The 144,179-nt window shown below is 41.5% G+C and overlaps 6 protein-coding genes and 1 long non-coding RNA gene across 18 annotated transcripts in view; 3 read left to right on the forward strand and 4 right to left on the reverse strand.

Moving 5' to 3' along the window:
- The first annotated feature begins 774 nt into the window (after window positions 1-774).
- Window positions 775-2,298, forward strand: LOC110534343. Its single transcript, XR_002475107.2, has 4 exons — window positions 775-855; window positions 1,227-1,309; window positions 1,419-1,521; window positions 1,618-2,298. It is a non-coding gene; the product is annotated as an uncharacterized LOC110534343 (long non-coding RNA).
- Window positions 2,299-2,443: 145 nt separating this feature from the next.
- On the forward strand, window positions 2,444-5,860 carry LOC110533152 (C-type lectin domain family 4 member E-like). 2 transcript variants are annotated; one of them, XM_036933423.1, is made up of 6 exons: window positions 2,447-2,756; window positions 3,264-3,371; window positions 3,513-3,629; window positions 3,766-3,905; window positions 4,730-4,839; window positions 4,950-5,860. In XM_036933423.1, the coding sequence occupies exons 1-6, from the start codon at window positions 2,645-2,647 to the stop codon at window positions 5,110-5,112; spliced, it is 750 nt and encodes a 249-aa protein (XP_036789318.1). In that variant the 5' UTR covers window positions 2,447-2,644; the 3' UTR covers window positions 5,113-5,860. The 2 variants fall into 2 exon arrangements, with proteins under 2 accessions (XP_036789317.1, XP_036789318.1); XM_036933422.1 differs by having other exon boundaries at window positions 2,444-2,756; window positions 3,264-3,629.
- Window positions 5,861-8,802: 2,942 nt separating this feature from the next.
- LOC110534351 (ecto-ADP-ribosyltransferase 4) lies at window positions 8,803-10,895 on the forward strand. Of its 2 annotated transcripts, none has more exons than XM_021619157.2 (3): window positions 8,803-9,337; window positions 9,592-9,684; window positions 10,077-10,895. In XM_021619157.2, the coding sequence occupies exons 2-3, from the start codon at window positions 9,619-9,621 to the stop codon at window positions 10,833-10,835; spliced, it is 825 nt and encodes a 274-aa protein (XP_021474832.2). In that variant the 5' UTR covers window positions 8,803-9,337; window positions 9,592-9,618; the 3' UTR covers window positions 10,836-10,895. The 2 variants fall into 2 exon arrangements, with proteins under 2 accessions (XP_021474832.2, XP_021474831.2); XM_021619156.2 differs by having other exon boundaries at window positions 8,808-9,337; window positions 10,074-10,895.
- A 221-nt stretch (window positions 10,896-11,116) lies between these two features.
- On the reverse strand, window positions 11,117-41,501 carry LOC110512386 (NLR family CARD domain-containing protein 3-like). Of its 4 annotated transcripts, none has more exons than XM_036933427.1 (8): window positions 41,115-41,501; window positions 20,842-21,156; window positions 20,351-20,632; window positions 20,109-20,229; window positions 19,582-19,652; window positions 16,077-18,582; window positions 13,285-13,472; window positions 11,117-13,007 (listed from the first exon to the last, which is right to left on the reverse strand). In XM_036933427.1, the coding sequence occupies exons 7-8, from the start codon at window positions 13,361-13,363 to the stop codon at window positions 11,152-11,154; spliced, it is 1,935 nt and encodes a 644-aa protein (XP_036789322.1). In that variant the 5' UTR covers window positions 13,364-13,472; window positions 16,077-18,582; window positions 19,582-19,652; window positions 20,109-20,229; window positions 20,351-20,632; window positions 20,842-21,156; window positions 41,115-41,501; the 3' UTR covers window positions 11,117-11,151. The 4 variants fall into 4 exon arrangements, with proteins under 4 accessions (XP_036789322.1, XP_036789319.1, XP_036789320.1 ...); XM_036933424.1 differs by having other exon boundaries at window positions 11,117-13,010; XM_036933425.1 differs by having other exon boundaries at window positions 11,117-13,010; window positions 13,285-13,514.
- Window positions 41,502-60,320: 18,819 nt separating this feature from the next.
- LOC110534344 (SLAM family member 5) lies at window positions 60,321-88,453 on the reverse strand. Of its 6 annotated transcripts, none has more exons than XR_005034183.1 (7): window positions 74,476-74,686; window positions 73,727-73,820; window positions 63,770-64,087; window positions 63,409-63,690; window positions 63,165-63,282; window positions 62,730-62,800; window positions 60,321-61,761 (listed from the first exon to the last, which is right to left on the reverse strand). XR_005034183.1 is itself a non-coding variant. In XM_036933431.1 (7 exons), the coding sequence occupies exons 2-7, from the start codon at window positions 73,809-73,811 to the stop codon at window positions 61,612-61,614; spliced, it is 1,020 nt and encodes a 339-aa protein (XP_036789326.1). In that variant the 5' UTR covers window positions 73,812-73,820; window positions 74,476-74,685; the 3' UTR covers window positions 60,321-61,611. The 6 variants fall into 6 exon arrangements, 5 of the variants coding, with proteins under 5 accessions (XP_036789326.1, XP_036789327.1, XP_036789330.1 ...); XM_036933431.1 differs by having other exon boundaries at window positions 63,169-63,282; window positions 74,476-74,685; XM_036933432.1 differs by lacking the exons at window positions 73,727-73,820; window positions 74,476-74,686 and adding an exon at window positions 88,274-88,453 and having other exon boundaries at window positions 63,169-63,282.
- Window positions 88,454-103,253: 14,800 nt separating this feature from the next.
- LOC110533153 (SLAM family member 5) lies at window positions 103,254-112,534 on the reverse strand. 2 transcript variants are annotated; one of them, XM_036933430.1, is made up of 8 exons: window positions 112,059-112,534; window positions 111,769-111,871; window positions 106,670-106,981; window positions 106,474-106,493; window positions 106,212-106,393; window positions 105,964-106,080; window positions 105,457-105,527; window positions 103,254-105,023 (listed from the first exon to the last, which is right to left on the reverse strand). In XM_036933430.1, exons 3-8 carry the CDS (start codon window positions 106,739-106,741, stop codon window positions 104,904-104,906), a joined length of 582 nt encoding a protein of 193 aa, XP_036789325.1. In that variant the 5' UTR covers window positions 106,742-106,981; window positions 111,769-111,871; window positions 112,059-112,534; the 3' UTR covers window positions 103,254-104,903. The 2 variants fall into 2 exon arrangements, with proteins under 2 accessions (XP_036789325.1, XP_036789324.1); XM_036933429.1 differs by having other exon boundaries at window positions 106,212-106,493.
- A 30,690-nt stretch (window positions 112,535-143,224) lies between these two features.
- The window catches only part of LOC118966638, a 5,793-nt gene continuing 4,838 nt past the window's right edge, over window positions 143,225-144,179 (reverse strand). Inside the window, exons 2-4 of the mRNA XM_036989361.1 lie at window positions 144,062-144,179; window positions 143,412-143,714; window positions 143,225-143,232 (exon numbers count right to left, since the gene is read on the reverse strand). The exon at window positions 144,062-144,179 is cut by the window's right edge and continues 203 nt beyond it. Of these exons, the coding sequence (XP_036845256.1) occupies window positions 143,225-143,232; window positions 143,412-143,714; window positions 144,062-144,179 (429 nt within the window). The remainder of the gene's footprint in view (window positions 143,233-143,411; window positions 143,715-144,061) is intronic.

Genomic DNA, 144,179 nt, shown 5'->3' on the forward strand with positions numbered 1-144,179 from the left:
GACCCCGCGGTTCATTGGTCCGTTCCGTATTTCTCGGGTCATTAATCCTGTCGCAGTTCGACTTCTTCTTCCGCGATACCTTCGTCGCGTCCACCCGGTCTTCCATGTCTCCTGCATCAAGCCCGTCCTTCGCGCCCCCGCTCGTCTTCCCCCCCCCCCCCCATCCTTGTCGAGGGCGCACCCATCTACAGGGTCCGTAGAATTTTGGACATGCGTCCTCGGGGCCGTGGTCACCAGTACCTCGTAGATTGGGAGGGGTACGGTCCTGAGGAGAGGAGTTGGGTTCCCTCTCGGGACGTGCTGGACCGTGCGCTGATCGAGGATTTCCTCCGTTGCCGCCAGGTTTCCTCCTCGAGTGCGCCAGGAGGCGCTCGGTGAGTGGGGGGGTACTGTCATGTACTGTCATGTTGTGTCTTGTCTCTGTCCTTTCCCTTCACCCTGTCTCCCTCTGCTGGTCGTTGTTAGGTTACCTTTTCTCCCCCTCTTTCCCCCAGCTGTGCCTTGTCTCCTCCTAACCACCTCGTCACCCCTTTTCCCACCTGTTCCCTTTTTCCCTCTGATTAGTCCCCTATATCTCTCTCTGTTTTTGTTCCTGTCCTTGTCGGATTCTTGTTTGTTGTGTTTCATGCCTGAACCAGACTGTCGTCATGTTTGCTGTAACCTTGTCTTGTCCTGTCGGAATCTGCCGGTCCGTCTGAGCCTACCTATGTTTGGTAATTAAAGAAGCTCTGTTTAAGTTAATTCGCTTTTGGGTCCTCATTCACGCACCGTAACATAATCAGTCTCTCACAGTCACAGACTAGTCACCACATCTTCAGAAAGTAGTGGAGAGGCTGGCCACTCACCATAAATAAGGTACTAACTTTAACGTGTGTGTGTCTGTCTGTCTGTCTGAGTGTATGTATGTGCAGTGCTTGACTTAGACTGAAATCGGTAACGGTACTCATTTTGGGTGCTGGTACTGTAGGTGCAGGGGCTCCACAGTGTGCAAGGCTGTCATCAAGGCAAAGGATGGCTACTTTGAAGAAGCGAAAATATAAAATGTATTTTGATTTGTTTAACACTTTTTTGGTTACTACATTATTCCACATGTGTTATTCCCTAGTTGTGATGTCTTCACCATTATTCTACAATGTAGAAAATAGTAAAAATAAAGAAAAACCCTGGAATGAGTAGGTGTGTCCAAACTTTGGACTGGTACTGTAGTTGTTATTACCTTTCAACAGAGAGTAAAACTTGGACTGAGAGCAGAGCAGACTGTTTAAGGGGAGGAGCAGACCTGGTGATCATAAACAGCAGAGAGGAACAGGTGAGAGGGCGGAGGAGCAGAAAGAAAGGGGGAAATAACGAATGAGAGAGAGAGAGCGAGAGAGACAGACAGACAGACAGACTAAAGATACCAACTATGTTATTTTCAGGTGTTTCTAAACAAAATGGAAAAAGATGTGCACTTCTGGATTGGACTGACTCAGAGATGGAAGGGTTCTGGAAATGGGTGGATGGAACAACATCACCAACAGCGTGAGTAATATTGACTTCTTGTCGTTTTTTTTTGAAGCGTATTGTTTCTTGAACTAATATCATGTTGATATCATTTTCTGCTGAACTGGTTCTTAGGTTCTGGAGAAGAGGAGAGCCAAATAATGCTGATGGGGAGGAGGATTGTGTGGTTTTCAACAGGTTCATTAATCTGTCTTGGGACTGGGAAATGATTCAGTCATGGAACGACCAGCCTTGCTCAGTGAGTACTCAATGGGTATGTGAGAGCAGTGTCATAACAAATCCATCCACAACAGGAGAATAATATCTGAATTCCCTTTTGAGTTAGCAATTGTATTATTAGTCAGCAATTGTATTGTTAAAGATTATTGTTGAAGTGTAATTTAAATCTATTATAACATTAGTTATGATTTGTAATGATTGTTCTTATGATTAGTAATGATTGTTCTTATGATTAGTAATGATTGTTCTTATGATTAGTAATGATCGTAGCTATGATTTGTAATGATTTACTTCATATAATTGCTTTTTAAGAACCATAGTATTATGAATGTGAAACTCCAACCTGAAAGCTAATGTAGTGAATTGACATGCAGGGTCAAATCTAATCTAATCATCTAACAGTGAACTGTGAACAAGGCAAGTGCCATGCTTCAATGTGTTCAATTTGTGGATAACATTAAAGACATATTCTGAACGCTAACAGAACAGAAATGTTTGAATTGTATTGTACATTACAGGCATAATTCCTCTGTCTATGTGATACATATTATAAATTATTTTAAACCAAAGTGAAAATACAACTTTTATTGTATTTTATTCCACATTGAATATTGTTGTGTTTCTTTATATGGATGTTGGGGAACAGAACTCTCATCTCTCTCTCTCTCTCTCTCTCCCTGCCTCTGTTTCTGTCTCTCTCTCAGACACACACACACACACACACACACACACACACACACACACACACACACACACACACACACACACACACACACACACACACACACACACACACACACACACACACTTATTTCACCTCATTGCAATTTGGACTGTAAGGACATTCAGAGCATCGATGAGACAGACAGCAGACAAAGACAGAAACTATACACACAGTACCAGTTATCATCATCATTAAGATATGGAGATAGAAGAGGACATCTATGCCAATGTTGAGGAGATCCGTGTGAAAGACTGTAATGATCTGGCTGCAGGTTACGAGACTTTACACCAGAGTCCACAGGCTGGAACAAGTAAGTGTGTTTAAAGACAATAATGACTGAGAAGTACACTGCAAACTAAAGGTATTTAAATACATCTGAGTGAGAATGAAAGTCCCAGATCCCGAAACCTCTCGTCATTTAAATCAGTATGATAAATGGTCACCCATGTTATGCAACAAGGTCATCTCCATTCAGCTGGGGATCAACAACAATAGCAGATGTGTTCAGTGGGCCTAAGGGGCAAAGCAGCTTTAAAGAAGTTCTCTGGTTACAACGTCAATATAAAGAGGTTTATTATCATCATTAATGAGAAACCGTGTGGCAATTCGTGGAAAGGTTCCTAATTTTTAGAGGGACTTGTTTCAAGCATTGTTTAAAAAAAAAAAAATCTATATAATTTGGAAGGAAGTGATAGTAGAGGAGGACAGAAACATCTTTGATTTCTGGTTGAAGACCACAAGACTCAGTTCCTCTTGGTGTAACAGCGTTGGTTTGTGAGGTGCATGTAACCAACCGCGTGTTTCTCTACACCTGCAGGACTGAAGCATGTGAATCAGAACTCTCAGCCTTGGAGGATGGCTACAGTTTCCCTGGGACTGCTGTGTGTTGTCTTACTGATCACAGTCACAAGCCTCTCTGTGCACTGTGAGTGTTCAACTCGCATGTGTACCTGCGTGTGCATTGATGCGCGTGTTTGTGAATGCGTGCGCATGTGTGTGCAAGAACGAGCGAGCCGGGGAAAAAAAACGGTTGTTGGTGTGTGCTCTCTTCTCTTTTCAATCACAGATGATGAACAGTACCACAGACTGTCCAGACTCCAGACTTCATACAACAACCTGACTGAGGAGAAACTCCGGCTGCAGAGGTCAGTTTCAGAGCAGGAGAAGAAGATATCAGAGCTTGGTAAGTATGATGTTGTAAGAATGGGAATGCAGGGGATGATATAGTGATGAATAGCAATTGTTCTGTGTTATATTATTGTAGTATATAATAATTGGTCTGTATAGCTGAATTAGGTGATTTCATTCTCTATCTATAGGACCCTGTCCTGATGGCTGGAGGAGACACAGATGTAGCTGTTATTACTTCTCTAATAACAGTAAAACTTGGAGTGAGAGCAGACAAGACTGCAGAGAGAGAGGAGCAGATCTGTTGATCATAAACAGCAGAGAGGAACAGGTGTGTATGTGGATACATGAGAGAGCGAGAGAGAGAGATAGAGCGAGAGAAAGAGAGAGAGAGAGAGAGAGAGAGAGCGAGAGAAAGAGTGAGAGAGAAAGAGAGAGAGAAACAGAGAGAGATAGAGAGAGAAAAGGAGCGAGAGAGAAAGAGAGAGAGAGAGAAAGAGAGAGAAAGAGAGAGAAAGAGAGTGAGAGAGAAAGAGTGAGAGAAAGTGAGAGTGAGAAAGAAAGAGAGAGCGAGAGATAGAGAGAGAGCAAGAGCGAGAGAGAAAGAGAGAGAGAGAGATAGAGAGAGAGCAAGAGCGATAGAGAGAGAAAGAGAGAGAACAAGAGCGAGAGAGAAAGAGAGAGAGAGAGAAAGAGAGAGAGAGAGAGAAAGAGAGAGAACAAGAGGGAGAGAGAAAGAGAGAGAGAGAGAAAGAGAGAGATAGAGAGAGAACAAGAGAGAGATAGACAGAGAACAAGAGCGAGAGAGAAAGAGAGAGAGAGAGAAAGAGAGAGAGAGAAAGAGAGAGAAAGAGAGTGAGAAAGAAAGAGCGAGAGAAAGTGAGAGTGAGACAGAAAGAGAGAGCGAGAGATAGAGAGAGAGCAAGAGCAAGAGCGAGAGAGAGCAAGAGCGATAGAGAGAGAGAGAAAGAGAGAGAGAGAGAGAGAGAGAAAGAGAGAGAGAGAAAGAGAGAGAACAAGAGCGAGAGAGAAAGAGAGAGAGAGAGAGAGAGAGAGAGAGAGAGAGAGAGAGAGAGAGAAAGAGAGAGAGAGAGAGAGAGAAAGAGAGAGAAAGAGAGAGAGAGAGACTAAACGTATTGCTTTTCTTGTATGCAGCATTTTCTAAACACATTGGGGGGTAAAATGCATTTCTGGATTGGTCTGACTGACTCAGAGCAGGAAGGGATCTGGAAATGGGTGGATGGAACAACATCAACCACAACACAGTGAGTGAAAAGCAGATTAACATATCAATTACCATGGAGCAGGCTGAGTAACCAATAAGCACTTGTTCTTCTTCCTGGGTTGACTGTTCACTGAACTGGTTGGTTCTTAGGTTCTGGAGAGAAGGAGAGCCAAATAATGCCCAGGGGGGTGAGAACTGTGCAGTCTTCAACAGCTTCAGAGATACCCTGGGAATTATACAATCATGGAATGACCAGCCTTGCTCATTGCTTATCCATTGGGTATGCAACTACACACCTAACGTGTCCTCCTAATAAGCCTACACGACGTGATGGCATCTGCCCACAGGAGAATATCTGAATTCCATTGTAAAAAAAAAAAACGTAGCATCTCCTACAAGTTGATGCTGACAAGTCCTGTCAGGAAAACAAATGACCCATAACACATGTAAAAAAAAAAAGTCCCGCTAATTGGCTAACGATTAAAATGAAAGCTAACATTGAATCTACGTCAGACGTTAATTCTTCAAGTCGGCTGTTTTGGCATATGTTTCAGATCATCTGAATTCCCTTTTGAATTTGCAATAGATTGTTTAGATTTTTTTCCGACACAAAGGTTAATGTCTCCTGCATTTCATTAGTAGCACAAATTGTAGAGAAAATTCAAATGAATCTTGACATAACATTCCAGTTAACTATGACTAATATGCGCCCTCTACTGACTAGAAAGGCATATAGAAGGTCAAAGTGCAGAGCATCACAGTAGTAGGTAGGATTACTTCAGATTGCTTAAGAGAAATGATTGTGTTGTAATATGAGAATGCAACTAAATTGGAAGCTGACGCGACTTGTAGGTTCAGTCATAATCTATCCACCCAACAGTGGCTTCCACTGTGAACAAGACAGCTGCTTTAAACTGATCATTTCTTTGTCAGATGGAATGATTTTTACAAATAAACATTTTAGAAGCTAAGAGATTAGCCATCTTTTAATTTATTGTATTGTGCAAACTGACAATAGAAGTATTAATCATGTGACTTTTGTTCATATGCTTTTTTCCCCCAGAAATCTGTGTTGTCATAATAACATGCACTCATAGTCAAGATGTCTAATATAATAATGTCACTTAATCAAATGACATATTCTATCAATAGCTATTTTTACATTTTTTATTTCACCTTTATTTAACCAGGTAGGCAAGTTGAGAACAAGTTCTCATTTACAATTGCGACCTGGCCAAGATAAAGCAAAGCAGTTCGACACATACAACGACACAGAGTTACACATGGAGTAAAACAAACATACAGTCAATAATACAGTAGAAAAATAAGTCTATATACAATGTGAGCAAGTGAGGTGAGATAAGGGAGGTAAAGGCAAAAAAAGGCCATGGTGGCGAAGTAAATACAATATAGTAATTAAAACACTGGAATGGTTGATTTGCAGTGGAAGAATGTGCAAAGTAGAGAAATAAATAATGGGGTGCAAAGGAGCAAAATAAATAAATAAATACAGTAGGGGAAGAGGTCGTTTTTTGGGCTAAATTATGGATGGACTATGTACAGGTGCAGTAATCTGTGACCTGCTCTGACAGCTGGTGCTTAAAGCTAGTGAGGGAGATAAGTGTTTCCAGTTTCAGAGATTTTGTAGTTCGTTCCAGTCATTGGCAGCAGAGAACTGGAAGGAGAGGCGGCCAAAGGAAGAATTGATTTTGGGGCGGACCAGAGAGATATACCTGCTGGAGCGTGTGCTACAGGTGGGTGCTGCTATGGTGACCAGCAAGCTGAGATAAGGGGGGACTTTACCTAGCAGGGTCTTGTAGATGACCTGGAGCCGGTGGGTTTAGCGACGAGTATGAAGCAAACTATAATTAAGTGAAACAGAGCTTTGTGCTTTAGCAAGGCAAACATGGGACCAATTCAATTCCTCTGGTAACCGTGGGATAGTCAACTCATGTGATTGGAAGAGATTGTGTGCACACTGTACTGTACAGGTGTAGGTGTTGATTCAGGCCAGCGACCTATCCACTGACCATTCTTGACCATTTTCCTTACGGATCCCAGGCTTGAGCCCCTCCATTTGTGTGGCTATTCTGAATCAAATCTACAAATTGTCCAGTATTTTACTCACCTCAATTAAACAAAATACAACTATGTTTATTTACATGGATATTGGGGGAAAGAAACCTCTCTCTCTCATACATAGAGTGCATACACACGTTTTTCACCTCATTTCAATTGGAACTGTGGACTGAATTCATTCTCAGAGCATCAGTGAGACAGGAGACAAAGAGGGAGAGAGAGACAAAGACCATAGAACTACAGCGTATACATTACACACCAGTTGTTATCATTGAGATACGGAGATAGAAGAGGGCGTCTATGCCAATGTGGAGGAGATCAGTGTGAAAGGCTGCGATGATCTGGCTGCTGGTCATGAGACTTTACACCAGAGTCCACAGGCTGGAACAAGTAAGTGTGTTTACAGATTCTGAAACAGACCTTTGTTTATTTATTAAGTTTACTTTGCGGGACAAAAACATGCGCCTGAGAGGTACTGAGAAATGATGAGTCACATCAGATTAAGCTGAGACCTATTTTCCATCTGTAGTCCCCGGGCAGGTGAACATCTAATCATGGAAATATTCCATGCAAAACAGACAACCTAAATGCATCAGACATTATAAAAAACAGCCATGGGGACATAGGGACATTTATCAACACAGACGTCAACACATTGCACTGAGAAAAGGAAACACATGGCTGTTGGATATAAATGGAAATAAATGTGTAGTCAAATGAAAGATGTACTACATACAGAGGAGGGGACATGGAGACATGTTGCTGACACTAACACACTGCTAATACTAAAGACATGTATAATATTATCAGCTGTTATATGTATGTATGAAACGCTGCCATGTTTTACAAATCAATCAGAGTCACGTTCAAGATCATCATACGTTGTCGTTCCACGTAGTAATGACACATTTCACACGAAACAAATTCCTTTTGAATTGGGAACCAAATTATTTCCTGGAAATGGTAGTAGAGGAGGACAGAATTGCTGTTACTGTCTGTCTGTGTGTGGTTGAAGGCCACAGCATCAGTTCCTCTTGGTATCAGAGCAGCATTGGTTTATGAGGGAGAAACTGGTCAGCTGGAAAGACTAAGATAGATACGGTGAGACCAAGTCAGGTGTATATTATGTTTGTTTCTCGACACCTGCAGGGCTGAAACTTGGGAATCAGAACTGTCAGCCTTACAGACTGGCATCAGTTTCTCTGGGACTGCTGTGTGTTCTCTTGCTGACCGGTCATAAGACACACATTCTTATCGGCAGACTCAACAGCCTTGGTCTCTCAAATGACTGCCTCGTCTGGTTCACCAACTATTTCTCAGACAGAGTTCAGTGTGTCAAATCGGAGGGCCTGTTGTCCAGACCTCTGGCAGTCTCTATGATGGTGCCACAGGTTTCAATTCTATGGCCGACTCTCTTCTCTGTATATATCAATGATGTCGCTCTTGCTGCTGGTGAGTCTCTGATCCACCTCTAAGCAGACGACACCATTCTGTATACTTCTGGCCCTTCTTTGGACACTGCGTTAACTAACCTACATGTGAGAGCACAGCGAACATGTCATAATGTACGATAACATCCTTTCACGATACAAACATAGAAAGTGATGTCCTTTAGAGTTAGCAATAGCTTTAGCCTAGATTCATGACTAAAATCTAATTTGAATAATAACATAATAATCGACATCAGTACATTTAATTATGGTTTCATTGATTTAAAAGAATGGCAATTAGTAGTGTATTTAAAAAAAATATTATAGCTAATGTAGTATCAACAAGTTAAACAGTAATTATGTTAATGTCAGATGTGATAATATTACACACATACACTGAGTGTACAAAACATTAAGAACACCTGCTCTTTCCATGACTTAGACTGACCAGGAGAATCCAGGTGAAAGCTATAATCCCTTATTGATGTCACCTGTTAAATCCATTTCAATCAGTGTCGATGAAGTGGAGGAGACGGGTTAAAAAATGATTTTTAAGACTTGAGATATGGATTGTACATGTGTGCAACGCTGCCTGGTTTTTCTTGCGTTCGAGCATTATTGTATCCAGCATTCTGAAAATGAATGCATTTATTGTTAATTAGCTCCTGCAATTTTTTTGGGGGGGCTGCATATATACGTATTTGTAAGTCTGTCACCACATCAAACACACTCACGATTTCAAAAGTTATACTAATAAGTTATGGAAAGTACACTATTAGTACACTTTATTTCTGGCCTTTGGGAAACAACCTCACATGGATTGGGAGAGAGTGAGTGTGGGTGATATTGGCCAATTCATGTGTGGGCGTTAAGGGTCAGTGCACGCTGGGTCAAACAGTAGTTGAATCTCAATAGTTTCCTTTCCTTAATCTGAATTAATGTGGGTAAAAAACAGAACTGCTTAACAGGATAGACCTCAAGTGTCAGCTAAAAGTATCTGGGACTGGACAAAGAGAGGACAGAGATCCGGTAAGGACACACACTTGCTGGCACTCACACACACACCATAATAATCAGAAAACACAATATTTTTCAATGATCTGTTTTAAAGTTAATTTGAAAGTCATTGAATTATATACACATTAGTTTGTGTTTCAACTCCACATTAGATGATCAACTTCAGGTTCTAGCAGTTATGACTGACTAACCAAGATTCATCCGTCATGTTGTTTCATTGTAAAGTTACCAGTATTAGGAAATTAGTGATTATTTTCTATCAACAGGTTGTTTTGCTGTCAACCTGCATTACTATGAAATACTTGGCAGGAGTCCTGTTGCTCTTGGCAACAATGTTCACTACAGTCAACAGTGCAGAGGTGGGGGACCCCAGTTTTATTTTATTTATTTAACTAGGCAAGTCAGTTAAGAACAAATTCTTATTGACAATAACGGCCTAGGAACGGTGGGTTAACTGCCTTGTTCAGGAGCAGAACGACATATTTTTACCTTATATAGCTGTCCTAAGTAGTGCCAGAATTATTGTAATGCTGTATAGCTGTCCTCAGCAGTGCCAGAATGATTGTAATGCTGTATAGCTGTCCTCAGTAGTGCCAGAATGCTTCTAACACTGTATAGCTGTCCTCAGTAGTGCCAGAATGATTGTAATGCTGTATAGCTGTCCTCAGCAGTGCCAGAATGATTGTAATGCTGTATAGCTGTCCTCAGCAGTGCCAGAATGATTGTAATGCTGTATAGCTGTCCTCAGCAGTGCCAGTGTCGGTGTGATGAGGAGCGGTTGAACACGGAACTGAGCTCGGTGGATGACCGCTACCCGACGTGCAGGGAAGAGATGATGGGGAACATCACCGAAGGTGACCTGCTGACCAGGGAACGCCAGGCCAGCCCTTCTTTTTCCACCGCCTGGTCGCAAGCTGAACGCTGCAATGTGACGGTGGCGAACCTCACCGACCTCCATGTCACAGCGCTGACCCTCTACACAAACACATACAACCGCACCTTCCCTTTGATCTTTGACGTGGAAGCTAGATCTATGGGCCCCGACGCCAATGTTTACCGCCAGTACTTCCTGTTCAAGTCCCTCCACTTCCTGCTGACCGATGCCCTGCGGCTCCTGATAGGGCGGGAGGAGGCGGAGGCAGAGGCGGAGCAGGATGGGAAGGGCTGCCTGCTGGTGTATGCTAACAGCAGGCGTGGGGACAACTTGCGAGGGGAGGTGGGGGATCATGTGCGCACTGGGCACTTTGTCCTAGCATCCACGCGGCGGTACAGCTCCAGCTTTGACCTGACCATCCGGACGTGCCACGGGCACCTGCTGCCCCGCTCGCACTCACGTCACTGCCGCTCTTCTTCAGGTCTCAATGTGCTGGTGCCACCCTACGAGCTGTTCAGGGTGGTGGCGGTAAAGAAGGTACCTAACAAATGGAGAGGGGCTCTGACATGGCACTTCTACCTGGAGTCTATTGGCACTATGACCAAACTCAACTGCGCTATGACTTCTGCCATGTGAACGGCAAGTCAGTTTGTACAAAGCTTTAAGCAAATAAAGTTTGTTTGTTTGAAGAATCGATTAATTGATTGATTTTAAGATTTTTCAGTGGACACTACTACCCACTACTCAGATCCATAAACATGGATTGCAATCATCACTTTTTCTCTCGACAAAAAAAACACCACTCAAACCTACCTTCCTAATGTAACTAACTATACATCTCTCTAACCTTGAAATTCCTCAACAGTCTCTGCAGTGGCAATTTAGTAGATGTGGCAGTACAATCTGTGGCGATGTCTCCCTAGTAGACCATTCATACAGCAATGATGTCTTTCTAGTAGACCTGCCAGTGTCTGTCCCCCAGTACAGTCTGCATCCTCCAAAAGCCCCACATGCTCATTCGGTGCATCCAACTCAAACGTTCCATCTCCCTAAACACTTCCCTCTCCATCTCCCTGCCTGCCCAAAGCATGTCTGCCAGCTCCCAGCATTGGTCGGGCTCCAGCAGGAACCCCCACCGGGACTCGGAGGTCAGGTAGCGTCGGACCTCCCTGCCCAGCGAGGTGTCCCCTAGCTCCCGCAGACTGCGGAAAAGCGCCAGTGTGGTCTGAGGGTAAGGCTCAGACTTGATCGCCTGCTTAATGTATTCCGCTGTGATCTCTGTGATCACCTTAGAGCCTGTGACCTTTAAACCTTTCCCTAGACATGCTAGATCTAAGAGAGTCTGGTTGGGTGTTGTTGAGAGGCCAAGGATGAAGCAGAGGAAGAGGTCATAAGTTCCGTGCGTGTTCCGTAAAACCCTGTCCACGGAGCATCTGTGGAGGTCTAAAAGGGTTGCTCTCCTGAACGTCCCTTTCAATCGATCAAAGAGTGTAGTAGGTTGGAGTAGTAGGTTTCTCCTTTTATTTGTGTAGGTGAGAAACACGTGCAGGGCAGCTAGGTAGTCTTGAATGCCTGTGTACTCAAAGCGGTACATTTCCTCCAGGTACATCTCACACCCTGTGAAGAGCGGCCTACACAACCTGTGGAATGTGGAACTTTTAGAGACGTCGATTCCGCATTCCTTCACATCGCTCTCACTGAATATGAGGCTTCCTCTTTCCTGTTGTAGAAAAGCCAGCTTCCCAAGCTTACGAACGACCTCTCTGATTGATTCTGAGTGTTCACCATTTCGATCGTTCTTCAAACCAATCCGAACAAGCAAAAAGTGAGTGTACAGTTGCGTCAGAGTGTCTATCTCGACACACTCTCCCGCTTCAGTGTTTTCTAAAATGGCCGCCAACATCTCACAGCACCACGGTGTTTGGCACAGGACGCAGAGGTTCCGTGATGACTCTAGGGCAATAGCTTTCATGACTAGGGCGATAGCTTTGTGCACAAGACTCTGATCGCCAAACCTCTTTCTAAAGAACTCCCTCTTCTGGGTGTCGTCGAAGCCCCGTATCTCCGTCAAGCACTGTTGTTGGGGGAGGAAGTCAATGGGGATGAAATTGGCAGCCGCAGGCCTGGTGATCACCCAGACGTAGGCGGAGGGAAGAAGCAGCTGACACCAGATGAGGTTCGCTAGGAGGATGGGCAAAGGCATCTCCTTATTGATGTCAGACTCTACTGATATGCTTTCAAAGTCCAGGGGAAGGTTAAATTGGTCCAAACCGTCCAAGATGAATACCACCTTAGACCGACTCAGATCCAGCCCGGGGTTCTCGCTCTCCGATGTCATGGACGAATGGAAGAGGCTGATGAGGCCACTCAGACTGAAGCTCCGTCCTATCAGCCAATTGAGTTCACTGAAGGGAAAGACAAACAAGAAGTCGACATCCTGATTGGCTCTGTCCTCGGCCCAGTTCAAAACAAACTTCTGGACACTCTCTGTCTTTCCTGAGCCTGCGGGTCCCTTCGTCAGGACGGTTTTTACTTGAGGGCGATCCGGAGATAGCGGTGGTTTCAAGATATCGTCAAGCTTGATCGTTACTTCCTCATTAGCAGTGGGCATATCTGATGGTGGTCTTACGGGTCGCGTGGCAGCATGCCTGTCGTTGTGCCATTGGACGTTGCCCTCGGTGATGAGGAGTTCAACGTAGGAGTGTGTGAGGGAGTGGCTCCGCACCTCTTGTCCTGCCGGGGTTCCATCACACAATGACGTGTATCTCCCTCTCAGCTCTGATTGGAGCCTCTCTCTGACTCCTCCTACTGCTGGGACACACACACACACACACACAGTGAGAGATAGAGAGACACAGGGAATTCAGATTAGATTGTTTAGGAATTTTTGCAGGTGTACAATTATATATGCATGCCTACAAGAGAGAAACATTCTGAATGAAACTAAATATATTATTTTCTCCAGTGAACTTAGCTCTAAATGTTGTGTGCACAGTGTGATGAGCTACAGAAGAAATGTCAATAGGAAGTAGATTCAGTATATAATTCCAGGCATATGAAAATCATGAAGAGATAAATTACTTACACTTGCTCCTCTGAGTAACGGCTGTACGTTCTCCCTCGGTGTGTGGCAAGGTCACCCCCTGTTGGCCAGAATCCTCCATCGCAGTCTGAGCCAGGCTGACGTCACAATCTGTGGGGTTGGACTGGGGTACACTTGTGATTTCCTCCCGGAAGAGATTCACAGCAGGGTTGGGCTCAATTCAGCATGCTCTTGAATACAGGGTGGGAGTCATGTTTTGGCTGTTAAATGTACTAAAATGAGAACACAATAGCAATGTCAACTTTCAAATGGTACCTCAAAAGATGTTTGGAGGGTCACATCAGAGAATGCTGACCCGAATGGGAATATCAGTTAAATTAAATGATACTGCCAATCTTCCATAGGAAACAGGGTTGGGCTCAATTCAGAATTGAATTGAGAATGTCTGATAAATTCCAATTAAATTATTGCATTTTAATTCCAATCGAAGTAGTAAACAGGATATGGAATTGAATTAAAGGAAATAGAATTGAACTCGGTGAAATAAAAATGCCTCTTCTATTCTATATTCTGTCCACAAAAATAAGCCCACGAAGTGAGAATATTTTGTATTGAGGTCAATGAGGGTGTCGAATTTGGTCAACAAAAATGTAATTGCTAATTTGCTACGTGAGACTTATTTGATTGAACAGAAATGTTGTAATGGTTAGGTTGTTATGAATGCACATAAGTGGACACGTGGCATTTTGGCAACTTAAAAAAAAAAGACTTTAACTGAGTTGTGCCTGTTGTCATAGAGATAGATAGAGGAGTCATCATTGATATAACCTGTTTTAGCATGGACATTGCCATTGAGGGCTTCAACCACTTTAAAGTAGTCAACTGGGTGAGGATTCCTATGAGATGGAAGCAATCAAGCCAATGAAGAAGAAGGAAACAGACTACTTTAAAATAGAGACAGCATTAGTGTTGCTGCCCATGCGGTTACAGATGCTATAATGGCACAGATACAAAGATGCTCCCGAGTGGCGCAGCAGTCTAAGGCACTGCATCTCAGTGGAAGAGGAGTTACTACAGGCCCTGGTTTGATTCCAGGCGGTATCACATCTGGCTGTGGTTGGGAATCCCATAGGGTGGTGCACAATTGGCTCAGCGTCGTCCGGGTTTGGCCGGGATAGGCCGTCATTGTTAATAAGAATTTGTTCTTAACTGTCTCGCCTTGTTAAATAAAGGTTAAATAAAATAATTAAAATATTTGAATGAGAATTGCCGATAAAGGCAGATTCAGTGGAATGCGACGCAGCCCGTGCAAATAAACTGAAAGTCTCTACCGTAAACACAAGAGGGGCTTTTCTCAAATGACAGTGGACGAGAGTACGCTTGAATGTAATAACAATGAATCTAGCTAGATGTTCAAGACATTTTATACATAAAAGGATAAGTAGCATATCGTGTTTAAATGTTTTCATGGTTTTCTCCTTCAAGAAAACAACAGCTGATTCAAATGGGGTGTGGCAGATTTCAAAACTCTTTAGAGAACTGGTAGGATTCTCTTGTGCATCCTCGCCAAAAGGAGGATATCAAGGAGGGGAGGACCATGTTCCGTTTGCCTACTAACGAATTGAGACTCCACTTGACCACATCGGTTTTCCGGGTCACGGAGGAAATACTTTTTACCAAATTATTAGTCAAGGGTTTTATTTAATAAAACGTGGTGACGTCACCAACGTCGGGCCTCTGTTAGTTCCTCATGGATTCACGTTTCACAGCAGCCACACCTCTCTACTGCATTGCACACAGTCAAATTAGCCTCAAGGTTGCCTTGTTAAATCTTGTTCATTCTCGAACATTAAATACCATGACTGTTTACTCATGACACAACATACTTTGGTGATATCGTTATCAACCTACCGCAGATCCCTTCAAAATAAATGTGAATGCAGGGTGTGCTGTTAGTTTGCTAACACTCTTAAGAGAGACTGGTAGAATAGCTAGCATAGCTAGCCATCGTTAGCATTCACTGGTTGAAATTTAAATAGCTTTTGAGTGTAATAGAGTGGACTATTACATGAATATATGTCATATGTCCAATCCAAAACACATATTTTGACCAATGGGGAAAATAGTATGTTAATTGTGTAGATACTCCTCTAAGAAAACCAATGGTCCAAACCCATGTTTGGAATGAAAATGAATGAAAGCGGTAAAACATCGGGAAAATAGCACTGTGTCAGCTTGGGCTGAATGCTGTGAGAGAATTAGGCTAATTGACAGGCTCACTGTTGACCTCATTATTTTTCTTCTCGAATCTGGAGGACATAAAAACATGTCATGTAGTATTTTCATATTTTATTATACTGTACGTCTTTTATACAAAAATTCCTGTTATTTTTCGAATATTTCTCACAATCAATTTCGCAGAGGACCAACACAAAACCCTGAAAACTTACTGCGAGAAAGCACTACCGCTCTGTCAACAGAGTTCGGTGTTTAAATCCAATTTTTCTTTATATAATGTTAATTATATGTTAGAGAAAGACCCCCACTGAACGACTCAGAACATGAATAATCATATTTGACTTGGTCAAATGTATATTATAACATAAGGAAGTTACATTTCATTACAAAAGCGCGTTTTCATCAATTTAGAGTGGGCGGACGGGAGCTATAATCAGTTATAACGGGAGCTATAATCCAGTGTCGGTATTGCTTGAAATCACACATGGATTGCTTCCGTACCCCACGGGCTTCCGTCCATGATTTCAGTTCAAAACGTAACTTCATGGAGTTATGCTATAGATCAGGAATCAAATTAAAAGTGTGAAGGTACTCACCACGTTGCCCATGCTGATACAGACTGAAAACAAATGTGTGTTTTTTATAGCTCTAAATCCAGCGGTGTAAACTCGCAATTTGTAAAGGAGGAACCACTGTAGGAAGGTTACTCATTTCCTGTAACGAAACATTGGAGTTGAACAAATTACAATATTGCGCAATCTGAATTTCGTGTTATATTACATAACGTTTCTATTTGTATTTATTCCAGGTCCATATTAAATACTCTTCCTGGGATCCAATCACGATTACGCAATTACATACACAATAAAACAGTACATAACAACATATTATTATACTCTACCACAACATATAAATAATACAAACACAAGAATACAGTAATATTACAATATTAAAATAAAGATAAATAACATAAATACACAGAATGATAAATGAGGCTCTCATGTTTTGCTACGAAATAGCATTGACATGGCATATTTGACAAATGTTTTAATTTTTACTCACAATAATGTTATAATAATGGCACATTGGCACAAAAATGCGTGACTACAGTCTAAAGCACAGAAATGTTGTTAGAGAACATATTGGTTCCACATGATTTAAGATACACTTACACAATTTACAGTACACTGTCTCAGAGCGAAATACTGCATTGTGTACAGTATACAGTATGCTGAAGTATAAAGACATTCAACCACTAGATGGGAGAAAAGGATTGGAAGAAAAGGCCAACGTTTTCTCAAAACAAAGTTGGAAATATTATAGGACTTAAATAAAAAGTTAGTAATTCACTGTTTACAGTCATAATTGTTTTTACATTTGAAATGTACAGCTGTCTGGTATGAAAGGTGACAGGACAAAAGGTCACACACTTAAACTCACTAAATAGAGAATCCACCAACCAATTACAGTTGTCTCTCCTATTTGACCCTAGAAGTAGGCTACATTAAAACTACAATCTGGAGTTGTGTTTCTGGAGAAATGTCTCTGGAGAAATGTTTCCACTGTCAAACTCATAGAAGCAGCTATGGATTCAAGGAATGACAGTTTACACAGGTATTCTGAAGCAATACATTATTTGTTTCAACAATTTAAATGACAACAAAAACATAAATGGGGAACGGAGTAATCTACCATCATATTTTGAGTTGTGCTAGAGTATGTAAAACATTAACATATTTCAAGCATGGGCATTGATGTATTGATGACTGTTAAACATCAGGAAATATACCCATTTTATGACTATAAATGAAATGTATGGGTAAGTCTTTGATTTGACATATTGAAGCTCAGTACAACATGTTAATTTTTTATCTGTTTGAATAAGTCAATAGATTATTTTAAAATAGTGAAAAGTGAATTACATATTTATATTCAGTCTCAGTAACTACTCTGAAATAGAGAAGTATAACAACGCCTACAGTGCAACAACTCACTATGGTATCAACAGATTTGGTATTTTCGGGTCACAGTAACCTGTGCTGGCACAGATATATACAAAGGCTGCAATAATGTAGGTGGAGCACAACATGCTCTGATAGAAGGAGAGTCTACAGAGTCTACAGAGTCTGCCGGAGGGAGTGATTGTATTGTTAAGGGAGGATGTGCTTCATAGATAGGGACAACCAATAAATGGTCCATCATAATAAACTAAACAAGCTAATTAAGAGCTACAATTTAGCCCAGACCTACATTTTGTGAATAGCGATAAGAAGAGGAACATGTCACTCAATATCAAATGGAAAATCAAGATCTGCCCCTCAGAAAGTTATTTTCAATACAACATACACGGTGAAAGGAAAACATTGTATCTATGGACCTTTTGTTTCTAAAGCAGCCTAACAGCCGTTGCTTCTAAGGAGCAGGTGGCTTTATCTCAAACGCCTGCTCTTTTTATATGATGTACACAGCTGCTATCCACTGGCAAGCTAAACAATGACCAGCAATAAAAAGATACAGGGGAGGCACCTACATTTAAACAATAGAACAGACAATACTGAAAATAAGCTTTGGCACAAAAGTAGCATAGCAAACACACTAGTGAATTGTATTAAAAGATATGTTCCATTTGTTTTAACTTATACATTGGGATTTGGGACAAAAGGCATTTAAAAAGACAGATTATCCTGATCATGCTAACAACTCAATGCATAGTTATTGAATTTGTCAGTATCAGTGGATGTAACCGAGGCCCCTATTTGACAGAAGGTCTGTGAGAATGACCTACAAAGGAAGCCTGAAATTATAATATCAGCACAACAGTTCCAGGGGATTTTTCTCCCATAACAACAGTGACTCTAAAAGGCTGTTAGAATGAATATTTTTTAACTTTAATTTTGTTTCAACGTCCTCTTTATGATATACTGTCCTCTACAGAATGTGAGTTATCATTTTGGCCTCCCATTGACTTCCTGTTTTTCTCCTTCATGCTGTGTCAACATCCTCGCTGGCAGCCATGCGATGCAGCAGGAGTGTATCATAAACTGATGTCAGAGTAGGGTTGTCTCTATGCGACTACAATTCTGGTATATCTGTTCGCTCCTCCTAGGCAGGGAGAAGGAAGTAGGGGAGGGAAGGACATAGAGGGACAGGGAAGAAGGGGCAGAGAGAGGAGAGATAAAAGGGGTGGAAAACAACAAAAATAAAAGAGGATTTTATGCTTCTTTATTATAAACTTTGTGCCAGAGGAAGGGAGGAAACAGGACACGTCTGATGCTCTCTTGTCTACTCTCATTGTTCTGCAGTAGGGAACTCAACAGTCAACACAACACATCTGGAACCTTTCCTAAAGGCATTGGAAGGAACCACTAAGCCTAACTTTAAAAGTCCACAGACTTTGCAAATACTGTAAAAGACTATATGAAGATCGAAGGCATTACTAAACAAATCAAATGTTATTTGTCACATGCACCGAATACAACAGGTGTAGTAGACCTTACAGTGAAATGCTTACTAACAAGCACTTAACCAACAATGCCGGTTTAAGAAAAACAAGTGTAAAAACATTGATACGTAAAAAATATAAGTAACAAATAATTAAAGAGCAGCAGTAAAATAACAATAGTGAGGCCATATACAGGGGGTACCAGTACAGAGTCAACGTGCGGGGGCACTGGTTAGTCGAGGTAATTGAGGTAATATGTACATGTAGGTAGAGTTAAAGAGACTATGCATAGAAAATAAACAGAGAGTAGCAGCTGTGTAAAAGTGTGTTGGGGGGGGGGGGGGTTATGCAAATTGTATGGGTAGCCATTTGATTAGCTGTTCAGAAGTCTCATGGCTTGGGGGTAGAAGCTGTTAAGTAGTCTTTTGGACCTAGAACTGGCACTCCAGTATGTGCTGTGTGGCTTCTCATTCTGCAACCCAACCATATCATATGAGCAAAACTGGTTCCAATGACATCAGGCCTGGTATCAAACTCAGGGGGTCTGTGAAACTCAATATCACATTAACCCACTGACACAGAGCTAAAGCCTACGGTTGTAGACATGAGGGCTGCTAAAGCTGCTGTATTGTCAATCAGCCTGTAGGTTTTTTACTAACCTGGTTATCTGTTCGTTTTTTAGGAGTTATCGTTGCATACTCAATGTCAACTTGCACTCTTTCAGATGAATCTGTGAAAACAAATAAAGGAAAGGAAATATGGGCCGAAGGTGAGGTGTGAATAACTGACAGAGGCATACAAACGATCAGCCCCCTGGACAGGTTCTGTAAACACTCAGGACTCATTTGTTACTATGCGTACTGTCTCTGAGGTGTCAGATAAGCCAAGCTATTCAAGTAATCATTATCAGAGAGAGAGAGAGAGCGTTTGTGTGTCTCTGTGTGTGTGTGTCTTCTGCTTTTTCAACATTTAGAGAACTTATCTGGGATAATGACACTGTTTGAGAACAGCAGAGGAAGTGTGAAAAATATGACACTTTATTTGACCTGCATCCTGTGTTCAAGCAAACATTTCCCTCCTTTTCCAAAAAAACTACCCTTGATTGTTAAAAAAAGAAGAAAAAAAAAGGAAGGCTAATCATGTTTTGACTCTGGGGAGTGACCTCACACCTCTAAAAGATAAATACCTGCCTTGTGAGTGTCCATTTCTACTCTTCTTTCGATAGATTGCAATTCCAACCAGCCCTGAGGCAACCAAGACGCATATTACAGCAAAAATAAGCATACCCCGTGTCCTCTCGCCACTGTCTGAAATAAAACACAAGGAAATTATTTTTGTAAAATATGTTTTGAATGAGCTCAAGTACACTTCACTTTCACTTGGTAGTTTTCTATTTTCTGGATGGAATTAATTCAAAATGTATCTTACCTGCATCATTAGCATGACCATGTTCACTGCAACATTTTGGGACAAGAACTGTCTCATTGCTGACAGGGTTGGAAGCCACACAGCTGTAGGTGGAGTTGTAGTTCTTTCCCTCTACCTCCAAGTGGAGAGAGAGATCAGTGATGAGATCAGGACTGCTGGTCTGGTTTAGTATTTCCTCTCCCCTGTACAATGTCAAGGTCACCTCTTTTTCATTGTCCACAGAACACACCACACTACAGGAGCTAATGTCACACTCTGTCACCTGAGGTTTGGAAACAACATCTGGAAGAAAAAATACGAATAAATTGAAATTGGAACCTATATTAAATGTGTTTGTGATATACAGAACACACACACACATACAGATACAAACACACACACACACACACACACACACACACACACACACACACACACACACACACACACACACACACACACACACACACACACACACACACACACACACACACACACACACACACACTTACTGTATACAGTGAGCTGAATTTTTGTTTTTTTCCCTTCATCTGTATTCTCCACAGTATAAACCCCAGCGTCGCCTATCTGAAGGTCTGACAGAGTGAAGTATCTTGTAACATTGTTCAAGTGGAGGCGGTTTTCAAATCTCTTCTCAAGGGTGATTTTGCCTCGTTTACCAGGGTACACATTTGCAATACTGCCAAGTTCTCCATAAAGTAAATTGCCAGACTTGATCACCCTCTCTTGAAAAGAGAAAGACTGTCCCACGATGCCTTTCACCTGCTGAATCTCAGACTGGACTGTTTTCTGGGAAGCATTGAGAACTGTGGAAAGAGAGACTCAATATCAACACAAGGACTGCAGTTGCACACTAAATCTCACAATACCTGGATATCATATGATCTGATGTCAGTCTGCACTGAATATGACAATGACACTGAATATGACAATGACATTCAATCATTAGTTAATTTTTGCTGCATGTTTGCAATGTAGTCGTCTGGAATGACACATCTGACTTGAGTATCAAGTCAGTCCTTTATTTATTTATTTATTTTTTACTTTTTCTCCCCAATTTTGTGGTATTCAATTGGTAGTTAGTGTCTTGTCTCATCGCCTCAACTCCCGTACGGACTCAGGAGAGCCGAAGGTCGAGAGCCGTGCGTCCCCCGAAACATGACTCAACCAAGCCACACTGCATCTTGACATAATGCCTGCTTAACCTGGAATCCAGCCACACCAATGTGTCGGAGCAATCACCTGGCGATTGCGGCAGCGTGCATGAACCTGGCCTGCCACAGGAGTCAGTAGAACGCGATGGGACAAGGACAACCCTGCCGGCCAAACCCTAACCTAACCCGGACGACATGGGTCTCCTGGTCGCGGCTGGCTGCGACAGAGCCTGGACTCGAACCAGGATCTCTAGTGGCACAGCTAGCAACTGCGATGCCGTGCCTTAGACCACTGCACCACTCAGGAGGCCCCATCCCAGTCCTTCTTAGATATTTACAGGCCTGTGATGGTTGGGGTCAGGAAATAATTGTTAGGACTAGTATTTGTATATTTTGTCAGAAATTAAGTTCACATGGAAATGCATTCTCTGAGTGAGGAAAGTTCTTCCCCAAATTAACTGTTGTTTTTTCGCCAAAATAAAAGTCAAGGACATTACTGTAAAAGCACATGACTTTACAGAGATATTTCATTACCACCCAACATACTTTTCCACTACAGCTTCTTAAACAGCCTAGATTGCATCCTTTGAATTTCAGGGTCAGAGGAACATTGCAGCATGATAGATGACTGTTGTAGGTGTTAGCCTACAGTATGTGTTATTTGTTGAAACAAGGTTTTGTGTTGACAATACAGAAACAGGGATGAGGGGCATGATGGTTGTCCTACTAGCAGTAGGAAAGAGGCAGGAATTCTGCACAAATGGACACTGTAGCCTGTAGAAAGTGTCTACAGCTGTAGCCTGTAGAAATGTTTCTGCTAAATTACTCAAATGTAATTATCTAGCTAGAAGTAATGTATATCAATAATCAGCGGTGGAAAAAGTATCAAATTGTCATACTTGAATAAAAGTAAAGTTACTATAATAAAAATTAAAAGTGAAAGTGAAAGTCACCCATTAAAATACTACTTGAGTAAAAGTGTAAAAGTATTTGGTTTAAAATCTACTTTAGTATCAAAAGTAAATGTAACTGCTAAATTATACTTAAGTATCAAAAGTAAAAGTATAAATCATTTCAAATTCCTTATATTAAACAAACCAGACCACACGATTTTCTTGTTGTTTTTTAAACATTTACGGATAGCCTGTGGCACACTCCAACACACAGACATCATTTACAAACAAAGCATTTATATTTAGTGAGTCTGCCAGATCAGAGGCAGTACGGATGACCAGTCATGTTCTCTTGATAAGTGTGTGAATTATTTTATTATTTTGTCCTGCTAAGCATTAAAAATGTAATGAGTACTTTTGGGTGTCAGGGAAAATGTATGGAGAAAAAAGTATTTTATTTTCTTTAGGAATGTAGTGGAGTAAAAGTAAAAGCTGTCAAAAATATAATTAGTAAAGTAAAGTACAGATACCCCAAAAACTCCTTAAGTAGTACTTTAAAATATTATTTACTTAAGTACTTCACAACACTGTCAATGATAGCACTTTTTAAATTAGGAAAATAAAAAAATGTATAACTGCAAAAGATTTGAAGGTTTTAGGCATAGCCACAGGAAGTAGTTTGGGGGTGGGCGGGCTGCGAATCTTTTCGTAGATGGGGGGGTGAGATGTTTTTTTTTTAGATGTAGATGGCTATATCGGTCCGCTAATACAGGCCCAGTTTTACTCCACTGCTATTGTGAAGGAAAAAATGAGTATGCCGCAGCATACTCAGCACCTCTACTTCCCACAACTATGGTTTTAGGTGTTGAGTAAGGTAGAACAAATGTTTCAGTGTCACATCCTCTGAGGAGACATAGTCTTAATGTAGGCAGCAGGTGGGCTCAATTAGGCCATTAGCTTAATAATCTGGTTCTTGGCTCATAGGCCTAACAACTTTTCAGTATTAGTTCTACAGGTGGATAGAAGAGAACTCATGCACACCCTACGAACATAATGTATTTGTCCTCCAATAGCGAACTGTATACATAGTCTATCTGAATATGTGACTGTGTCTCTGCTTGTGAACACAGAGTCATTTCCTTTCCCATCAGTCTGTCACATCGTGTGGTCCGCCTTCTTCTGTCACGTTAGTGGTTTGACCACACTGAGAAGCAGCCCCACGCAGTCTTCCCTGTGTACAGGAGTCCCATCTCACACACAGGCCTACGTGGGGAAATACGTTTCCGCTGCAATGAATACTTTTCACCGCAGCGAACAGAATAGTTCTCAGTAATGCTAAAGGTCAACCTGTGACTCCTATAATTATTTCAGTTGTCAGATCAATGTAGACCTGATAGGGGTGTTTGGATTTCTAAAAATGAAAGTGAAATGGGAACTGGGAAAAGGAAGGCTATTTTACATGGGTGGGTAAGGCCTAGGAGTGTAACTACAGTACTTTTGTACAACATTGTTTTCACATTCTCTAAGCAAAATAACTATGCTAATTGGTGATGAGACGAAGAACATTGTGGTGATAGCCTCCCTAATGTTGTATGTTCTTCAGCACAAGGAAGCTAGCCTCCAGCGTACATACTCCAGACACATGATAATAAAGTATGCAGACGGTATAAGCCTAATATCTTTATGTGTTTATGTCTCACCCACCCATACCAAAGTCCTGCTCATTTAGAATAAACATACTTCTCTGCATCGCCATAGTGATTGTAACAGAGGATCGACAACACACAGACAGCGACTTGTGATAAGAAAAACAATTGTAAAAAATGTTGGCAACGGTTGAGGGGCAATTTCTGCAGCTGGCTACTGTAACAGTAAAACTGTAATAACAAAGCATTGGCTAACAAGCTAACAGTTGTTTACGTGTTTCTATGGAGTTGCTAAGAGTTTCTAGCTACTGGGAAAGGGAGATACCTAGTCAGCTGTACAACTGAATGCATTCAACTGAAATATGTCTTCCGCATTTAACCCAACCCCTCTGAATTAGAGAAAGGTGCGGGGGGCTGCCATAATCAGTTCCCAGGGAACAATGCCTTGCTCAGGGGCAAAATGACAGATTTGTACATTGTCAGCTCAGGGATTCAATCCAGCAACCTTTCGGTTACTGGCCTAACGCTCTAACCACTACGCTACCTGCCTACTGGCTACCAGCCTACTGGCTAACAAAAAGGACAAAGGACAGGATAATACACAGGAAAACTAGTACCTAAACTTACACAAGCAAGAGAAAACAATTCAGACAGATAACAAGTGAGGTAGGCTTTGTTTTCATAAAAAAACATCTAGCTACATCTAGCCAAGTGCAAACCAGCTGTAACACATACTGCATCCAGCTGTAATAAACTAAGATGTATACATTTACAAACCCCAAACTCAGAAACCTTGCAATCCAATATGCAGAACCTATTGCCAGTGAAGCAGGGAGGAAAAAATAGAAACAAAGAGCACGCAGAGACCCAAAAAGCAGAATTTATACAACAAAAAAATACAAAGAAATCAAGGTGGATCGTCTCTTTTTCACTGAACGTCCAAATGCTTGGCATGCAGATATGCGCATGGCAATCAAACATCTTAAAATGTCTGGAAACAAGACCCCGAGACAATTGTATGTGGACACAATCCCCGAAATGCAATATCGATAATAACAGAACAGTAACGATCCAAGGCTCTGAGGCCAGTCTAGAGCTGTTTGAAGAAGAGTTCAACAAAAAACCTCTAGTGGACGATGAAGTAAAAACTGACATGTCTCCACTAACAGCGCCTACAAATCCCAAAACCTGGGCTTCAAAATAGGAGGCCCACAGTACATCACTCCCTCCCTCACCTGTAGCAGCTGTGTGCACAAAACAAAAATATATTATTCATGAAACAAATCCAGAACTGCCTCCCCTACTTGAAGTAGAGATGACTTAATTCAGGGAGAGCAAACAACAAGAATGTGACACTGTCCAGACGCTGATGGAAGAGTTGAGGCATTTCCAGGAGGAGAGCTGTGTTTCAATAGAACAGTTAAGACAGAAGTTGAGACAGAACACTTAACACGACACAGTGATGCCCTCCAAGAGGAGCTGTGTGTGGTAAAGGTGGAGCTGCAGCAGAGAGAGAGAGAGACATCGATTACCTCCGTCAGCGGCAAATGACTACGCCACCAACAGAGCAGCCCCATACGCCTGAGCACAGTGCATCCTTCAACCCATCTGCATCACATCCTGACAGTCTCTTAGGGTCCACCCTGACCTGCCAACCTCCCAGCCTGCCACATCCTACACTGCCTTGCCAACCTCCCAGCAGTCTGACCATATTCAGCCGGACACACCTCCAGAGGACAGGATCCAGTTCAACCTCCCAAAACTGCAGTTCTGATAGACTCTAATGGAAAGTATCTGATAAGATAGGAGACTATTTCCGAGACGCCATACATCTAAAAGATGTTGGCCCACTACTGAAAGTACACTTCAACTGCTCTATCAAGTCAAGCGGGAAACACCTGACATCCTTGTCATACATACTCGGACAAAGGACCTGAGCACAAAAGGAGAAAGAGTGGCTGAGGAAGTGAGAAAGGTGGCAGAGAAATCACACACCCTGTTCCCACGGACAAACATTATTATATCCATCCTTCTACCAAGGAAAGTTCTCCCATGGCAAATGATTCAAAATGTCAACAAAACAATCACCATGGACTGCTCCTCACTACGATTTGTCAGCATCTCTCACCACCACACCCTGATATGTGAGCACCTGTACGACCATGTACACCTGGACCATGAGGGAGTCAGAATCTTTGCCAAGGACCTGAAGGATGCCATGTTAGGCAAAGTTCCACAATTATACCAGCCCAGCAACAGAGTCCCCCCCCACCTCCCCACAATCCAAGTAGAAAGAGAAGGCCAATCTCATCTCAATTGAGCCAGACACAGACATCACCAGCACCTACCAACATGTCCGAGCCAAGCGGTGCCAGAACCAACACAGCTCAGCCCAGCGGTGCCAGAACCAGCCCAGCTCAACTCAACAGTGACGGACACAGCTCAGCTCAGCCCAACACAACCCATCACAGCACTGGACTGTACTCTAGGGGTAGGACAAATAGTGACCAACAGGAGGGTACACCAGACCATACATCAGCTTCATTGCCAGTCCACATATGCAGAGGCAGGCTCTGGTAAGAGATAGCAGCCCCAACTCTGCAACAGGAGCCAAGCCAAGGCCTCTGGTGGTTAGAGCATTGGGCCAGTAACTGAAAGGTTGCTGGATCGAATCCCCGAGCTGACAAGGTAAAAATCTGTTGTTCTGCCCCTGAGCAAGGCAGTTAACCCACTGTTCCCCGGGCGCCGAAGACGTGGATGTCGATTAAGGCAGCCACTCCAGTCCCCTGCAGCAGCTCCACTTCTTCGGCAGGAGCTTTATCCAGGTGGACTGAGCTCTGCCAACACTGCACTCCCAGTTCCCGCCCCAGCCCTTGCATCCAACAACTTGAGAGAGGTCTGTCAAATGCTCAGTCTGCTCTGCTTTCACGTGGTTGGCCAGGGACCTTGGAAAAGTCTCAGGTCACTCAACAAATAGCTGCAGATGACCCTATGCCTGTTAGCTCTGGTGGGAAATGAGCTGTATAACCCCTTTGACTTTATCTCTCATAGGGGGTTTGGGTTAATCCACCTAAATGTGCAAAGTATGATGATAGAATTGACATTTGGGTACAGTACTCATGTCCTGACATTCTGGTTCTCTTGGAAACATGATTAAATGGTTCTGTCTCTGATAAAGACATTGAAGTAAATTATTATCATGTATTTAGATGTGACAGATTACAGAAAGAGGAAGGAGGGTGGCCATATATGTACTATGTAATTTCATTGCATCCCAATCTTTAAATACTGTATTTCTGTTCCCAAGATATTTGAGTTCCTGGTTGTAGATGTGTCCATAAACAATAGTATATGCATTGATTTTAATCTGACTCAATTGATCTCAAAACTCACATGGCTAAATGTGAAAAACCCTTTTAACTCCTCATTGATTGACTTAATTCTTACTAATAACCCCAATAAATATTTGTCTAGTTGAGTATTTGCATATGGTCTCAGTGATCATTGTCCCGTAGTATGTATTAGAGATACAGAACAGCAAAACACAATTCATCGTTTAATTGAGAAGGAAGATTTGAAAAAGTTATCTTCAAGGGTTCTATTCTGATTTAGCCACTGTCTCCTGCATTCCTGACCCCGAGTTGGCTCTCCAAAATGTATTCTCCAGATGTATTTTTCTGGCAGATAAACACGCCCCTTTTAAAGAAAGATAGCTCAGAAGAAAACCAAGCTCATTCCGATGAGAAAGCAGGCCTGGGCCAAAGCAAGGAAAACTGACTCTGTAGTGGACTTCGGGCTGGGCGATTTGGCCCAAATATAATATCACGGTATTTTTTAAAAAATTGGACGGTTCGACGGTATTTTTAGTTTTTGAATAAAAAAAAGTTAGATATTTGCTTTAAGACTATTGATTGATCCTATGGTGGCAACACATACAGTATATCCTAAATAATTTCAATTAGTTTTTCTCCATTCTGATTGTTTTATAATGTTCAATTCAACCAAAACTAATTTCAGCACTTTTATAATTTCTGCATTTCCTGCACTCAATTGCAGTGGTGGTAAAATTACCCAATTGTCATACTTTATTTACAGATAGCCAGGGGCACACTCCAACATCTTCACAAACTAAGAATGTGTGTTTCTTGAGTCTGCAAGATCAGAGGCAGTAGGGATGACCAGGGATGCTCTTTTGATAAGTGCGTGAATTTGACCATTTCCCTGTCCTGCTAATCATTCAGAATGTAATGAGTACTTTTGAGTGTCATTGAAAATGTATGGAGTAAAAAGTAAAACAAATATATATTTAGGAATGTAGTGAAGTAAAAGTAGTCAAAAATGGGGGGGCCTCCCGGGTTTTTGACCCAGCAGTGGTCCAAGGCACTGCATCGCAGTGCTACCTGTGCCACCAGAGACCATGGGTTCGAGCCCACAATTGGACTCCCTGCGGGGTTTGGCCGGTAAGCATTTGGCCGGCAGGGATATCCTTGTCTCATCGTGCACTAGCCACTCCTGTGGCGGACTGGGCGCAGTGCACACTGACCAGGTCGCTAGGTGTACCGGTGTTTCCTCCGACACATTGGTGCGGCTGGCTTTCAGGTTGGATGTGCGCTGTGTTAAGAAGCAGTGCAGCTTGGTTGGGTTGTGTTTCGGAGGACGCATGGCTCTCGACCTTCGCCTCTCCCAAGTCCATACAGGAGTTGTAGAGATGAGACAGTAACTACTAACAATTGGATAACACGAAAGTAGTACTTTAAAGTATTTTTACTTAATTACTTTAAGCCTCTGCTTACTCAGGTGTTCAAAGTGCATATCACACCGAACGCCTAATGCTTCCTACACTCTAAAAAATGTTGCGCTGGAGCACTATAGCACATAACCAGCACTGGGTTATTTTAACCCAGCACTGCTGGGTTACGTGAATGACCCAACATGTTGGGTTACTTGATTTACCCCCAAAAATGTGGTTATTTTGACCTAGCAGTGGGTAGCTTTTTACTGTTTTGCTGGATTATTCTTATTCATGTATTTTTGACCCAGCAGTGGGTTAATTACTTTATTGCCAGGTTATTTTGTTTGACCTTCTCTCTATTACATAATCTGTTCATTTGTAAATGTACAAATATTTCTAACAATAACAATCCATTTTACAACGTTACTACTGTACGCAGTCTGACATTCTCAAAATGACATATGGCCAATCATGACAAATTCTAGATAAAATAATGTAACGGCTGTCTTGGGTGGAAGAAGGAGAGGACCAAAGCACAGCGTGGTTAGTGTTCATCTTTTTAATAAACAACTGAACACTTCATAAATACAAAACAACAAAGTGACAACCCGAAGCAGTTCTATCTGGTGCAGACACACAAAGACTGAAAATAACCACCCACAAAACACAAAGGAAAACAGGCTGCCTAAATATGGTTCTCAATCAGGGACAACGATAGACAGCTGCCTCTGATTGAGAACCATATCAGGCCAAACACAGAAATAGAAAATATAGAAAAACTAACAGACTGCCCACCCCAACTCACACCCTGACCATACTAAATAAAGACAAAACAAAGGAATAAAGGTCAGAACGTGATAAATAATTTATTTTAATTTTAAGATATACATATTAGCTATAAAATGAAGTCATGCAAAAGATAAACAATGATGATGAAAGCCAGGCGATTGTCCCCAGAGTCAGAACAAAGGTTTTGGCATCTTGTTTTTTTGGTCACTTGACAGAGATATTCAGCCATATTGGTTCCAGCCTAGAATAGGATAGGATTATAAAACATTGAACTCACCACACTCTTGCACAAGCCTGTGTGATGGATGCTAATCTTCACTGAGTTGAGTCCATCCACTTTGTGCATGGTTTACAGCAGGGGTGGGAAGAGTACTGAAATATCCTACTCAAGTAGAAGTACTGTTACTTCAATTAAATTAGAGTCACGTAAAAGTAAAACTACTTGTGTAAAAAAATACTCAAGTAATAGTCAAAAGTAGCTCATTTAAAATGTACTCAGAGTAAAAGTAATTGAGTTACATTTAAAGCATAAACATTGACCTTGACAATTAGCTAATGTTGCTAAGGTTATCTAAATGTTGTTACACATCTTGTCACAGATATTTCCATGCATTAAAATGAAAAAGGTAATAGAGGAAATGAATGTACAGTAGGAACTAGGTTCATTTATTTAATGATCTGCAAAAAGGAACATCTGTATGTAAAATATACAATTAACATTTGAAAAGAAATGAAACATTTCAAGAAATGAATATCAGTGGTGGAAAGGCTACTGAAATATCTTAATCAAGTAGAAGTACTGTTACTTTAATTACATTCAAATTACTGACTGAAAAATACTCAAAAGCACAAGTACTTGGAAAAGCTACTCAATTACAGTGACGAGATCATTTGTAATTAGTTACTTCCCACCTCTGGTTTACAGTATTACATAGTATTCAACATTACACATGTAAACTTACGCTACAATATGATTTTTGGGCCTCACCAATGCTTGGACGGGCAGTATTATTTCCAACTCGTTACACTGGTGGTTGGATGAACACTCTTAGGATCATGTCATATTTAGTATCTGGGGGACAAATACATCACAAGGTTTTAGGGGACAGTCAAAATGGATAAACATTTGAGACACTACTTTCATTTCAATATGTGCACTCAGTACACTGGTGGTTGGAGAAGCACTCTCAGGGCCATGCCGTCTTAAGTATCTGGGAGACAAAGACAATGTTAGCTAACCCATTAAGTGGAGAGTCAAAATGGATAGCCTAAAAATGTGTGAACAATTGAGACACTCCTTTCATTTTAATATGTAGCTAGCTATAGCTACCTAAAGTAACTGTGTCTGCATCCAGATTGAGACTACCTAGCCAGCTAACTAATATAAACGATTAGGCGAAAAATCAGTCACTAAAAGCACAAGTTATATGCTTGCCAACTAGCTACAACCATGTTACATGAACTCAGAGACAGGAAATAGGCCTAGCTTAGTAAAATATATAGCTAGCTAGCTGGTCTAGCGAGTCAAACTGGGTGGGAAACCTAATGTTTGAGCTAACTTAACTAGAGGTCGACCGATTCAACGTCGATATCGATACCGATTATTGGAGGACCAATAAAAGCAGATACCGATTAAATCGGACAATTTTATTTATTTATTTGTAATAATGACAATTAAAACAATCTGAATGAACACTTATTTTAACTTAATATAATACATCAATAAAATAAATGTAGCCTGAAATAAATAATGAAACATGTTCAATTTGGTTTAAATAATGCAAAAACAAAGTGTTGGAGAATAAAGTAAAAGTGCAATATGTGCCATGTAAAAAAGCTAACGTTTAAGTTCCTTTGCTCAGAACATGAGAACATATGAAAGCTGGTGGTTCCTTTTAACAGGAGTCTTCAATATCCTCAGGTAAGAAGTTTTAGGTTGTAGTTATTATAGGAATTATAGGACCATCTCTCTCTATACCATTTGTATTTCATATATCTTTTGACTATTGGATGGTCTTATAGGCACTTTAGTATTGCCAGTGTAACAGTATAGCTTTCTTCCCTCTCCTTGCCCCTACCTGGGATCGAACCAGGAACACATCGACAACAGCCACCCTCGAAGCATCGTTACCCATCACTCCACAAAAGCTGCGGCCCTTGCAGAGCAAGGGGAACAACTACTTCAAGGTCTCAGAGCGAGTGACGTCACCGATTGAAACGCTATTAGGGAGCACCCCGCTAACTAGCTAGCCATTTTACATCGGTTACACCAGCCTAATCTCGGGAGTTGATAGGCTTGAAGTCATAAACAGCTCAAGGCTTGGAGCACAGCAAAGAGCTGCTGGCAAACGCACGAAAGTGCTGTTTGAATGAATGCTTATGAGCCTGCTGCTGCCTACCACCGCTCAGTCAGCAATATAAAATTCTAGACTTAATTATAACAATAACACACAGAAATACGAGCCTTAGGTCATTAATATGGTCAAATCCGGAAATTATAATTTAGAAAACAAAAAGTTTATTCTTTCAGTGAAGTCAAAATATTGCTGTTAAATTGTACAACTTTCAATGTTATGTCATAATTATGTACAATTCTGGGATATTAATTACGGTCTTTGTTAGGAATAAATGGTCTTCACACAGTTCGCAATGACCCAGGCGACCCAAACTGATGCATATACCCTGGCTGCTTGCACGGAACGCAAGAGAAGTGACAATTTCCCTAGTAAAAAAAAAATCATGTTAGCACGCAATATTAACTAAATATGCAGGTTTAAAAATATATACTTGTGTATTGATTTTAAAGAAAGGCATTGATGTTTATGGTAAGGTACACATTGGTGCAACGACAGTGCTTTTCACGAATGCGCTTGTTAAATCATCACCCGTTTGGCGAAGTAGGCTGTGATTAGATGAGAAATTAACAAGCAGGACATGCTAGATAAACTAGTAATATCGTCAACCATGTGTGGTTAACTATTGCGTATGTTAAGATTGATTGTTTTTTTATAAGATAAGTTTAATGCTAGCTAGCAACTTACCTTGGCTTCTTGCTGCACTCGCGTAACAGGTAGTCAGCCTGCCACGTAGGCTCCTCATGGAGTGCAATGTAAGGCAGGTGGTTAGAGCGTTGGACTAGTAACCGGAAGGTTGCAAGATCGAATCCCCGAGCTGACAAGGTAAAAATCTGTCGTTCTGCCCCTGAACAAGGCAGTTAACCCACCGTTCCTAGGCGGTCATTGAAAATAAGAATGTGTTCTTAACTGACTTGCCTAGTTAAATAAAAGGTAAAAAAAATCGGCCACAAATCGGTGTCCAAAAATGCCGATTACTGATTGTTATGAAAACATGAAATCGGCCCTAATTAATCGGTCAACCTCTAAACTTGACTACCTGACATGAAACAATGCACCACAAAGTAGAGTTAACGTTAGGCTTACAGAAGACAAGCTTTCTACAGGCACTGACATTGCTAAAAAATTGAAAAAATTACATTTTTGATACCACACACAGCACATAAAATAAATTGTTAGCTAGCCAGCTAAGTTAGCTAACGTTTTCTAAGTAGTTAACTAGCCAGCTAATGTTTGAGCTAGCATGCATGGTGTTGTTTGCTAGTTAGCTTGCATTATCTAAAATGTTCAGTGACTGAGATATGTCATTTTAATAGTTAGGTCTATTTAACCTGAATGGATAATTAGCGTTGTTAGCCAACTTTTTCTGACAGTTTTTGGTCAGCCATAACTACTTGCCCATTTATCCGTCAAAGTAATTCCACTGTGAGCAGGCGGCAGCATCTGCTAGACTTGCTACAGCTGCAACAATACTCATTCAATAGCTTGCTGGATAACTTTGATATGGCTGGAGAATTAACCCACCCACTGGTCATATATCAATAACCCAGCATCTTTTAGAGTGTAGGTAGTTTATTAATTTTAGTTTAGAAAATTATCTCTCCACAGAAGCGACAGTTACCGCTTGATTGTCGTAGCAACAACAGGGAAACTAAGCAGAAGTTGTGTTGTGCTTCAAATACAGCAATTCTGTGACATCTTTAATTGTGCCTCCGATTCTCCTTAACTGCCAGCCTGGGGACAGGTCGTCTAGATACTGGACAGCCAATAAATTAGCCGATACAAACAGTTCTTGAGAGTTTGAACAAAAAAAGCTGTTTGTGATTTCCTCGTGAACCGGCATTTGAGTTATGTGGTTGCAATATCAACAGCCGTTATCTCTGGTATATCTTGGTATGCATCATTCAAGATTAAGTTTAAATTGTGTGCTGCGCAGTGGACATATAATGCACAATTTCTCAGGAAAGACTGTCTGCCGTGGCAATACTCAGTATAGAAAACAGTCTGGCTCGCAAACTGGTTCTACAGGCCGTGGTGAAAACATTTGCACACAAAAATAGAGGACTTCACGACACCAAGTTGTATTTAATTAGATCTAATTTACCTTGAATATTGCAGCCCATTTGTGTAAGGTGTTATCCAGATGAAACTTGTTGAGTTCAACATTAAATAGCGGGTGAATTTATCCTCAAGCCGATAACTTTTTTTCCAATTTGATGTTTAATGTTTATTAAAGTTAGCAGCTAAATACGGTATATAGCTTTAGATTGTGCAGTGTACTATGACACAATCCCTAGTAAGCTAGTGTTTTGAGGGTGGACTGAATGTATTATATAGCATTAATAGACTGGTTTTACGCTCAACTTTCTATCCAAGCTGGGAGAGATCATGAGGACGGCTCATGTCATACAGGTTCAGGTAGCCTATACAGGACAGCAGTAGGGGTTCATGGGTAAAATCATGGGGAAGCCAAGCCAGGAAAAAAAGACATATTACAACCTATGTGTTGTGATAATTGCATTGTTTGCTCTATAACCTGTTAGTTCATATGTCTTGACACCGTGACATGTGACCCGTTTCAAGAAGCTAGGTGTATTTCGCACTTCACTACTTCTCTTTTATTTTATTTTTCTAGGAGTGGATCAGCTTTAATAATGTGGATAGATTGTCGCCTCCATCAATGTAATTGTCTGCATCATTTCAAATCCCCCATTTATTTTTGGGATAAATAAATATTTATACACATACACACATACACACACATACAGTTGAAGTCGGAAGTTTACATACAATTTTTGAACCACTCCACAATATCTTATATCTTGTTAACAAACTATAGTTTTGGCAAGTCGGTTAGGACATCTACTTTGTGCATGAGACTAGTCATTTTTCAAACAATTGTTTACAAGCCAGATTATTTAACTTATAATTCACTGTATCACAATTCCAGTGGGTCAGAAGTTTCACACTAAATTGACTGTGCCCTTAAACAGCTTGGAAAATTCCAGAAAATTATGTCATGGCTTTAGAAGCTTCTTATAGGCTAACTGACATCATTTGAGTCAATTGGAGGTGTACCTGTGGATGTATTTCAAGGCCTATCTTCAAACTGAGTGCCTCTTTGCTTGACATCATGGGAAAATAAAAGAAATCAGGCAAGACCTCAGGTCTCAAAATTGTAGACCTCTGGTTCATCCTTGGGAGCAATTTCCAAACACCTAAAGGTACCACGTTCATCTGTACAAACAACAATATGCAAGGTACAAACAACAATATGCAAGTATAAACACCATGTATAAGTATAAACGAAGCCATCACACCGCTCAGGAAGGAGACGCATTCGGTCTTCAAGAGATGAACGTACTTTGGTGCGAAAAGTGCAAATCAATCCCAGAACAACAGCAAAGGACCTTGTGAAGATGCTGGAGGAAACAGGTACAAAGGTATCTACGTATATCCACAGTAAAATGAGTCCGATATCTACATAACCTGAAAGGCCGCTCAGCAAGGAAGAAGCCACTGCTCCAAAACCGCAATAAAAAAAAGCCAGACTACAGTTTGCAACTGCACATTGCGACAAGGATCGTACTTTTTGGAGAAATGTCCTCTGGTCTGATGAAACAAAAATAGAACTGTTTGGCCATAATGACCATCGTTATGTTTGGAGGAAAAAGGAGGATGCTTGCAAGCTGAAGAACACCATCCCAACCGTGAAGCACTGGGTTGCAGCATCATGTTGTGGGGGTGCTTTGCTGCAGGAGGGACTGGTGTACTTCACATCATGAGGAAGGAAAATTATGTGGATATATTGATGCAACATCTCAAGACATCAGTCAAGAAGTTTAAGCTTGGTCGCAAATGGGTCTTCCCAATGGACAATGACCACAAGCATACTTCCAAAGTTCTGGCAAAATGGCTTAAGGACGACAAAGTCAAGGTATTGGAGTTACAAAGCCATCACAAAGCCCTGACCTCAATCCCATAGAAAATTTGTGGGCAGAACTGAAAAAGCACGTGCGAACAAGGAGGCCTACAAACCTGAATCAATTACACCAGCTCTGTCAGGAGGAATGGGCCACAATTCACCCAAGTTAAACAATTTAAAGGCAATGTTACCAAATACTAATTGAGCGTATGTAAACTTCTGACCCACTGGGAATGTGATGAAAGAAATTAAAGCTGAAATAAATCATTCTCTAATATTATTCTGACATTTCACATTCTTAAAATGAAGTGGTGATCCTAACTGACCTAAAACAGGGAATTCTTACTCAGATTAAATGTCAGGAATTGTGAAAAACTGAGTTTAAATGTATTTGGCAATGATGTATGTAAACTTCCAACTTCAACTGTGTGTGTGTGTGTGTGTGTGTGTGTGTGTGTGTGTGTGTGTGTATATATATCCACACACACACATATATGCATAAATTCAGAAAAAAATTAACGTCCCTTTTTCAGGACCCTGTCTTTTAAAGATAATTCGTAAAAATCCAAATCTTCATTGTAAAGGGTTTAAACACTGTTTCCCATGCTTGTTCAATGAACCATCAACAATTAATGACCATGCACCTGTGGAACAGCCGTTAAGACACTAACAGCTTACAGACAATAGAAAATTAACATCACAGTTAAGAAAACTTAGGACACTAAAGAGGCCTTTCTACTGACTGAAAAACACCAAAAGAAAGATGCCCAGGGTCTCTGCTTATCTGCGTGAACATGCCTTAGGCATGCTGCAAGGAGGTATGAGGACTGCAGATGTGGCCAGAGCAATAAATCGCAATGTCCATACTGCGAGAAGCCGAAGACAGCGCTACAGTGAGACAGGACGAAAAGCTGATCGTCCTCGCAGTGGCAGACCACCTATAACAACACCTGCACAGGATCGTTACATCCGAACATCACACCTGCGGGACAGGTACAGGATGGCAACAACAACTGCCGATTTACACCAGGAATACACAAATAAACCGTCAGTGCTCAGACTGTCCACAATAGGTTGAGAGCGGCTGGACTGAGGGCTTGTAGGCCTGTTGTAAGGCAGGTCCTCACCAGACATCACCGGCAACAACGTCGCCTAGGGGCACAAACCCACCATCGCTGGACCAGCCAGGAAAAAAAAAAAAGTGCTCTTCACTGATGAGTCGCGGTTTTGTCTCACCAGGGGTGATGATCGGATTCGCGTTTATCGTCAAAGGAATGAGCGTTACACCAAGGCCTTTATTCTGGAGCGGGATCGATTTGGAGGTTGCCTGGGGCGGTGTGTCACAGCATCATCGGACTGAGCTTGTTGTCATTGCAGGCAATCTCAATGTTTTGCGTTACAGGGAAGACATCCTCCTCCCTCATGACCCTCCAGCAGGACAATGCTGAATAAGTCTCGACAAAGAAGAGCTCTCCAGTAGGTGTACCAAAACATTCAAGGTACATTTTCTCAAAAGTGGGGTTACAAGTTTATCAACATTCAAAACAGAATTACTTTCACATTGTTCCTCACCTGCATTGCATGATATACCATTTTCCAGCTCTGAGTCTGTACTTTTATCCAATGTAGAAAAAAATGAACATTTAAAATGTTGCCACATCAGACTGAATCCAGTTCTATAGGCCAGGCCTATAAGGCTGAGACATTAAGAAGACACAATGATAGAATACATTTAACCACACCTTAATTTTATCAAAAACCTTAGAGCAATATCTGTCAGGTGAAGTCCACAAAACATAATGCTTATGACAAACAGTTACATGACCTACAGCATGGTCAAGCAAGTTAATGTTTCTGACATTTTCGGACTACTAAACAACTGTTGATTTAGAATCACAGAGTTATCACAAGTCACAAAGAAAACAGGTGCTGCCTCCACTATTCAAGCACCATTTCAACATCAGAATCATCTAATCAACTATGCTTAGTCTAAAACAGTGACAACTAAAATATATATATAAAAAAACATGACTTGCCTAGTTAAATAAAGGTTAAATAAAATAAATATGATGTGGTTGTCAGTGGTACGGATTTGCGTGCTGGCATGCAAGTTGAACAAAACATATTGACTCACACTACTTGTAGAGAAACGCCAATGATATCCTCCTCTTTCATGATGGAAACGGTCATACAGTAGGTCATACAGTAGGTCATACAGTAGGTCATACAGTAGGTCATACAGTAGGTCATACAGTAGGTCATACAGTAGGTCATACAGTAGGTCATACAGTAGGCTAAACGCTTTCAGGTTTTGTTGTTCTAGGCTGCCTGGCTAAAATGCTTGCTAGCTGTTCAAACTTCCTTTCATTGGCAATGATGTGTCAGACCAGCTAGTTTATGTTAGCCTATAGTAGGCCTATAGCATGTAAATATTGTCTGTCCTCGGTTGCAACACTCACTTCCGAGTTCCTGCCTCTGGAAGCAACGCCAACGCAAGAACTGTTCATTGGGAGCTTCATGAAATGGGTTTCCATGGCCGAGCAGCCACACAAAAGCCTAAGATCACCATGCGCAATGCGAAGCGTAGGCTGGATTAATGTACATTTCGCCATCATTGGACTCATTGGAGCAGTGGAAAATGCGTTCTCTGGAGTGATGAATCACGCTTCACAATCTGTCAGCTCTACGGATGATTCTGAGTTTGGCAGCTGCCAGGAGAACGCTACATTCCCGAATTCATAGTGCCAACTGTAGGTTTGGTGGAGGAGGAATAATGGTTTGGGGATGTTTTTCATGGTTAGAGCTAGACCCCTTAGTTCCAGTGAAGAGAAATCTTAAACTACAGCATACAATGACTTTCTAGATGATTCTGTGCTTCCAACTTTGTGGCAAGAGTTTGGGGAAGGACTTTTCCTGTTTCAGCATGACAATGCCCCCGTGCACAAAGTGAGGCCCATACAGAAATGGATTGTCGAGATCGGTGTGGAAGCACAGAGCCTGCACAGAGCCCTGACCTCAACCCCATCAAACACCTTGAGGATGAATAGAAGCGCCGACTGCGAGCCAGGCCTAATCGCCCAACATCAGTGCCCGACCTCACTAATGCTGGGAGTAAGTCCCAGCAGCAATGTAATGGAAAGCCTTCCCAGAGGAGGGGAGGCTGTTATAGCAGCAAAGGGAGGACCAACTCCATATTAATGCCCATGATTTTGGAATGAGATGTTTGACGAGCAGCTAACCACATACTTTTGGTCATGTAGTGTGGCTCTTGAACGTCTTCATTCTCAGTTAAGACATTCATGTGAGACACTTACACCCTAAAAAACACAGCTTTTTTGTCCCACACTATGACCAGAGGAACATCACATTTGTGGTGGGCTGACCAGTGATCAGACCATGACCTTTAAAAAAAAAAAAGTACATCGCCTGTTCCAATGACCTGCCTTTCGCTCTTCCATGTGTCAGACAGCCTCTGACCACATAATCACAGGAAACCACAAACATTTCCTGTTTAATGTCCCACTCAAATGTAGCTTAAATACCACTGAGTCTGAATATTATTTTTACCTATTGACCTTTAGATATTGATATCCATGATGTTAGAGCCGATTTGGACATATTTGTATAAAAGACCGAACATATGGAGCTCCATGTACATTTGTGTAAATATATGACATATTAATGTAAATGATGAAATATTACCTTTTATTACCTTTTACCTTTTATGATTTATATTTACCTGTTTGAGATATATTCATTTGTTGTTAGTGTAACTCAGTTTTTGGCCCCCCCTCTTGCCTATTCATTGTATTGTGGTTAAGTGTGTTAGGATAAAGGCAGGAAGTCGGGCCTTCGGGGGGGGAGTCCTTGCTAGATACGGGAGCGGTATAGTTTTTTGACCATACAGACAGGTCATAATATGTATTTTCCATATCAAGTATTCTATGCTTTAAGTTGATTGGAGAATCATTTATTTGTTAGATATACTAAGAATTAACATTTTTGTTGCACCATATCCCTGGATGTCATTGAATGTTTGGCCGTTTGGAAACCTTGAGTGTGGACTGTATGCGTACCAAACAACCCCGCTTCAGGCTTGGGCAGTGGCTATGGTAAAGACGAAAGGAAGCCACTACAGATTAAATAATGTCACGACTTCCACCGAAGTTGGTCCCTCTCCGTGTTCGGGCAGCGTTTGGCGTTCGAAGTCACCTACTGATCCTTTTTTCATTTTCCATTGGTTTTGTCTTGTATCGCACCTGGTTCCAATCCCATCAATTACATGTTGTGTATTTAACACTCTGTTTCCCCTCATGTCTTTGTCGGTGATTGTTTTTCGTAAGTGTTTGTGCACATTTGTTCTGGCGTTCGTAGGGTTATTTTTTACCCATGTTATTATTGTTATGTTTCCCAGTGGTTTTTGTTTAATAAACTGCGTCGTTGGAAACACAGTTTCTCTTCTTCGTCTGACTTCTGATTTCTTCATTTTGGGGATAAAGCCATGCCCATTGTCCTTCAATGATTCATCATTGTTCAGGGAATTCCCAAGTCACAACACCATGAAGTTGCATGTTTTACTTTTCAGACATCAATCGGCAGGCACTGTGAGCTCTGTCAGTTGGCCAAAATTTGAATAGATTGCAAATTAGTTTCAAAGGACAAGCTACAGTCTCAGAACTATAAAAGGTTGTCAGCCTGTTGTTTCTAAAAGGTGATTCATCTCTCATCTAAATGATTCTATGAATCAAATTATTGGCATACTCTGTAGTTGGTGTATAGACCACAAACTTTTATATCCTACAACTCTTTCTTCCCACGAAAGAGCTCTGTTTTTAGAAACTAGTCTCTGTCTGTATCTATCCCGTATTGTAAATATTTGTCTAATGCTCGGACAGGATACAGGAGGATAGAGAGAGGAATGTTATTTTGGAATGAGTCTTAGCGATAGGCTAAATGCCACTGTTTAAATGTGGCACAGTTTAAATGATTTAGCATTTACAAATTTGACCATATTTAATAAGGGGGAGGGGGAGGGGGAGGGGGATTAGGAAAATTTCCATTCGGTCTGTGCTCAATGCACTATGGCTCTAGCCTCTCTTATCAGGATACACAACAAACATACAAAGATAGACCTAAATGTTTTTTCCTTCCAAAGTTACTAATTAATACATTGAACATTTAAAAAAATATAATGTTTAGGCTACTTATCTATCATCTCCCACTTACACTTTTAGTTAGTGCAGCAAATCAGTAACAACAAAAGAAACATACCTTCAATGAGAAAATATAGCAGAATGAACGTCAGTCTGGCAAGCCTTCTCCATCTGAACAAATGGTTCATTGCTATTAATCTCGAGCTGTTCAGTGGTGCGCACTGTGAAGAACCTGAAAGATGTGATCTTGTCGTTGTACAGAGGAGAGGAGAGAATAGACTCAACCGAACCAGCAGTCCTCTGGGGTTTATTCATTTTGCCAATTCTGTTGCAAAACGTTTCTTAAACAGAAGCAAATGGAAAGGGGAGGGACCCACTTGAAATTATCCAAAATAAACTCTCATTTTAGTTGCAGCTGTTTGGACTAATGATTACCCCCTGATCTCATCACCAGCAGTGGTGTAGCTGCCAACCCTGTCAGTAATCACATCATCACAGTCAACATCACAACACCCTGTGAAGATGGAGGACTTGGAGAAGACGTATGTGTGAGAAATCATATCATTCATTATTGCCATCAGCTCATTGGACTATAATGCCCATTCCTCTTGAGACGGGGAGCGGTTAGTAGATTTGTTGTGTAGTGATGAACCAGTGTACTATAGGTTGTTAAAGAGCGCCTTCTAGTGGAGAAAATTTAGAATTTCACAGTGAACTGTTAGCACAATTTTGTATGGTATGGTACCTTATATGTTCTATTATGTGAGGTATATACACTGAGTGTACAAAACATTAGGAAAACCTGCTCTTTCCATGACATACACTGAACAGGTAAATCCAGGTGAAAGCTATAATCCCTTATTGATGTCTTGGTCTCCTGTTAAATCCCCTTCAATCAGTGTAGATGAAGGGGAGGAGACAGGTTAAAGAAGGATTTTTAAGCCTTGAGACTATTGAGACATGGATTGTGTATGTGTTCCATTCAGAGAGTGAATGGGTAAGACTAAAGATTTTAAGTGCCTTTGAACAGGGTATAGCAGTAGGTGCCAGGTGCACTGCTTTGAGTGTGTCAAGAACTGCAATGTTGCTAGGTTTTATTTACACTCATCACTCAAGAATGGTCCGACACGCAAAGGACATACAGCCAACTTGACACAATTGTGGAAAGCATTGGAGTTGACATGGGCCAGCATCCCTGTGGAACGCTTTCGACACCTTGTAGAGTCCATGCCCTGGCGAATTAAGGCTGTTCTGAGGGCGGGTGCAACTCAATATTAGGAAGCTATTCCTAATGTTTCATACACTCAGTACCTTCAGAAACTATTCATATCCATTTACTTATTCTACATTTTGTTGTGTTACAGACTAAATTACAAAAGGATTAAATATATTTTTCTCTCACCCATCTATCTACACACAATACCCCATAATGACAAAGTGAAAATATGTTTTTAGAAATGTTTACACATTTATTGAAAATTAAATACAGAAATATCTTATTGACATATTCACACCCCTGAGTCAATACTTTGTAGAATCATATTTGGCAGCAATTACAGCTGTGTCTTTCTGGGTAAGTCTCTAAGAGCTTTGCAGACCTGGATTGTACAATATTTGCACATTATTCTTATTTATCAAGCTCCTTCAAGTTAGTTGTTGATCATTGGTAGACAGACTTTTTCAAGTCCTGCCATATATTTCCAATCCAATTTAAGTCAAAACTGTTATTAGGCCACTCAGGAACATTCAATGTTGTCTTGGTAAGCAACTCCAGTGTATATTTGGCCTTTTGTTTTAGGTTATTTTCCTGTTGAAAGGTGAATTTGTCTCCCATTCTGTTGGAAATCAGACTGAACAAGGTTGTCCTCTAGGATTTTGGTTTTGCTTAGCTCTATTCCGTTTATTTGATTCTAAAAAAACTTCTAAAACCTTGCCGATGACAAGCATACCCATAACATGATGTAGCCACCACCATGCTTGAAAATATGAAGAGTGGTATTCAGTGATTTATTGTGTTGGATTTGCCCCAAACACAACGCTTGGCATTCAGGTCATAAAGTTAATTTCTTTGCCACATTTTTTGCAATTTTACTTTAGTGCCTTATTGCAAACAGGATTCATGTTTTGGAATATTTTTATTCTGTACTGGCTTCCTTTGTCATTTAGGTTAGTATTGTGGATTAACTACAATGTTGTTGATCCATTAAATTCTGTAACTGTTTAAAGTCATCATTCACCCTATGGTGAAATCCCTGAGGGGTTTCCTTCCTCTCTGGCAACTGAGTCAGGACGGACGTCTGTATCTTTGTAGTGACTGGGTGCATTGATACACCATCCAAAGTGTAATGAATAACTTCACCATGCTCAAAGGGATACATGCAATGTTGTTTTTACCCATCTACCAATATGTGGCCTTCTTTGTGAGTTATTAGAAAACCTCCCTGGACTTTGTGGTTGAATCGGTGTTTGAAATTCACTGCTCGACTGAGGGACCTTACAGATAACTGTATGTGTGGGGTACAGAGATGAGGTAGTGATTCATAAATCATGTTAAACATCATTATTGCACATACTGTAGAGTCTGATGGATACTGGGTTCTAACTTCGAAACTTGGAATAGGGTTAATTATCAGGTATCCTATTGAAATATTGAGTGCTATTGTCTAGAGGGTCTACACCAGAAGTTAATGCTTATCTGTAGGAGGAATGTATATGGTGGGTGCAATTGAGCTTGGAATGTGCTGATTGCAGGGAAAATGATCACATGTGGCAGCACTGATAAGGGGAGAGAGCCGTGGATTAGTGATGATGGGGGTCGAGGTCAGGTCACGTTAAGGGAGAAGGACCAGTTTATTGCCTGCGCCACTTAATTTCCTGCCTGGCAACAGAGATGTCGTGTTTGGAGAGAAGGAGGAGATTCCACCCCAAATTGGGGTACATATACCACCGCTATTGGAAATGTGTTTTGGTCGGTTCAGCTGTTCGTTCCTTTGGGATGAATAAACTTGGTTTAAGCTTTCATAGTGTCCATTGAGTTCTTACACAAATATTTAGAACCTAACAAGTCCATACAACTTATTACGTGACTTGTTTTCATAGCTTTCATAGTCTCTGTCAAGTTCTTGCTCTAATATTTAGAACCTAATAGTTGGGGCTGAGAGCAGGGTTCACCACGATTTGCAGTTGAACTAGAGATTTCGGATCAGTGAAACAGGAGCCGGCACCAGAGACAAGGTAGGCACAGTTCTGACACCTGTTATCACTCATTCTGACATCTTGGGGAGATCTGAACCAATTATAGAGTCTGAGCCAATTATAGGATACGGACCTATAAAGCCTGAGCTTATTCAGCGGTGAGGTATATGGTCCCGGAAGGTAATCCCAAACAGGTTGGTACCTGTCTAGGGTAAGTCCTAGGGGGTACATCCAGAGTGGGTTAGTTAATGTGACTACTATAAAGTATAGGGTAAGTCCCGGAAGGTAAGCCCGAGCAGGCTGGTACCTGCAGAGGGTAAGTCCTAGGGGGTAACTTTCGAATTGGTTGGTTCCTGTGAGTACCATAAGAATAGGGTGAGTCCCGGAAGATAAACCCGAGCAGTCTATACCTGCAAAGTCCTTCCGGGAGTTGGTTCCCTGCTAAACCTGTAATGAGAGGGTGAAAGTCTCAGCTGCAGTGGCTGTGAGGCAGCATAGTGCCAGTGGATGGATAAAGTGTCTGGTGGAGAGCCTCATCCATGGCTAGAAAAGGAAAAAGATAGCATGATTAGAGTATATGAGCAGTAGCAATAAGGAGATGGTTGTGCCCTATTGGTGCGGTGAACCGTGACAGATTATGTGGAAATAGGAAGACAAGTGTGAATTATTTTGGTAATGTGTGTTATCAACAACAGTGATAGTGAACTTTGGACTATGGCGCCAACAGAGATGGTCGCCTCGCTTCGCGTTCTTAGGAAACTATGCAGTATTTTGTTTTTTTATGTATTATTTCTTACACTGTTACTCCAGGAAATCTGAAGTCTTATTACATACAGCTGGGAAGAACTATTGGATATACAGTGGGGCAAAAAAAGTATTTAGTCAGCCACCAATTGTGCAAGTTCTCCCACTTAAAAAGATGAGAGAGGCCTGTAATTTTCATCATAAGTACACTTCAACTATGACAGACAAAATGAGGAAAAAAATTCAGAAAATCACATTGTAGGATTTTTTATGAATTAATTTGCAAATTATGGTGGAAGTATTTGGTCACCTACAAACAAGCAAGATTTCTGGCTCTCACAGACCTGTAACTTCTACTTTAAGAGGATCCTCTGTCCTCCACTCGTTACCTGTATTAATGGCACCTGTTTGAACTTGTTATCAGTATAAAAGACAGCTGTCCACAACCTCAAACAGTCACACTCCAAACTCCACTATGGCCAAGACCAAAGAGCTGTCAAAGGACACCAGAAACAAAATTGTAGACCTGCACCAGGCTGGGAAGACTGAATCTGCAATAGGTAAGCAGCTTGGTTTGAAGAAATCAACTGTGGGAGCAATTATTAGGAAATGGAAGACATACAAGACCACTGATATTCTCCCTCAATCTGGGGCTCCACGCAAGATCTCACCCCGTGGGGTCAAAATGATCACAAGAACGGTGAGCAAAAATCCCAGAACCACACGGGGGGACCTAGTGAATGACCTGCAGAGAGCTGGGACCAAAGTAACAAAGCCTATGATCAGTAACACACTACGCTGCCAGGGACTCAAATCCTGCAGTGCCAGACGTGTCCCCCTGCTTAAGCCAGTACGTCCAGGCCCATCTGAAGCTTGCTAGAGAGCATTTGGATGATCCAGAAGAAGATTGGGAGAATGTCAGATGAAACCAAAATATAACTTTTTGGTAAAAACTCAACTCGTCGTGTTTGGAGGACAAAGAATGCTGAGTTGCATCCAAAGAACACCATACCTACTGTGAAGCATGGGGGTGGAAAGATCATTCTTTGGGGCTGTTTTTCTGCAAAGGGACCAGGACGACTGATCCGTGTAAAGGAAAGAATGAATGGGGCCATGGATCGTGAGATTTTGAGTGAAAAAGGGCATTGAAGATGAAACGTGGCTGGGTCTTTCAGCATGACAATGATCCCAAACACACCGCCCGGGCAACGAAGGAGTGGCTTCATAAGAAGCATTTTAAGGTCCTGGAGTGGCCTAGCCAGTCTCCAGATCTCAACCCCATCAAAAAATCTTTGGAGGGAGTTGAAAGTCCGTGTTGCCCAGCAACAGCCCCAAAACATCACTGCTCTAGAGGAGATCTGCATGGAGGAATGGGCCAAAATACCAGCAACAGTGTGTGAAAACCTTGACCTCTGTCATTGCCAACAAAGGGTATATAACAAAGTATTGAGATAAACTTTTGTTATTGACCAAATATTTATTTTCCACCATAATCCCACAATGTGATTTTCTGGATTTGTTTTCCTCATTTTGTCTGTCATAGTTGAAGTGTACCTATGATGAAAATTACAGGCTTCTCTCATCTTTTTAAGTGGGAGAACTTGCACAATTGGTGGCTGACTAAATACTTTTTTTCCCCACTGTAAGAGCAACGTCAACTTAGCAACATTACAACCAGGAATACTACTAATACTAAATTCGAGCAAGGGTTGCCTTCCAGAGAGACATCAGAGATTGTAACATTCTCTGTTTCACGGAAACATGGCTCACTCGGGATACCTTATCAGAGTCGGGACAGCCACCTGGTTTCTTCACGCATCACGCGGACAGAAACAAACATCTCTCTGGTAAGAAGAAGGGCGGGGGTGTATGCCTTATGATTAACGAGTCGTGGTGTGATCATAACAACATACAGGAACTTAAGTCCTTTCGTTCACCTGACCTAGAATTCCTTACAATCAAATGCCAACCTCATTATCTACCAAAATAATTATCTTCGATTATAATCACAGCCTTGTATACCCCTCCCCCAAGCAGACACCCCGACGGCTCTGAAAGAACTTCATTGGACTCTATTTAAACTGGAAAACACACATCCTGAGGCTGCATTTATTGTAGCTGGGGATTTTAACAAGGCTAATCTGAAAACAAGGCTCCCTAAATTTTATCAGCATATCGAATGCGCGACCCGGGCTGGCAAAATTCTGAATCATTGCTACTCTAACTTCCGTGACGCATACAAAGCCCTCCCTCGCCCTCTTTTCAGCAAATCTGACCACGACTCCATTTTGTTGCTTCCATCCTATAGAAATAAACTTAACAGGAAACGCCAGTTTTCAGGCCTGTTCAACGCTGATTGCTTCGATCACGTGGACTGGGATATGTTAAGGATAGCTTCAGACAACAACATTGATGTATACGCTCATATAACTCATGAGCGAGTTTACTAGCAAGTGTATCGGTGATGTTGTAACCACAGTGACTATTACAATCTTCCCCAACCAGAAACTGTGGATTGATGGCAGCATTCGTGCAAAACTGAAAGCCTATAACCACTGCTTTTATTTATAGCAAGGCGACCGGAAACATGACAGTATACAAGCAGTGTAGCTATTTCCTCCGCAAGGCAATCAAACAAGCTAAGTGTCAGTATAGAGACAAAGTAGTCACAGTTCAACGGCTCAGACACGAGACGTATGTGGCAGGGTCTACAGTCAATCACGGATTACAAAAAGAAAGCCATCTCCGTCGCGGACACCGACGTCTTGCTCCCAGACAAAATAAACAACTTCTTTGCTCGCTTTGAGGACAATACAGTGCCACTGACATGGCCCGCTACCAAAACCTACGGGATATCCTTCTCCAAGGCCAATGTGAGTAAAACATTTAAAAGTGTTCACCCTCGCGAGGCTGCCGGCCCAGACGGCATCCCTAACCGCATCCTCAGAGCATGTGCAGACCAGCTGGCTGGTGTGTTTACGGACAGATTCAATCAATCCCTATCCCAGTCTACTGTTCCCACATGCTTTAAGAGGGCCACCATTGTTCCTGTTCCCAAGAAAGCTAAGGGATCTGAGCTAAATGACTATCGCTTTGTAGCACTCACTTCCGTCATCATGAAGTGCTTTGAGAGACCAGTCAAGGATCATATCACCTCCACCCTACCTGACACCCTAGACCCACTCCAATTTGCTTACTGCCCCAATAGGTTCACAGATGACGCAATCACACTGCACACTGCCCTAACCCATTTGGACAAGAGGAATACCTATGTAAGAATGCTGTTCATCAATTACAGCTCAGCATTTGGTGGTGAGGGTAGTAAACAACATCTCCACCCCGCTGATCCTCAACACTGGGGCCCCACAAGGGTGTGTTCTCAGCCCTCTCCTGTACTCCCTGTTCACACAGGACTGTGTGGCCATGCACGACTCAAACTAAATCATCAAGTTTGCAGATGACACTACAGTGGTAGGCTTGATCACCAACAATGACGAGACGGCCTACAAGGAGGAGGTGAGGGCACTCGGAGTGTGGTGTCAGGAAAATAACCTCACACTCAACGTCAACAAAACAAAGGAGAGGGTTTTCATTGGGCCTTGGGAGGGTTTTTCTCTAGAAACATTATCTTTAAGAGTCCTCCGAGAGGGAGGTTATTAGAGAGCTCACTGGATGATAGCTTGGTTCAACCATGACATTTTTGTTGTTGTTTTACCATGTCATCAGAATTTTTATGTTAAATCGCATCAATACATATTGATTTCTAGATGATACGGTACAATTAATTGCATACAAGGCTCGTAGTCTGTGTCTTGCATTAACACCCAAGAATGAAAATGAAGGAGTCTGGCATAGAGACCAGCATGACATGGGCATAGAACGGAACGGATGGATGGTTCTGTCCCCAGTTTTAGTCGCATCATGGATGGTGATGAAATTATTAAACATGCACTTTTTCTCTTTCCCTCTCAGTATGTCAATATGTTTTTAGGTGTTGTGGAACGTAAGAGTGGTCAAATGTATCTGTAGCAGGAGGCAAGGTGCACATGAGGCCTGTGTTTGAGTCAGAATGTTTACCTAAGGCTGTTAACTGGGATGGAATGTGACTGGGGTGGAGATCTGTGGGGGCTCGTAAAATTGAGGTCGGGATGATAGTCTCTGGGACTACGATACCACTCTGTATATTGTTACAGGAGATAGCTGTCCTCCCTCTCTTACGAGCTAACTGTGCACAGTATCGGGACTATTACACATACCCAGATCATGGTGAAAGTAGCAGAGATAAGGTATCGCATTTCAGACACTATTGTCAAATTTCAGGGAACCTGTGACTCAGAGTTTTGCTAGGTTGGATATTCTTTCAACGTCATTAATCTCTGCCCCATTTATAACAGCCAGCGAACATTTAACAGATTCCATGCAGTAGTTATTCTCACGGCAGCTGCTCTAGGGACAATAATTGAAGGAGGATATAGTAATAGCATGTAACTGGACTATGGCGCAAATGAGGGATTTTGAGGTATGCGTCATGGGCAGTGTCAGTAGTAGCAGGGGTTACTTTAGTAGCATTGTTGGGATATCATTATGAGGATTCATGTCACATGGCTTGGTAGCTGGTAACTGGGAGACTGATGGGAGTAAGCCTGTTCTTCACATGTCACAAATTAGTGATCTGGCCATAATGAGAGAGTCTATGTTGTCCTGTTGTCAGGAAGTGACCCATGTGTAGCAGTGTGTATATTCCAGGTGAAAGCGGCACATTAGGAGCAGGAGATATACCCGAGAGCACAGGCTGAATTCTGGAGATTGAGTGTACATAAAGATACACCAGGCGGGGGTGTTGGGACAGCGTTGGTCTGGTCCACACACAGTATTCCTTGCAGCACCTGCAGCTGTAAAGATCGTTATGTCTCTCCTCAGTGGGTTCACACTTCTCACGTGAAGTGAGATCCAGCTGCATAATGGGTGAGCTTGAAGACGCCATGACAGAGGATTTGGAGCTAAAGAGAGAGAGATAGATTCCACTGTAGACATGTAGATGGGTTGGGACTGGGAGCCACTTTAAACACCATAGTTGGTTTGGGTTAGCTGCTTTATTGGTCAATGCATCATATAAAATTATAGATGTTGGGTTAATTGTACTCTAAACAAAATGTTAGATGCATTGATGTGAAAGCATATACAGTGCTGAGTTACCTCAAGAGGATATAGCGCTGATTAGGGATTTGCACTTGCCTATCAGGTGACGTGCCTATCAGGTGGCAATGGAGGAAGAAGGAGGAAAAATTGGCAAATGACATGGCTTGGGAACACCTCTTGCATCCTGTGGTCTGATGGGGAAGACTGGGCAAAAGCATGAGGAGGCTTTTTAGGGCTTTAATTTTTGCCAAACTAAGCATAAAAGTATCCTGAAAGCATAGTCAGGTGAAGAGAGAGTGGGAATTGTCATGTTATCAAACATGACAAACTTTGGGTATGACAAAGTGTCATACCCAAGAAGACTCAAGCCTATAATCACTACCAAAAGCACTCCAACGAAGTACTGAGTAAAGGGTCTGAATACTTATGTAAATGTGATATTTCCTTTTTTTTTCTCATACATTTGCAAAAATGCCTACAAAACTGTTTTTGCTTTGTCTTTATGGGGCATTCAGTGTAGATTGATGAGGGGAATAAAACTATTGAATCAATTTTAGAATATGGCTGTAACATAACAAAATGTGGAAAAGGTCAAGGGGTCTGAATGCTTTCTGAATGCACAAGGGTTTCATTCAAGCTTGGGTTCTGAAGGCACTGTATGTCATGTATTGTATTTGTTTTCCCCCCCACACAACACAAAACCACAGAACAAAGATGAGAGGCATGGAGAAATATACTATCCTGTTATCCTTTGAAAAGCAGAGAGCAAAGTTACAGAGAGAAAGTAGGTAGGTTGAAATTGAGAACCAATGGACTTGTAACACAATGCTGCTTGGAAGAGTCTTTGGAAACTCCCTGATTTGAGGCTGGGCTGCAGGTGGCTGATCAAAGAAAACATCTGCCTCAGGAATACGTTTGGGAGGAGCAGACAGATTGTGGGAAGGTTGGGGGCTCGTATGTGGTAACCAGATATCTGTGTGGGTGTGTTGTGTCGGCTTACTCAGCCAGGTGAAACCTAGAAGATTGTACTTGGTATGAGTGGGGGGGATAAACAAGCTGTGTAGGGGGCTGAAATTTGCCTTGGCAAAGAGCTCATCAACTGCTTTAACGTTTAAATTAATAATTGACCCTGTCCACAATCAGACATACAGTGCTGACTGTATCATCAATATCATATTCGCATATAACTTTATCGGTACCTGACTCTCTCATTCCCTTCATAAGTTAACCTGGTGTGTGTTGCAATACAATAAAAGTAGCATTGTAGCATGACTTGACATACAGTATAATGAACTTTTGTAAAGAAAGGTAAATCCCAAAATGTGTAATAATATGTAAAGGTTTTTGCTTTCAGAAAGACTCTATGAAAAAAAAGTGTTATGTGTGTTATTCAGTGTTATTCAGAAGGTTGTTGTGGTTGATCTGATGTGTTTACATTGAATATTATATCAAGGTGTTTTGACACTTGAACAGGTTATTCTGGTGTATCTCTAGATCAGGGTTTTCCAAGCTCAGTCCTGGGGCCCCCCTGGGGGCAGGTTTGTTTTTCCCCCGAGCACTACACAGCTGATTCAAATAGTCAAAGCTTGGTGATGAGTTGGTGATTTGAATCAGCTGTGTAATGCTATGGCAAAAAACAAAACTTGCACCCACGGGGAGGGGGCCCAGGACCGAGTTTGGGAAACACTGCTCTTTATGACACATTGATAAAGCCATCACCTGCTGCTTATCTATTGCGTCATATTTTCAATCAGCCTATGAAATATGATGCGTTAGACAGAAAGAAAAACTGCCTGAAGGCCAGGTGTTAGGCCAGGGTATCAGGTCATATTATGTAGATTACAATGAAGGTTACTGAATGTTAATGTCCGTCAGAGAGAACGGTAAATGGTAGTTCATGTGTCAAGACAAATGCAGTTAAAAGGAAATGCTCTAAAAAGGGCAGCTGCTACATCTGTTCAATACTGTGGGGGAGTAAAGAATATTACGCTTGTTGCCACTATCAGATCAGAGTAGCATGTCTCTTTCTGTAAGCATGGTGTGGTCCTGATAGAAATGTGTTGTATAGAACATACTGTACAGACACATCTTCTGTACATCACTCTGCAAAGTTCTTTGAATAAAGCTCTGATGTTCTGATCTATCTAAAGAAGAGTAGAAATGGACACTCACAAGGCAGGTATTTATGTTTTAGAGGTGTGAGATCACTCCCCCAAAGTCAAAACATGATTAGATTTGTTTTTTACAACCAATGTAGTGTTTTGGAAAAGGTAGGAAATGTTTGCTTGAACACAGGATGCAGGTCAAATAAAGTGGCTTATCTTCCAGGCAGTGTCATTACCCAGTCTCTCTCTCTCTCTCTCTCTCACTCGCACACACACACACACACACACACACACACACACACACACACACACACACACACACACACACACACACACACACACACACACACACACACACACACACACAGCTTGGCTTATCTGATGCCAAGTACAGAGACACTAGTGACAAAAAGTCTGCAAGTACAGAGACAGGTACAAAGTAGTAACAAATGAGTCCTGAGTATTTACAGAACCTGTCCAGGGGGGTGAGGGTTTGTATGCTTCTGCCAGTTAGTCGCACCTCACATTCGGCCCATATTTACTTTCCTCTATGTGACTTCATAGATTCATTTGAAAGAGTGCAAGTTGACATTGATTATGCATCTAACTCCTAAAAAACAAACAGATAACCAGGTTAGTAAAAATGTTTGGCTGATTGACAATACAGCAGCTTTAGCAGCCCTCATGTCTACAACTGTTGGCTTTAGCTCTGTGTCAGTGGGTTAATGTGGTATTGAGTTGCACAGACACCCTGAGTTTGATACCAGGCCTGATGTCATTGCAACCAGTTTTGCTCATATGATATGGTTGGGTTGCACAATGAGAAGCCACACAGCTCATATAGTATATAGTAATGCCTGTGTCTTTTACAGTATTTGCAAAGTCTGTGGACTTTTAAAGCTTGGCTTCGTGGTTCCTCCCAATACCTTTAGGAATGGTTCCAGATGTGTTGTGTTGACTGTTGAGTTCCCTACTGCAGAACAATGAGAATAGAACAATGAGCATCTGCCGTGGTCCTGTTCTCTTCCCCTGGCACAAAGTTTCCAATAAAGAAGCATAAAATACTTTTTATTTTTGTTGCTTTCCTACCCCTTTAATCTCCCCTCTCTCTGTCCCTTCTTGCTCTGTCCTTTCCTCCCCTACCTCCCTCAAACTCTGTGCCGAAGAGGAGCGAACAGATATACCAGAATAGGAGTCGCCTAGAGACAACCCTAACCTGACATCAGTTAATGATTCACTCCAGTTACATTGCATGGCTGCCAACAGGGATGTTGAAGCAGAATGAAGGAGCAAAACGGGAGTAAACTCTCATTCCTTGAATCCATAGCTGCCTCTATGAGTTTGAGAGTGGTAACATTTCTCCAGAGACATTTCTCCAGAAACACAACTCTATGTTGTGGTTTTAATGTAGCCTACTTCTAGGGTCAAAGAGGAGAGACAACTGTAATTGGTTGGTGGATTCTCTATTTAGTGAGTTTAAGTGTGCGTGACCTTTTGTCCTGTCACTTTGCATGCCAGGCAGCTATACATTTCAAATTTGAAAACAATTATGACTGTAAACAGTGAATTACTAACTTTTTATTTAAAAATCCTGTTCAATTTCAAGCGTTGTTTAGAAAGAATGTTGGCCTTCTCTTCAAATCCTTTTCCTCCATCTAGTGGTTGAATGTTTTTATACTTCAGTATACTTGTATACTGTACATAATGCACTGTGTTTCGCTCTGAGACAGTGTACTGTGAATTGTGTAAGTGTATCTTAAATAATGTGCAACCAAAATGTTCTCTAACCTTTCTATGCCTCAGACTGTGGTCACGCATTTTTGTGCCAATATACCATTATTATAACATTTGTCACGCCCTGACCGTAGAGCTTTTTATGTCGCTTTTGGTTTGGTCAGGGTGTGATTTGGGTGGGCATTCTATGTTCTTTTTTCTATGTTTTTGTATTTCTTTGTTTTGGCCGGGTAGGGTTCTCAATCAGGGACAGCTGTCTATCTTTGTCACTGATTGGGAACCATACTTAGGTAGCTTTTTCCCCACATGATTTTTGTGGGTAGTTAATTACTGTTTAGTACCTTACAGGACTGTTTCGGTTATGCGCGTTGTTAATTTTGTTATAGTGTTCAGTTTTAAATAAAGCATGAACACTTACCAAGCTGCGCTTTGGTCTGATTCCTCTTCCTCATCTTCAGACGACGAATACCGTTACAACATTATTGTGAGTTAAAATTAAAACATTTGTATAATTTGCCATGTCGATGCATTTCTAAAATTGTTTAAATCACATTTGGTTGCAAAATGAGAGCCTCATTTATCAGCCTGTGCATGTTATTTATGTTCATTTTAATATTGTTAAATTACTGTATTGTTGATTTTTGTATTGTAGATATGTTGTGGTAGAGTGTCATAATATGTTATGTACTGTTTTATTTTTTATGTAAATGCATAATCGTGATTGGACCCCAGGAAGAGTAGCAGTAGGTTGATATCGATATCAACAAACTATGTTGTATCGGACATTTCAAACAACAATCATAGCTAATTAGAAAACAGTCATGTATTTAATTTAGAGATGTGGCTGCTGTGAAATGTTATTCTGTGAGGAACTATTAGCTGTTGATGTCCTCGCCTCACATGGGTGACGTCATCACGTTTTGTTAAATAAAAGACCTGCCTTTTCTCATTTGGGCAAAGGTCTGCCCTCTCTCCTCCATAACCAGGAAAGTGGTTGGGTAGTGGTTACTAGGCAAACAGGAGGCGGTCCTCCCCACCTTGATAGCCTTTTGGCGATGAAGTACAAGCATATCCAACCTGAGTCCTTCTTGGAAGAGTTTTGAAATCTGCCACACCACATTTAAATCAGCTTGTTTTCTCGAAGGAGAAATCATGCAAACATTTTAAAACGATTATGCGACTCATCGTTTTATGTATAAAATGTCTTGCACACAACTAGTTAAATTAGTTTCTCTCACTCTATACATTTATTTTGGGATTCCATTTGCCTGATGACGTGCGACGGCGTCTCATTTAATCCAAGACCATTTTTGCCCACCGTCCCAACGCCACGCAGGAGTTGAACAAATGCAATTGAGAACAAGCCCCCTTGTGTTTATGCTAGAGATTTCCATTTTTTTTTGCTTGGGCTGCTTCGCGTTGCACTGACTCCGCCTGTATCGGCCATTCGCACACGTGGCAGATAGGTGCTTATCAGCACCTGAGTTTGTCAGACCTGCGAGGATACCAACAAGTTACTTTCCACAAAATCGTCTGTCTACTCCGAATGGTTTGAGCTAAACTGTACCCCCCCCCCCCAAGTCCTAGAGTCAGGTTTACAATGAAAAGGGTGCAAACAAGGTCATGGTGTTTATCTGATCCTCTGTTGTATCTCAGGTTTGTACTATTAGCTGTGAATCAGGGTTGGGCTCAATTCAGATGTTTGGAATTGACTTCCATTCAACTCATGAGTTGACATTCACCACACCCCTACACCCTCTACAGGATGTAGAATTTTAGTTTAAGTGACAGGAACAGTAGTGATTTTAGCATGTATGTCTTGGTGGGGCAAACTAACCCACATTTTTTTCAGATGCATGCCAGCAAAGCCACCATACAACACAACACTAAGAAATACATGAATTGCACTATAATGGTTACAAACTGTGCCCACAAGTGGTTAGGGCCTACATAAAGCTGTCTGGCAGCAAAATGGTTCATTCAGACTAATTTAATACTTTTTTTTTTTTTTTAATCATAGCTGATATGGCTGACTTGCTTAAACGAATGTGGTTTCTACTGATTGAGTTGTGCAAACTATTGCATAAGGGAACGATGAGCAGATAAGAGGTAATCCATCATTTCGATTGAGACATTAATGAGAAAGCTAAAACGGACGTAGTCAATATAACTATTTGTTCAGTACTTTTGAAATGTACAGGGACAGAATTCAGATCATGGGCTGCTCTTACCGTATTCTCCTGGTACACCAAGCTAGAACCGTAGGATCAATAAAGGGGGCATATAAGCAGACGATGAATGCTCTTACAATATTAGATGATGACAGTTCTCTAAAACAGGCTATAAGCTACATGTGCACCATCAAGTCAGAACAGTAGGCTAAATTATGAGGGGTGTGGCACATGGGCTACTAACACCTTACTACACAACATACACTTAGATTACTTTCTTAGTTACACTATACATATCTCCCTGGCATATTACTTACTTGATGCAGCAGCATACAATACATATTTGGACTCACCTTGTGCAGTACTTACTTCAACAGGACACTGGCGCAGTGATCCTTTTCTATGGGCAAATTTTGTCACCAAACTTTGTCATCAAAGTCTGGGGTTCTCTGGATTTATGGTGCTTTCAAGACAACTGGGAACTCTGGGGGGAAAAACAAGGTTGAATCATGATGTCAGTGATCTTCAGGTCGGAGCTCTAGAAAGAGGCCCAAGTTCCCAACTTGGATGACCGTTCAAAACTTTTTTTCCCAGAGTTCCCAGTTGTGTGGATTCTGAGATTTCCTCGTTTCCAGTTGTTTTGAACACAGTAGAAGACATGCTGGATTGACAGCATGGCCAATGTATTCAACATTTCAATGTTCATCCTTTTAAGCTTGGAAAAGAGACCCTTAAACCCAGACTTTGACCACACACCATCTCCACTGAATAGCAGGCTCGTGAATGTTTTGCAACACTTGCAGTCAGCCACTGATTCCTTCCAAGCCACTCATTGCTGAATTTGCGATTTCCAACTTATGTAATGTTTATGGCCAAGGGCCGATGAGCACTGATACATTTTATCTATAATTTCTCTTCAGATGACAAGGATTGAACAGGATTTGCCAGTAGATTGTTGACTTGATTCAGGATAATGACTGCTTGTCTAGCTTGGTAGCTAAGATTTTGAAAGTGTGATGTTGACATGATCAGTCCAATAGAAGCTATGATAGATATAATGTGATTTGACATAATTTTATATGTGGCCAATGACCTTGAGCCTTCTTGGATTTACTTCTAATGTAAATCTATGGCAGCACCCAATAGGCTTGAATTTTTTTGCTCTACCCATAGATTTTACAGGGATGTAGTGTCCTCATGAGTGACAGAACACTGAGCCAATCATGGCGCAACTAGAGAACATTACTAATCCCCACACTCCGTATTTTCTACTGTCTGCCCCACTACCACAGAAAGCACTCAGCAAGGTGGAAATATCTGCATTTTGGAGTTGCCTTACTCAAGAAAGCAAAAAAGAGACCACGATTGTATGTAGCTTTATTTTTTTAAATAACATATATAAATATATACATCAATATAAATATATATTTATACAGGTATATATCGGTCAAAAGTTTGGACACACCTACTCATTCAAGGGTTTTTCTTTATTTTTACTATTTTCTCCAGAGATGTTCGATTGGGTTCAAGTCCGGGCTCTGGCTGGGCCACTCAAGGACATTCAGAGACTTGTCCTGAAGCCACTCCTGCGTTATGTTGGCTGTGTGCTTATGGTCGTTGTCCTGTTGGAAGGTGAACCTTCGCCCCAGTTTGATGTCCTGAGTGCTCTGGATCAGGTTTGTATCAAGGATCTCTCTGCACTTTGCTCTGATCATCGTTGCCTCAATTCAGTCTAGTCTCGCATGTACCTGCCGCTGAAAAACATCCCCACAGCATGATGCTGCCACCTCCATGCTTCACCATAGGGATGTGCCAGCTTTCCTCCAGACGTGATGCTTGGCTTCAGGCCATACAGTTCAATCTTGGTTTTATCAGACCAGAGAGTCTTGTTTATCACTCCAAGCGGGCTGTCTTGTGCCTTTTACAGAGAAACAACAACATTTTTGTTTGCTATATTTATAGATAAAATTGTAAATTTTGGGGGGTTTGTTTCTTTGTAATAATACCAGCTACCTATCAATTTTAAGTTGGCTTCTTGCCATATATTTTACATGATATATGGCTCAGTGGTAGATTATAGCCCGTGTGTGTGTGAGAGTGAGAGTGAGAGAGAGAGAACTGGATATACAGTGGGGCAAAAAAGTATTTAGTCAGCCACCAATTGTGCAAGTTCTCCCACTTAAAAAGTTGAGAGAGGCCTGTAATTTTTATCATAGGTACACTTCAACTATGACAGACAAAATGAGAAAAAAAATCCAGAAAATGGTAGGATTTTTAATGAATTTATTTGCAAATTATGGTGGAAAATAAGTATTTGGTCAAAAACAAAAGTTTATCTCAATACTTTGTTATATACCCTTTGTTGGCAATGAGAGGTCAAACGTTTTCTGTAAGTCTTCACAAGGTTTTCACACACTGTTGCTGGTATTTTGGCCCATTCCTCCATGCAGATCTCCTCTAGAGCAGTGATGTTTTGGGGCTGTTGCTGGGCAACACGGACTTTCAACTCCCTCCAAAGATATTCTATGGGGTTGAGATCTTTCTGAATTTGCAGGACCCCTACTGGTTTTAGGCCTTGAGTAAGGTAGAACAAATGTTTCAGTGTCACATCCTCTGTGAAGACATAGGCTTAATGTATGCGGCAGGTGGGCTCAATTAGGCATTAGATTACTCAGGTCACTGGTTTAATAATCTGGTTATTGACTCATAGGCCCAACAGCATATTATTGGGCTTGTACAGGAGCAACTTTTCAGTATTAGTTCTACAGGTGAATAGAAGCGAAGTCATGCACACCCTACCAACAATATATTTGTCATCCAATAGCGAACTGTTTACATTTGTCTGAATATGTGACTGTCTCTGCTTGTGATCACTCGTTTCCTTTCCCATCAGTCTGTTACAACGTGTGGTCTGCCTTTTTTTCTGTCACGTCAGTGGCTTGACCACACTGACAAGCAGCCCCACAGTCTTCAGGCCTATGTGGTGAAATACATTTCCACTGCAATGAATACTTTTCACTGCAGCGAACAGAATAGTTCTCAGTAATGCTAAAGGTCTACTCCTGACTCTTATTCTTACAGTTGACAGATCAATGTATACCTGATAGGGGTGTTTGGATTTCTAAAAATGAAAGTGAAATTGCACTGGGAAAGGAAGGCTATTTTGCTTGGGTGGGTAGGTCTAGGAGTGTAACTACAGACTTTCCACATTGTTTTCACATTCTCTAAGCAAATTAACTATGCAAATTGATGTGACGATGAACATTGTGGTGATAGCCTCCTTAGTGTTGCATGTTCTTCAGCAAAAGGAAGCTAGCCTCCAGAGTACATACTTCAGGCACTTGATAATAAAGGACGCATATGGTATAAGCCTAAATATCATTATGTATCCCACCCACACATCCCAAAGTCCTGTTAATTTAGAATAAACATACTTCTCAGCACAGCCATAGGGATTAGAGGATAGATAACACACAGACAGCGATTTGAGGAGAAAAAAAGTTGCAACATTTGAGGGTGGTTTCTACAGCCGGCAATTGTAACAGTAAAACTGACAATTGAAACAAAGCATTGGCTATGACAACTTGTAATGAATTAAAATTGTAAAACTGCAGTTACAGTATTTGTAATATAATGGTTATTTTGAATGCAGCAATTGCAGTATAACTGCAAAATCACCAGAGTTAGGACATAACCACTACACCAGGGGTTAGGCAACCATGACCCTGGAGTGCAGCAGGCTATTCACGTTTTTGATTTAACACCTGTCCTTCCAGGTCGGTTATCACGGCTTAGGTTAAGACCCAGATGCAGATAAGCATGCATGACTTGTTGCACCACCAAATAATGCAGCCATTTTCAAAGTTGTCTTTTCTCCTGGCTGAAGCCATTACTTTTTATAGTTTGTTTACATAAGGAAAGGCACATTTACAACTTTGACATATTGAATTGAAAACAGTCATAATGCATAACCACGAGAAGTAGGCGTGCTAAGAGTGCTGCAGCAACCATAGACACATTTGAAAAAAATCCCCATATTATATTAGTCCTGTGTGAACTAGGGCCTTGTTACTCCTGCATGAGTGGTCAGAAATAGTCCTCAGCACCTTCCTCAACATGCTATACAGCACATCTGCCTCACGTTCAAAGAAATAAGTAGTACTGCTAGGTTTCACTGTCAAATGTAACAAACTACATTTTTTAATCAAATGTACAAATGATACATTTGTGACAATATTTAAAATATAGAATTACATTTATTTTCCAGAGCGACATACAGTAAGTGAATTCATCTTAAGACGGCTAGCTGAGACAACTAAATATCAGTCAATTATACAGGATATGAACATTACATTCCAGCTAAATTATGGATATACAGTGCATTTGGAAAGTATTCAGACCCCTTGACTTTTTCCACATTTTGTTATGTTACAGCCTTAAATCTACAGACAATAGCCCATAATGACAAAGCGTAAACATTATTTATAGGTACCTTAATTGCATAAGTATTCAGACCCTCTGCTATGAGACTTGAAATTGAGCTCAGGTGCATCCTGTTTTCATTGATCATCCTTTAGATGTTGCTACAACTTGATTGGAGTCCACCTGTGGTAAATTCATTTGATTGGACATGATTTGGAAAGGCACACACCTGTCTTTATATGGTCCCATAGTTGACATTGCATGTCAAAGCAAAAACCAAGCCATGAGGTCGACGCAATTGTCCATAGAGCTCCTAGACAGGATTGTCGGGGCACAGATTTGGGGAAGGGTGCAGCATTGAAGGTCCCCAAGAACACAGTGGCCTCCATCATTCTTAAATGGAAAAAGTTTGGAACCACCAAGACTCTTCCTAGAGCTGGCCACCCCTCAATACAACCTAAATGTTGAAAGGAAAACATGCATCTATGGACCGTTTTGTTTCTTAAACAGCCTAACAGCCATTGCTTCTAAGGAGCAGGTGGCTTTATCTCAAACGCCTGCTCTTTTTAAATTATGTACACAGCTGCTATCCACTGGCAAGCTAAACAATGATCAGCTATAAAAAAGATACAGGGGAGGCACCTACATTTAAACAACAGAAGAGACAGTACTGAAAGGAAGCTTTGGCACAGCAGTAGCATAGCAAACACACTAATGAATTGTATTAAAAGATATGTTCCATTTGTTTTAACTTATACAATAAAATTGGATTTGATTTGGATTTGGGACAAAAGGCATTTAAAAAGACGGATTATCCTGATCATGCTAACAACTCAATGCATAGTTATTGAATTCGTCAGTATCAGTGGATGTAACCGAGGCCCCTATTTGACAGAAGGTCTGTGAGAATGACCTACAAAGGAAGCCTGAAATTATAATATCAGCACAACAGTTCCAGGGGATTTTTCTCCCATAACAACTGTGCCTCTAAAAGGTTGACAGCATGAATATTGTTTTACTTTCATTTTGTTTCAACGTACTCTTTTATGCTCTACAGAATGTGAGTTATCATTTTGGCCTCCCATTGACTTCCCGTTTTTCTCCTTCATGCTGTGTCAACATCCCCGCTGGCAGCCATGCGATGTAACAGGAGTATATCATAAACTGATGTCAGGTTAGGGTTGTCTCTACGCGACTCCAATTCTGGTATATCTGTTCTGTGTGACTCCAATTCCGGTATATCTGTTCGCTCCTCCTAGGCAGGGAGAAGGAAGTAGGGGAGGGAAGGACATAGAGGGACAGGGGAAGAAGGGGCAGAGAGAGGAGAGATAAAAGGGGTGGGAAAACAACAAAAATAAAAGAGGATTTTATGCTTCTTTATTATAAACTTTGTGCCAGAGGAAGGAAACAGGACAAGCCTGACGATCTCTTGTCTACTCTCATTGTTCTGCAGTAGGGAACTCAACAGTCAACACAACACATCTAGAACCTTTCCTAAAACTAGTGGGAGGAACCACAAAGCCTAACTTTAAAAGTCCACAGACTTTGCAAATACTGTAAAAGACACAGGTGATCAAAGGAATTACTAATCAAATCAAATGTTAATTGTCACATGTACTGAATACGACAGGTGTAGTAGACCTTACAGTGAAATGCTTACTTACTGTACAAGCCCTTAACCAACAATGCAGTTAATTATTTTTTATTTTTTTTACTTTAAGAAAAAAAAGTAAGTTGCAAATAATTAAAGAGCAGCAGTAAAATAACAATAGTGGGGCTATATGCAGGGGGTACCGGTACAGAGTCAATGTGCGGGGGCACCGGTAAGTCGAGGATTGAGGTAGTATGTGTATATATAGGTAGTTAAAGTGACTATGCATAGATAAACAGAGAGTAGTAGCAGCGTAAAAGGGGGGTGGGGGGTGTTAATGCAAATAGTCTGGGTCGCCATTTGATTAGCTGTTCAGAAGTCTCATGGCTTGGGGGTAGAAGCTGTTAAGAAGTCTTTTGGACCTAGAACTGGCATTCCAGTATGTGCTGTGTGGCTTCTCATTGTGCAACCAAACCATATCATAACGACATCAGGCTGGGTATCAAACTCAGGTGGTCTGTGCAACTCAAGACCACATTAACCCACTGACACAGAGATAAAGCCTACAGTTGGTGACATGAGGGCTGATAAAGCTGCTGTATTGTCAATCAGCCTGTAGGTTTTTTACTAACCTGGTTATCTGTTCGTTTTTTAGGAATTATCGTTGCATACTCAATGTCAACTTGCACTCTTTCAGATGAATCTATGAAGACAGATAAAGGAAAGTAAATATGGGCCTAAGGTGAGGTGCGACTAACTGGCAGAAGCATGCGACTAACTGACAGACATACAAACGCCCACCCCCCTGGACAGGTTCTGTAAACACTCAGGACTTTTGTTACTATGAGTATGGATCTCTGTGGTTGCAGTCATTTTGGTGTCAGATAAGCCAAGCTATTAAAGTAATCATTGTCAGAGAGTGTGTGTGCCTTCTGCTTTTTCAACAGTTAGAGAAGTTGTCTGGGATAATGACACTGTCTGACCAAGCAGAGGAAGTGTAGAAGATTACACTTTATTTTACATGCATTTCACACCTTTTCCAAAACACTACCCTTGATTGTAAATACCTGCCTTGTGAGTGTTCATTTCCCCTCTTCCTTAGATAGATTGCAAGTCCAACCAGCCCAGAGGCAACCAAAACACAGATTACAGCAATAACCATACCCAGAGTCATCCCCTCACTGTCTGAAATAAAACAAGGAAATTATTTTCCTTATTTTCCTAAGTATGTTTTGAATGAGTTCGACTACACTTCAGTTTGACTTGGTAAATGCTATTTTCTGGATGGTTTTAATTCAAAATGTCTCTTACCAGCATCATTAGGATGACCATCTTCACTGCAACATTTTGGGACAAGAACTGTCTCATTGCTGACAGGGTTGGAAGCCACACAGCTGTAGGTGGAGTTGTAGTTCTTTCCCTCTACCTCCAAATGGAGAGATGGATCGGTGGTGAGGTCAGGACTGCTGGTCTGGTTTAGTATTTCCTCTCCCCTGTACAGGGTCAAGGTCACCTCTTTTTCATTGTCCACAGAACACACCACACTACAGGAGCTGCGGTCACACTCTGTCACCGGAGGTTTGGAAACAACATCTGGAAGAAATAATACAAACAAATTGGAACCTATATTAAATGTTTTTGTAATATACAACACACACACACAAACACTTACTGTACACAGTGAGCTCAAATTTTGTAGTTTTTTTCTCTTCGTCTGTATTCTCAACAGTATAAACCCCAGCATCGTCAATATGAAGGTCTGACAGAGTGAAGTATCTTGTAACATTGTTCAAGTGGAGGCGGTTTTCAAATCTCTTCTCAAGGGTGATTTTGCCTTCTCTACCAGGGTACACATTTGCAATACTGTCAAGGTCTCCATAAAGTAAATTGCCAGTCTTGATCACCCTCTCTTGAAAAGAGAAAGACTGTCCCACGATGCCTTTCACCTGCTGAGTCTCAGACTGGACTGTTTGCTGGGAAGCACAGAGAACTGTGGAAAGAGAGACTCAAAATTAACACAATGACTGCAGTAAATCTCACAATACCTGGATGAGTTTTTAACATGTCAGTAACTACATCCATATGATATTGTGATCTGATGTCAGACTGCACTGAAGATGACATGAAATTAGTTAATGTTTTCTGCACGTCTGCAATGTAGTCCCCTGGAATGATACTAGTGACTTGAATATCCCAGTCCTTCTTAGTTATTTACAGGCCTAATTTACAGCCCCCAAATAAAAGTCAAGGATATCACTGAAAAATCACATGACTTTACAGAGATATTTCATTACCACCGATCATAAATAGCCTAGATCGTGTCCTCTGAATTTCAGGGTCAGAGGAACTGTCACGAATCCCGCCGAAGATGGTGCCTCTTCTTGTTCGGGCGGCGCTCGGTAAAATTATGAATCATTTCAAATTCCTTATATTAAACAAACCTGACCACATTATTTTGTTGTTTTTTATTTACGGATATCCGTAAATAAATAGACGTGGAGGAGGCCGTAGGAGGGCAACAACCCAGCAGCAGGACCGCTACCTCCGCCTTTGTGCAAGGAGGAGTAGGAGGAGCACTGCCAGAGCCCTGCAAAATCACCTCCAGCAAGCCACACATGTGCATGTGTCTGCTCAAACGGTCAGAAACAGACTCCATGAGGGTGGTATGAGGGACCGACGTCCACAGGAGGGGGTTGTGCTTACATTCCAACACCGTGCAGGACGTTTGGCATTTGCCAGAGAACACCAAGATTGGTAAATTCGCCACTGGCGCCCTGTGCTCTTCACAGATGAAAGCAGGTTCACACTGAGCACGTGACAGACGTGACAGAGTCTGGAGACGCCGTGGAGAACGTTCTGCTGCCTGCAACATCCTCCAGCATGACCGGTTTGGAGGTGGGTCAGTCATGGTGTGGGGTGGCATTTCTTTGGGGGGCCGCACAGCCCTCCATGTGCTTGTCAGAGGTAGCCTGACTGCCATTAGGTACCGAGATGAGATCCTTAGACCCCTTGTGAGACCATATGCTGGTGCGGTTGGCCCTGGGTTCCTCCTAATGCAAGACAATGCTAGACCTCATGTGGCTGGAGTGTGTCAGCAGTTCCTGCAAGAGGAAGGCATTGATGCTATGGACTGGCCCTCCCGTTCCCCAGACCTGAATCCAATTGAGCACATCTGGGACATCATGTCTCGCTCCATCCACCAACGCCACAGACTGTCCAGGAGTTGGCGGATGCTTTAGTCCAGGTCTGGGAGGAGATCCCTCAGGAGACCATCCGCCACCTCATCAGGAGCATGCCCAGGCGTTGTAGAGAGGTCATACAGGCACGTGGAGGCCACACACACTACTGAGCCTCATCTTGACTTGTTTTAAGGACATTATATCCAAAGTTGGATCAGCCTGTAGCGTGGTTTTCCACTTTAATTTTGAGTGTCACTCCAAATCCAGACCTCCATGGGTTGATAAATTTGATTTCCATTGATCATTTTGTGTGTGATTTTGTGAGCAGATTCAATTATGTAAAGAAAAAAGTATTTAATGAGAATACTTAATTCATTCAGATCTAGGATGTGTTATTTTAGTGTTCCCTTTATTTTTTTGAGCAGTGTATTTCAGATCATCAGATCAGACAGATCATTTCAAAACATCAGTTATGAGTTACTGAGTTATTGTTCCAAGAGCAGCTGGTAAAATGATGAGCTCCTAATATCTATTATTATTATTATATTATTATAATATTATTATTATTATTATTATTATTATTATTATTATATTTTTTTAGTAAAATTATTTTGAGGAAGAGTACATTTGAGAAAAACAAGTGAGTGAAAGATAAGGCTAAGAATACAACATCAGAAGACAACTTTTATCCAGATAACTCAACTGGATAGCTAACAAGCTAACAGTTGCATACACGTTTCTATGGGGTTGCTAAGCTTTTCTAGCTACTGGCTACCTGCTGTTAGCTTAAAAATCTAGCTAGCTAACAAATAAAAAAAAGGACAATCAAAAAGGACAGGACGAAGGACAGGAAAACTAGTACCTAAACTTACACAAGCAAGGGAGAACTATTCAGACAGAAAACAATCGAGGTAGGCTTTGCTTACATTCAAAAACATCTAGCTACATCTAGCCAAGTGCAAACCAGCTGTAACATATACTGCAACCAGCTGTAATAAACTAAGACGGAAGAAATCAAGGTGGATCTTCTCAAATTCTTGGCATGCAGCCCTGAGCAAGGCAATCAAACATCTTAAAATGTGTGGAAACAAGACCATGAGACAATTGTATGTAGACACAACCCCAAAATGTAATATTAAAGAATATAATAACAGAACAGTAATGATCCGAGGTCTTATAGGCAGAAACTCAAACATGATGTACCAGTGAGAACCATTCAACACTGGTCCGACCAAATGGAAGCCACGCTTCAAGATCGTTTTGATCACGCTGACTGGAATATGTTCCGGTTAGCCTCAGAGAACAACATCGACCTATAAGCTGACTGAATGAGTGCGTTTATAAAGAAGTGCATTGGAGATGTCGTACCCACTGTGACTATTAAAACCTACCTTAACCAGAAACCGTGGATGGATTCACTCAAAACTAAAAGCGCGACCCACCGCATATAACCAAGGAAAGAGGTCTGGGAACATGACTTAATATAAACAGTGTAGTTATTCCCTCCGCTAGGCAATCAAACAAGAGAAATGCTGGTACAGGGAGAAGGTGGAGTCGCAATTCAACGGCTCAGACACGAGACGTATGTGGCAGGGTCTACAGGAAATCACGGACTGCAAAAAGAAAAACCAGCCACGTCACGGACACCGACTTCACGCTTCCAGACAAACTAAACACCTTCTTTGCAATCTTTGAGGATAATACAGTGCCACTATCATGGCCCGCTAAACAAGGACTGCTCCCCCATCTCCTTCTCCGTGCCTGACGTGAGTAAAACATTGAAACGTGTAAACCCTCGCAAGGCTGCTGGCCCAAACGGCATCCCTAGCCACGTCCTCAGAGCATGCGCAGACCAGCTGGCTGGTGTGTTTATGAACATATTCAATCGCTCCCTATCCCAGTCTGTTGTTCCAACATGCTTCAAGATGGTAGTGCGTAGTGCGTTGCAGTTGTTCCTGTACCCAAGAAGGCAAAGGTAACTGAACTAAATGACTACTGCCCCGTAGCACTCACTTCTGTCATCATGAAGTGCTAAGAGAGACTAGTCAAGGAGCATATCACCTCCACTGTGCGGGAAAACCGGTTAGTTGAGGTAGTATGTACATGTAGGTAGAGTTATGAAAGTGACTATGGATTGATGACAACAACCGAGAGTAGCAGTGGTGTAAAGAGAGGGAAAGGGGGGGTGGCAATGCAGCTTCTACCCCCTTATGGCTTGGGGGTAGAAGCTGTTTAGAAGCCTCTTGGACCCGATGCTCCGTTACCACTTGCCGCGTGGTAGCAGAGCGAACAGTCTACGACTAGGGTTGCTGGAGTCTTTGACAATTCTTAGGGCATTCCTCTGACACTGCCTGGTATAGAGGTCCTGGATGGCAGGAAGCTTGGCCCCAGTGATGTTCTGGGCCGTTCGCACTACCCTCTGTAGTGCGTTGCAGTCGGAGGCAGAGCAGTTGCCATACCAGGCAGGGATACAGCCAATCAGGATGCTCTCAATGGTGCAGCTGTAGAACCTATTGAGGATCTGAGGACCCATGCCAAATATTTTCAGTCTCCTGAATGGGAATAGGTTTTTTCGTGTCCTCTTCACGACTGCCTTGCTGTGCTTTGACCATGTTAGTTTGTTGATGAAGTGGACACCAAGGAACTTGAAGCTCTCAACCTACTCCACTGCTGCCCCGCGATGAGAATGGGGGCATGCTCAGTCCTTGTTTTCCTGTAGTCCACAATCCTCTCCTTTGTCTTGATCACGTTGAGGGAGAGGTTGTTGTCCTGGCACCACACGGCCAGGTCTCTGACCTCCTCCCTATAGGCTGTCGGTAATCAGGCCTACCACTGTCGTGTCATCTGAAAATTGAATGATGGTGTTGGAGTCGTGCCTGGCCGTGCAGTCATGAGTGAACAGGGAGTACAGGAGGGGACTGAGCATGCACCCCTGAGGGGCCCCTGTGTTGAGGATCAGCGTGGCGAATGTGTTGTTACCTACCCTTACCACCTGGGGCCGGCCCATCAGGAAGTCCAGGATCCAGTTGCAGAGGGAGGTGTTTAGTCCCAGGGTCCTTAGCTTAGTGATGAGCTTTGAGGGCACTACTGTGTTGAACACTGAGCTGTAGTCAATGAATAGCATTCTCACATAGGTGTTCCTTTTGTCCAGGTGGAAAAGGGCAGTGTGGAGTGCAGTAGATATTTCATCATCTGTGGATCTGTTGGGGCAGTATGCACATTTGAGTGGGTCTAGGGTTTCTGAGATGATGGTGTTGATGTGAGCCATGACCAGCCTTTCAAAGCACTTTGTGGCAACAGACGTGAGTGCTACGGGCTGGAAGTGATTTAGGTAGGTTACCTTAGTGTTCTTGGGCACAGGCAGTATAGTGGTCTGCTTAAAACATGTTGGTATTACAGACTCGGACAGGTTGAAAATGTCAGTGAAGACACTTGCCAGTTGGTCAGCGCATGCTCGCAGTACACGTCCTGGTAATCTGTCTGGCCCTGAGGCCTTGTGAATGTTAACCTGTTTAAAGGTCTTATTCACATCGGCTGCGGAGAGCATGATCACACAGTCTTCCGGAACAGCTGGTGCTCTCATGCATGTTTCAGTGCTATTTGCCTCGAAGCGAGCATAGAAGTAGTTTAGCTCGTCTGGTAGGCTCGTGTCACTGGACAGCTCTCGGCTGTGCTTCCCTTTGTCGTCTGTAATAGTTTGCAAGCCCTGCCACATCCGACGAGCGTCAGAGCCGATGTAGTACAATTCGATCTTAGTCATGTTTTGATGATTTGCCTGTTTGATGGTTTGTCGAAGGGCATAGCTGGATTTCTTATAAGCTTCCGGGTTAGAGTCCCGCTCCAGGTCCACAGACAATGCAATTGCCATCACACTTCCCTATCCCATCTGGACAAAAGGAATACCTATGTAGGAATTCTGTTCATTGACTACAGCTCAGAATTTGACACCATAGTACCCTCCAAGCTCATTATCAAGCTGGATGCCCTGGATCTCAGCCCTGCCCTGTGCAATTGGGTCCTTGGCTTTCTGACGGGCCACCACCAGGTGGTGAAGGTAGGAAACAACATCGCCACAACATCGACCCCCCCCCCCCCCCTCCCTGTATTCCCTGTTCACCCACGATTGCGTGGCCATGCACGCCTCCAACTCAATCATGAGGTTTGCAGATGGCATAACAGTAGTGGGCTTGATTACCATCAACTACGAGCCAGCCCTCAGCGAGGATGTGAGGGCACTCGGAGTGTTGTGCCAGGAAAACAACCTCTCACTCAACATCAACAAAACAAAGGAGATGATCGTGGACTTTAGGAAACAGCAGAGGGAGCACCCCCCTATCCACATTGAAGGGACAGCAGTGGAGAAGGTGTAAAGTTATAAGTTCCTTAGCGTACACATCACAGACAAACTGAAATGTTCCACTCACACAGACAGTGTGGTGAAGAAGGCGCAACAGCCACCTCAGGAGGCTGAAGAAATGTGGCTTGTCACCAAAACCCTGACAAACTTTTAAAGATGCACAATCGAGAGCATCCTGTCAGGCTGTATCACAGCCTGGTACTGCACTGCCCTCAACTGCAAGGCTCTCCAGAGAGTGGTGCGGTCTGCACAACACATCACCGGGGGCAAACTACCTGCCCTCCATGACACCTACAGCACTCGATGTCACAGGAAGACCAAAAAGATCATCAAGAACATCAACCAACTGAGCCACGGCCTGTTCATCCCGTTGCCATCCAGAAGGCGAGGTCAGTACCGGTGCATCAAAGATGGGACCGAGAGACTGAAAAACAGCTTCTATCTCAAGGCCATCAGACTGCTAAACAGCAATCACAAACTCAGAGAATCTTCTGCATACATTGAGACCCAGTTACTGGCCACTTTAATAAATGGATCACTAGTCACTTTATACAATGCCACTCTAAATAATATCACTTTAATAATGTTTACATATCTTACATGACTCAAATCAAATGTTTATACTGCATTTTATACCATCTATTGCACCTTGCCTATGCAGCTCTGCCATTGGTCATCCATATCCTTACAGTATATGTACATATTCTCATTAACCCCTTTAAATGTGTGTGTATTAGTTAGTGGTTGGGGAATTGTAAGATTACTTATTAGATATTGCTGCACTGTCGGAACTAGAAGCACAAGCATTTCGCTACACTCGCAACTAACATCTGCTAACTATGTGTATGTGTGGCAAATACAATTTGATTTGAATACTAGGTTAAGGGTTAAGATTAGAGTTAAGGTTAGAGTTAGGAGTTAGGTTAAAGGGTTAAGGTTAGGGTTAACTAAAAGGGTTGAGGTTAGGGTTAGGGGAAGGTTTAGCTAGCATGCTAGTGTTTGAAAACTAGCTAAAAACTATCAAGTAGTTGAAATGTTGCTAATTAGATAAGATGCTAAATTTGACCGTGATGAGATTGAACTTTTGAACATTGAATTTGAGAATTATAAGAGCTCTGGGGGCCCATGCGCCTGTCATCGATGTGTATTTAATTTTTATAAAAATAATTTTGACAGTAACCTTCCAAAAAGTAATTCATAAACCATTTAAATTTCCATAGTACTGCTTCTGATGTGGCGGACTCACTAAACACAAATGCTTAGTTTGTAAAGATGTTGGAGTGTGCCTCTGGCTATCCGTCAATAAAAAAAACCAAAATGGTGCCGTCTTGTTAGAACCTGTTAGAGATAGGGGGCAGTATTTCCCCTTTGGATGAATTGCGTGCCCATAGTGAACTGCATAAAAATCTGTCCTAAATTGCTAATATATGCATATTATTATTAGTATTGGATAGAAAACACTCTGAAGTTTCTAAACCCTTTTGAATTATGTCTGTGAGTATAACAGAACTCACAGGGCAGGCAATTTTCCAAACTAGTTTTGAAATCCTGAAAGTTGGGGCAACTTTGACGTCATCGCCCCCTCCCTTCCCAACAAGTTATAGATCTGGAAACACTTCCTATGTCTTCCACTAGATGTCCTCATTCAGTAGAAAGTATAATGGAGTATTTGCTGTGAACTTTGACCTAATGGGAAGGAAAGTAGTAAGTGTCGCAAAAGATTTCCATGTGGTTGAGGCGCGTTTGCGTTTGAGTGCTTCGGCTGTTCCAATCAGCCCCAGATGAAAACGAATGATCTGGTTGGAATGCTATTGGATCTATATGATTATAACATCCTGAAGATTGATTCTGCACTTAGTTTGACCAGTTTCGTCAACCTGTAATATGTCATTTGGAAGTTTTGATGCAAAGTTATCCTGGACCAGAAGTCATTTTTTGGGCATTTGAGCTGAAAGTGGTAGCAAATGCTGCTACTTGGACACTAGAATTGAACATTATGAAACAAAACGATTTATTGTTGAACGAGGACTCCTTGCACTACATTCTGATGGAAGATCATCAAAGGTAAGGGAATATTTATGTTGTAATTTTGTATTTCTGTTGACTCCAACATGGCGGAGAAATATTGTTACGTCTGAGCGCCGTCTCAGATTATTGCAATGTTAGGCTTTTTCCGTAACGTTAAAAAAAATGTGACACAGCGGTTGCATTAAGAACCAGTGTATCTTTTTAATTATATGTAGAACATGTATCTTTAGTCAAAGTTTATGAGTATTTCTGTTATCTGGCGTAGCTTTATATAATTCCTCCGGATATTTTGGAGAATTTTCTGAACATGGCGTCAATGTAAACCGAGATTTATGGATATAAAATGCATATTATCGAACAAAACATAAATGTACTGTGTAACATGTCATATGACTGTCATCGGATGAAGATTTTCAAGAGGTTAGTGATAGATTTTTTTTTTTAAATCCTGCTTTTGTCATTTTATCTTTTGTTGGACAAAATGGCTACGTTTTTTCATTGTTTTGGTGGTGGTCTAACATAAATATATGCTGTGTTTTCGCCATAAAACATTTAAAAAATCAAATAGATGAACAAGGTGTTTATCTTTCATTTGAGGTATTGGACTTGTTAATGTGTGGAGGTTATATCTCACTGGCCATCCCCGAAGCCAACCTCCAAATTAGATCCATAATATCGCCAGAAACAAGGCAAACGTTTTTATAATCAATCCTCAAGGTGTTTTTCAAATATCTATTCAATAATATCAACCGGGACAATTGGCTTTTCAGTAGGAGCGAGAGGAACAATGGCCGCCTTTGTCTATTATGCACAAATCACTGAGAGCCACCACCTGACCACTGACGCAATGTTGTCGTTCACGCTCATTTTTCAAAATAAAATCATGTAACTGTCTAGTGGCTGTAGACACATTAGGGACACCATAGAAAAAGGAATCTGGTTTCTATCCCTTTCAATGGGCAATAGGGATGCATAGGAACACAGCGGTTTCAAAATAAGTAACTTCCTGATTGGATTTTTCTCAGGCTTTCACCTGTAATATCAGTTCTGTTATACTCAGACAATATTTTCACAGTTTTGGAAACTTTAGAGTGTTCTCTATCCTAAGCGGTCAATTATATGCATCTTCTAGCATCTGGTCCTGAGAAATATATACAGATATACATTTTAGCTACAAAATGAAGTCATGCAAAATATAAAACAAATAAAGAACACAAATAAACTTTAGAAGCACAACCATACTTTTCAAAATCACAGCGGCCCTACTAATTAAAGCTGAGTAATGGGGCGAAGAAAAGTAAACGCTTTACACTACTCCCCCCAACCCCTACAGTTCATTTTCAAGAGGAATTTGTAAAACAAAACAATGTCTCCTGCCCAGAGCTTGCTCATTCATGATGAATTCCAGGGAGTAGAGGTGATTGTCCCCAGAGTCAGAACAAAGGGTTAGGTATCTTGTTCTTGGCAGAGATATTCAGTTGCTTGGTAGAGATATTCAGCCATATTGGTTCCAGCCTGGGAATCTTAGAATAGGATTATAAAACATTGAACAATAATCAAGACACTCATCACACTCTTGCACAAGCCTGTGTGAAGGATGCTAATCTGCACTGAGTCACTTCAATTAAATTTGACGCACATAAAAGTAAAACTACTCAAGTAAAAGTCCAAAGTAGCTCATTTAAAATGTTCCCAGAGTAAAAGTATTTTAGTTAATGTTGACAATTAGCTAATGTTGCTACGGTTACACATCTTCTTACAGATCTTCCAAGCATTACATTGAAAAAGAGGAAATGTATAGTTTGATCTAGGTTAATTTATTTTAGGAGTTGCAACAAGGCACATCTGTAAAATATACTATTAACATTTGAAAAGAAATTAAACATTAAGACATTTTTATCAGTGGGGGAAAGGCTACTGAAATATCTTAATCAAGTATTGTTACTTTACATTTACTCAATTATAAGTACAATTACTGAATGAACTAATTTACAGTAATGAGAATTTATCACCTCTGGTTCACAGTATTACATATTAATTAGTAGTCAATATTCCACATGTATACTTATGCTCAAAATTGATTCAGGCCTCAATGTTTTGGCGGGCAGTATTCTTTCCAACTCGTTACACTGGTGGTGGGATCGTGTCATCTTTAGTATCTGGGGGACAAAGACAAATGATAGCTAACACATTAAGTGGAGTCAAAATTGATAGCCTAAACATGTGAATTGAGACATGTACCTAGCTAGCTATTGGTACCTAAAGTAACTGTATGCATCCAGATTGAGACTACCTAGTCAGTTAACTCAGAAACAATTAGGCAAAACAAAAAGCATACAGAAACTTAACCACCATAAAAGCACTAGCTATAAGCTTGCCAACTAGCTCCAATCATGTTACATGAACTCAGAGACAGGGAATAGGTCTAGCTTTGTAAAATCTAGCCAGCCAAACCGGATGGGAAACCAAATGTTTGAGCTAACTACCTGACATGAAACAATGCAGTAGTGTTAAAGTTAGGCTTACAGAATACATGCTTTCTACAGGCACTGACATAACTAGCCAGCCAAAACGACATTACATTTTTTGCTTCCAGGCACACAGCACAGAACAATTGATTGTTAAATAGTTAGCCAGCCAAGTTAGAACATGTTAGCTAAGTAACGTTAGTTAACTAGCTAACTAATGTTTGAGCTAGCATGCATGGGGTTGCCAAAATGATCTAATATTGTCAATGACTGAGATGTCATTTTGTTAGCTAGGTCTATTTAACCTGAATGGATAATAAACAATGTTAGATAGCTTTTTACTCACAGTTTTTGGTCAGCCATAGCACCTTGCCCATTTATCCCTCAAAGTAATTCCACTATGAGCAGGCGGCACTGTCTGCTAGACTTGCTACCGCTGCAACAATCCTCATTCAACAGCTTGCTGGATAACTTTGATTTGGCAGGAGAATTAACCCAGCATTAACAACCCAACCTTTCTCTTTTTAAAGATGTGACGACCCTCCCACTCTGTCTGCCAAATTCATTCTCTTTGTTCTTGTTTTCCTTATTAGGATGTCGGTGGGCGGAGCCGGGACGGTCGTTACTGAAATGGGACACACCTGGGCCTGGGTGTGTCCCGGGATAAATACACATTTTCCCCATTCATTAAGGAGACACAGCGTGCAGACACACTCCTGGATTTTGTGTTGTGGTGGTTTTTGGTGGTGTTTTTTGTTTTGTTGTGTTGTGTTGTGTTGTGTTGTGTTGTGTTGTGTTGTGTTGTGTTGTCCTGTGTTGTCCTGTGTTTTTTGGTGTTGTGGCATTTGCTTTGGCACCTTTCAACAACCCTCATTATTACATCTATGCGTGCAACCACTCACTTACACTACTGACTACATACACCATTGTTTATTGTATATAGGTTACTTCAGTTATTAAATATAATTTTGTTATTCCTTATCTCCACATTGTCTCCCTTTTTGTTACATGCTTCGAGCCGGTTCGTAACAGAAAACAATGCAGCATTTTTTAGAGTGTAGGTAGTTCTTTATGAGTTTTAGTTTAGAAAACGATCTCTCCATAGAAGCAACAGTTACAGCTTGATTGTCATGGCAACAACAGGGAAATTGGGCAGAAGGTAGTTGTGCTTCAAATACAGCAATTCTGTGAAATCTTTAATTCAGTCCCCCATTCTCCTAATTGCTGTTCTGGAGACAGGTCGTCTGGATACTGGACAGCCAATGAGTTAGCAGATGCAAACAGATCATCTTTACCAGACAACAACAGTTCTTGAGAGTTTGAACAAAAAAAGCTGTTTATGATTTTATTCATCCACGTGAAGCAGAATTTGAGTTGTGGTTGCAATATCAACAGCCCTTTATCTATGGTGTATCTTGGCATGCATCATTCAAGACTAATAATGCACAATTTCACATAATGCACAATTTCTCAGGAAAGACTGTCTGGTGTGGCAGTACTCAGTACAGAAAACAGTCAGTCTCGCAACCTGGACATACAGGCCGTGGTGTAAACATTTGCACATAAAAAAATGTGGAGAACTTCATGACACCAGGGGAGTCTCAAATTGGATTGAATTAGATTTAATTTACCTTGAATATTGAAGCCCATTTGTGTAAGGTATTATCCAGACAATAACCGCTGAGTTCAACAATAAATAGTGGGTGAATTTATCCTCAAGCCGACTACTTTTTTTCCCTAATTTTCCTATTTGATGTTTAAAGTTGATACAAAGTTATTGGCTAAACACGATATATAGCAATAGATAGTACAATGCATAATGAAACAATCCCTGGTAAGTTAGTGTTTTGAGGGTGGACTGACTGTATTATATAGCATTAATATACTGGTTTTACGCTCAACTTTCTATCCAAGCTGGGAGAGATCATGAGGACGGCTCATGTCATACAGGTTCAGGTAGCCCATACAGGACAGCAGTAGGGGTGCATGGGTAAAATCATGGGGAAGTCAAGCCAGGAAAAAAATACATATTACAACTTATGTGTTGGGATAATTGCATTGTTTGCTCTATAACCTGTTAGTTCATATGTCTTGACACCGTGACATGTGACCCGTTTCAAGAAGCTAGGTGTATTTCGCACGTCACTACTTCTTCGATGAGGTTCAACGGTGGTTGGCATCCAATAAATGTTGCATTACCACCACCAACTAGACTGGACAATAACTACCTAATACCATACCATCTAACCCTGCGCCCATTAATACCCCACCACACTACTCCACTATTTAAACCTATCTAATCCTACATTCCGAAAGGACGGGACACCACGACTCAACACACCCTGTAACTCTTCTGACTTCAAATCTCGTACACCCAAACATTTCTCTGCAGCTGCCACCACAACCTCTATTTTCTGTGACTTTTCCATCCCTGCGGGACAGATGATAACCATTGCTACAAATGCTAAAAGCCAATCTTACTGTAGCATATATCATTCTTTGGCCTATCCCTCTGTGTTGATACAGATCTGCTACTCACAAGACTCCTCTCAGTATCCCGCCCCCTTGACCCATCTTTCTCAACTTTCTTTACTGCCTCATACATACAACACCCTCTGCTCTACACTAACCCTAGTAACTTCAACCTGCCTCTCTCGCACCGGACACTTCTGATGCCCAGACTCATGGACACCCCTACAATTAAAACATTCCACATTTCCCCCCAATGCTACACATTCCTTTATCTCATGCCCTTCTGCACACTTTTCACACCTAGGAACCTCCCTCCTACACACTGCTGCTACATGCCCATAGGTTTGACACCTGTAACAGCATAATGTATTTGGCACATACGCTTGTGCGGGATAACTGAAATATCCTAACATCACTTTGTCGGGCAGGGACTCATCATGAAAATTCAAAAGAACAGACAATGACTTCTGTTTCACCACTCATGCCACCCTGTCTGCATCGCACCAAATGACGAGTATCACAAAATGCCCAGGAATCTTTCCCTTTCAGTTGGTCCACTTTCACATTCAGTGCTACCCCATAATCACTCCTTTCAATGGCACCATTTTCTTGCGAGCAAAGCAAGTCACATCTCTTGTCCCAATTCATTTGGTGAGAAGCGCCTCTGCCCTCTGACCAGCAGAAACACAAACAATTATAAAAAGACCACTTCGGGTTACCTTCATCAATTCCACAGCACCCAACTCCGTTTGTACTCACCGTGAAACCACAAATGGATCAGCCAAAAGGTAGGGTTCCACCTTCTCCAAAAATGTCACTCCTACTGTCACAGACTCATCCTTATCCTGACTGTCAGTGCAAGTTTTGGGCTTCAAATATTGCACGTCACTACTTCACTGGAGAGGCATTTGAATGTTTCTTTTATTTTTATTTTATCAAAACGTGTTTTTCCCCAAAAAATGCATTCTGGAACAGGTGAACTTTCATGTATGTGCCTTTTTTTTTAAATGTATTTCATTTTATTAGAATCCCCAGTAGCTGTTGCGAAAGCAGTGCTCTTCCTGGGGTCCACATAAAACATGAAACATGACATAATACAGAACACTAATAGACAAGAACAGCTCAAGGACAAAACTACATGTCACATTTAAATGGCACATGTCGCCTACATATCATTAAATACACACAAGCTATCTAGGTCAAATAGGGGAGAGGTGTTGTGCCGTGAGGTGTTTCTTTGTCTGTTTTGTGAAACCAGGTTTGCTGTTCATTTGAGCATTATGAGATGGAAGTTCCACTAATGGCTCTAGATAATACAAAACACTTTCATGAATTTGTTCTGGATTTGGGTACTGTGAAATGACCCCTGGTGGCATGTCTGTCTCTCCTCAACTCTTAGCCAAGAGAGACTGGCGTGCATAATATTTATATTAGCCCTCTGATGACAATGAAGAGCAAGACGTGCTGTTCTGTTCTGGGCCAGCTGCAGCTTAACTAGGTCTTTCCTTGCAGCAGTCAACCACACGACTGGACAATAATCAAGATAAGACATAACTAGAGCCTGAAGGACTTGCTTTTTTGAGTGTGGTGTCATCAAAGCAGAACTTTAAAGTAATACTTAAGTCGTTTTTTGGGTATCTGTACTTTACTCAACTATTTATATTTTTGACAACTTTTACTACTATTTTACCACATTCCTAAAAAAAACATTGTACTTTTCACTCCGTACATTTTCCCTGACAACCAAAAACACTTTACACTTTGAATGCTTAGCAGGACAGGAAATTGTCAAATTCATACACTTATTAAGATTAAACTTGGTCATCAAATCAAATTATATTGGTCACATACATACTGTATGTTTAGCAGATGTTATTGCGGGTGAGAAACAATGCTTGTGCTTATAATTCTGATAGTCCAGAAATGTAACAAGTAATATCTAACCATTTTGTCATGTTGTGTCTTGTCTCTGTCCTTTCCCTTCACCCTGTCTCCCTCTGCTGGTCGTTGTTAGGTTACCTTTTCTCCCCCGCTTTCTCCCAGCTGTTCCTTGTCTCCTCTAACTACCCATTCACCCCGTTTCCCACCTGTTCCCTTTTTCCCTCTGATTAGGTCCCTATATCTCTCTCTGTTTCTGTTCCTGTCCTTGTCGGATTCTTGTTTGTGTTTCATGCCTGAGCCAGACTATCGTCATGTTTGCTGTAACCTTGTCCTGTCCTGTCGGAATCTGCCGGTCTATCTGAGCCTACCTATGTTTGGTTATTAAAGAAGCTCTGTTTAAGTTAGTTCGCTTTTGGGTCCTCATTCACTCACCATAACAGAAGAATCCGACCAAGAATGGACCCAGCGACTTCGGATCCTCTCCACTCAGCCGTCGGGATCCAGGGAGCGATGCTAGGCAGACACGAGCAGGAAGTGTCTGCTGCTCGACATGCCGTTGAGACCCTGGCCACCCAAGTCTCCAACCTCACAGAACAGGTTCACCATCTCCGCCTCGATCCACCGGCCACTTCCAGGGCTTTCGAATCTCCGGAGCCCAGAATCAATAACCCGCCGTGTTACTCTGGGGAGCCCACTGAATGCCGCTCGTTCCTCACCCAGTGTGATATTGTGTTTTCTCTCCAGCCCAACACTTACTCCAGGAGCACTGCTCGTGTCGCCTACGTCATATCTCTCCTTATTGGACGGGCTCGTGAGTGGGGCACGGCAATCTGGGAGGCAAGGGCTGAGTGTACTAACCAGTATCAGGACTTTAAGGAGGAGATGATACGGGTTTTTGATCGATCTGTTTTTGGGGAGGAGGCTTCCAGGGCCCTGTCTTCCCTATGTCAAGGTAATCGATCCATAACAGACTACTCTATTGAGTTTCGCACTCTTGCTGCCTCCAGTGGCTGGAACGAGCCGGCTTTGCTCGCTCGTTTTCTGGAGGGTCTCCGCGCAGAGGTAAAGGATGAGATTCTCTCCCGGGAGGTCCCTTCCAGCGTGGATTCCCTGATTGAACTCGCTATTCGCATTGAGCGACGGGTTGATCTGCGTCACCGAGCTCGTGGAAAGGAGCTCGCGTTCTCCGTTGCCCCCCTCTCCGCATCACTACCATCTTCCTCTGCCGGCTCGGGAGCTGAGCCTATGCAGCTGGGAGGTATCCGCATCTCGACTAAGGAGAGGGAACGGAGAATCACCAACCGCCTCTGTCTCTATTGCGGTTCTGCTGGTCATTTTGTCACTTCATGTCCAGTAAAAGCCAGAGCTCATCAGTAAGCGGAGGGCTACTGGTGAGCGCTACTACTCCTGTCTCTCCTTCAAGATCCTGCACTACCTTGTCGGTCCATCTACGCTGGACCGGTTCGTCAGCTTCCTGCAGTGCCTTAATAGACTCTGGGGCGGAGGGCTGTTTTATGGACGAGACCTGGGCTCGGGAACATGACATTCCTCTCAGACAGTTAAGGGAGTCCACGGCCTTGTTCGCCCTGGATGGTAGTCCTCTCCCCAGGATTCAGCGTGAGACGCTACCTTTAACCCTCACTGTTTCTGGTAATCATAGCGAAACCATTTCTTTTTTGATTTTTCGTTCACCTTTTACACCTGTTGTTTTGGGCCATCCCTGGCTAGTTTGTCATAATCCTTCCATTAATTGGTCTAGTAATTCTATCCTCTCCTGGAACGTCTCTTGTCATGTGAAATGTTTAATGTCTGCTATCCCTCCTGTTTCCTCTGTCTCTTCTTCACAGGAGGAGCCTGGTGATTTGACAGGGGTGCCGGAGGAATATCACGATCTGCGCACGGTGTTCAGTCGGTCCAGGGCCACCTCTCTTCCTCCACACCGGTCGTATGATTGTAGTATTGATCTCCTTCCGGGAACCACTCCCCCCCGGGGTAGACTATACTCTCTGTCGGCTCCCGAACGTAAGGCTCTCGAGGATTATTTGTCTGTAGCTCTTGACGCCGGTACCATAGTCCCCTCCTCCTCTCCCGCCGGAGCGGGGTTTTTTTTTGTCAAGAAGAAGGACGGGTCTCTGCGCCCCTGCATAGATTATCGAGGGCTGAATGACATAACAGTGAAGAATCGTTATCCGCTTCCTCTTATGTCTTCAGCCTTCGAGATCCTGCAGGGAGCCAGGTTTTTCACTAAGTTGGACCTTCGTAACGCTTACCATCTCGTGCGCATCAGGGAGGGGGACGAGTGGAAGACGGCGTTTAACACTCCGTTAGGGCACTTTGAATACCGGGTTCTTCCTTTCGGCCTCGCTAACGCTCCAGCTGTCTTTCAGGCATTAGTCAATGATGTCCTGAGAGACATGCTGAACATCTTTGTTTTCGTTTACCTTGACGATATCCTGATTTTTTCACCGTCACTCCAGATTCATGTTCAGCACGTTCGACGTGTCCTCCAGCGCCTTTTAGAGAATTGTCTTTTTGTGAAGGCTGAGAAGTGCACTTTTCATGCCTCCTCCGTCACATTTCTCGGTTCTGTTATTTCCGCTGAAGGCATTAAGATGGATCCCGCTAAAGTCCAAGCTGTCATTGATTGGCCCGTCCCTAAGTCACGCGTCGAGCTGCAGCGCTTTCTCGGCTTCGCGAACTTCTATCGTCGTTTCATCCGTAATTTCGGTCAGGTGGCCGCTCCTCTCACAGCCCTTACTTCTGTCAAGACGTGCTTTAAGTGGTCCGTTTCCGCCCAGGGAGCTTTTGATCTCCTCAAGAATCGTTTTACATCCGCTCCTATCCTTGTTACACCTGACGTCTCTAGACAGTTCGTTGTCGAGGTTGACGCGTCAGAGGTGGGCGTGGGAGCCATTCTTTCTCAGCGCTCCCTCTCTGACGACAAGGTCCACCCATGCGCGTATTTTTCTCATCGCCTGTCGCCGTCGGAACGTAACTATGATGTGGGTAACCGCGAACTGCTCGCCATCCGGTTAGCCCTAGGCGAATGGCGACAGTGGTTGGAGGGGGCGACCGTTCCTTTTGTCGTTTGGACTGACCATAGGAACCTTGAGTACATCCGTTCTGCCAAACGACTTAATGCGCGTCAGGCGCGTTGGGCGCTGTTTTTCGCTCGTTTCGAGTTCGTGATTTCTTATCGTCCGGGCTCTAAGAACACCAAGCCTGATGCTTTGTCTCGCCTCTTCAGTTCTTCAGTAGCCTCCACTGACCCCGAGGGGATTCTCCCTGAGGGGCGTGTTGTCGGGTTGACTGTCTGGGGAATTGAGAGGCAGGTAAAACAAGCGCTCACTCACACTCCGTCGCCGCGCGCTTGTCCTAGGAACCTTCTTTTCGTTCCCGTTCCTACTCGTCTGGCCGTTCTTCAGTGGGCTCACTCTGCCAAGTTAGCCGGCCACCCTGGCGTTCGGGGTACGCTTGCTTCCATTCGCCAGCGTTTTTGGTGGCCCACCCGGGAGCATGACACGCGTCGTTTCGTGGCTGCTTGTTCGGTCTGCGCGCAGACTAAGTCCGGTAACTCTCCTCCTGCCGGCCGTCTCAGGCCGCTTCCTATTCCCTCTCGACCGTGGTCTCACATCGCCTTAGATTTTGTCACCGGACTGCCTTCGTCAGCGGGGAAGACTGTTATTCTTACGGTTGTCGATAGGTTCTCTAAGGCGGCCCATTTCATTCCCCTTGCTAAACTTCCTTCTGCTAAAGAGACGGCACAAATCATCATCGAGAATGTTTTCAGAATTCATGGCCTTCCGTCAGACGTCGTTTCGGACAGAGGTCCGCAATTCACGTCTCAATTTTGGAGGGAGTTTTGCCGTTTGATTGGGGCTTCCGTCAGTCTCTCTTCCGGCTTTCACCCCCAGTCTAACGGTCAAGCAGAACGGGCCAATCAGACTATTGGTCGCATCTTACGCAGTCTTTCTTTTCGCAACCCTGCGTCTTGGTCAGAACAGCTCCCCTGGGCAGAATACGCCCACAACTCGCTTCCTTCGTCTGCGACCGGGCTATCTCCTTTTCAGAGTAGCCTCGGGTACCAGCCTCCGCTGTTCTCATCTCAGTTCGCCGAGTCCAGCGTCCCCTCCGCTCAGGCTTTTGTCCAACGTTGCGAGCGCACCTGGAAGAGGGTCAGGTCTGCACTTTGCCGTTATAGGGCGCAGACTGTGAGGGCTGCTAATAAGCGTAGAACTAAGAGTCCTAGATATTGTCGCGGTCAGAGAGTTTGGCTCTCCACTCAGAACCTTCCCCTTAAGACGGCTTCTCGCAAGTTGACCCCGCGGTTCATTGGTCCGTTCCGTATTTCTCGGGTCATTAATCCTGTCGCAGTTCGACTTCTTCTTCCGCGATACCTTCGTCGCGTCCACCCGGTCTTCCATGTCTCCTGTATTAAGCCCGTTCTTCGCGCCCCCGCTCGTCTTCCCCCCCCCCCCCCCCATCCTTGTCGAGGGCGCACCCATCTACAGGGTCCGCAGGATTTTGGACATGCGTCCTCGGGGCCGTGGTCACCAGTACCTTGTCGATTGGGAGGGGTACGGTCCTGAGGAGAGGAGTTGGGTTCCCTCTCGGGACGTGCTGGACCGTGCGCTGATCGAGGATTTCCTCCGTTGCCGCCAGGTTTCCTCCTCGAGTGCGCCAGGAGGCGCTCGGTGAGTGGGGGGGTACTGTCATGTTGTGTCTTGTCTCTGTCCTTTCCCTTCACCCTGTCTCCCTCTGCTGGTCGTTGTTAGGTTACCTTTTCTCCCCCGCTTTCTCCCAGCTGTTCCTTGTCTCCTCTAACTACCCATTCACCCCGTTTCCCACCTGTTCCCTTTTTCCCTCTGATTAGGTCCCTATATCTCTCTCTGTTTCTGTTCCTGTCCTTGTCGGATTCTTGTTTGTGTTTCATGCCTGAGCCAGACTATCGTCATGTTTGCTGTAACCTTGTCCTGTCCTGTCGGAATCTGCCGGTCTATCTGAGCCTACCTATGTTTGGTTATTAAAGAAGCTCTTTTGGGTCCTCATTCACTCACCATAACACATTTCAAAACAAATACCTAATATACACAAATCTAAGTAAAGGAATGGAAATATATGGATAAGCAATGTCAGAGCGGCATAGGCTACGATACAGTAGATAATATATAATATTGTATATACTGTACATATGAGATGAGTAATGCAAGATATGTAAACATTAAAGTGACATTATTAAAGTGACTAGTGTTCCATTTATTAAAGTGGCCAATGATTTCAAGTCTGTCTATGTATGCAGCAGCTTATCTGTGCTAGTGATGGCTATTTAACAGTCTGATGGCCTTGTAATTGAAGCTGTTTTTCAGTCTTTTGGTCCCAGTTTTGATGGAGCTGTACTGACCTCGCCTTCTGGATGATAGTGGGGTGAAGTAACAGGGTCAGTGGGGTCAGTGGCTCGGGTGGTTGTTGTCCTACTGCCTCTGGGCTGGTGGACTCACTAATGTTGGAGTGTGTCCCTGGCTACTCGTCCATTTTTAAAACAAGAAAAAAGCTGTCTGCTTTGCTTAATATAAGGAATTTTAAATGATTGATAATTTTGCTTTTACTTTTGAAACTTCAGTATATTTTAGCAATTACATTTACTTTTGATACTTAAGTATATTTAAAACCAAATACTTTAAAACTTTTACTCAAGTAGTTTTTTACTGGCTGACAATCACTTTTACTTGAGTAACTTTCATTAAGGTATCTATACTTTTACTCAAGTATGAGAATTGGGTACTTTATCCACCACTGACCTCTCCCCATCTTTACAACCATTGAATCTATATGTTTTGTCCATGACAGTTTACAATCTAAGGTAACACCAAGTAATTTAGTCTTCTCAACTTCAACAGCCACACCATTCATTACCAGATTCAGTTGAGGTCTAGAACTTATGGAATGAGTTGTACCAAATACAATGCTGTTAGTTTTAGAGAAGTTCGGGACTAGTTTATTACAGGCCACCCATTCCAAAACAGACCGCAACTCTTTGTTAAGACTAAACAAAGCATGGACACACATGCTTTGTTTAATTCCAATGGCAGGTAAACATAAAATAGTAGAGAGCCCAGAGTGCTACCCTGCGGTACACCATACTTTAAATGTTCTATTAGAAAGATAGCTCTGAATCCATGATATGGCAGATGTTGCTACTCCTCTCAAAGATCAGTGTGAAAAAGTTGTGATGGACTAACGTTACTTTCTGCACACGGTTGACTTGACACAACAATGAGCCAAACAAGGTGTAGCTACGATGCCGTGAAGAGTTCACCCATATATATGGTTAAGAGTCTAGACACATTTTCAGATGTTATACGTTTCTAATTTTCTCAGAAAGTCATTTTCATTGCAAGTTAAGGTGTACTGTAGGCTAGCAAGCAAACATTAGTTTGCTGGCTCGCGAGCTAACATTACGTGGAGGATCTGTGTAGTAATACTATTAGTATCTCAGAAAGCCATTTTAATTGCTAGTTATGTTATCTAGCTGGCTAACATTGAACCTAGTTGGTTAGCTTTAGCTACCTGCCGATTCAAACTTCATGGATGGTGGCTAGCTATACCAAACCCTTTGTACTGAAGCTATGGGTTGGTATTATGGTTCATTGTTTAGCTAACTTGCTATTTTATGAACATGTCAAGACAATAGTGACCATCCCATCTGGGTGTGTCTGGGTAAGCATCATCTAATAATTACAAAATATTTTTATCTGGACTTCTTAGGGATAGGGGGTAGTAATTTCACGTTTGGATGAAAAGCTAGCCCAAAGTAAACTGCCTGTTACTCAGGACCAGAAGCTAGGATATGCATATAATTGGTAGATTTGGAAAGAAAACACTCTGAAGTTTCTAAAACTGTTAAAATAATGTATGTTAGTATAACAGAAGTGATTTGGCTGGCGAAACCCAGAGGACAAAAAAAGAAATTGAGGTCAATGTGTTTTCCTTTAGGTTTCTATGGGAAGCTGTATTTAGTAGGAACCTGGTTGCAGTTCTTATGGCTTCCACTAGATGTCAACAGTCTTTAGAAATTGGTTGATGTTTTTCATTTGAGAAATTAAGTACGGCTGTTCTTTGTGAGTGTCAAGCCAAGTGGACTCTTCTGTTTGGTGCGCGTGAACTGGAATGCGCTTCACATTGTTTTTATCCGGTATTGAACACAGTATATTCCGTCTTACATTTGATCAATTATTTAAGTTTTAGGATACCTAAGGTTGGATTAGGAACGTTGTTTGAACGTTGTTTGAAATTTCACTGGATGTCGAGCGGGAATGATTCACTAAGAAGTTAAGAAATAGACCAAGGTGTACATGAAGTATATTTTTACGAGTTTTTCCTTATTGTAGGCTACTACTTTCACCAGTTTTAGTCTTGAAATCATTGGTTGAGTGGGGCTAAGGCTTAAGAGTGTGTGAACGATGCTGAATAGGTGTAGACAAAGAAGAACTCTCCAGTAGGTGTACCAAAACATTCAATGGCCATTTTCTCAAAAGTGGGATTACAAGTTAATCAACTTTCAAAGCAGAATTACCTTCACATTGTTCCTCAACTGCAGTGTATGATACTTTTATCCAATGTAAAAAACACCATTTCAAATGTTGCTATCTCAGACCGAATCCAGGCCTATAGGCCTAAGGCTGAGACATTAAGAAGACACAATGAAAGAATAAATTCAACCACAACTTTATTTCATTAAAAAAACTTAGAGCTACAGGTGAAGTTCGCAAAACATATTGCATATAATAAACAGTTACATGACCTACAACATGGTCAAGCAAGTTAATGTTTCTGACATTTTCGGACTACTAAACAACTGTTGATTTAGAACCACAGAGTTACCACAAGTCACAAAGAACAAGCGCTGCCTCCACTATTTCATCACCATTTCAACTTCAGCATTCCAAAATCATCTAATCACCTATGCTTAGTCTAAAACAGTGACAACTAAAATATACAAAAAAACGATTTAGTAAGCTAAATATAATGTGGTCGTCCATGGTACTGATTTCTGTGAGTGTGCGTGCTGGCATGCAAGTAGAAAATACATGTTGACTCACCCTACTTTGTAGAGAAACGCCAATGACATCCTCCTCTTTCATATTAGAAACGGTCATACAGCAGGGTAGGGGCGGCAGGGTAGCCTAGTGGTTAGAGCGTTGGACTAGTAACCGGAAGGTTGCACCTTCAAACCTCCGAGCTGACATGGTACAAATCTGTCGTTCTGCCCCTGAACAGGCAGGTAACCCACTGTTCCTAGGCCGTCATTGTAAATAAGAATTTGTTCTTAACTGACTTGCCTAGTTAAATAAATAAATAAAGGTAAAATATAGGTCATACAGTAGGCTACACACGTTTAGTGTATGTTGTTCTAGGCTGCCTGGCTAAAATAGCTAGCCTAACTGGCAATGATGTGCCAGGCCAGCTAGTTAACTATAGTAGGCCTATAGTAGGCCTATAGCGTGTAACAATTGTCTGTCCTCGGTTGCAACACTCACTTCTGAGTCTGGAAGCAACGTCAGTGCAACAACTGCAACAACACACACAAGCCTAAATTCACCATGCACAATGCGAAGCATCAGCTGGATTAAAGTAAAGCTCACCGCCATTGGACTCTTGAGCATTGGAAATCACGCTTCACCATCTGGCAGTCTGATGGATGAATCTGGGTTTGGCGGATGCCAAGAGAACGCTGCTCGAATTCATAAGGCCAACCCCAAAAAACTACTTAAGTAGTACTTTAAAGTATTATTAATTAAGTACTTTACACCACTGCTGACCTTATTTCTCTTGAACGTCTTCATTCTCAGTTTTAAGACATTCAAGCGAGACACTTACACCCTAAAAAAACACCACTTTTTTTGTCTCACGCTATGAACAGAGGAACATCACATTTGTGGTGGGCTGACTAAGTGGACCAGCCCATGAACTTTGTCAAAAAGTACATCGCTCTTCCATCCATCTATGTGACAAACAGCCTCTGACCACATAATCACAGGAAACCACAAACATTTCCTGTTTAATGTCCCCCTCGAAAGTAGCTTAAATGCCACTGAGTTTTAATGTTAATTTTACCTAATGACTTTTAGATATTGATATCCATTAAAGAACTTCATCATTTTGGGGATGAAGCCATGTCCATAAAGGTGCATGTTTTATTGTCACATCCATAGTCATTAGTCTTTTCAAACATCAATGGGCAGGCGCTGTGAGCCTAAACACAGTGAACATATGACTTCTGTCATTTGGACAAAATTCTAATAGAACACAAATTAGTTTCAAATGACAAGCTCCAGTCTCAGTCTCAGAGAACTATGAAAGGTTATCAGCCTGTTGTTTCCAAAATATTATTAATCTCTCATCTAAATTAGTCTATGAATCAATAAAGTATTGGCATACTCTGTAGTTGGTGTATAGATCACAAACGTTTATATCCTACAACTCTTTTTTTCCCATGAAAGAACCTAGTCTCTGTCTGTATCTATCCCTTACTTTAAATATTTGTCTAATGCTCGGACAGGATACAGGAGCACGTCTCTCCAGAAAGGGAGGAATGTTATTTTGGAATGAGTCTTAGCGATAGGCTACACACAGTGTAAATGTTGCACTGTTTAAATGATTTAGCATTTTTGAATTTGACCAATGTTGCTAATTAAAACATTTACAAATAAAAACATTTGGCTACTTATCTATCATCTCCCACATACAATTTGAGTTAGTGCAGCAAATCAGTAAAAATAAAAGAAACATACCATTAATGAGAAAATATAGCAGCATGAACGTCAGTCTGGCAAGCCTTCTCCATCTGAACAAATGGTTCATTCCTCTAAATCTCCAACTGTTCAGTGGTGTGCACTGTGAAGAACCGGAAAGATGTGATCTTGTCCTGGTACAGAGGAGAGAATAGACTCAACCAGACCAGCAGCCCTCTGTGGTGTATTCATTAAGACGATTCTGTTGCAAAATGTTTCTTAAACAGAAGGAAACAGAACGGGGAGGGACCTACCTGAATTTATCCAATAGAAACTGCTGTTTTAGTTGCAACTGTTTGGGCAAATGTTTACACCCCTCATCTCATCACCAGTCTTTCTCTCCCTCTCGAGGTAGAGAGATAAGATTACAACTCCATCTACAGTGGTGTATTTGATGACCCTGTCTGTAATCACAACATCACAACACCCTGAGGAGATGGAGGCTTAGTAGAAGAAGCATGTGTGAGAAATTGGATAATCCATGACTGCCATCATGTCTGAGCTCATTACATTATAATACCCATCCCTCTTGAGATAAAGAGAGTGGTTGGTAGACTTGTTATGTAGTGATGAACTAGAGTGTAGGTTGTTAAAAAACTCTTAAGGATCCGCCCCCTTTTTTAAAAATTTCACCTAAAATGACATACCCAAATCTAACTGCCTGTATGTCAGGCCCTGAAGCAAGGATATGCATATTCTTGGTAACATTTGAAAGGAAACACTTTGACATTTTGAAAGTGAATGTAGGAGAAAATAACACAATAGATTTGGTAAAAGATAATACAAAGAAGAAAAAAAACCTTTCTTTTGTATTTTTTTGTACCATCATCTTTGAAATGCAAGAGAAAGGCCATAGTGTATTATTCTAGCTCAGGTGCAATTTCGGTTTTGGCTACTAGGTTATAAACTGATCAATGATCCATTGCATTTCTGTATCAAGACCGCCCAAATGTGCCTCATTTGTTTATTAATAACTTTTCATGTTCAGAACTGTGCACTCTCCTCAAACAATAGCATGGTATTATTTTACTGTAATAGCTACTGTAAATTGGTCAGTGCAGTTATATTAACAAGAATTTAAGCTTGCTGCCAATATCAGATATGTCTATGTCCTGGGATATGTTCATGTTACTTACAAACTCATGCTAATCGCATTAGCCTATGTTAGCCTAACCGTCCCGTGGAAGGGACATCGATTAAAGAGCACCTTCTAGTGGAGAAAAGAGAATTTCACTGTGAACTGTTTTCAGTTTGCATTATCGTGTATGGTAGCCTTCTGTATGCTATTGTGTGAGGTATATACACAGAGTGTACATAATATCAGGAAATCCTGCTCTTTCCATGACATAGACAGATCGGGTGAATCCAGGTGAAAGCTATGATCCCTTGATGTCACGGTTACCTGTTATATCCACTTCAATCAGTGTAGATGAAGGGTAGGAGACAACCTGTCTGGGAATGGGGTTCTGCTAGCGGAACCCCTCGCCAACAGCCAGTGAAATTGCAGGGCGCCAAATTCAAACAGAAATCTCATAAATCAAATTTCTCAAACATACAGGTATAACATTCTCATTTATCCAGCCACAGTGTCTGATTTCAAAAAGGCTTTACAGAGAAAGCTCCACAAACGATTATATTAGGTCACCACCAAGTCACAGAAAAACACAGCCATTTTCCCAGCCAAAGATAGGAGTCACAAAAAGCAGAAATATAGATAATGTAACGGCTGTTGGAAGGTGTGGAACAAGGTGCAGCGTGATACGTGTTCATGATTTTTTTTAACTGAACACTGAAATAACAAAGAGAACGACCAAAACAGTTCTGTCTGGTGCAGACACAAAACCAGAAAACAACTACCCTACTACACGGGGGAAAGGCTACCTAAGTATGGTTCTCAATCAGAGACAACGATAGACAGCTAGCTGCCTCTGATTGAGAACCACACCCGGCCAAACACACAGAAATAGAAAACATAGAACACAAAACATAGAATGCCCACCCCAACTCACGCCCTGACCAAACCAAAATAGAGACATAAAAAGGATATCTAAGGTGACAGATAAAATTAATCACTAACCTTTGATGATCTTCATCAGATGAAACTCATAGGACTTCATGTTACACAATACATGTATGTTTTGTTCGAAAAGTGCATGTTTATATCCAAAAATCTCATTTTACATGGATTGTGTATGTGTTCCATTCAGAGAGTAAATGGGTAAGACAAAATATTTAATTGCCTTTGAACAGGGCATAGCAGTAGGTGCCAGGAGCAAAGGTTAGTGTGTCAAGAACTACAATGCTGTTCGGTTTTTCACACTCAACAGTTTCCTGGTGTGTATCAAGAATGGTCCACTACCCAAAGGACATCCAGCCAACTTCACACAACTGTGGGAAGCATGGTTGTTGACATGGGCCAGCATCCCGTGGAACACTTTCAACACCTTGTAGAGTCCATGACCCGGCAAACTGAGGCTGTTCTGAGAGCAAAAGCGTGTGCAACTCAGTATTAGGAAGGTGTTCCTAATGTTTTGTGCACTCAGTGCCTTCAGAAAGCATTCATACCCATTGACTTATTCCACATTTTGTTGTGTTATAGACTAAATTCAAAATGGATTAAACATATTTTTCTTCTCACACATCTACACACAATAACCCATAATGACAAAGTAAAAATATGTTTTTAGAAATGTTTACACATTTATTGAAAATAAAATACAGAAAAATCTAATTTACATAAGTATTCACACCCCTGAGTCAATGATTTGAAGAAGCATCTTGGGCAGCTATTACAGCTGTGTCTTTCTGGGTAAGTCTCTAAGAGCTTCTCACAGTATTTGCACATTATTCTTATTCTTCAAGCTCTGTCAAGTTAGTTGTTGATCATTGGTAGACAGACTTTTTCAAGTTTTGACATAGATCTTCAAGCCGATTTAAGTGAAAACTGTTATTAGGCCACTCAGGAACATTCAATGTTGTCTTGGTAAGCAACTCCAGTGTATATTTGGCCTTTTGTTTTAGGTTATTGTCCTGCTGAAAGGTTAATTTATCTCCCAGTCTGTTGGAAATCAGACCGAACCATGTTTTCCTCTGGGATTTTGCCTGTGCTTAGCTCTATTCCACTTTTTTATCCTAAACAAACTCCCAAGTCCTTAACCGATGACAAGCATACCCATAACATGATATAGCCACCACCATTCTTGAAAATATGGGTAATCAGTGGTAGTCAGTGATGTGTTGTGTTGGATTTGCCCCAAACATAACACTTTGTACTCAGGTCATAAAATACATTTCTTTGGCTCATTGCAAACATTATGCATGTTTTGGAATATTTTTATTCTGTACTGGCTTCGTATTAGTATTGTGGATTAATTACAATGTTGCTGGTCCATCTTCAGTTGTCTCCTATCAAATTCATTAATGGCTCTGTAATGGTTTGATTCCTTCCTCTCCGTCAACTGAGTTAAGAAGGACGCCTGTATCTTTGTAGTGACTGTGTGTATTGATACACCATCCAAAGTGTAATTAATAACTTCACCATGCTCAAAGGGATATATTCAACGTTTGTTGTTTGGTCCTGCCGTACATACCTACACGTACGCTACGTTCACAAGACGCAGGCCTCCTAATTGTCCCTAGAATTTCTAAGCAAGCAGCTGGAGGCAAGGCTTTCTCCTATAGAGCTCCATTTTTATGGAATGGTCTGCCTACCCATGTAAGAGACGCAAACTCGATCTCAACCTTTAAGTCTTTACTGAAGACTCATCTCTTCAGTGGGTCATATGATTGAGTGTAGTCTGGCCCAGGAGTGGGAAGGTGAACGGAAAGGCTCTGGAGCAACGAACCGCCCTTGCTGTCTCTGCCTGGCCGTTTCCCCTCTTTCCACTGGGATTCTCTGCCTCTAACCCTATTACAGGGGCTGAGTCACTGGCTTACTGGGGCTCTTTCATACCGTCCCTGGGAGGGGTGCGTCACTTGAGTGGGTTGAGTCACTGATGTGATCTTCCCCCTTGGGTTGTCATGTGGCGGAGATCTTTGTGGGCTATAGTCGGCCTTGTCTCAGGATGGTAAGTTGGTGGTTGAAGATATCCCTCTAGTGGTGTGGGGGCTGTGCTTTGGCAAAGTGGGTGGGGTTATATCCTTCCTGTTTGGCCCTGTCCGGGGGTGTCCTCGGATGGGGCCACAGTGTCTCCTGACCCCTCCTGTCTCAGCCTCCAGTATTTATGCTGCAGTAGTTTATGTGTCGGGGGCTAGGGTCAGTTTGTTATATCTGGAGTACTTCTCCTGTCCTATTCGGTGTCCTGTGTGAATTTAAGTGTGCTCTCTCTAATTCTCTCTTTCTCTCTTTCTTTCTCTCTCTCGGAGGACCTGAACCCTAGGACCATGCCTCTGGACTACCTGACATGACGACTCCTTGCTGTCCCCAGTCCACCTGGCCATGCTGCTGCTCCAGTTTCAACTGTTCTGCCTTATTATTATTGGACCATGCTGGTCATTTATGAACATTTGAACATCTTGGCCATGTTCTGTTATAATCTCCACCCGGCACAGCCAGAAGAGGACTGGCCACCCCTCATAGCCTGGTTCCTCTCTAGGTTTCTTCCTAGGTTTTGGCCTTTCTAGGGAGATTTTCCTAGCCACCGTGCTTCTACACCTGCATTGCTTACTGTTTGGGGTTTTAGGCTGGGTTTCTGTACAGCACTTTGAGATATCAGTACGAAGGGCTATATAAATAAATTTGATTTGATTTCAGATTTTGATTTTTAATTATATTGTAAAAATGTCTAAAAACATAATTCCACTTTGACATTATGGGGTATTGTGTGTAGTAGGCCAGTGACACGAAATCTACATGTAATTCATTTTAAATTTTAATTCAGGCTGTAAAAAGTCAAGGAGTGTGAATACTTTCTGAAGACACTGTATACAGTATATATAGGACTACGGTTTCATTGAAGTTTTGGTTCTGAAAACACCGTGTGTCAGGTATTGTATTTGTTTTTCCCCACACAACTCCACACAACAAAGACGAGAGGCATGGAGGAAGATACTATCCTGTTATCCCAGCAGCAGCCCTGGTGGTGTTCCCAGACATCTTTGCAGTATTATTCACCATAGGGACATGCCAACACAGTTCACTTATCCTGTACGTGTCCCTCTCAGAGCTGATTCTGTCTAACCCATTCTGTGTGCATTCATTTTCTCACTCCATATTCTCCAGATAATCTTTGAATGTTGATGGATGACCAATCAATCCTTAGAAAAGCAGAGAGCAAAGATGGTGAGAGAAAGTAGTTTGGTTGAAATGGAAAACCAATGGACTTGTAACACAATGCTGCTTGGAAGAGTCTTTGGAATCTCCCTGATTTGAGGCTGGGCTGCAGGTGACTGATCAAAGAAAACATCTTCCTCAGGAATACGTTTGGGAGGAGCAGACAGATTGTGGGAGGGCTGAGGGCCTGTGTGGGGTAACCAGAGATCTGTGTGGGTGTGTTGCATCGGCTAACTCAGCCAGGTGAAAGCTAGAAAATTTTACTTGGTAGCGGTGGGTGGGATCAACAAGCTGTGTGAGGGTTGACATTTGCCTTGGCAAAGAGCTCATCAACTACTTTAATGTTTAAATGAATAATTTACAGACATACAGTGCTGAATGTATCATCAATATCATATAACTTTACCGGTACCTGACTCTCTCATTCCCTTCATGGTGTGTGTTGCAATACAGTAAAAGTAGCATTGTGTATTATTGTTTAGCTGTAATATGACTTGACATACAGTATAATTAAATGTTGTAAAGAAAAGTAAATCCAACAATTTGTAATAACATGTAGAGATTTTTGCTTTCATAAAGACACTGGAAAAAATAGGTTGTTGTGGTTGATCTGATGTGTTTACATTGAATATGATATCAAGGTGTTTTGACACTTGAACAAATTATTCTGGTGTATCTCTAGATCAGGGTTTTCCAAGCTCAGTCCTGGGGCCCCCCTGGGGGCAGGTTTGTTTTCCCCCCGAGCACTACACAGCTGATTCAAATAGTCAAAGCTTGGTGATGAGTTGGTGATTTGAATCAGCTGTATAGTGCTATGGCAAAAAACAAAACTTGCACCCACGGGGAGGGGGCCCAGGACCGAGTTTGGGAAACACTGCTCTTTATGACACATTGATAAAGCCATCACCTGCTGCTTATCTATTGCGTCATATTTTCAATCAGCCTATGAAATATGATGCGTTAGACAGAAAGAAAAACTGCCTGAAGGCCAGGTGTTAGGCCAGGGTATCAGGCCAGGATATTATGTAGATTACAATGAAGGTTACTGAATGTTAATGTCCGTCAGAGAGAACGGTAAATGGTAGTTCATGTGTCAAGACAAATAAATGCAGTTCAAAAGAAAATGCTATAAAAAGGTGAAGCTGCTACATCTTTTCAATAATGTATTTGAAAGTTATTACACATGTTGCCTCTATCAGATCAGAGTAGCATGTCTCTTTCTGTAAGCATGGTGTGGTCCTGATAGAAATGTGCTGTATAGAACATACTGTACAGACACCTCTTCTATACATCATTCTGCAAGAATCTTTGAATAAGGCCCTGATGTTAGTCTCAAAACAACACCCACAAACGGATAGAGAGTGGGAGCCTTGTGGTTGCTTTTACTCAAGTAAATCTACACAAATACATGTATCAAAATGAACGTGTCAACATACATGGATTCCATCAAACCCCACAACACCCCCACATTGTCTCTGTGTGTGTTAGTACGTCTGTATGTACTCTTCTCTATCGCCATCTATGTCAGCGTGTGGTTATCACTTATTTGTTCGCTCTGTTGTCTGTAGCCTATATGGGTCAGTCGCTTTCATTCTCATTATAGGGGAGACGTGGAACCGCCCTCTAACTCTGCACAGCTTCTCTCAAGCAAGAGAGCTGACACCACAAACCTCTCAGTCCCCTGCTCCCACATTTAGCAGACACTCTCATAAAGAGTGACCTACAAGTCAGATCTGTGCTAGTAAGCTAGTCAAATTCAATTGCGGACAAAGTACCCAATTGGCATACTTGTATAAAAGTAAATATACCTTAATTAATGGGAAATTACTCAAGTAAAAGTGAAAGTCACCAAGTAAAAACGAATTGAGTAAAAGTCTAAAAGTATTTGGGTTTAAATATACTTAAGTATCAAACGTAAAAGTATAAATCACTTAAAATCCTTTTATTAAGCAAGCCAGATGGCACCATTTTCATGTTTTTTTTATTCATGGATAGCCAGCAACACAGCTCTTAACTCCCTCAGTAGATGCCTATTGGAAAACTTATTTGTAATGCTTTTAATCTGTTTAATTAATTTATCTTATTAACACTTTGTTCTAGCTAGCTATTTGTGCAGGTAAACGCAAGGGGCACTCAGAGATTATTCAGAAACAAAAGATTTGTGTTTAGTGAGTCCGCCAGATCAGAGGCAGTAAGGATGACCAGGGATGTTCTCTTGATAAGTGCGTGAATTGGACTATTTCTGTTCTGATAAGCATTGAAAATGTAACAAGTACTTCTGGGAGTCAGGGAAAATGTATGGAGTAAAAAGTAAATACATTTAATTAGGAATGTAGTGAAGTAAAAGTTGTCAAAAATATAAATAGTCAGGTACAGATACCCCCAAAAACTACTTAAGTAGTACTTTAAAGTATTTTTTCTACTTAAATACTTTACACCACTGGTCAAATGAAGGACTTCTGTGCCTAACCTTTAACCTAAGCTTAGTTTTAACTGAACAGAAAGGGAAATAACTTCTGTTGTTCTCTGGTCAGAGGCAGTAGGACGGCTTCCAACTGTGACCTGTTATCAAAGTGCCCCTCTGTTAGTTCTCAGGGGAGCATAGTCTTCCATATCTAATTGGTAGAGCACGGCTCTTGCAACCCCAGGATAGTGGGATTAATTCCAGAGACCAGCCGTTCATAAAACATGTATGCACACATGACTGTAAGTCACCTTGTATAAAAGTGTCTGCTAAATTACATAAATATTTGTACAATGTATACTGAATAGACTTTCTAGCTGAATGCTGACATTTTAACATTTTATGGCCCCTCCTCTCACTTTCAGAGGAGAGAGGTGGAGAAAGAGAAAAGAGAGACAGACACAATGAGAGAGATAGCGAGTCAGATAGAGAGCTCCATCAGTAAGACAATTCAGAGTGCAGTAGAAAAACGTTGCTATGCGGTGACAATCATGATAATAAAGAATGTATCAACAATTGGAAAACATTTTAAAGTGCTTGAATCGTGTGGTAATAATGATTTGCCAGGCTTAGCAGGAACTGGAAAGTGTGGTTGCCATGCCATAGACAGGAGGGTAAGAGATGTATTTGAGATGTGTTCAGGTTTTAAACTCTTCTTCTTTTTGCTGTGAAGTACACCACCACAAGCTCACCAATAGTATCTTAACTGGATTGAATGCTCATAAAATCATTTTAAGATACAAGGGGTATGATGAATGACGTTTATTTCTCTTTATGGAGTAGCGTAGTGAGGGTCTCTGTCTCTAAACTAGACAGGATGTGGTGGGGCTGCAGAGAAACAGAGATGATAAAAAACGGGGGGCAGGGAGAAGTACACAATTTCTGACTGATGTCATCAACCACACGGCCAAGGTGACGAGCACCAAAAACCTGTTCAAACTAGATTCATTGAATGTGTTCAAATTTCAGGATTCAGAGTAGGGCTAATGCCAAATAAAGTCATATTCATTGTATAGAATTTCACATTTTGAGGATATGGTACGTGCTTTATTTGTCACTTCCACATGGTGGTGTCTTAACAAAGATTAGAGATGGCTGCTGTGTGAAACTAGACTGTAAAAGTAGAAAGTCTCAAAACAGCATGGTTGGGTAATGAACCCATGAAAAGTAGTGCTCCTAATCAAACATCTAATGAAATCAAATATTATTGGTAGCATACACATATTTTGCGGATGTTTTGCAGGTGCAGTGAAATGCTTATGATTCTAGCTCCAACAGAGCAATACCGTCGGTAGCATGGAGGTTTGGAGCGTTGGGCCAGTAACCAAAAGGTAAAAATCTGTCGTTCTGTCCTTGAGCAAAGGAATGAACCCGAATTGCTCCAGAGTTGCTGTCAATATTGGCTGATCCCTGGCCCTGACCCCCCACTCTCTGATGGTGTCTCAGGGGAAGTGGGATATGCATAAATATCACCTTTTCATTTCATACCTCACACTTGTACATACAGTGCAACATGACTATATAATATAATACCCCCCAATTATAACAATACACACAAATCCCCAAAATAAAAAGAAAGGAATTAAGAAATATCAGAACGCGCAATGTCAGAGACTGGAATATAAATACTGTGTATTTAGTATAGTTTTATCTATAAAGGATAACTTTTGAAATGTTTCACTATATTTATTTGTATGAAATTCACTGAAGAGGACAGTCCTCCCCTTCCTCCTCTGAGGAGCCTGCACTGGGAGGTTAACCTGCAAGAATTGGGGATTTTGCACTTGCAAGTGACTAATAATTATTCTCGTTAGCCCTACCTCGTCATACTCCAGACCAATAGTCTGAGAAGATATACCACTACTACCCAACACCCCCTGCAGCTGTTCTGCAGTAAATCCTTGCAATCCCAAGTACTTCTCTGCCTCTGCCACCACAACCTCTATGTTCTGTGATTTTCGATCCATTTCTGCAGCATAATTGACAACCGTGGCTATAAATACTAAAAGGCCCACCTTACTGAAGCTCATGCTCTTCCCATCACTGTCTCTTGGTCTCTGCCTACTCGTTTTCTGTACTACTCCAACCCTGGCAACCTCAGTCTCCCTTTCTCTCACTGGACACCTCCGATCTCCAGCCCCCACAACTAACACACACAACTTTCTCCACCGATACCACACATTCCTTCACATTGACAATCCTGGATGTGGGAATGGGTGCTGTCCTCATTGAACATTCACTTGCCTGATGGTTTTTGATGTCCGTTCATCATGATCCATTACACGTCATGGCACAGCAAGCTTAATACTAATATCTAAATGTACTTTTCTTTCATCAAACATGCATACAACGTTAAAAAGAAAGGAGGACCAAGGCACTCTTCATATAACTAATTATAATGCCCTTATTTGTATGGCATGTTCAATGGAAACAAAGATTACAAACTCTGACGTGGTTTGACTGCATGGACTTCGTCAGGGAGAACAAAGATACAGTGTCCTCTTTAGAACAGCCTTTTCCAATCAATTCTGATTTGAAGAGGGAGTGGTTACATCATTCATTGGACAACACCTAGTAAGTAATACTATACACATTAAAAAGTGAAATACTGTAGACATGTTTTCAAAGTGCTAAGAATAGGAGAGCCACCTATTTTATAGTTTGCTAGACCACAGCAAACAAGGAGTCTGAACATGTTGAGTGCAATAATTAAACATGTCCACTAGATGACAGCAAAGGGACGCCTCACGACTACAGTAAAGGTGAGAAATCCTCATCTTCATTTAAATCAGGGAACTTACTGGCCACTAGTTTGTAAATCCAAAAGCTTTCCCTTTGGTTTAGCGGTTTAGGACGGTCCCCTTTTCTAACTGAGTCTGGAACATGATCAATACCCATAGCTTGTAGGGAGGCAGGGTCGCCATGGTGTAGGGACTTGTCGTGCCTTGTCATGGGGTAGTCTTTGTTGCCTACTCGTATGGCATAAGAACCTTTTGAGGATCTAAGGACCCATGCCAAATCTTTTCAGTCTCCTGAGGGGGAATGTCTTGCCCTCTTCACGTCTGTCTTAATGTGTTTGGACCATGATAGTTTGTTGGTGATGTGGACACCAAGGAACTTGAAGCTCTCAACCTGCTCCACTACAGCCCAGTTGATGAGAATGGGGGCATGCTCCTTTTCCTGTAGTCCACAATCATCTCCTTTGTCTTGATCACGTTGAGAGAAAGGTTGTTGTCCTGGCACCACACGGCCAGGTCTCTGACCTCCTCCCCATAGGCTGTCTCATCGTTGTCTGCGTTCAGGCCTACCACTGTTGTGTCAAATCAAATCAAATCAAATCGAATTTTATTTGTCACATACACATGGTTAGCAGATGTTAATGCGAGTGTAGAGAAATGCTTGTGCTTCTAGTTCTGACAATGCAGTAATAACCAACAAGTAATCTAGCTAACAATTCCAAAACTACTACCTTATAGACAGACACAAGTGTAAGGGGATAAAGATTATGCACATAAAGATATATGAATGAGTGATGGTACAGAGCGGCATAGGCAAGATACAGTAGATGGTATTGAGTGCAGTATATACATATGAGATGAGTATGTAAACAAAGTGGCATAGTTAAAGTGGCTAGTGATACATGTATTACATAAAGATGCAGTAGATGATATAGAGTACAGTATATACATATACATATGAGATGAATAATGTAGGGTATGTAAACATTATATTAGGTAGCATTGTTTAAAGTGGCTAGTGATATATTTTACATCATTTCCCATCAATTCCCATTATTAAAGTGGCTGGAGTTGAGTCAGTGTGTTGGCAGCAACCACTCAATGTTAGTGGTGGCTGTTTAACAGTCTGATGGCCTTGAGATAGAAGCTGTTTTTCAGTCTCTCGGTCCCAGCTTTGATGCACCTGTACTGACCTCGCCTTCTGGATGATAGCGGGGTGAACAGGCAGTGGCTCGGGTGGTTGTTGTCCTTAATGATATTTATGGCCTTCCTGTGACATCGGGTGGTGTAGGTGTCCTGGAGGGCAGGTAGTTTGCCCCCGGTGATGCGTTGTGCAGACCTCACTACCCTCTGGAGAGCCTTACGGTTGTGGGCGGAGCAGTTGCCATACCAGGCGGTGATACAGCCCGACAGGAGGCTCTCGATTGTGCATCTGTAGAAGTTTGTGAGTGCTTTTGGTGACATCTGCAATCTTGATGATGGTGTTGGAGTGGTGCTTGGCCATGCAGTCATGAGTGAACAGGGAGTACAGGAGGAGACTGAGTACGCACCCCTGAGGGGCCCCCTTGGTGAGGATCAGCATGGCGGATGTGTTGTTACCTACCCTGACCAGGTGTTTAGTCCCAGGGTCCTTAGCTTAGTGATGAGCTTTGAGGGCACTATGGTGTTGAATGCTGAGCTGTAGGCTCCCACCACCGCAATTGTATCAGTATTATGTGTAGGCAGTTAAGTTTCTCTCTCTCTCTCTCTCTCTCTTCTCTCTCCTCTCTCACTCTCTCTGGTGTATCTATCTATGTGTGCATGTAAGACTTCCCATCACCAGCTGAGGGCAGTCTAGTGACACTTACTTACCACAGTCTTTGGATCTCTTCCTGTGCTTCCTCCTACTGGGATGGATGCTGACTCTGGGACTGCGGAGACAGAGCAGGGAAAGGAGTGGTGCTTGAATGAAGAAATCCACAGGAACAAACATTTTTACAGTTTTACCGTTACTGTACTGTCAAATAAAGTGCTACACAATTACAGATCTGTATCCATAGAAGTAATAATTTATTTCCTCACCTCTCATTCAAATGCATCTTCCTGAGTCTAAAAACAAGACGACAGGCGTTATGAGTCTCATCAGGTTAATTCACAATCATTAGCGCACACCATTTCAAAAGGTTTGGCAACGGAAAATGAAAGCAAGCTTTTCTTATTCGATATGGTCGAATCGGCCTGTTGCTTCCATCTCGTTCCCAGTGAATACAACCCAGTTTTAAAGAGAATGTGCCTGGGTGAAAGTGCTGTTCATATTTTGAATGACTTTGATTGCATTACATGTCAGACAATGTTATGCTTAATTATCTGCAATCACACGTCCGATGCTCCACAAACGTCAGCTCCACGTGCTGCCATGTCTTCTCAGTCTGATTTTCCCTCATCGACTGACGCACAGACAAACACACAGAGGAAAGCACAAACACATGCCTTGAGTTGAGGTGAAGAAGACAGCTCTTTCTGTCTGTGCACTCAAAGGTGTAGACCGGCACTGGATGTTTTACAGGAACATACACTACCGGTCAAAAGTTTTAGAACACCTACTCGTTCAAGGGTTTTTCTTAATTTTTGAATGCTTAGTGAAACTACACTGTACAAGCAGAACGTCTCAAAACAGCACGGTGGTCATTATGATCAAACAGTTCTATTTTTATTTCATCAGACCAGAGGACAGTTCTCCCAAAATAATGATCTTTGCCCCCATGTGCAGTTGCAAACGGCAGTCTGGCTTTTTTTATGGCAGTTTGGGAGCAGTGGCTTCTTCCTTGATGAGCGGCCTTTCAGGTTATGTCGATATACGACTCGTTTTACTGTGGATATAGATACTTTTGTACCTGTTTCCTCCAGCATCTTCACAAGGTCCTTTGCTGTTGTTCTGGGATTGATTTGCACTTTTCGATCCACAGTACGTTCTCTAGGAGACAGAACGTGTCTCCTCCCTGAGCGGTATGACGGCTGCTGGTCCCATGGTGTTTATACTTGCGTACTATTGTTTGTACAGATGAATGAGGTACCTTCAGGCGTTTGGAAATTGCTCAAAAGGATGAACCAGACTTGTGGAGGTCTACAATTGTTTTTCTGAGGTCTTGGCTGATTTCTTTTTATTTTCCCATGATGTCAAGAAAAGAGGCACTGAGTTTGAAGGTAGGCCTTGAAATACATCCACAGGTACACCTCCAATTGACGCAAATGATGTCAGTTAGCCTATCAGAAGCTTCTAATGCCATGGCTGTCATTTTATGGAATTTTTCAAGCTGTTTAAAGGCACAGTCAACTTAGTGTATGTAAACTTCACTGTGATATAGTGAATGATAAGTGAAGTAATCTGTCTGTAAACAATTGTTGGAAAAATGACATGTGTCATGCACAAAGTAGATGTCCTAACCGACTTGCCAAAACTATAGTTTGTTAACAAGAAATTTGTGGAGTGGTTAAAAACAAGTTTTAATGACTCCAACCTAAGTGTATGTAAACTTCCACCATCAACTGTAGAAGCTGTTTTTCAGTCTCTCGTTCACAGCTTTGATGCACCAATACTGTCTCAATCTTCTAGATGGTAGCAAGGTGAACATGCTTTGGCTCGGGTGACTGAGGTACTTGATATAATCGCCTCAACCTTCCTGTGAAAGTGGGTGCTGTACAGTTGGGCAGGCAGTAAACTGAGATATGGTGTTTGTATGTAAACTCGATGTAAGTATTTTAATACACAGAAATTATGTGTTAAACCTACATATTGGAATTGTTAAAAGAGTGTTGTAAAAACATTTTTTTGGGGGGGGGGTTCAGTGCATGTAAAAGGCAGCATCAAAACACAATAACACAATCAATGATTTAGAAATGCAAATGGTTAAAGCATAATATTTATTGATTTTAAGGGCCTATTGAGAATATTTTTTGTAGAATTCCATCTTTATTTTTTCTATGCTTTATTAAGACAGATTGGAAACAGGAGGGGCAGTAAGATGGTAAGTATTGAGACCCATTCCCTTCTTCCACATTTTGTTACGTTACAGCCTACACATAATACCGCATAATGACAACGAAAAACAGAAATACATGACTTACATCAGTAATCAGACCCTTTGCTATGAGACTCGAAATTGAGCTCATGTGCATCCTGTTTCCATTGATCATCCATGAGATGTTTGGACAACTTGATAGGAGTTGTTGGAATTGTCCGTAGAGCTCAGAGTCAGGATTGTGTTGAGCCACAGATCTGGGGGAAGGTACCAAAAAAATGTCTGCAGCATTGAAGGTTCCCAAGAACACAGCGGCCTCCATCATTCTTAAATGGAAGAAGTTTAGAACCACCAAGACTCTTCCTAGAGCTGGCCTCTCGGCCAAACTGAGCAATCGGGGGAGAAGGGCCTTGATCACTCTGACAGAGCTCCAGAGTTCCTCTGTGGAGATGGAAGAACCTTCCAGAAGGACAACCACCTCTGCAGCACTCCACCAATCAGGCCTTTATGGTAGAGTGGCGAGACGGAAGCCACTCCTCAGTAAAAGGCACATGACAGCCTAAAGGACTCTCAGACCACAAGAAACAAGATTATCTGGTGTGATGAAACCAAGATTGAACTCTTTGGCCTGAATTGTGGAAATTGGATGTTCAGTAAATTGTTATGGGTAGTGCAAGTGTATTGCCTAATGTGAAAGCTGAGTAATGTACTGGATTTTACAGTACTGTAACATACTACATTCAAAGGGCAATTTTGAAACATGTATCATATTTTTTTTTGCTATTGGATTAATTGGTTGTTAAAATAACTAAACACAATATCTGCCAATTAATTTCCAGCAATATTGCCACTGTCTGTCTGTGTGATGCTCGCGTTTGTCTATCACTCCGTGTGAAGCCAGTTGACGTGATAGCCATCTATTGGGTTGACAGAAATACTTTCTTTCCGCAAAACCTTCTCATGTTATAGATGCTCTATGCAGAAATCACTCGTTCCATTTCCTGGTTGTTTATGTGACAAAACAAGCAACTATAGCGAGGGGAATCATTGTACCATCTAAACCGCTGTGGAATATCTTTTCCATAACGAAACATATTGTGTTTTCCTCTGTTTGAAGCTGTTGTACAAAACCAAAAGTAAAATACACAAAAGCAAAACTCAAGCACGGCAAGCATAGAAATAGTGCACATAGAACATACGTACCGCTTCTTAGACTTGCTCTCAATAAGAATGACAGATCAACATATTTCAGCAAAAATAAATTATCCATCATAATAAATGAAACAAGCTAATTAAGAGAGACAAGTTAGGCCAGAACAACATTTTGCGAAGAGCGATAAGAAGAGTAAAAAAACACTCAAGATCAAATGGCAAATCAAGATCTACATAAAAAAAGTACATCTATGGACCTTTTATTATTAAATCTATGGACCTAAAGTAGTCTAACAGTCATAGCTGCCAAGGAGTAGGTGGCTTTATCTCAAACGCCTGCTCTTTTATGTACTATACAAAGCTGCAAGCTAAACAACGAGCAGCTATAAAATATACAGGGGAGGGACCTACATTTAAACAACAGAACAGTCATTTCTGAAAAGAAGCTTTGGTTCAGCAGTAGCATATTAAACACCAAGGGTGCCACATTCCCCACCCACATTCTGAAATAGCATTTTTGTCCCCCCCAGTTTTATCATTGGAATGTGATACAAAACGAGGCAATGGTGTGCTTTAGGGCTTTAGCGCCTCCGAGTGGGCGGGTAGGCTGTTTGGAGTTTTTATCCGATAGGATAAAAAGTTATGTCCCCCCCTATTCCAAAACCAAAGTTGCGCCCAGTATTAAAATATATGTTCCATTTGTTTTAACCTATACTTTGGGATTTGGGACAAAAGGCATCTGAAAATAAGGATTATCCTGATCCTACTACTAACTCAATAGTTATTGAATTGGTCCGTATCAGTGGATGCCATCGAGGTCTCTATTTGACAGGTCTGTGAGAATGACCTACAAAGAAACCCTGAACTTATATCAGCGCAACAGTTGCAGGGGAATTTTCTCCCATAACAACTGTGCCTCTAAAAGTTTTTTTTACTTTCATTTTGTTTAAATGTCCTCTTCATGAGTTATCATGTTGGCTTCTCAGTGACTTCCAGTTTTGTTCCGTCATGCTGTGTCAACATCCCCGCTGGCAGCCATGCGATGTAACTGGAGTGAATCATAAACGGATACCATTGCAGAGTTGTCTCTATGCGACTCCAGTTCTGGTATATCTCTTCGCTCCTCCTAGACAGGGAGAGGGAGGTAGGGAGGGAAGGAAGGAATGAGAGGGACAGGGAAAAAGGGACAGGGAAAGAGGGGCAGAGAAAGTGGGTAGGAAAGCACCAACAAAAAAAAGAATAATATGTTTCATTATTAGATACTTTGTGCCAGAGGAAAGAAACAAGACTATACCATATGTGCTGTGTGACATGTCATTGTGCAACCCAACCATATCATATGGGCAAAACTGCTTGCAATGACATCAGGCCTGGTATCAAACTCAGGTGGTCTGTGCAACGCAAGACTTAAAAAATCGCCTAGGACAATATGACAGGATCATTCAGTCTTTCAGGCCTACAGATAGAAGATGTTTGCATTGTGTTAAAGCTTACAGTTGTAGCCCTGAGGGCTGCAAAAGCTGGTTTATTGTCTATCAGCCTGTAGCATTATTACTAACCTGGTTATCTGTTTGTTTTATGTAAGTAATCGTTGCATACTCATTGTCAACTTGCACTCCTTCGGATGAATCTATGAAGACAAATAAAATCAATTAGATATAAGGCGTGTGTGGGTGTGACTAACTGACAGAGACGTACAGACGCTCATCTCCTGAACAGGTTCTGTAAACCCTCACGACTACTGCTACGATGGGTACCTGTCTCTCTGCTGGCGGTCTTTTTGGCACCAATAGAAGCCAATCTTTAAAGTAATGATTGTCAGAGTGTGTGTGTGTGTGTGTGTGTGCCTTCTGCTTTTTCAACATTTAGAGAGGTGTATCAGGAAGGTCTGAGATGATAATAATACTGTCTGACCGAGCAGAGGAAGTGTGCCACTTTATTTGACCTGCATCCCGTGTTCAAGTAAACAGTTCCTACTTTTTCCAAAATACTATTCTTGATAATAAAAAAAGGCAGATGATGACATGTTTTGACTGACCTCAGACCTCTAAAAGATGAATACCTGCCTTGTGAGTGTTCATTTCCCCTCTTCTTTCGATTGATTGCAAGTCCAACCAGTCCCGAGGCAACCACAACGCAGAATACAGCAATAATAAGCGTACCCCGTGTCCTCTCATTCATGTCTGAAATAAATAAAAACAAGGAAACTATTTGTGTAAAGTGTGTTTTAAATGGGCTGAACTAATAGTTCCACTTAATTATTTTGGTAGTTGCTATTTTCTGGATGGCTTTAATTCAGAATTGATACTCTTACCTGTCTCCTTGGGATGACCATCTTCACTGCAACATTTTGGGACAAGAACTGTCTCATTGCTGACAGGGTTGGAAGCCACACAGCTGTAGGTGGAATTGTAGTTCTTTCCCTCTACCTCCAAACGGAGAGATAGATCGGTGGTGAGATCAGGACTGCTGGTTTGGTTTAGTATATCCTCTCCCCTGTACAAGGTCAAGGTCACCTCTTTTTCATTGTCAACAAAACACACCACACTACAGGAGCTGCTGTCACACTCTCTCACCTGAGGTTTGGAAACAACATCTGGAAGACAAATAGCAAATACATTGGAGGAATGGAACTTATATTGAATGTTTGTTGTAATATAGCACACATACACACACACACACACACACACACACACACACACACACACACACACACACACACACACACACACACACACACACACACACACACACACACACACACACACTTACAGTAAAGAATGAGGTTAAATTTAGGTATCCTCTTCTCTCCGTCTTTATTCTCCACAGAATAAACCCCAGCATCTTCTATCTGTAGGTCTGACAGACTGAATAATCCTGTCACATTGTCCCAGTGAAGGCGATTTTTAAATCTCTCATCTGAATCTATATGGCTTTGTCCATTGATCACAGTTGCAGTAGTGTCTTCTCCATACCTTACATATCCAGTTTTAAACACTCTCTCTGGAAAAGATAAAGACTTTCCCACGATGCCTTTCACCTCCTGAGTCTCAGAGTTGACTGTTTGCTGGGAAGCACAGAGAGCTGTGGACAGAGAGAGACTCGATATCAACACAATAGCAGTAATACCTGGATAAGTGTTTAACATGTCATTAACCGCATCCATATGATATTGCAATCTGATTTCAGAAGATAACAATGACATTCAATCATTAGTAGATTTGTGCAGCACGTCTACAATGTAGTAGCCTGGAACAACACTATTGACTTGAGTATCGCAGGTCTTCTTAGCAAATAACAGGTCTGATGTGATGGTGAAGGTCAGGAAACAAAGTTTTAGGACTGGTAGTTTAATATTTTGTCTGTAGTTGAGTTCACATACATTCTCTGAGCAAGGGAAAATCTTTCACCAATTGATTGTTTTCTTTTCCTCCAAAATAAAAAATTGAAGTATCATTGAAAAGCAAATGATAGAGGGATATTCAACACATTTCCACTAGCTAAACAGGTGAGGCTCAAAACTGTGCCTCACCTGCCCTGAATGACGGGCAGCCACTGTTCATGCCACGAGAGGTACCGGATCCTGGAAAATAGGTTTCGGAATGAAACAGTCCGAAACTGAGAGGTGCCGGATCCTGTTCTCAAATGAAGCACTGGTTTCATTGTCACATCCTCTGAAGAGACATAGGCTTACCGCATGTGGTTAGGTTAGGTTACCCAGGTTATTAGCTCAATGTACATAATGTATTTGTCCTTCTATAGTGAACTGTATAAATTGTATGTACAGTGTGGTCGGGAATTATTGGATCACATGATAAAGATGAGCAAAAAAAAAACTATATACTGAACTATATTGTATACTCCAAAAATTGAAAAATATATTATTTTGTTTAACAAGTAATACAAAAAAAAAAAAAAAAAATGGGGATCACGATAATTGTATTTCCTGTTTTCAATACTCCAGCAAGGATAACGACACTGAGCCTTTTTATAAAATGTTTTATGAGATTGGAGAACACATTGGGAGGGATCTTAGACCATTCAAAAACAAATCAAGAGGTGGTTCTTTAATGGAGGAAAACTTAAATCGTTTTTACTAAACTTCTATCAGCATGTTAAATGTGCAACCAGAGGGGAAAAAACTCTGGACCACCTCTACTCCACACACAGAGACACATACACATCTCTCCCTCGCCCTCCATTAGGTAAATCTGACCATAATTCTATCCTCCCGATTCCTGCTTACAAGCAAAATGTAAAGCAGGAAGCACCAGTGTCTAGATCAATAAAAAAGTGGTCAGATGAAGCAGATGCTAAGCTACAGGACTGTTATGCTAGCAGAGACTGGAATATGTTCCGGGATTCTTCCGATGGCATTGAGGAGTACACCACATCAGTCACTGGCTTCATCAATAAGTGCATCGATGACGTTGTCCCCACATTGACCCTACGTACCCCAACCAGAAGCCATGGATTACAGGCAACATCCATACTGAGCTAAAGGCTAGAGCTGCAGCTTTCAAGGAGCATAAAGTCATTTATAAACTTATAAGAAATCCCGCTATGCCCTCCGACAAAACCATCAAACCGTCAAAGCGTCAATACAGGACTAAGATCGAATCATACTACACTATACTAGCTCTGACGCTAGTCGGATGTGGCAGGGCTTGCAAACTTTCAAAGACTACAAAGGGAAGCACAGCCGAGAGCTGCCCAGTGACGCGAGCCTACCAGACGAGCTAAACTACTTCTATGCCCGTTTCGAGGCAAATAACACTGAAACATGCATGAGAGCACCAGCTGTTCTGGAAGACTGTGTGATCATGCTCTCCGCAGCCGATGTGAGTAAGACCTTGAAACAGGTCAACATTCACCGGCCCGCAGGGCCAGACGGATTACCAGGACGTGTACTGCGCTGACCAACTCGCAAACAGCTCCCTCTGAAGCTGGATCCTGGACTTCCTGATGGGCCGGCCCTAGGTGATAAGGGTAGGTAACAACACATCCGCACGCTGATCCTCAACACAGGGGCCCCTCAAGGGTGCATGCTCAGTCCCCTTCTGTACTCCCTGTTCACTCATGACATCACGGCCAGGCACGACTCCAACACCATCATTAAGTTTGCAGATGACACAAAAGTGGTAGGTCTGATCACCGACAACGACCAGACAGTCTATAGGGAGGAGGTCAGAGACCTGGCCGTGTGGTGCCAGGACAACAACCTCTCCCTCAACGTGATCAAGACAAAGGAGATGATTGTGGACTTCAGGAAAAAGAGGACTGAGCATGCCCCCATTTTCATCAATGGGGCTGCAGTGGTTGAGAGCTACAAGTTCCTTAGTGTCCACATCACCAACAAACTAACATGGTCCAAGCACACCAAGACATTCATGAAGAGGGCATGACAAAACCTATTCCTCCTCAGGTGACTGAAAAGACTTAGCATGAGTCCTCAGATCTTCAAAAGGTTTTACAGCTGCACCACTGGTTGCATCACTGCCTGGTATGTCAATTGCTCGGCCTCCAACCGCAAGGCACTACAGAGGGTGGATGTTAACGGCCCAGTACATCACTGGGGCCAAGCTTCCTGCCATTCAGGACTTGTAAACCAGGCGGTGTCAGAGGAAGGCCCTAAAAATGATCAAAGACTCCAGCCACCCTAGTCATAGACTGTTCTTTCTGCTACCACATGGCAAGCAGTACCCAGAGCGCCAAGTCTCGGTCAAAGAGGCTCCTCCTTCTAAACACCTTCTACCCCCAAGCCATAAGAATGCTGAACATCTAATCAAACGGCTACCCAGACCATTTGCATACCCCCCCCCCCCCCCCCCCCCCTCCCGCCGCTACACTCTGTTGTTATCATCTATGCATAGTCATTTTAATAACCCTACCTACATGTACATATAACCGGTGCCCCAGCACATAGACTCTTTACCGGTACCCCTCTGTATATAGTCTTGCTATTGTTTTTTACTACTGTTTTTAATTACTTGCTACTTTTATTTCTTATTCTTATCCATATTTTTTTAAACTACATCGTTTTTTAGGGGCTCATAAGTAAGCAATTCACTGTAAGGTTGTATTCTGCGCATGTGACTAAATACAATTTGATTTGATTTTGATTTACATTTTTTTTTACAGTTTGTAGGATCCATGTTGGCCTATAGGTGTCTTTGGAAGTAAAAATTTTACACAGAAATAAGGAGGACTGTTCTGCATGGGTGTGTAGGCCTGAGAGTGTAACTGTACAGTGCTTTTGTGAAACATTGTTTTCACATTTTCTAAGCGAATGAGATATGCAAATTGGTAAAGATTAACATGATCTTCATCATCATCGATTTGCATACTAAGGGAGCCTCCAGCGTACATACTCCAGGCACATGATAATAAAGTATGCATACGGTATAAGCCTAATATCTTTCTATGTTTGTGTCTCACCCACACAAACTCACATACCAAACATAATTTAATCTAAAATGGTTTAGGATCCTATTCACTAGAATTTTCCACTAGAATGTAATTGACTTTAAATGATTAACACTTACCTAAAGCTCCCACTCCATATGACTTGCAAGAGAGAAAACACCAATTTCTCCAATTCTAAACATTTTATTTGAACATCCTTAATGTGGATAATGTTTTTGAGGCCCAAAGACTATTTTACATGGAAAACAAGATGACTTTATTCATTTGCAAAAATGTTAAAAAAAAAAGGTTTTTTGCTTTGTCATTATAGGGCATTGTGTGTAGATTGATGACGGGGGAAATCATACATTTTAGAATAGGGCTTATGGTTGAAATTACGATATTATGTTTTAATAATGTTCATGTATCGAATGGTTGTAATTGATTTCGGAATGTCCAAAATTGTCATTTGGGGTATCAGGTTGATCGTGGAGGTTTACACTGCTAAATGTATAGTAATTTAGACTAAGAATGCGTTGAGATACTGATCTGTAATTATGATCATGATTAGGAAGTTAATATTAGAATTATGCATAATTACACTGTATGTTAAATGTACATTCTGCCAGAGTCGGTGTGCATTAAGTTGAGGGGTTTTGTCTTTAAGTGATAGCTTAATTAACTGATGTGAAACACTAAGCATTTTCATTCTAAATTTGGGTTGAATAATAAATTGGGGTTTAATTATGATTTGTAACTAAATTATATTATTTTAACTGACTGATTGATTTGAGTAAGATAAGAGTATGTTAACAACCTTATGAGCGGAGCAATCAATGTATTATGAATTGATTGTTTTGATTGTTGTTATGTTAATGCGCTCCTGACTATGGGATAATGTTCACACCAGTTCAACCATACGAAATAACGGGGGAAATGTGCCAGAGTTCGGATAAAACACTCCAAACCAAATTGTTGTGAAAGCCCCATAAGATTTGAAAAAGCTATGCCTCCCCTGGACAGGCAATGTGAGCCTAAACACAGTGAGCCTGTGAGCTCTGTGAGTTAATGTCAAATGACTAGCTACAGTCTCAGTCTCAGATAATTATAAAAGGTTGTCTGCCTGTTGTTTCCAAAAGATTGTTCATCTCTCATCTAAATTAGTTCATGAATCAATAAAGTATTGGCATACTCTGTAGTTGGTGTATAGATCACAAACTTTTATAGCCTACACCTCTTTCATCCAATGAAAGAGCTCTTTTTTAGAAACTAGTCTCTGTCTGTATCTATCCCTTAATGTAAATATTCCCATTCGGTCTGTGCTACACACACTACAGCCCTAGTCTTGGCGCCCTTGTCAAGAAACACAACAAGCGTACAAACGTATGATAGATCAAAAGTTACCAATTAAAACATTGAACACTTTATGTTAGTGACGCAAATCAGTAACAACAAAAGAAACATACCATCAATTACGAAACATAGCAGCATGAGCCTTGTCCATCCAAACAAATGGTTCATTGCTCTAAAGCTCGAGCTGTTCAGATGTGTGCAAGATGGGATCTTGTCCTGGTACAGAGGAAAGAATAGACTCAACCAGACCAGCAGCTCTCTGGGGTGTATTCATTACACCGATTCTGTTACTTAAAATGTAAGCAAACGGAACAGGAACCTACCTGACATTGTCCAATAGAAACTCTAGTTCTAGTTGCAACCGTTTGGATTAAATGATTACACATCTAATATCATTACCAACCTGTCTCTCCCTCTGGAGGTAGAGAGAGGAGATTACAACTCCATCTACAGTGGTGCAGCTGTCAACCCTGTCAGTAATCACATCATCACCTTCAACATCAGAACACCCTGTGGAGACGGAGGCCTTGGAGAAGACGCATGTGTGAGAAATCATATCATCCATTATTGCCATCAGCTCTGAGCTCATTACACATATAATGCCCATCCCTCTTGAGATAGACCGGTTAGTAGACTTGTTGTGTAGCGACGAACCAAAGTGTATGTTGTTAAAGTGCACCTTCTAGTGGAGAAAATAGAGAATTCCACTGTGAATGGTTTGCACTTTGAATGATCTTGCATGGTAGACTGTGAGGTATGAACACTGAGTGCACAAAACGTGAGGAATAACTGCTCTTTCCATGGCATAGACTGACCAGGTGAATCCAGGTGAAAGCTATAATACCTCATTGAGGTCACTGTTAATCCAATTCAATCAGTGTAGATCACATATGTCAGAGTCAAGGCCCGCGGGCCACATCCGGCCCGCAAGAAGGTTTTTTACGGCCCCTGGGATGATCTTGATTTATTATTAGAACCGGCCCGCAGCAAGCCGGCAGCCCGCAGATCTTTTACACGCACCAATACTACATTTCCCACAATGCAAAGGTGACGCACCGAGCAGTAGGCTGCTTCATTTCAATATTTATTGGCACAGCAGTCGTCAGCATCACAGTAAAATTAACTTTCAGATACCCATCAAAAATGGCAAAACGGAAGGTGGATACTGAGAACCGGGGGTTTCAAACAAGGTGGGAGTCGGAGTATATGTTCACGAAGGTAGCTGGAAAACCTGTGTGTCTTCTGTGTGGAGAAAGTGTGGCGGTACTGAAAGAGTATAATCTGAGACGACATTATGAAACGAAACACGCGGACAAAAACAAGAATATGGACATGGAACAAAGGCTACAAAAGGCAGAGGAATTAAAACGAGGCCTCAAAGGCCAGGCTGCTGTCAAGGCCAGTTTTATTTTGGCAGAAGAGATCGCTAAATCAGCCCGGCCATTTACGGAGGGGGATTTCATCAAAAACTGCATGATTAAAGTTTGTGACGAAGTTTGCCCAGAAAAAAGGCAACTCTTTTTAAATGTGAGTCTGAGCAGAAACACCATTGCCGAGAGAGTAGACCAGTTGTCCATCAATCTAAAAGAGCAGCTTGTGAAAAAGGGAAAAGATTTTATTGCATATTCCTTGGCTGTGGATGAGAGCACCGACATTTCTGACATTGCCCAGTTGTCAATTTTCATCCGCGGAGTGGACTCCAACCTAAGCGTGACAGAGGAGTTTTTGGCTTTACGTCCTATGCATGGCACAACTACGGGGCATGATTTGTATGAAGAGGTGTCAAGATGTGTAAATGAGATGGAGCTGCCTTGGGAAAAACTCGTGGGTTTGACAACCGACGGAGCACCTGCGATGTGTGGACACAGGAGCGGACTGGTGGCGAAGATACGGGAAAAGATGCAAGAGGAAAACGCGACAGGTGAGCTGACAGCTTATCATTGTATCATACACCAGGAAGCGTTGTGCGGTAAAGCCTTGAAAATGGAGCATGTAATGAGCATCATCACGCGCACAGTTAACTTTATCAGAGCCAAAGGTTTGAATCACCGCCAGTTCAAGGCATTTCTGACGGAGTTAGAAACGGAGCATGGTGATTTGCCTTATCACACAGAGGTGCGATGGCTAAGCCAGGGAAAGGTGCTTCAAAGATGTTTCGAGCTTCGTGAGGAGATTTGTCTGTTCTTGGACAGCAAAGGGAAAGACACAACACAACTCCGAGACGAAATGTTTCTGTGTGAAATGGCTTTTCTGTGTGACATTACGAGTCATCTGAATGCAATAAACTTGCAGCTGCAGGGTCGGGATCGTGTCATCTCTGATATGTACAGTACAGTGAAGGCATTTAAAACCAAACTGACTCTGTGGGAGACGCAGATGCGGAAAGAAAATTTGAGCCACTTTCCCAGCTGCCAGACCATGAAAGAGAAGCTCTCTACCAGTGCGTTCCCGAGCACACAGTTGGCTGATAAAATAGGTATGCTTGCCGCTGACTTTCGACGCCGATTTGCTGACTTTGAAGCACAAAAAAGCAGGTTGGAACTGCTCGGTAACCCATTTGCTGTTGACGTGGAAAGCTCACCACCAAACCTCCAAATGGAGTTGATTGACCTCCAATGCAATGATGCACTGAGGGCAAAATATGCGGCAGTGGGTGCTGCGGAGTTCGCCCGTTTCCTCCCCGGCACAATGCCCCAGCTGCGCATCCAGGCTGCTCAAACGTTGTCTATGTTTGGCAGCACATACCTGTGTGAACAACTGTTTTCTTTGATGAACCTGAACAAAACATCACACAGAAGTCGACTTACTGCTGAACACCTCCACTCAATTCTGAGGATTTCTTCAGCTCAGAGCCTTACCCCGAACATTGATGAACTTGTGGAAAAGATGGGACACCACCAAGTATCACCCTCAACCTCAAACAAGTGAACATTACTGTGCAATCACATATTTAGAGTTTTTACTCAGTTCAAGTTTAAAAGTTAAAATTTAATATTTGTTTTCACTGCATGTTACTTCTCCTTAAACAAAGTGTTGTTTTTGATTAATAGATTTTTGCACTTTATTTTTTTGTATTTCAATCCAATTATATTTTAAAAATATTTCAGTTGAGTGGATGATAGAAAATTGCTATTATTGTTTTTTCTTTGAAGTAAATTTAGCCCACTTTTGCTAAAATAGAAAATATAGTCTACTGATGGTGCCTTGAATACCGGTTTCTTTCATTTAATGTTCATGTTATGGGGATATTTATATAAAGGAAATTTGTCTTTTGTGTCTGTTGAAAATTAAAGATTACTGACAGAGCCATAAGAAAATATTGCTTTATTTATCTGATCATATTGTAATATATTTGTTAGGTTTTCAGTAGGTTCAATTAGGTTCACTAGACTATATGCGTCATTTAAAAATTTTTCAATGAACATTCGAACAGTCCGGCCCTCGTCTTGTAGCTGATTTTTTTATTTGGCCCTCCGTCCATTTGACTTTGACACCCCTGGTGTAGATGAAGGGGAGGATATATTTGAGTGTGTCAAGTACCAGCATGCTGCTAGGTTTTCACACTCAACAGTTTCACGGTCTGTATCAAGAATGGTCCACCCCCCCAAAGGACAGCATCCCTGTGGAACTCTTTCGACACCTTGTAGAGTCCATACCTCGGCCAATTGAGGCTCTTCTGAGAGAAACCGTGGGCGCAATCCTCAATATTAGGAAGGTGTTCCTAATGTTTTGTTAATTAAAGTATTCATACCAATTGATTTATTCCACATTTTACAGCCTAAATTCAAAATAGATTAAATATATGTTTTTCCTTCACCTATCTACACACAATACCTCATAATAACAAAGTGAAAATATGTTTTTAGAATGTTTGCACATTTATTGAAAATGAAATACAGAAATATCTCAAATATCTACATAAGTCTTCACACCCCCGAGTCAATACCTTGTAGAAGCATATTCGGCAGCAATTACAGCTGTGTCTTCTTGGTAAGTCTCTAAGAGCTTTGCACCCCTGGATTGTACAATATTTGCACATTATTCTTATTATTCAAGGTCTGTCAAGTTAGTTGTTGATCATTGCTAGAAAGCCTTTTTCAAGTCTTGACATAGATTTACAAAACGATTTAAGTCAAAACTGTAGCTAGGCCACTCAGGAACATTCAATGTCGTCTTGGTGAGTAACTCCAGTGTATATTTCGCCTTTTGTTTTAGGTTGGTGTCTTGCTGAAAGGTGAATTCGTCTCCCAGTCTTTTGGATAGCAGACCGAACCAGTATTTTGCCTTTGCTTAGCTCTATTTCATGTATTTGTATCTGAAAAAACTCCCAAGTCCTTGCCAATGACAAGCATACCCATAACATGATGCAGCCACCACCATGCTTGAAAAACTGAATAGCGGTACTCAGTGATGTGTTGGATTTGCCCCAAACATAACGTTTTGTATTCAGGAAATTAAGTTACATTTTTGCCACATTTTTTTGCAGTTTTCCTTATTGCAAACAGGATCCATGTTTTGGAATAGTTTTATTCTGTACTGGCTTCCTTCCTTCTTTTCGCTCTGTCATTTAGGTTAGTATTGTTGATTTAACTACAATGTTGTTGATCCATCCCCAGTTGTATCCTATCACAGCCATTAAACTCTGTAACTGTTTTTATGTCACCATTGGCCTCATGATGAAATCCCTGAGCGGTTTCCTTCCTCTCCGGCAACTGAGTTAGGAAGGACAAGTGCATCTTTGCAGTGACTGGGTGTATTGATATCTTCACCATGCTCAAAGAGATATTCAATGTTTGTTTTTGATATTTTTTACCCATGTACTAATAGGTGGTCTTCTTTGCAAGGCATTGGAAAACCTCCCTGGTCTTTGTTTTTGAATCTGTGTTTGAAATTCACTGCTAAACTGAGGGAGCTTTTACATAATTGTATGTGTGGGGTATAGAGATGAGGTCGGCATTCAAAAACCATTTTACACTCTACTATTGTACACAGAGTGAGTCCATGCAACTTATTATGTGACTTGTTAAAGCACATTTTTAATCCTGGATTTATTTAGGCTTGCAATAACGAAGGAGTTGAATAGTTATTTTAAGACGTTTTAGCTTTTCATTTTTTATTAATTTGTGCACATTTCTAAAAACTAAAGTCGACTTTGATATTGTGGGATATTGTGTGTTGGCCAGTGACACTTATCATTTTCAAATTCAGGCTGTAACACGAACACATTTTGAACACGTCAAGGGGTGTGAATACTTTCTGAAGACACTGTGTATACAGTATATATAGGACTACGGTTTAATTGAAGTTTTGGTTCTGAAAACACTGTATGTCAAGTTTTGTATTTGTTTTTCCCCACACAACAAAGACGAGAGGCATGGAGGAAGTTACTATCCTGTTATCCCAGCAGCAGCCCTGGTGGTGTTCCCAGACATCTTTGCAGTGTCATTCACCTTAGGGTGAGGCTAACATAGATAAGATGAATGTACTGTAACACAGTTCACTTATCCTTTACGTGTCCTTCATAGACAGCTATTTCTGTCTAACCTATTCTGTGTGCAATCAATTTCTCACTTCATATTATCCAGAGAATCTTTGAAAGTTGAGTGATGGTGGATGACCAAGTCTATGAAAAGCAGAGAGCAAAATTAGTGAGAGAAAGTAGGTTGGTTGAAATTGGAAACCGGTGGGATAGTGACACAACGCTGCCTGGAAGAGTCTTTGGAATCTCCCTGATTTAACCCTTTTCAATGTTTACCAAAAGAAAAATGATTACAATTAATTCATTTTTTTCAACCTGAGACTCATTGGCCTTGGCTCATTTTCTGTGAAGAACATGTAAAATAACACATTTGCACACTGTGCCCCCCCCTTCACATTTATATTATATATGTGGTGTTAGGGGTCACTGGACCTGAGGGTAATACAAGTGTGGAAAAATGTGTGTAGGTAAAAACAAGTAAAAATTAAACAAAAAGGTTTGCTGTGTGCCCTCACTCTGTCTTCCTCCTCCCTGGGCCTGCTGTTTCAACATAGCAGCAAGAACCTGTCTGTCTGTCACGACTTCCGCCCAAGTCGGTCCCTCTCCTTGTTGGGGCGGCGTTCGGCGGTCGACGTCACCGGTCTTCTAGCCATCGCCGCTCCACCTTTCATTTTCCATTTTTTTTTGTTTTTTGTTTTTGTCTCCTCATAATTACTATCTGTCTTTAGCCCTCTGTTCCCTCCATGTCTGTGTGGGGTATTGTTTATTGTCGAAGTTGGCACGCTTCCGGCTGGTTAGCGCCAGGTTTTATTTGTACCCGTGATTTGTGGCAGCCGGTACTTTGTACTTTGTTGTGGTACTTTGTGCTGCCTCAATTGTTTTGGGCATTTGTTTTTGTGATGCGGTTGAGTTCTGGTCTTACAAGTACCTCAGTAAAGTGCTTCTTGTTCACTCATCTCTGCTCTCCTGCACCTGACTTCCATGCACCAGCTACACCCACCTTTGACACTGTCTCCCTGCCTGCCTCCCTGTCTCCCGCTTTTCTCGCACTCTTTACCCTTTGTAGTGTGTGAAACTAAACTATGTCCTGCGGGAACCTGCACAATGTTAATACAATACATTATTCCGATACTACGATTTTCAATGTATCGAAATAATGTATTTTCCTACACTCTACCCCAGCCAGGTGCAAATTGGGGCAGGGACACAACAAATAAATAGCTTTGCATGTTGTGGCTCCTTACCACAATCAATCACTATGGCAAAAATAATCTCTGCTTAGAGAAATACTTTTTACAGAGAGAGAAGCTAGTGTGGATGGAGTATTCCATTTTGGAAGATGAAGAATTTTCACGACTCTGTCAATTCTGACCCTTAGTCTGACAGTGTGTTGGAAGAAGAGGATGAGATCGACCCTCAGCCAGCCCCAGGACCAGCCCGTTAGCAGCCAGCTCATCAGCAGCCTGCAGGAGGAGAAATAGGAATGTCAAAAAATGGTGAGTTTGAATGGTCTTCTTGCCCAAGGTATGAGCCACCCCGCATGGCTGCCAATGTGATAAGGATGCAACCAGGGCCGACGCGGATGGTGGTTACTCATGTCCAAGACAGAAAGTCTTCTTTTGGACTGTTCATCCCAGACAACATTATTCTGGACTGCACTAATTTGGAGGGAAGGTATGTTTTTGGAGAGAGATGGAAGGAGATGGACCAAACTCATTTACATGCACACTTTTGGGTTCTTATTCTTCCTGGTGTTTTCAGATCCAATGTGGAATTGTTTTATTTTTTTATTTCACCTTTACTTAACCAGGTAGGTAAGTTGAGAACAAGTTCTCATTTATAATTGCGACCTGGCCAAGATAAAGCAAAGCAGTTCGACACGTACAACAACACAGAGTTAAACATGGAGTAAAACAAACATGCAGTCAATAATACAGTAGAAAAATAAGTCTACATACAATGTGAGCAAATGAGGTGAGATAAGGGAGGTAAAGGCAAAAAAAAGGCCATGGTGGCGAAGTAAATACAATATAGCAAGCAAAACACTGGAATGGTAGATTTGCAGTTGAAGAATGTGTGAAGTAGAGATAGAAATAAGGGGGTGCAAAGGAGCAAAATAAATAAATAAATAGTAGGGGGAGAGGTAGTTGTTTGGGCTAAATTATAGATGGGCTATGTACAGGTGCAATAATCGGTGAGCTGCTCTGACAGTTGGTGCTTAAAGCTAGTGAGGGAGATAAGTGTTTCCAGTTTCAGAGATTTTTGTAGTTCGTTCCAGTCATTGGCAGCAGAGAACTGGAAGGAGAGGCGGCTAAAGGAATTGGTTTTGGGGGTGACCAGAGATTATATACCTGCTGTAGTGCGTGCTACAGGTGGGTGCTGCTATGGTGACCAGCGAGCTGAGATAAGGGGGGACTCTACCTAGCAGGGTCTTGTAGATGACCTGGAGCCAGTGGGTTGGTGATGAGTATGAAGCGAGGGCCAGCCAACGATTGCGTACAGGTCTCTGTGGTGGGTAGTATATGGGGCTTTGAATCCATTGTGGGATACAGAAACTGACAGATAACTTTTCCGCGCATCAATGTCTCTGGAAAACATCCACATTATTTCCAGGATTATCCGCTTCGATAACCGAGACACCAGACCAGCCTGGTGACAGAAAGACAAGCTAGCTGCAAGCAGGTCAGTGTGGGACAAGTGGATGGACCGCCTTCCCCTGTTTTACAACCCTGGGCCCAACGTTACTGTTGATGAGCAGTTTATGCCATTTAGGGGCCCCTTCAGGCAGTACATACCGTCTAATCCCGCAAAATATGGAGTCAAGATCTGGGTTGCCTGTGATGCTGTTTCATCATATGCCTGGAAGCCAGATGGAGGAACGTGTTGACCTGGAAGTGACATAGGGACTCCGTGGCCACAGCATCACATAGGATAACTTTTTTAATTCACACAAGTTGGGGCAGTAGCTCCTCAAGAGGATCCTGACGATGGTAGGAACAGTACAAAAAAACATGCCAGAGCTCCTCAGCTCCTCAGCTGTTGAATACATAGAACAGGCCTATCAATCCCTCTAAGTTTCTGTTCACGGCCGACACGTCCCTACTGTCCTACATACCAAAGAAAGGCAAAAATGTGGTACTCACGAGTACGCTGCATAGGGATGGGAGATTCTGTGGCCAGGAACATAAAAAACATTTTTTTTTTAAACATAAAAAAACAGAAATCATAATGGATTACAATGCCACAAAAGGAGGGGTGGACAATTTAGACAAGCTAGTGACTGGCTACAGTTGAAAAAGAAGAACCCCACGCTGGCCACTTGTGATATTCTTCAACATCTTGGGCATCTCAGCAGACAACTCGTTTGTCATCTGGATGGCGTTGAACCCAGATTGGAACAGAGGAAAGCTCCAGAGGAGACATCTCTTTCTCAAGGAGCTGGGCAAGGTATTGGTAAGATCTCAAACCAGAGGAGGCAACATATCCCAAAGACCCCAGTTTCTGCAGCAATCATGAGGACCATTCAGGAGGAGGATGCTGGTACCCCCATCTGCCCGACCCTCAGAACCAACAACTCCCAACAAATACCTGAAGTAAGTGTGAGTGATGTTGTTGCATGTGTGTGTGTCGGACTCTCCTACCTTGGCCTGCTGTAACTTTATAAGTGAGTGAGTGAGATGTTAGTAAAACTCCTGAACTCAGTTTTTTTATCATTCTAGATTGCAGCTGGTAGCAACCAGAAGAAGTGCTGTGATGCGTGTGGACCCAAGAAGGACAGGAAGACACAGTACACATGCATCAAATGCAAGAAATACATTTGTAACACTCACAGTAAAACTCTCTCCCTCGTGGTGGGTTGGCGCCCCCCCCCCAAAAAATAACAAAAACACACACAAAGGTAAAGGCTGGGCTGCAGCTGACAACACAGACATGTGTCTCAGGAATACATTTTGGAAGAGCAGCCAGATTGTGGGAGGGTTGGGGGTCTGTGTGGGGTAACCAGAGATCTGTGTGGGTGTGTTGCTTGGGACAACTCAGCCAGGTTAAACCTAGTAGATTGTACTTGGTAGGGGTGGGTGGGATAACCAAGTTGTGTGGGGGGCTGAAATGTGCCTTGGCAAAGAGCTCATCAACTGCTTTAGCGTTTAAATTAATAATTTACCCTGTCCACAATCAGACATACAGTGCTGAATGTATCATCAACATCAAATCTGCATATAGCTGTACCGGTCTCTGACTCTCTCATTCCCTTCATAAGTTAACCTGGTTGCTTTAGCTCAAGTAAAACTACACTAATAAATGTATACAAATGAGTGAATGTCAACATACTTGGATTCAGTCAACACCACAACACCCCCATATTGTCTGTATGTGTGTGTGTTAGAGAAGTGTACATGCACACTCACGCACGATCGCCATCTATGTCAGCGTGTGGTTATCGCTTATTTGTTCTCTCTGAGGTCAGTACCCTATATGGGTCAGTCGCTGTCATTCTTCTTATAGGGGAGATGTGAGAAATCCCTATGTCTCTGAACAGCTTCTCTCAAGCAAGAGATCTGACACCACAAACCATCCTCTCAGTCCCCTGCACCTAAATGTATCAGACACTGTTATCAAGAGTGACTTACAATAAGTGCATTCAACTAAAGTGGGTAAGATAACCAGACGTCTAGTCAGGGTCTCTAAACTAGACAGGATGTGGTGGGGCTGCAGAGAAACAGAGATGATAGATAATGGGGGCAGGGAGAAATACACCATCTCTGACTGATATCATCAACCACACGGCCAAGGTGACAAGCAGCAAAGTAGAGTAGGGTAGGGCTAATGCCAAATAAAGTTACGTTAATTTTGAGGATATGGTACGTGCTTTATTTGTCTCTTGCAGATGGCGGAGTCTTAGCAAAGATTAGGGACGGCTGCTGTGTGAAACTCCACTGTAAAAGTGTAAAGTCTCAAAACAGCATGGTTGTGTATTGATACCATGGAAAGTACTTCACCTAATCAAAAAGCAGATCAAATCAAACGTTGTTGGTCACATACACATACTTTGGGGATGTTATTGCTGGTGCAGCGAAATGCTAATGTTTCTAGCTCCAAAAGAGCAATACTGTAATAATAGGGCAGCAGATAACCTGGCAGTTTAGAGCACTGGGCCAGTAAACGAAAGGTATAATCTGTCGTTCTGCCCATGAGCAAGGCATCTAACCCTAATTGCTCCAGGGGTATTGGCCGATCCCTGGTCGAAACCCCACTCTCTGAGGGTGTCTCGGGGGGAGGGAGATATGCAACAAAATACATTTCCATTTCACACCTCACACTTGTACAGGTTACCAACTTGTACATACAGTGTGACATGACTAAAACTGATAGGAGAATTATGTTCTCGTGTTCATTAACCAATTCAATTGTAATTACTCAGTCTGCTGTATCAGGATTTGTAAGATACTGATAGAAATGAAAACAGACGGAGGCCCAGTCTACCACAGTCAAATGTTTATTCACGGGAACGTTCTAAAGTCAAGAATACAAAACAATTCATTTTATATTGACTTCTCACACACAAACATACGCACACACATACACACAAACATACCCACACACATAAACACAAACATACGCACACATATACGCACACACATAAACACAAACATACGCACACACATACACACAAACATACCCACACACATAAACACAAACATACGCACACATATACGCACACACATAAACACAAACATACGCACACACATACACACAAACATACCCACACACATAAACACAAACATACGCACACACATACACACAAACATACCCACACACATAAACACAAACATACGCACACACATACAAACAAACATACGCACACACACATACACACAAACATACGCACACACATACAAACAAACATACGCACACACACATACACACAAACATACGCACACACATACACACAAACATACGCACACACATACACACAAACATACGCACACACATACGCACACACATAAACACAAACATACGCACACACATACACACAAACATACGCACACACACATATACACAAACATACGCACACACATACACACAAACATACGCACACAAATACACACAAACATACGCACACAAATACACACAAACATACGCACACACACATACACACAAACATACGCACACACATAAACACAAACATACGCACACACATACGCACACACATAAACACAAACATACGCACACACATACACACAAACATACGCACACACACATAAACATATGCACACACATACACACAAACATACGCACACAAATACACACAAACATACGCCCACACTGTCTGTCTCACTACCCAGCCGACAGAGATAGTGACCTTGTCCTTGAGACGTACTCCCCGTTCTCTCCCAAATCTCTAGTCAGGTCGGCACCAAGCTCAGACAGTCTGTGTTTAAAATACCATAAAGACATATTGTTTTACCCTAATTCTGACTAGGACTACACATTTATTGATTATGATTTCATACATTATAATCAATTCCATACAATCATGTTTCAGGGCGGAATATTCTAATCATTCAATTAACAGACAATTCTCAACTATCAAAAACTACCCCCTAATTATAACAATACACACAAATCCCCAACATACAAAATAATGGAATTAAGAAATATCAGAACAAGTAATGTCAGAGTCTGGAATATATATATATATATATATATATACAGTGGGGAGAACAAGTATTTGATACACTGCCAATATTGCAGATTTTCCTACTTGCAAAGCATGTAGAGGTCTGTCATTTTTATCATAGGTACACTTCAACTGTGAGAGACGGAATCTAAAACAAAAATTCAGAAAATCACATTGTATGATTTTTAAGAAATTAATTAGCATTTTATTGCATGACATAAGTATTTGATACATCAGAAAAGCAGAACTTAATATTTGGTACAGAAACCTTTGTTTGCAATTACAGAGATCATACATTTCCTGTAGTTCTTGACCAGGTTTACACACACTGCAGCAGGGATTTTGGCCCACTCCTCCATACAGACCTTCTCCAGATCCTTCAGGTTTCGGGGCTATCGCTGGGCAAAACCAACTTTCAGCTCCCTCCAAAGATTTTCTATTGGGTTCAGGTCTGGAGACTGGCTAGGCCACTCCAGGACCCTGAGATGCTTCTTATGGAGCCACTCCTTAGTTGCCCTGGCTGTGTGTTTCGGGTTGTTGTCATTCTGGAAGACAATAACCGTCTTCAATGCTATTACTGAGGGAAGGAGGTTGTTGGCCAAGATCTTGTGATACATGGCCCCATCACCTTCCCCTCAATACAGTGCAGTCCTGTCCCCTTTCCAGAAAAGCATCCCCAAAGAATGATGTTTCCACCTCCATGCTTCACGGTTGGGATGGTGTTCTTGGGGTTGTACTCATCCTTCTTCTTCCTCCAAACATGGCGAGTGGAGTTTAGACCAAAAAGCTTTATTTTTGTCTCATCAGACCACATGACCTCCCATTCCTCCTCTGGATCATCCAGATGGTCATTGGCAAACTTCAGATGGGCCTGGACATGCACTGGCTTGAGCAGGGGGACCTTGCATGCGCTACAGGATTTTAATCCACGACGGCATTGTGTGTCACTAATGGTTTTCTTTGAGACTGTGGTCCCAGCTCTCTTCAGGTCATTGACCAGGTCCTGCCGTGTAGTTCTGGGCTGATCCCTGACCTTCCTCATGATCATTGATGCCCCACGAGGTGAGATCTTGCATGGAGCCCCAGACCGAGGATGATTGACCGTCATCTTGAACTTCTTCAGTTTTCTAAGAATTGCGCCAACAGTTGTTGCCTTCTCACCAAGCTGCTTGCCTATTGTCCTGTAGCCCATCCCAGCCTTATGCAAGTCTACAATTTTATCCCTGATGTCCTTACACAGCTCCCTGGTCTTGGCTATTGTGGAGAGGTTGGAGTCTGTTTGATTGAGTGTGTGGACAGGTGTCTTTTATACAGGTAACAAGTTCAAACAGGTGCAGTTAATACATGTAATGAGTGGAGAACAGGAGGGCTTCTTAAAGAAAGACTAACAGGTCTATGAGAGCTGGAATTCTTACTGTTTGGTAGGTGATCAAATACTTATGTCATGCAATAAAATGCAAATTAATTACTTAAAAATCATACAATGTGATTATCTGGATTTTTGTTTTTAGATTCTGTCTCTAACAGTTGAAGTGTACCTATGATTTAAAAAAAAAACAGACCTCTACATGCTTTGTAAGTAGAAAAACCTGCAAAATCGGCAGTGTATCAAATACTTGTTCTCCCCACTGTATATATATATATATATATATATATATATATATATACGCGCTACAATTAAAATGTTTGAGGTCACTTAGAAATGTCCTTGTTTTTGAAAGAAAATTACATTTTTTGTCCATTAAAATCAAATCAAATTGATCAGAAATGCAGTGTAGACATTGTTAATGTTGTAAATGACTACTGTAGCTGGAAACGGCAGATTTGTTATGGAATATCTACATAGGCCAATTATCAGCAACCATCACTCCTGTGTTCCAGTGGCACGTTATGTTAGCTAATCCAAGTTTATCATTTTAAAAGGCTAATTGATCATTAGAAAACCCTTTTGGAATTATGTTAGCACAGCTGAAAAGTTTTGTACTGATTAAAGAAGCAATAAAACTGGCCTACTGTAGACTAGTGGAGTATCAGGAGCATCAATATTTGTGGGTTCGATTACATGCTCAAAATGGCCAGAAAGAAAGACATTTCTTCTGAAACTCGTCAAGCTATTCTTGTTCTGAGAAATGAAGGCTATTCCATGCGAGAAATTGCCAAGAAATTGCCTCTTCACTGTTGATGTTGAGACTGGTGTTTTACAGGTTTAATGAAGCTGCCATTTTAGGACTTCTGAGGCGTCTGTTTCTCAAACTAGACACTCTGACGAGTTTCAGTAGAAATTCCTTTGTTTCTGGCCATTTTGAGCCTGTAATCGAACCCACAAATGTTGATGCTCCAGATACTCAACTAGTCTACAGCAGGCCATTTTTATTGCTTCTTTAATAAGTACAAAACTTTTCAGCTGTGCTAACATAATTCCAAAAGGGTTTGAACTTATCCTCTGCAGCAGAGGTAACTCTGGGTCTTCCTTTCCTGTGGTGTTCCTCATTAGAGACAGTTTCATCACAGCGCTTGATGATTTTTGCACTTGAAGAAACTTGAAATGTTCTGCATTGATTGACCTTCATGTCTCAAAGTAATGATGGACTGTCGTTTCTCCTTACTTATTTGAGCTGTTCTTGCCATAATATGGACTTGGTCTTTTACCAAATAGGACATTCTTCTGTATACCCCCCCTGCCTTGTCACAACACAACTGATTGGCTCAAACATATTAAGAAGGAAATACATTATTTTAACAAGGCACACCTGTTAATTGAAATGCATTGCAGGTGACTACCTCATGGAGAAGAGAGAATTCCAAGAGTGTGCAAACCTGTCATCAAGGCAAAGGGTGGCTACTTTGAAGAATCTAAAATCTATAAGTTGATATGTTTAAAGCTAAAGCTTTGCTTCTCCTCCTCCTTTTCCCACAGGATGAAGCTAACCCTCTACGTGCACTTGGCGCGGAAAGCCTTGACAAAATTGTCAAAAATGTCCACAACTTTGACCACGTTCAAGGGAAGCCAAACGACACTGAGACGTTCTTAGCAGACATAGAGGATGCCTTGGATGGTTACCCAAACGCTACGGGTCCTGACAGGCTTTACCCGTTGAAGCGAAAGTCGAATAGACACGTGACAAGGTTCATCCATCTTCAACAGCAACATGTGCAAAACGACTACGCAAAATTTGACACGGCTTTAAAAATAGAATTCAGTGGTTCTACGACTCCCAAACACGACAGCTCGCTGGGCTAACACTGTCAAACAAGCTCGGAATGAACACCCACAAGTATACTATCATACCTTAAGGGAACATTTCGGCATTTCGTGTATGATCAGTGAGAAAGTCCATATTGCAAATGTACGGTCCCTTACCCGACGTCCGAAATCGTTTGTAAAATTCGCGGTCGGCGTCGGGCCGTGCGGTAGGGCCGGACCTACCGGGAAGTCGTCGAATGAACTTTGTCGGACTTTCGGTTCCCGTTTAAAAAAAAAAACAAGTTTCGGACCGTTTTTCCGCCGTCCCGGACACTCCCACCAGATGGCATACGGAATCATGTGGCAATTTGGCAAAACATCACGAATCGCGACGGGGCCTTATCTCAAAAACTGAAAATATTTCGAAGCCGAAACTTGGCGAGCGTAGGTTTGGCTCAAGGGGCAGTTGGCCCCGAACGGGATGGCGTCTAGGCCTCGACGGTTTTTGAGCTACGGCCATTTTTCTGGGATTAAAGGCTTAAAATGGAAGTAGAGAAATTATTTTTCCACTTCGGGTCAAAGCCAAGGAGCCTCCGGTGTCAATAAAAAAAGAACCAGCCATTTATCTATCGTCATTTAAGAGAAACGGAACAATGACAAATTGGTGATGGTCACAAATAGGCGTTTTTTTTTTTTCAACGGTTACAGATCCAGTTGCAGGGTGTTCATACGAATCTTTTTAAAGTGTGCTGCGGAGCTCTGCGACATTTCTGTGATTTTCTATGATTTTCTGAAATAACACAATAACCGACCATTAGAATAGTAGGCCCAAAATGAAGCCTGCCCCACAATGTCATTTGCTTTTGAGTGACAGTGAGAGAACCGTTAGGGTGAGAAGAAAAATTCCACCACATGAATGTTCCTAAGGTCCTCCCGATCTCAACAAGCCTAACCTTGACCGTGTGGCATTAACCCTTCACAGTAAAACAGGGTTTTTTGATCTCACAGATTACAGTTTCATCTCTCCCCATAGGAATACATTGCCTGCACCCCTAATTTCAACCTGAGGCCTATGTGGGTTATGAATGCCGTATGAACCTGTCTTCGGTACCAGTCCATCGGGCCACTATGAGGTCTACCTGTGTCGATTCTAAGCTTCCTGGACCAACCGGAAGTGGTTCAAATGCCCCTAAAAGTGTTTACCCATACACTGCATGCAGTTTGATAGACATAGTGCATTCAACCCTGTGTAGATCAGTCAATTCTTAACGTAAGGACTTAAAACTCAGGATTCTGTAACAGCATACCCCAATGAGGATATGTGGTGACTTATAGCTTCCTGTGCCAACCGGAAGTGCCATAATTGGTGTCTCAGGGGCTGTTTCGAAGGGTTAAAAAATTCAGATCTGTCCAAAACTTCATATATGTGATTAGGCAACCCCCATGAACTGTAAATCAGTCATTTTTCCCAAAAAAAATCAAAGGAAAAAAAAATTGCACTAAAACACAACTTGGATGGAGGGACGTATTGGGGTGCGTAGAGACAGACAGTGGCCGCAATAGTTAGCTTTGTTCGAGCTAAAAAAGAACGGTCGGACCTAGAGTTCCGAAACTTTAGAAACCTGTTCTAGACCTCCGGGCCATGGTGCGTGACGAGTTACGTGGCTCTAGATGGTTCTCGGACCGAGAAACAGCCTCGTACATTCGCAATAACTTCAATTCATTTTTGCATCACGAAAATGACGACGTTTAGAAAAGTCTCAGAGACGCAAGGCTAGGTGCGTTGAAACCGGCTCGGCCCATAGAGACGGACCCCAAAGTTTCTGTCCGATAGCTCGTTCAAGGACCCCGTAGCAAGGCATGGAAATAAGTGGATTTTCAGCACCAATTAGGGTTTTTCTCGGACACCAAATGACCTATCGAGCCGAAACTCGGGATTCGGGGTCGCCTCACATAGGACTTCGCATAATGTCCGAACTGGACCCGCAGCTAGAACGTAACTATGTGTTTTACCTTTTTATTATGTTTTAAACTAGAGGCGCTGTGAATTATGGGACTGCTCTGACATATATGATAGTTGGCATCTAAATGAGTAGGAAACAGTGGGTTTGGTGTCATAATGACATCTAATTGACTGATGGACACTGACTTGCTAGTTGACTTTTGTACATTTGCAATATGTTTAAACAGAGAGGGACCATCACCAAAATGGCATTCTGAAATCAACACAAAAAATGGCATCACCATAGTCTCCAGACTGTGCTGAGTTCAACGAGCTATCCCGCTTGACCGTAGCTCGCTCGGTCTAGGCGCAGCAACCATTAGAATATTAGGCCCAAAATGAAGCCTGCACCACAATGTCATTTGCTTTTGAGTGACAGTGAGAGAACCGTTAGGGTGAGAAGAAAAATTCCACCATAGGAATGTTCCTAAGGTCCTCCCGATCTGAACAAGCCTAACCTTGACCGTGTGGCATTAACCCTTCACAGTAAAACAGGGTTTTTTGATCTCACAGATTACAGTGTCATCTCTCCCCATAGGAATACATTGCCTGCACCACAAAATTCAACCTGAGGCCTATGTGGGTTATGAATGCCGTATGAACCTGTCTTCGGTACCAGTCCATCAGGCCACTATGAGGTCTACCTGTGTTGATTCTAAGCTTCCTGGACCAACCGGAAGTGGTTCAAATCACCCTAAAAGTGTTTACCCATACATTGCATGCAGTTTGATAGACATAGTGCATTCAACCCTGTGTAGATCAGTCAATTCTTAACGTAAAGACTTAAAACTCGGGATTCTGTAAGTGGCCATGTCAATCAAGACATGTGGTGATTTATAGCTTCCTGTGCCAACCGGAAGTGCCATAATTGGTGTCTCAGGGGCTGTTTCGAAGGGTTAAAAAAGTCAGATCTGTCCAAAACTTCATATATGTGATTAGGCAACCCCCATGAACTGTAAATCAGTCATTTTTCCCCAAAAAAATCAAAGGAAAAAAAAATTGCACTAAAACACAACTTGGATGGAGGGACGTATTGGGGTGCGTAGAGACAGACAGTGGCCGCAATAGTTAGCTTTGTTGGAGCTAAAAAAGAACGGTCGGACCTAGAGTTCCGAAACTTTAGAAACCTGTTCTAGACCTCCGGGCCATGGTGCGTGGCGAGTTACGTGGCTCTAGACGGTTCTCGGACCGAGAAACAGCCTCGTACATTTGAAATAACTTCAATTCATTTTTGCATCACGAAAATGACGACATTTAGAAATGTCCCAGAGTCGCAAGACTAGGTGCATTGCGAACGTCTCGGCCCATATAGACAGACCCCAACGTTTCTGTCCGATAGCTCATTCAAGGACCCCGTAGCAAGTCATGGAAAATAGTGGATTTTCAGCACCAATTAGGGTTTTTCTCGGACACCAAATGACCTATCGAGCCGAAACTCGGGATTCGGGGTCGCCTCACATAGGACTTCACATAATGTCCGAACTGGACCCGCAGCTAGAACGTAACTATGTGTTTTACCTTTTTATTATGTTTTCAACTAGAGGCGCTGTGAATTATGGGCCTGCTCTGACATATGTGATAGTTGGCTACTAAATGAGTAGGAAAAAGTGGGTTTGGTGTCAATTGATATCCATTTGGTGTCATAATGACATCTAATTGACTGATGGACACTGACTTGCTAGTTGACTTTTGTACATTTGCAATATGTTTAAACGGAGAGGGACCATCACCAAAATGGCATTCTGAAATCAACACAAAAAATGGCATCACCATAGTCTCCAGACTGTTCTGAGTTCAACGAGCTATCCCGCTTGACCGTAGCTCGCTCGGTCTAGGCGCAGCAACCATTAGAATAGAAGGCCCAAAATGAAGCCTGCACCACAATGTCATTTGCTTTTGAGTGACAGTGAGAGAACCGTTAGGGTGAGAAGAAAAATTCCACCACTTGAATGTTCCTAAGGTCCTCCCGATCTCAACAAGCCTAACCTTGACCGTGTGGCATTAACCCTTCACAGTAAAACAGTGTTTTTTGATCTCACAGATTACAGTGTCATCTCTCCCCATAGGAATACATTGCCTGCACCCCTAATTTCAACCTGAGGCCTATGTGGGTTATGAATGCCGTATGAACCTGTCTTCGGTACCAGTCCATCAGGCCACTATGAGGTCTACCTGTGTTGATTCTAAGCTTCCTGGACCAACCGGAAGTGGTTAAAATGCCCCTAAAAGTGTTTACCCATACATTGCATGCAGTTTGATAGACATAGTGCATTCAACCCTGTGTAGATCAGTCAATTCTTAACGTAAGGACTTAAAACTCAGGATTCTGTAACAGCATACCCCAATGAGGATATGTGTTGATTTATAACTTCCTGTGCCAACCGGAAGTGCCATAATTGGTGTCTCAGGGGCTGTTTCGAAGGGTTAAAAAAGTCTGATCTGTCCAAAACTTCATATGTGTGATTAGGCAACCCCCATGAACTGTAAATCAGTCATTTTTCCCCAAAAAAATCAAAGGAAAAAAAATTGCACTAAAACACAACTTGGATGGAGGGACGTATTGGGGTGCGTAGAGACAGACAGTGGCTCCAATAGTTAGCTTTGTTGGAGCTAAAAAAGAACCGTCGGACCTAGAGTTCCGAAACTTTAGAAACCTGTTCTAGACCTCCCGTAGATGGTGCGTGGTGAGTTACGTGGCTCTAGAAGGTTCTCGGACCGAGAAACAGCCTCGTACATTTGAAATAACTTCAATTCATTTTTGCATCACGAAAATGACGACATTTAGAAATGTCCCAGAGTCGCAAGACTAGGTGCATTGCGAACGTCTCGGCCCATATAGACAGACCCCAACGTTTCTGTCCGATATCTCATTCAAGGACCCCGTAGCAAGTCATGGAAAATAGTGGATTTTCAGCACCAATTAGGGTTTTTCTCGGACACCAAATGACCTATCGAGCCGAAACTTGGGATTCGGGGTCGCCTCAGCTAGGCCAACACATAACATAAGAAATGGACCCGCAGCTAGAACGTAACTACGTGTTTTATGGTTTTTTTATGGTTTGTACCGAAGGCGTTGTGAATTTTGGGCCAGCTCTGAAGTATGCAATAGTTGGCTACTAAACGAGTTGGAAAAAGTGGGTTTGGTGTCAGTTTGTATCAGTTTGGTGGTCAGAATGATATCTAATTGACTGATGGACTCTTGTCCACTTGACTCTTGTACATTTGCAATATGATTCTATAGTGAAAAAACATCACCAAAAGCGACATTCTGAAATCAACCCAAACGAGCGATTGAGATGACCCAGAATCACTGCAAAGCCATCCCGAGTTCATCGGGCCAGTCAATTTCACATTCCTGCAGGATTTTTATAGCATGACAAATTCGTGATGGTACCTGCCCATTAAAACATATTGCAAATGCACAGTGACTTTGAAAAAGTAAGAAACAAAAAAAATACATCTAAAATTTTTTGAGCATGACAAATTCGTGATGGTACCTGCCCATTGAAACATATTCCAAATGCACAGTGACTTTGAAAAAGTAAGGAAACAAAAAAAAATACATCTAAAAAATTTTGAGCATGACAAATTCGTGATGGTACCTGCCCATTGAAACATATTGCAAATGCACAGTGACTTTGAAAAAGTAAGGAAACATAAACAAATTCGATAAACAAATTCGTGATGGTACCTGCCCATTAAAACATATTCCAAATGCACAGTGACTTTGAAAAAGTAAGAAACCAAAAAAAATACATCTAAAATTTTTTGAGCATGACAAATTCGTGATGGTACCTGCCCATTGAAACATATTGCAAATGCACAGTGACTTTGAAAAAGTAAGGAAACATAAACAAATTCGATAAACAAATTCGTGATGGTACCTGCCCATTAAAACATATTCCAAATGCACAGTGACTTTGAAAAAGTAAGAAACCAAAAAAAATACATCTAAAATTTTTTGAGCATGACAAATTCGTGATGGTACCTGCCCATTGAAACATATTGCAAATGCACAGTGACTTTGAAAAAGTAAGGAAACATAAACAAATTCGATAAACAAATTCGTGATGGTACCTGCCCATTAAAACATATTCCAAATGCACAGTGACTTTGAAAAAGTAAGGAAACATAAACAAATTCGATAAACAAATTCGTGATGGTACCTGCCCATTAAAACATATTCCAAATGCACAGTGACTTTGAAAAAGTAAGAAACCAAAAAAAATACATCTAAAATTTTTTGAGCATGACAAATTCGTGATGGTACCTGCCCATTGAAACATATTGCAAATGCACAGTGACTTTGAAAAAGTAAGGAAACATAAACAAATTCGATAAACAAATTCGTGATGGTACCTGCCCATTAAAACATATTCCAAATGCACAGTGACTTTGAAAAAGTAAGAAACAAAAAAAAATACATCTAAAATTTTTTGAGCATGACAAATTCGTGATGGTACCTGCCCATTGAAACATATTGCAAATGCACAGTGACTTTGAAAAAGTAAGGAAACATAAACAAATTCGATAAACAAATTCGTGATGGTACCTGCCCATTAAAACATATTCCAAATGCACAGTGACTTTGAAAAAGTAAGAAACAAAAAAAAATACATCTAAAATTTTTTGAGCATGACAAATTCGTGATGGTACCTGCCCATTGAAACATATTGCAAATGCACAGTGACTTTGAAAAAGTAAGGAAACATAAACAAATTCGATAAACAAATTCGTGATGGTACCTGCCCATTAAAACATATTCCAAATGCACAGTGACTTTGAAAAAGTAAGAAACAAAAAAAAATACATCTAAAATTTTTTGAGCATGACAAATTCGTGATGGTACCTGCCCATTGAAACATATTGCAAATGCACAGTGACTTTGAAAAAGTAAGGAAACATAAACAAATTCGATAAACAAATTCGTGATGGTACCTGCCCATTAAAACATATTCCAAATGCACAGTGACTTTGAAAAAGTAAGAAACAAAAAAAAATACATCTAAAATTTTTTGAGCATGACAAATTCGTGATGGTACCTGCCCATTGAAACATATTGCAAATGCACAGTGACTTTGAAAAAGTAAGGAAACATAAACAAATTCGATAAACAAATTCGTGATGGTACCTGCCCATTAAAACATATTCCAAATGCACAGTGACTTTGAAAAAGTAAGGAAACAAAAAAAAATACATCTAAAATTTTTTGAGCATGACAAATTCGTGATGGTACCTGCCCATTGAAACATATTGCAAATGCACAGTGACTTTGAAAAAGTAAGGAAACATAAACAAATTCGATAAACAAATTCGTGATGGTACCTGCCCATTAAAACATATTCCAAATGCACAGTGACTTTGAAAAAGTAAGAAACAAAAAAAAATACATCTAAAATTTTTTGAGCATGACAAATTCGTGATGGTACCTGCCCATTGAAACATATTGCAAATGCACAGTGACTTTGAAAAAGTAAGGAAACATAAACAAATTCGATAAACAAATTCGTGATGGTACCTGCCCATTAAAACATATTCCAAATGCACAGTGACTTTGAAAAAGTAAGAAAGAAAAAAAAATACATCTAAAATTTTTTGAGCATGACAAATTCGTGATGGTACCTGCCCATTGAAACATATTGCAAATGCACAGTGACTTTGAAAAAGTAAGGAAACATAAACAAATTCGATAAACAAATTCGTGATGGTACCTGCCCATTAAAACATATTCCAAATGCACAGTGACTTTGAAAAAGTAAGAAACAAAAAAAAATACATCTAAAATTTTTTGAGCATGACAAATTCGTGATGGTACCTGCCCATTGAAACATATTGCAAATGCACAGTGACTTTGAAAAAGTAAGGAAACATAAACAAATTCGATAAACAAATTCGTGATGGTACCTGCCCATTAAAACATATTCCAAATGCACAGTGACTTTGAAAAAGTAAGGAAACAAAAAAAAATACATCTAAAAAATTTTGAGCATGACAAATTCGTGATGGTACCTGCCCATTGAAACATATTGCAAATGCACAGTGACTTTGAAAAAGTAAGGAAACATAAACAAATTCGATAAACAAATGCGTGATGGTACCTGCCCATTAAAACATATTCCAAATGCACAGTGACTTTGAAAAAGTAAGAAACAAAAAAAAATACATCTAAAATTTTTTGAGCATGACAAATTCGTGATGGTACCTGCCCATTGAAACATATTGCAAATGCACAGTGACTTTGAAAAAGTAAGGAAACATAAACAAATTCGATAAACAAATTCGTGATGGTACCTGCCCATTAAAACATATTCCAAATGCACAGTGACTTTGAAAAAGTAAGAAACAAAAAAAAATACATCTAAAATTTTTTGAGCATGACAAATTCGTGATGGTACCTGCCCATTGAAACATATTGCAAATGCACAGTGACTTTGAAAAAGTAAGGAAACATAAACAAATTCGATAAACAAATTCGTGATGGTACCTGCCCATTAAAACATATTCCAAATGCACAGTGACTTTGAAAAAGTAAGGAAACAAAAAAAAATACATCTAAAAAATTTTGAGCATGACAAATTCGTGATGGTACCTGCCCATTGAAACATATTGCAAATGCACAGTGACTTTGAAAAAGTAAGGAAACATAAACAAATTCGATAAACAAATTCGTGATGGTACCTGCCCATTAAAACATATTCCAAATGCACAGTGACTTTGAAAAAGTAAGAAACAAAAAAAAATACATCTAAAAAATTTTGAGCATGACAAATTCGTGATGGTACCTGCCCATTGAAACATATTGCAAATGCACAGTGACTTTGAAAAAGTAAGGAAACATAAACAAATTCGATAAACAAATTCGTGATGGTACCTGCCCATTAAAACATATTGCAAATACACAGTGACTTTGAAAAAGTAAGGAAACATAAACAAAAAAACATCCCAAAAAATGTTGGGTAACCAGCTGCATATTTTAGATCACAAGCTTGAATTTTGAGCATGACAAATTCGTGATGGTACCTGCCCATTAAAACATATTGCAAATGCACAGTGACTTTGAAAAAGTAAGGAAACATAAACAAATTCGATAAACAAATTCGTGATGGTACCTGCCCATTAAAACATATTGCAAATACACAGTGACTTTGAAAAAGTAAGGAAACATAAACAAAAAAACATCCCAAAAAATGTTGGGTAACCAGCTGCATATTTTAGATCACAAGCTTGAATTTTGAGCATGACAAATTCGTGATGGTACCTGCCCATTAAAACATATTGCAAATGCACAGTGACTTTGAAAAAGTAAGGAAACATAAACAAAAAAACATCCCAAATTTTTTTTTTTGGGTTACCAGTTGCATATTTTAGATCACCAGGTGCACATTTCAGGTCACCAGGTGCACATTTCAGATCACCAGGTGCACGGAGGAAAATATTTACTTTTGACTTTGACTTTTGACTTCCTATGACATCATATTGCAAATGGAGAAAACATATGCCTTATGCACAAGTAAAACAAAAAGAAATATGTAATACAAGTTGACCAAGGTATAGTTTGAGCAAAGTAAAGTTTGAATTTTGAGCATGACAAATTCGTGATGGTACCTGCCCATTAAAACATATTGCAAATGCACAGTGACTTTGAAAAAGTAAGGAAACATAAACAAAAAAACATCCCCAAAATTTTTTTTTGGGTTACCAGTTGCATATTTTAGATCACCAGGTGCACATTTCAGGTCACCAGGTGCACATTTCAGATCACCAGGTGCACGGAGGAAAATATTTACTTTTGACTTTGACTTTTGACTTCCTATGACATCATATTGCAAATGGAGAAAACATATGCCTTATGCACAAGTAAAACAAAAAGAAATATGTAATACAAGTTGACCAAGGTATAGTTTGAGCAAAGTAAAGTTTGAATTTTGAGCATGACAAATTCGTGATGGTATCTGCCCATTAAAACATATTGCAAATGCACAGTGACTTTGAAAAAGTAAGGAAACATAAACAAAAAAAATCAAAAACATTTTGTTGCACATTTTAGATCATCAGTTGCACGGAGGAAAATCGTTACTTTTGACTTTGACTTTTGACTTCCTATGACATCATATTGCAAATGGAGAAAACATATGCCTTATGCACAAGTAAAAAAAATATGATAATAAAGCATGACTAAAGTATGTTGATAAAGTTCTTATACATGTGTAATTGACACAAAAATCGAAAGAATTTTGAAAAAAGGTCCAGAAAGCACTTTTTTAAGGATGTGTGAAGTTTTTTACCAAATTTTGACATTTTTGACTTTTGACTTTTGACTTCCTATGAAATCATATTGCAAATGGACAAAACATATGCCTTATGCGCATGTACTTAAAAAAAATATATATATGATGACAAAAGTATACTCATACAGTACTTACCCATGTGTAATTGACAAAAAACTCGAAAGAATTTCGAAAAAAGGTCCAGAAAGCACTTTTTTAAGGGTTTTTAAGTTTTTTTTAAAAAATGTCATTTTTCAAAATTTGGCTTTTGGATGTTGACTTGGGTGCCATTTGCAATATGAAATGCCCCGGTGGAACGCACACGCCCCCTATTGGAATTTTGAAGTGTTACAATTGGCAATTGCCATATGGCATTTGCAATATACTTTGCATGAATCAACGCCAAATTGGGTGGTATTGACCATCGTGTACATGGTTTGTCCAATGCCAATATACCGCCATTTGTTTTTGTCCAAATCAGGGGGGTATTCCCTTACATAGTTTTCGTTCAGCTTACTTTGGCTTGCTCACTGAAACAGGAATGGAAGAGCTATTACTATTTTGTCAAGCATGCATCCCAACTTCATTAACTACTTGGGCCCTACAGCCCACGTTGGCTTGCAAATCTCAGAACTCAGAGAGCTTGCAAGCACAGCTTTTGAGGCAACAAAAATAAGCTGCGCTAAGAGCCCTGACATCTCAGTTTTCAATATTGAACATGAGCACTCACTCCAGTTAGATGGTGCATTATCAGGTACATGTGTTGAGTGTTGAGAGATGAAACACAACAATGGTATCTACCACGAAACTACAATACCAATAACCACTGTGGTCCAAATAATTACAAAGAACGTTGCCACCAAAACAATTACCCAACCCACACAAAATGTCAGGGCACAAGGGTAACAAACAAAGGGTTCAGTGACGATCAAAACGTAGACCGATGCTCTCTAGAAGTTCTGCTGAGAGAATTACAAAATCGCCAAAAATTAGACAAAGAGGATAAAGATAAGTCGCCATGACTTCGGATTTGCAGAAGAACATTAGCGAGGATGTAAACAATCAAATGACCCCGGCTCTCACTCGAACATCTATGCTCAATCAAGAAACAAGCTCCCGGCACTTGACTATATACTCAGATACAAATGTTGTGACACACAAGCTAAACATCATTGCATTAGCCAATTCCATTCAAACTCCAATAAGTCAATCTGTTTCCACCATGAACACAAATGACCCATCACGCCGTTACGAACAACCACTCCACTTTGTGGGTAATATGATCACAAAACGCAACTCTGAAAGTCGCTACCTGGAAGTAGTCCTAGAAGACTGCTTAATCGGTGATGCGGAATCGACAATGTCGCTCATCTATCAAATATTGTTTATTGATTTCAAAAAGGCTGTGAACCCAGCTAAACTTAGGTTATAAACGGAACGATGCAACACTAAACTTCGAGGTTTCATTCAGACTACCTCTGCCCTCACAATGCGAATCATGCTGAAACTACACTCCCAATAGGTATCGCTTGTTCACCCTGTTGTTGTGACTTTACTTTCATTAATCTGATGACTGTTATTTAACTAATCAATTAACTATGTTTAATTTGTTACCCGATTAAATTAATAATTTAACAATGAACTTATTAGGATATGGGGCACCAGGAGAGCAGTTGTTTAAAGAGTTACTCCAGAATTAAGTCTTTACCTATCACATCCATAAAACAGTCAACGTATTAATCATAACCTTGTATCACATCACCATTCTAATCAGTCGTAACCTCCTGCATCTGCAAAAACCCCAGCCTTACTTATGATTCAGTACTACACAAATTGGTTTAATTATTTATTTACTAGCTAACTAAATGATAACACCGGATAAAAATACACACTTAATACATTAGAAAAAGATCCCTCGCGGCTGAAACAATATTACAGCTTTTTACAATAGACATTGAGAGGGCGAGTGAGAGAGAGAGACATTTATCGTTGATACATTTTAGGAACTACAGTCACAGTAATCATACAGTGCCTTGCGAAAGTATTCGGCCCCCTTGAACTTTGCGACCTTTTGCCACATTTCAGGCTTCAAACATAAAGATATAAAACTGTATTTTTTTGTGAAGAATCAACAACAAGTGGGACACAATCATGAAGTGGAACGACATTTATTGGATATTTCAAACTTTTTTAACAAATCAAAAACTGAAAAATTGGGCGTGCAAAATTATTCAGCCCCTTTACTTTCAGTGCAGCAAACTCTCTCCAGAAGTTCAGTGAGGATCTCTGAATGATCCAATGTTGACCTAAATGACTAATGATGATAAATACAATCCACCTGTGTGTAATCAAGTCTCCGTATAAATGCACCTGCACTGTGATAGTCTCAGAGGTCCGTTAAAAGCGCAGAGAGCATCATGAAGAACAAGGAACACACCAGGCAGGTCCGAGATACTGTTGTGAAGAAGTTTAAAGCCGGATTTGGATACAAACAGATTTCCCAAGCTTTAAACATCCCAAGGAGCACTGTGCAAGCGATAATATTGAAATGGAAGGAGTATCAGACCACTGCAAATCTACCAAGACCTGGCCGTCCCTCTAAACTTTCAGCTCATACAAGGAGAAGACTGATCAGAGATGCAGCCAAGAGGCCCATGATCACTCTGGATGAACAGCAGAGATCTACAGCTGAGGTGGGAGACTCGGTCCATAGGACAACAATCAGTCGTATATTGCACAAATCTGGCCTTTATGGAAGAGTGGCAAGAAGAAAGCCATTTCTTAAAGATATCCATAAAAAGTGTCGTTTAAAGTTTGCCACAAGCCACCTGGGAGACACACCAAACATGTGGAAGAAGGTGCTCTGGTCAGATGAAACCAAAATTGAACTTTTTGGCAACAATGCAAAACGTTATGTTTGGCGTAAAAGCAACACAGCTGAACACACCATCCCCACTGTCAAACATGGTGGTGGCAGCATCATGGTTTGGGCCTGCTTTTCTTCAGCAGGGACAGGGAAGATGGTTAAAATTGATGGGAAGATGGATGGAGCCAAATACAGGACCATTCTGGAAGAAAACCTGATGGAGTCTGCAAAAGACCTGAGACTGGGACGGAGATTTGTCTTCCAACAAGACAATGATCCAAAACATAAAGCAAAATCTACAATGGAATGGTTCAAAAATAAACATATCCAGGTGTTAGAATGGCCAAGTCAAAGTCCAGACCTGAATCCAATCGAGAATCTGTGGAAAGAACTGAAAACTGCTGTTCACAAATGCTCTCCATCCAACCTCACTGAGCTCGAGCTGTTTTGCAAGGAGGAATGGGAAAAAATGTCAGTCTCTCGATGTGCAAAACTGATAGAGACATACCCCAAGCGACTTACAGCTGTAATCGCAGCAAAAGGTGGCGCTACAAAGTATTAATTTAAGGGGGCTGAATAATTTTGCACGCCAAATTTTTCAGTTTTTGATTTGTTAAAAAAGTTTGAAATATCCAATAAATGTCGTTCCACTTCATGATTGTGTCCCACTTGTTGTTGATTCTTCACAAAAAAATAAAGTTTTATATCTTTATGTTTGAAGCCTGAAATGTGGCAAAAGGTCGCAAAGTTCAAGGGGGCCGAATACTTTCGCAAGGCACTGTATACTTTGCACATGAACCGCCGCCTGTTTGGAGTAAGAAATCATGAATGTATTCATGCTTTAAAGGCCTTCGTTCGCCGTGTATCTCTGTCGGAACCAGGCCTTCTTAGGAAGGGTGTTGTGCCTTTCCGTGGAACGCTTGTAAAGCTCTAATTGTCCAATAGTAGTGATTGTCCAGGATGTGACGTTATCGTCTCTACCTCGTGTTGAGATTTCAGAGTTCGAACCACTTTGGTCATGAGCTGCAGCTCGTCTCCTTTCTGGTCTAAATTTTAATTTCTTTACCAATCCTTTTATCCACTCTGGTCAAAAGGGATGGTTCGGTCAGGCTGACACACTCTCTGACCTCACTCGGGCGTGGCTACTTACTGTGCAAAGTTTATAGGAGACAAATAATCTCTTATGGCTCCTAAAATCACATTCCTAACTTAACAAAAATAATTTCACAATTGTTCATATTTCATACACAAAGTTAAGGATGGAGACTTCGTACATGTGGTGTATATACTTTCAAGTTACAGTATTTCCTAGCATTTTTAATTACATAAAAAAATAACAACCCGTATGACATTATTATTCTTTAGATCGCCTTTGACCATTCCCCATGTTCTATGTTAAAAATATTGTTCCAGTATTCACTTTAGAACGAGTTAGAGTTTTGGCGGGAGACAAAGCACATTCCTTTGTGAATTTGTAGAGGGAGACCCTGGATCTCCTCTCCTGTAATTTACAACAGGGCGTGAGGTGTCAACCCCCCACCAACTCCCGCCTCCCTCTCTCTGTGGCTGAGAGAGGGTCTGGTTGAAATCATCTGTTTCCAAGCTAATCTGACCTATTTGGATCCTCACAGAACAGTCATCACAGTAGTTTGGTAAATAGTGGAGAACATAAGACTCTCTAGAGGGAAGATAAAGGCAGGACAAACCTACATGAAAACATTCATCCACAAGTTTAAACATGCCCATGAGATCAGCAGGTTTGGGAAGTCGGTTACAATCATTTTGAAAATAAATGGTAAAAGCGTTTCAGGAAGTGGATGTGGTGCCATGATTTAACTCATTTGCTTGTTTACATGCTACTAATCCCGGCTTTCAGACAAATGTTCTGACCTAAATAACAACAATAATATTACATTTTTATCAATCACATTTCTTGCAAAGTAAGGTACAGCACTATGAAAAATACACATTTAACAATTACGGTAAAGACATACACACAGCATGTAACATTGACACAGTGGTATGGTTGCCTACGTATAGCATCATGATGACTTGAAACATGTAGGACCAATGCTGTTATTGGCCCCTCACCGGAGACCAATCTGGAATGGCTAAACCTACCAGGGGCCCAAGCCCCCTCCGGCGTAGCTCTCAGGGTCATTGAGACACACAAGCATCTCTAAACCACGCCAAGGTCACAGCTTTGAGAGAGGAGTGATTGAATCCAGTCCCGTCTGAACAGAAGGTAAGATTCTGACATCAGCGTACAAAACAGACCCCTCTGGTGAACAGACTCCTCCGGTGCCAGATACCAGTGTATCCCCAACCTGTAAAGCCAGCACATAAACAAATAGAAACAGAAGCCTGTAATTCAATAAGGTCCACCCATTTGCAAACTGTGCTTGTTCTTGTCTATTCTGTATTTTCAGAAGCCAACAACAAGTGACCAATTTCATCCTAAATGTGTATGTGTGTGTGTGTGTTCACCGATACAGAAGATGCACAGAAAACAAAGTAGCATTATATGCATGCACATATATACACAGTGGATGCACACATCCATACACATAGACCTTACCAGTCTATGAAATTTCACTTCAGTATAATGTTGGCCTTCTTCTCTTTGCTTGCAGGCTGCATTGAAATAAAGGGAAAAGGCATAACATTACATGATTACCTACAGTGTATGTTCTGTATATGTTGCCTTCAGGGTGCTCTGTATGATGTCAACTGTAACACAGATTGTACTTACCTCCACATTTTCTTATTTTAACTGCCCAGTAAGTACCAACACTTATTATCCCAACTGCTAACAATGTAACCAGTGTGATTGGGACAGGATTGGGACCAGAGTCTGTCAGGAGTAAAATGCAGCTGTTCAAACCCATGCCATGTACTTTAGTCAATACTAATGAATGACATTGAGGTATTATAAGGTAGGCTACACGGCACATAGGAAAATAAATACAGAAATCAGCTGGCTGTAATACAAAAGTTAAAGTAAATACAATATGATAATATGCATGTTGGGGGATTTTGTAAAAACTGCCTTCAGGTTTTACTGTTGAAAATAAAATAGGTTATATTCCCCCTTACTGTCCTACAATATAAGATGTTAGTGAGGAAACAAAGAGCAGACACTGTATGGGAGTCTGCTCTGTCCAATGAAATCCCTGCTGAGGTCGTTATAAACAGAGCCTGTTATTTAGTGGTCTGTCATTACAGTCCCTCACTGATCCACAAAATGGAAAAACAATGCTATATGCAGTGTTGACATACCTTTGAGGGCAGAGCGTGAGGACAATTGAGGGCAGAGCGTTTCAATGTTGAGTGGAGTTGGTTTTGAGTCAGCAGGGTTGGAAGCCTCACAGCTGTTGGTGTCAACGTTTATTTTGTTTAACTCCAGAGGGAGAGAGAGATTGGCTAGAAGATCAGGGCTGCTGGTCTGGTTGAGAATCTCCCCTCCTCTGTACCAGGACAAGATCACCTCTCTCCCGTTCTTCACAGTGCACACCAAGGAACAGCTCATGCTTTCAAATGGACTGTCCACTGAGGGACTGATGTGAGGAGCAGACACTGAGGCTGGGATAGCATAATGATTAAGCAGTGACTCAATGACAAACAGAGATAAAAAATGATGTGTTGACAGTAAAAACGGAGGTCATAAATCAGATCTAAACGTATATGAAGAAGTGGGCTATTTATTTGTCAAACATGTGGCAGACGCAGGCGGCAGACTCACAGTAAAGTTTACAGTGTAAATGTTGTGAATTTCCTGGTATTTTTTAGATCAGCCATGGTACATGTTATAGTATAAAAACAAGTAACTAAATACAAAGGTCTTTCTTGATCTTCATTGAAACAACTGGGTAACAGACTAAATGGGAGAATCGAAAAAAGGGAAGTAAAACAAGAAGCCAGACACGCACCATAGACAGTTAGATTTGCAATCTTAGATGAACTCTGTGTATTGATGATAAGTATTTTATAAAGTCCAGAGTCGCTGATGGTGAGGTTTCTGATGGTGAGAGATCCAGTCTGAGTATC

Source organism: Oncorhynchus mykiss, chromosome 10, assembly GCF_013265735.2.
Source record: "Oncorhynchus mykiss isolate Arlee chromosome 10, USDA_OmykA_1.1, whole genome shotgun sequence".
Lineage (NCBI taxonomy): Eukaryota > Metazoa > Chordata > Actinopteri > Salmoniformes > Salmonidae > Oncorhynchus > Oncorhynchus mykiss.

Bases quoted from the DNA above. Each gene is read 5' to 3' on its own strand.
- LOC110512386 (XM_036933424.1), bottom strand. From the start codon at position 13,363: ATGGAGGATTCTGGCCAACAGGGGGTGACCTTGCCACACACCGAGGGA. The intron at 13,011-13,284 runs GTAAGTAATTTA...TGTGTGTCCCAG, and splicing joins CGTTACTCAGAGGAGCAAGT to CAGTAGGAGGAGTCAGAGAG.
- LOC110534351 (XM_021619156.2), top strand. From the start codon at position 9,619: ATGAAATACTTGGCAGGAGTCCTGTTGCTCTTGGCAACAATGTTCACT. The intron at 9,685-10,073 runs GTGGGGGACCCC...AGCTGTCCTCAG, and splicing joins CTACAGTCAACAGTGCAGAG to CAGTGCCAGTGTCGGTGTGA.
- LOC110533153 (XM_036933429.1), bottom strand. From the start codon at position 112,262: ATGGGCATTATATGTGTAATGAGCTCAGAGCTGATGGCAATAATGGAT. The intron at 111,872-112,058 runs GTTGGTAATGAT...CCTCTGTACCAG, and splicing joins ACCTCCAGAGGGAGAGACAG to GACAAGATCCCATCTTGCAC. The intron at 106,494-106,669 runs GTAAGTGTGTGT...TTTGTCTTCCAG, and splicing joins ATTTAACCTCATTCTTTACT to ATGTTGTTTCCAAACCTCAG.
- LOC110534344 (XM_036933431.1), bottom strand. From the start codon at position 73,811: ATGACACGATCCCACCACCAGTGTAACGAGTTGGAAAGAATACTGCCC. The intron at 63,691-63,769 runs GTAAGTGTTTGT...TATTTCTTCCAG, and splicing joins ATTTGAGCTCACTGTGTACA to ATGTTGTTTCCAAACCTCCG. The intron at 61,762-62,729 runs GTTAGTAAAAAA...CTCCCTGCCTAG, and splicing joins AAAAACGAACAGATAACCAG to GAGGAGCGAACAGATATACC.
- LOC110533152 (XM_036933422.1), top strand. From the start codon at position 2,645: ATGGAGATAGAAGAGGACATCTATGCCAATGTTGAGGAGATCCGTGTG. The intron at 3,630-3,765 runs GTAAGTATGATG...CTCTATCTATAG, and splicing joins GAAGAAGATATCAGAGCTTG to GACCCTGTCCTGATGGCTGG. The intron at 4,840-4,949 runs GTGAGTGAAAAG...GTTGGTTCTTAG, and splicing joins ACAACATCAACCACAACACA to GTTCTGGAGAGAAGGAGAGC.